This window comes from Schistocerca cancellata, chromosome 5 (genome assembly GCF_023864275.1).
Source record: "Schistocerca cancellata isolate TAMUIC-IGC-003103 chromosome 5, iqSchCanc2.1, whole genome shotgun sequence".
NCBI classification, from domain to species: Eukaryota; Metazoa; Arthropoda; class Insecta; order Orthoptera; family Acrididae; genus Schistocerca; species Schistocerca cancellata.
This window is the reverse complement of record NC_064630.1, coordinates 364100202-364222097: the sequence shown is the minus strand read 5'-3', so window position 1 is coordinate 364222097 and position 121896 is coordinate 364100202. Positions and strand designations below refer to the sequence as shown.

The following is a 121896-nucleotide window of genomic DNA, read 5'->3' as shown; positions in this document are numbered from 1 at the left end:
GGAAAACTTAAGATAAAATAAGGCGCAAGGAATACATAATGTTCCATCATAATTTCGAAAATCACTGGGGAAAGTGACAACAAAACGACCATTCATGCGGTTTGCAGAGTGTATGGGACTGTCGGTATACCATCAGACTTTCGCATAAACGTCATCCACACAGTTCTGAAGACTGCAAGAACCGACAAGCGTGAAGATTATGGCGCAATCAGCTTAACATTTCATGCATCCAAGTTGATGACAGGACGAATATGCAGAAGAATGTAAAAGAATTTTGACAGCCTGTTAAACGACGATCAGTTTTGTTGTGGCGTATCAAGACAGCCACGCCACTCGGAAGTAGCCGAAATGCACGCGTTAAATTCAAGCAGGCTTGCTGAGGTCTGAAACAGGATACGTAATGAATGCTATAAAGAAAAGTACGTAGCTTCTGTAATACTTAACTTTAATCCATCATTTGTATACAGCATTCTTGATGATACAAGTGAGACTCTCTCTAGATATGGTTAATGGCGCCATGCTAGGTCGTAGCCATGGACTTAGCTGAAGGCTGTTCTAACTGTCTCTCGGCAAATGAGAGAAAGGCTTCGTCAGTGTAGTCGCTAGCAAAGTCGTCGTACAACTGGGGCGAGTGCTAGTACGTCTCTCTAGACCTGCCGTGTGGTGGCGCTCGGTCTGCAATTACTGACAGTGGCGACACGCGGGTCCGACATGTACTAATGGACCGCGGCCCATTTAAAGCTACCACCTAGGAAGTGTGGTGTCTGGCGGTGACACCACAAGTTTGGCCTTAGGAAAGGAAAAGGCAGCAGAGTGGTTGTTCTGAAGTTTCATTTCACAATGGACGCAAGACTGAAGAAAAATAAGTATACCTTCAAAGGATTTCTTACCTGGAGAAAGTTTTACATAATTTAAAATGGTGCTAGATGTTAGAAATTCTAAGAAAAATAAGGGGAAATTGTAGAGAAAGATGGGTAACATACAATATGTACAAGAACCAAGCGGATACAATAAGACTGGGATATAAAGAAGGAAGCGCACGGATTAGAAAGATAGGGATGTAACCTTTCTCCCCTTCTGATGAATCTGTAAGTCGAAGAAGCAATGGCAGAAATAAAAGAAAGGTTTAAAAACGGGATTAAATTTCAGGGTGAATGTACATCAATGATAAAATTCGCTGGTGACATCGTTATCCTCAGTGATAGTGAAGAAGAATAAGAGGATCTGTTGAGTGAAATCAGCAGAATAATGAGTACAGAATATGGATTGAGAGTAAATAGAAGACGAAAGTAATGAGAAGTATCAGATATTAGAACCGAGAGAAAACATTAAAATCAGTGATATCGAGGTACACTCATGAGGTACTCTCATGCTCATAAAGATAATGCTGATACATGGTGAAACAACTATCTGGTGGGCGGTTTTTGGGTTTAAATCACCTCAGGGTATGACCATGCGGTGCATTTGACCTGCGGTCGTCGCACGGTGGCGCTGGCAGCAGTCCACATACGCATAGCTGTGTCGGTGCATGTCAGAGTACGATGCAGCGAGTAATTGTGCAGACATTTTCAGATATGCTAGTGGTGACTGTGTGTTGAAAATGGGTCCAAGAACACTTATTGATGATGTTATTAGGGGTAGAATACTAGGGAGACTGGAGGCTGGTCAAACACAGCAGATCGTAACACGCGCCCTCCGTGTGCCACAAGGTGTAATCTGAAGATTATGGTAACGATTCATGCAGACAGGCAACGTGTCCAGGCGCCACAGTACGGGACGTCCACAGTGTACATCACCACAAGAAGACCGATATCTCACCATCTGTGCCCGCAGACAGCCACTGAGTACTGGAGGAAGCCTTGCTCGGCACTTTACCGCAGGCACTGGAACAGTTGTCTCCAGACACATAGTCTACAGACGACTGAACAGACATGGTTTATTCGCCCAGAGACCTGCAAGGTGCATTCCACTGACCCCTGGTCTCACGAAAGCCCGTAAAGACTGGTGTCAAGAACACAATACATGGCCATTGGAACAGTGGTCCTAGGTTATGTTCACGGATGAGACCAGGTATAGTCTGAACAGTGATTCTTCCCGGGTTTCCATCTGGCGTGAACCAGGAACCACATACCAAACTGTTAATGTCTTTGAAAGGGACCTGTAAGGAGGTCGTGGTTTGATGGTGTGGGGTGGGATTATGATTGGTGCACGAACACCCCAGCATGTCTCTGACAGAGGAACTGTAACAGGTGAGGTGTATCAGGACGTCATTTTGCACCTGTATGTCCGCCTTTACAGGGGTGCAGTGGGTCCCACCTTCCTCCCGATGGATGATAACGCACGTCCCCACCGAGCTGCCATCGTGGAGGAGTACCTTGAAACAGAAGATATTAGGCAAATGGAGTGGTCTGCCTGTTCTCCAGACCTCAGCCCCATCGAGTACGTCTGGGATGCTCTCGGTCGACGTATCACTGCACGTCTTCAAACCCCTACGACACTTCATGAGCTCCGACAGGCACTGGTGCAAGAATGGGAGGCTATATACCAGCAGCTCCTCGACCACCTGACCCAAAGTATGCCAATCCGTGGTGCGGCCTGTGTACGTGTGCATGGTGATCATATCCCATATTGATGTCGCGGTACATGCGCCAGAAGCAGTGGCGTTTTGTAGCACATGTGTTTTGGGACGGTTTTCTCAACTTATCACCAATACTGTGGACTTACAAATCTGTGTCGTGTGTTTTTACTATGTGCCTATGGTATTAGCGCCAGTTTTGTGTAGTGCCACGTTGTGTGGCACCATATTCTGCAATTATCCTTAATTTACGAGCATGAGTGTGGATGAAGCTAAGGAATTCTGCTACCTGGGCATGATAGACGAAACAAGAAGGATATAAAAAGCAATCTATCACAAAATGATGGGCATTCCTGGCCAAGAAAAGTCTGCTAGCATGAAACATAGGCCTTAATTTGAGGAAGAAATTTCTGAGGTGTACATTTGGAACACGGGATTCTGTGGTAGTGAAATATGGACTAAGGATAAACCGGAGCAGAAGAGAATCGAAGTATTTGAGAAATGGTCTAACAAAGAATGTGGGGAATTAGGTGGACTGATACGGTAAGGAATGATGAGGTACTCAGCAGTATCTTCGAGGAAAGGAATATATGGGAAACATTGACAAGAAGAAGGAATGGGATGATAGGATACATGTTAAGATATCGGGGAATAACTTCCACGTTACTAGAGGGAGCTGTAGAGGGTGAAAACTGTAGAGGAAGACAGATATTGAAATGCATCGAGCTAATAATTGAGAACGTAGGCTGTAAGCGCTACTCTGAGAGGAAGCGGTTGGCATAGGAGAGAAATTCCTGGCGGGCCGCATCCAATCAGTCAGAATACTGATGACGGAAAAAAACAAGTTATATGAAAACGACGTAACATAGTATGCCAGACAACTCTACCCTCGTGAAGCCGGGCCAGGACGCAGTTATGTTGTAATCAGGTCATTTGATTTGTTAGACTAAGGGCAAGTACATCCTTGGTCAACAATGGGGCTGCTAAGCTACGTGTTGCGTCAACACCCCTCCAAACAGATTTCAAATCCCTGTCCGGGCGGACCAGCTAACTGCCTGTGCTGTTTCCCCGCCAGGACCACACTACTGTTGAGGCATCATGGTGCAATACCTCATTCCGCCACTGTGGTGAACCGAATTACCTCATGCAGTGGCCTAACGTTGCACTTTCTAAGTCGCTACGTGACCCGAGGACCGGTCTGGTCATAACAAAGATGGACAAATCTGGCAGAAGTTCTCGGCGTCCAGGCCCAGTTATATGTTGTCTTCCACTGCTACCGACACCGAGACATATTCCACACCAACCGAAGGCCCGAAGTGAGCTACCAGCCAGGTCTAAGTCTAGCCACTAACTTCCGCAGCTGCTGGTCCATGGGCCACTGCTAGACCTGATACTGTCGGAGCGAGTACCAGCACCATCCTGCCGGAGTCACCTCTCATATGACTCCAACCGGCCTCTGGGTGCCTCCAGGAGTCTTGGATTCGAGATTAGCGCCATAGCGTGCCACTCGCCTCACCACCCACCGAAGCGGCCAACTGTTCTACAAAATTGGTTCAAATGGCTCTGAGCACTATGCGACAACTTCTGAGGTCATCAGTCGCCTAGAACTTAGAACTAATTAAACCTAACTAACCTAAGGACATCACACACATCCATGCCAGAGGCACGATTTGAAACTGCGACCGTAGCGGTCGCTCGGTTCCAGACTGTAGCGCCTAGAACCGCACGGCCACTCCGGCCGGCCAACTGTTCTACAGCAAAGCCTGCGGTTTGTCAGACTTGACCTTAGTATAGCCTCAGAAAGTCTTCTTGCCAGCTGTTCTTCTTTGAGGCAGTGCACAGACATCATGTGGTCATCGCCTACTGCGAGCCAGGCCCTTTGTTTTGTGCTTTACTGATGTACTCACGACTGCCTGGGGGCCTAAGTACGCCTTCGAGTCGGCACCGGCATCCATTATCTGAGAATCTCAATGAGAAAAGATGGCAGCTGTTAATGCAGAATTTCTGGTTTCACAGGCACCGACAAACTACACAGCGTCCTGAAACGACCATCCTCGGATATGATAGCTTCCACGACTCCGATTTTTGCAATTTGGAGCTATCAGCGTTTAACAGATCAACAATGAAATATGCTGTGCTATTGTGGTTTCCGAGGAGTCACATGAAAAACTTTCGAGGTTGAGACAGCTCTCTGCCAAGTGGATGCTTTCACGTGTTCTGTTCAACATTATCCTAGAGAAAGTAATAAGGGAATGTAGGCGGTAAGTGCGGGCAGGAGTACAGATGGAATTTCAGTCATCTCGCATACGCAGATGATATAGTACTATTAAGCGAATCGAACCACGAGTTGAATGAATAAGCCAGATAATGGACAGCTGCACACGGAAAGTGGGACTAAAGCAGAATCAAGACAAAAAGGAGTTCATGCAATTGAGAAGGAGGTAAGAGCGGCGATTGTTTCTATAAATAGATGGCATTAGGTTCAAGAAAGTTCACTACTTCAAATACTTGGGATCTTAGTTACCAGTGACCACAGTATAGGAATAGACATCAAATAAATAGTTCAAATGGCTCTGAGCACTATGGGACTTAACATCTGAGGTCATCAGTCCCCTAGAACTTAGAACTACTTAAACCTAACTAACCTAAGTACGTCACACACATCCATGCCAGAGGCAGGATTCGAACCTTCAACCGTGGCTGTCGCGCGGTGCCAGTTTGAAGCGCCTAGAACCGCTCGGCCACAACGGCCGGCGTATGGACATCGAGAAAAGAATATAAGTGGGAATTAAATTAATGTAATCCCTCTGAGAGACACTCAGCTCATGATCAGTATCAGCGAACGCTAAGATGAGAACCTATAGCACAGTGGTAACCATAGAAAACGAGCGTTTCAGAGACCTGGGTAACGGCTAAACGAGAAAACGAAAAACTATTTATATTTGAAAGAACAGTAATGAGGAACATATAGGACCGATATTAGACAAAGAAAACTGGAGGAGGAGGAGGAGGAAGAACGAGGAAGTCTCTCTCTTGATGCAACAGCCAACAATACTGCAGAAGCTAAAGAGCAGAAGAATCCACTGGCCGGGCCATATAGCCCGTATGCCAGAAGGAAGACATGTGAGGAAGGAACCTGAGGGGAAACCAGACACCGGACGCCCCATGGGACGACCAAGGCGGCGCCAGATGGACGACCTGGCGAAGGACCAGGTAGTTCTGGAAACTGAAGACTTCTGAAAGAACCGAGCACAGAACAGAAAGGAATGGAGGCTGTTTGTGGAAGCCGTTGTATGCAGGGCCGGTGATCGCTAGATACGTATTTATGTATGTATTCTGATGTCATTCTGTTGTTTATTTGCTAATGAACTTTAGATAGATGATAGTTTGTGACTGTAGTTAATTTTTAAAAATTCTTAAATTACAATCGAGAAATGAGAAGGACTCCCTTTCTATACTTCTGCTGGCAAATAAGCTGACATTCCTTTAATAAAGAACGCCACTGTCAATAGTGCCTGAAATGTTGGTACATTAAATAATTTCATTGTCTATAGCTTTGAAGAATTTTATGGAATTTCATAGCTGGAAGAGTCTACCACTCATGAAGTTGAACAAGAAATTGAGAGATGATGAAATACTGTTTCTGAATGTCACATTTTGCACACATACCCTATACGGAATTTTGTACCACGCCGTTGTATCCCGTGTACTTAGACCTCGATGTGGTAAAGTTGCTACTCCATTTGTTGAAGAGAGCGTCCAATGTTGGGCATCTTTTTTGTTGTGAGCAGAGTAAGCAAAGTATAAATTTTTGTTCGTTGGATCACTTGTGCAAAACAGTTTACAAAAGACAATATACGTAGCGAAGTTCTACATTCTTCACTCAGTGTACGGATTTTGACACATATGACGCACTATGGTAAGCTATCCCCAGTAATGTAGCATCAATTATGAACATTCTTTGTAATAATTATGAGTACTGTTGTTGCAGAAAGTGTCCAAACTCGACGAAATCTTCTTTATGGCGTATAATACACATCATCAATGACAGTACTAACACTAAATCTCGGTTTTCAAGCCGCGACAATTCGAGTAAAAGTTTTGAACTTCAGATGGCTGTCTCAGCCATCGTCGTCAGGCGTAAAACCACTGACAACTGGGAATGGGGTCGGTATTTGTGAAGGCATTGCTAATTACGCATATAAAATTTTTTTCGTGATGTTTTTAGATTTAGATTCTTTTTCTTTTGTTCATATGGGCATTTCGAATTGTTATTATGTAGCATTCTACTGTGGTTTTTAAATGTAAACATGTAATTGTGATTATTTCGTGTGCCAACGGATAAATGTGTTTCTTGCTTTGTACCTGTCGTAAAGTTTGTAAAGTTCTCTTTTGGAATATTATTAATTGTGAAAAATGCAGTCAATAACATTTATAAAGATTTATGTAATTTGCAATAACGATATAACATCTATAGACAGGGGACGGCGATTGTGATATCGATAGTCAAAAGGTTGTTGTGTAGTAGAGGGGATGGTGGATGGTGTGTCTGTGAAGCGTGCGCGGAAAAATAGTACGGTGTTTTGTGAAAAGCATACTTAATTGTATGGACAGTGATACCGATTTATCATATTGTTAATTCTCTTTACCACTGCGGTATGTAATGCCATACTTATGAGCAAATAAACCGGACTGTGAAAGTGCCGCTAACAATACTGTGTTGTGGCCGACACGAATAGTGCTTTTATGCGAATGAACTTTGATGGTATTGGTTTTGGGTGGTGGAACTGTTGTCTATCACATTCTATCAAGCTGTGAAAGTGAAGACTTTAATTAACTGTGCAATATAAATTACTTTCAGTGACGTTGTCGAAGTCTGAAATGCGAGAACAGAGTGGACATTGTTTACGGTGTGCTTCACACACAAGAACAATTCTATGAACTGTGTATTTGTGGCTAAGACTATATGAATGTGACGAACTGTGTAATTACGGACGATACCGTCGCGGACAGTACATAAAGTGTAAAAACGAGCGATGTCTACGTAATGTACTTTGAAAGAGAGGACATGTCAAAAACGGTCGTATATGGCGTCTTGTGGTTTGTTAATCACCACGGGGTTAATAATACAGCTGTGCCGAGACTTTATTTGCGTTTCGCCCGAGAAGATTAACCAGCGGAACTGCCTGTATCCTGTTCTCATCATCGTAACCCGCCGACATCGTGCTGCCCAACGCAACGCTTCGTATACAACAAAAAGTTGAGAGATTTCGCCGAACGCTATCCCCTGACCTAGAAACTTTCTTTCTCTATTAAAAGTATAAGAATTACAGACTCTATTCAAATAAATTCTTTGTTTAGTTTATGTTTGTTTTCTGCGAACTAAAATCAAATAGCAATCAGTGAATTAAAAGTTGCCTGGTAGTCATTGTTGAAACACCAGTAAATATAAACATCTTCCTCTCATTAGAACAAATTCTCCTAGCATGTCGAAATTATTGTAGTTATTTTATGTAGTTTTATGTATTGTTATGAGACTAGATATATGACAGTCACTAATAAGAGTATTTTGTCGCGAAATATGGCGTCGCGCGAAAATTACGGTGACCGCCATAATTGCTTGCGTTCTGACCAATAACGTAAAAGCTGCTATTCCCGTATTGGTGCATTTCCTGATGCGAGAGTGAATTATAAATGTCAGCTGTCAAATCACGTAGGGACTGTTTACCCAGTAATAAAAGTATTTGATATTGTATTGCTACGAGTCGTAGTCTTAAGAGACACTGGTTATACTCAAAAGTGGGTAGATGTATGGTGAACTCCCCCAGTGTTCATTCATTGACAGTATTATGTGTGATTCACGAAATTTTGTCACGTTTTCTAATTCCTTTCAGATATTGTCTTAGATGTCTTTGAAGTTTCAGAGAATATATACACAATTTTGTCGGTTCAAGTTAATTTCAGAGCAGTTTCTCGTGAATATTAGAATTTTCACTTCATAAACAAAGTGGGATCGTGACCAATTGAGAAGTATGAATGACTTCACAGTTCAGATTTTGATAATTATTTTTCGTGTGGGTTAAGGTCATCACATATTCCGATTATATAGACACGATTACAGCCTCCATTCGAGCGCTATCACAGTGAATCAGAGCTACTGTGTTTCCTTCTTATCAGTAAAATTCTCACGCTTAGCCGGATGTGTCCTGGTCATGTTACTCTTCTGGCTCTCCTTCTTCCATTCAAAATTAAGAACAATGACTGATAACGCGATGCATGATGTAAGGAAACCCACCTGCTTCTTGTCTTATCGTCGACTTTAAGTGAAGTAGCGATACAGCACCACTTAAAAGGATGTAAAAGGTAAGCCGTTATACGTGTGCGACGTTCAGAATGCTGGGGTGTCGCGTTCCCCTGCAGCTACCAGCTGCCCTAGCAGGTAAGGAAGCTCTCACATGTAGTCATAATATGCAGAGCATTCGAATTGATGACATTTTGAAAACCATTTCTATCACAATTCTATATAATACAGTCACTTTTCCACTTAATTTGTGTGCTTGCTCATGTGGTTCGATCCGTGGAAGAATATGCTACACTCCTGGAAATGGAAAAAAGAACACATTGACACCGGTGTGTCAGACCCACCATACTTGCTCCGGACACTGCGAGAGGGCTGTACAAGCAACGATCACACGCACGGCACAGCGGACACACCAGGAACCGCGGTGTTGGCCGTCGAATGGCGCTAGCTGCGCAGCATTTGTGCACCGCCGCCGTCAGTGTCAGCCAGTTTGCCGTGGCATACGGAGCTCCACCGCAGTCTTTAACACTGGTAGCATGCCGCGACAGCGTGGACGTGAACCGTATGTGCAGTTGACGGACTTTGAGCGAGGGCGTATAGTGGGCATGCGGGAGGCCGGGTGGACGTACCGCCGAATTGCTCAACACGTGGGGCGTGAGGTCTCCACAGTACATCGATGTTGTCGCCAGTGGTCGGCGGAAGGTGCACGTGTCAGTCGACCTGGGACCGGACCGCAGCGACGCACGGATGCGCGCCAAGACCGTAGGATCCTACGCAGTGCCGTAGGGGACCGCACCGCCACTTCCCAGCAAATTAGGGACACTGTTGCTCCTGGGGTATCGGCGAGGACCATTCGCAACCGTCTCCATGAAGCTGGGCTACGGTCTCGCACACCGTTAGGCCGTCTTCCGCTCACGCCCCAACATCGTGCAGCCCGCCTCCAGTGGTGTCGCGACAGGCGTGAATGGAGGGACGAATGGAGACGTGTCGTCTTCAGCGATGAGAGTCGCTTCTACCTTGGTGCCAATGATGGTCGTATGCGTGTTTGGCGCCGTGCAGGTGAGCGCCACAATCAGGACTGTATACGACCGAGGCACACAGGGCCAACACCCGGCAACATGGTGTGGGGAGCGATCTCCTACACTGGCCGTACACCACTGGTGATCGTCGAGGGGACACTGAATAGTGCATGGTACATCCAAACCGTCATCGAACCCATCGTTCTACCATTCCTAGACCGGCAAGGGAACTTGCTGTTCCAACAGGACAATGCACGTCCGCATGTATCCCGTGCCACCCAACGTGCTCTAGAAGGTGTAAGTCAACTACCCTGGCCAGCAAGATCTCCGGATCTGTCCCCCATTGAGCATGTTTGGGACTGGATGAAGCGTCGTCTCACGCGGTCTGCACGTCCAGCACGAACGCTGGTCCAACTGAGGCGCCAGGTGGAAATGGCATGGCAAGCCGTTCCACAGGACTACATCCAGCATCTCTACGATCGTCTCCATGGGAGAATAGCAGCCTGCATTGCTGCGAAAGGTGGATATACACTGTACTAGTGCCGACATTGTGCATGCTCTGTTGCCTGTGTCTATGTGCCTGTGGTTCTGTCAGTGTGATCATGTGATGTATCTGACCCCAGGAATGTGTCAATAAAGTTTCCCCTTCCTGGGACAATGAATTCACGGTGTTCTTATTTCAATTTCCAGGAGTGTATTAAGCGTATTAGTCTACTTTTATTCTCCTCGCCAGTGCCTTCCGCCTCAGTCGTTGCGACTCTATTTCGACTTCCATTCTGGTAAATACCAGAACTGGTTTACAAGGCTGCAGAGAGTATTTTAATACAAATACCTTACAGTTTTACAAGAAACACAGTTTGCCAAAAACAATGGGCTAGCGTTATGAGCAGTTTTCTAATTTCAGAGAACCTCTGATGCGAGGCTAATTGCTGTACACGAAAATGCGGCATTACTAATTTTGTCGTTGATCTCACAGAGATGGAACTGAAATGGCAGAGATTCCTAGGCGTAGAAGGACACTGTGCAGTGTGATTGGTATTTTATATCGACGCAATGTGTTGGTATGCCGGCCGATGTTGCCATGCGGTTCTAGGCGCTACAGTCTGGAACCGAGCGACCGCTACGGTCGCAGGTTCGAATCCTGCCTCGGGCATGGATGTGTGTGATGTCCTTAGGTTAGTTAGGTTTAATTAGTTCTAAGTTCTAGGCGACTGATGACCTCAGAAGTTAAGTCGCATAGTGCTCAGAGCCATTTGGACCATTTGTGTTCGTGGGATTTTGTGCGATAGAAGGGACACCGCAGTTGGGTAGCCACGTATGCATTTTCTGCTATTGCTGGCATGTACTGTTTGGTGCGAAGAAATAGCCAGTCATAAGATTGTGTAAAAATATTTAAAAAATTTATTGCTAGACGTGAAATACGGTGCATAGGACTCCTTGGTCGGACACGCTATTGAGAGTATGTTTAGATTTGGTCAGTGATGTGGAGCTATTTGCCTCTTGAGCATATCAGCCACAAATGTTGGAAATGGACAAAAGTACTCATCTTAGCAGACGAGTGTGGTCCAGTGTTGCTGTAACGATGGTGCACCCCTTGGCCTCTATCCCCGCCATTCACATGGTGGTGGCATTCTTCAAGGTTGTCGGTGAATAATTATGGTGAACATAATTAGCAGCACCAGTGCGGTAGTGAATTATCTTCCTCCGTCCTTCGGTGATCAGTAAGCTGAAGCTTTTTCAGTTTCCGCGTTGCTGTGGTGAATGAATGAGTTTTTCAGTTGCTATATGGTCAACAGTCACTGTTTTCGCTTCGGAACTAACAACATCTGACAATGAAAATCAAATGTATCCTTTACTTACGGTTTGCATACAAAATGTGTAAAGAATTTCACATCCTGTTCATGATCTCTGTGAATAGCTATGATTTTACCCAACGAATTATTGTGTTAATGGAGAGACTGTTTCTGGTAAACACACATCATTCATATTATAATAATTTATCCGTCCAAACTTGCACATTAGGGACTGTATGTAGGACCTTTAATAATAATCTGCATCATCTATTAAGCGACGCGCACAGTTTGTAACTTAGATCTTAAAAGCGTGACTGGCTCTTAGTTTTCTGCGCCACGGTGACATTACACATGCAGGGAGTTTCACAATTTTTCCTTATAAATGGAATATGCTCGCTCTTCTCCGCCATCTCAGAAAGTTTCTGCTATTCTCGTGGAAATGCTGCATACGGAAATTCTATACATATATACAGCTTTTCCATGAGAATGCTAGAAATTTTTGGGGATGGCGGAGAGGTGCCATCATATCACAGTATCACAGTGATATACATAATTCATGTACGTGATCAATTCTTCTGAAACACGTTTCATGAATGAAATTGCATACTAAGAAAAATATGGATCTCTCATACAGTGTTACATCACTCATGATTTTTTTTTGGTCATCAGTCTGCTGACTGGTTTGATGCGGCCCGCCACGAATCCCTTTCCTGTGCTAACCTCTTCATCTAAGAGTAGCACTTGCAACCTACGTCCTCAATTATTTGCTTGACGTATTCCAATCTCTGTCTTCTTCTACAGTTTTTGCCCTCTACAGCTCCCTCTAGTACCATGGAAGTCATTCCCTCATGTCTTAGCAGATGTCCTATCATCCTCTCCCTTCTCCTTATCAGTGTTTTCCACATATTCCTTTCCTCTCCGATTCTGCGTAGAACCTCCTCATTCCTTACCTTATCAGTCCACCTAATTTTCAACATTCGTCTATAGCACCACATCTCAAATGCTTCGATTGTCTTCTGTTCCGGTTTTCCCATAGTCCATGTTTCACTACCATACAATGCTGTACTCCAGACGTACATCCTCAGAAATTTCTTTCTCAAATTAAGCCGGTATTTGATATTAGTAGACTTCTCTAGGCCAGAAATGCCTTTTTTGCCATAGCGAGTCTGCTTTTGATGTCCTCCTTGCTCCCTCCGTCATTGGTTATTTTACTGCCTAGGTAGAAGAATTCCTTAACTTCATTGACTTCGTGACCATCAATCCTGATGTTAAGTTTCTCGCTGTTCTCATTTCATCTACTTCTCATTACCTTCGTATTTCTCCGATTTACTCTCAAGCCGTACTGTGTACCCATTAGACTGATCATTCCGTTCAGCAGATCATTTAATTCTTCTTCACTTTCACTCAGGATAGCAATGTTATCAGCGAATAGTATCATTGATATCCTTTCACCTTGTATTTTAATTCCACTCCTGAACCTTTCTTGTATTTCCATCATTGCTTCCTCGTTGTACAGATTGAAGAGCAGGGGCGAAAGGCTACAGCCTTGTCTTACACACTTCTTAATACAAGCACTTCGTTCTTGATCGTCCACTCTTATTATTCCCTCTTGGTTGTTGTACATATTGTATATGACCCGTCTCTCCCTATAGCTTACCCCTACTTTTTTCAGAATCTCGAACAGCTTGCACCATTTTATATTGTCGAACGCTTTTTCCAGGTCGACAAATCCTATGAAAGTGTCTTGATTTTTCTTTAGCCTTGCTTCCATTATTAGCCATAACTTCAGAATTGCCTCTCTCATCCCTTTATTTTTCCTAAAGCCAAACTGATCGTCACCTAGAGCATTCTCAATACCATTTTGTTGCAAGACCTGAAATAATGTTCTGAGATTGGGTAAATGTTATTCTTCCGTATTTCCGGAGATCACAATATCGTCCAGATAGTTTGCTTCAGTCGGGATCGACGCACAAACAGTTTGTAGATATTGCTGAAACAATGCAGGGGCGGATGCACACCCGAATGGCAGTCGTGTGAATCGATACAAACCAAGATGCCTGTTAACCACCAAAACGCGCTGGGATTCTTTGTCCACCGGTATTTGCAAGTACGCAACTGCTCGGTCCTACTTCGAAAATATTTTCCCGGTTGCAGTTTGCAAAAAGATGTTCCGGGCAGGGAAAGGAAAAGTTGCAATCACTAGTTGTGGATTCACTGTTCCCTTGAAGTCCACACAAAGTCTCAATTTTCCCGAAGGTTGTGGCAAAGTTACTACGGGTGATGCCCAGAGAGAAGCCTGCACATGTTCAATTGCATCTTGTGATTCCAAATCGTGTCATGTTTTTTGCGACCTCATTACGCAATGCGTGGGGAACATTGCATGCTCTGAGAAATTTCGGTTGCGTGTTTACTTTCAGTTCCAAATGTGCTTTATAGTTCTTAGCGCAACCGAGGCCCGGTGCAAAAATGTCTGCAAATTCTGCACATAGACGAGAAACACTGACTAAAGGTACAGTCTGGTTCACTGATAGGACCTGATTTACGATAGACAAGTTAAACAACTGAAATAAATGGAAACCAAACAAGTTCACTGCAGAAGAAGAATGAAGGATGTAAAATGACACAAGTTTTGTTTGTCCTTCGTATGTTGCAAGAAGGGTGCACTGACCTGACACAGGGAGCTCTTGACCTGAATAGATAGTTAACATTTGCGGCAAGTCTACAAAAAGTTTATTGTCCTGCTGACGACAAGAGCGACTGTCTCATGCAACGTGAACTGACACTGGTACAAAATCACTTGCGACTTGACGGGAGTTCTGGCGATGTCGACCACACTATTTGTGGGACGAACACAGTCACTGTTAGAGAGAGTGGCACTGGGCGAAGTGGAATGAACGACATGAATTTCTATGGGTGAATTTTCACGAGCCTGAGTATCCTTGGTTCGATTCCGATTCCGGCCTGAAGCAAAGGGCCTGGAATGGTTAGGAGTTTCCGATCTGAGCTTTTTCTGGAAAACACTCTGAACATGTCTTTTATTATTACAGAAAAAGCAAATGGATTGGCGTGATGGGAAATTCTCACGCGAATGTTTAGTAACCTACCGCGGGCATGATTTGAGCACTGCATTTGCTTGCCGGCGCGGCACACGTGGCTGAGAGCCTGGCGGTAGCGGCGCGGCTGGGTGCGAGGGCTGTTTACTGCTCCGTGCAGATCGCTCGGTGGGCCGGTTAACCTGACACATGGCCGGCGAAGTTTCAAATGATTCCTGAGCAAAGTCAAGTGTGTCTTGCCGATCCAATATGTCCATCACTTGTTGAAGGGAGGGATTGACTAGTTTCAAAATCTGTTCCCTTATACAAACATCAGAAACGTTCTGTGCAATTGCATCACGTACCATAGTATCTGAATAAGGGAGTCCACATTGACACTCAAAAGAATAATCCCTAGTAAGGCCTTGCAATGTTGCAACCCACTCCCGATTAGTCTGACCTGCTGCACGTTTTGTACGAAAGAAGGTATACCGTTTCGCAACTACATTGACTAATTGTTTGAAATATGCATCTAATGCAGACAAAATTTCTTCATAGGACAGAGTTGCTACGTCGCGTCCAGGAAATAATTTGACTAATTTGGCTATCACACGATAGGTCTGCACATCGATGGACGACAAAAGAAAAGGCTGCCGCTCGGTACCTTGAATTCTGTAGGCGACGAGATGGAATCCAAATTGGCGTGACCACTCCGTCCAGCTTTCCAGTGCAACATCAAAAGGTCAGAAGGTCGGTGCAACTGCTTGTTGTGGCTGCATTAGAGGTGGAGCGACGGCTGCCAAATCGTTTTGCATTGCACGTTGACCCTGGACGAGCTGTCCAAGGGCATCCAGTAATGCCTGCATCTGCTGATTCTGTAAGCGATAACATTCGGACAGTACATCTGTGGTGAAGCTATTACAGAATTAAATCAGGGCAGTATAGTAAAGAGCACCGTGTTTACTTGTCGCCAATGTTGGGTTGGCAGAAGAGCCAACACCATTTTACAAATGGAGGCCGAAATGCACGCGTTTCAGCTCACGCAGGCTGGCGTGAGGAGGGAAGAACTATATTGACATGAGGTCTGGATCATGACAAGGAATTAGAATTCAGAAAGCGGATGGAATTAGTTTATACTTAACTTTAATCCGTTAATGATGAACGTCGCTGTTGATGGTTCATGATTCACAATATTATCTCTTGAGGATACATAGTAACTGAAAATGGCGCCTTGCTAGGTCTTAGCAAATGACGTAGGTGAAGGCTATGCTATACTGTCGTCTCTGCAAAAGAGAGAGTTTTTAGGCAGTGAACCATCGCTAGCAAGGTCGGCTGTACAATTGGGCGAGTGCTAGTGAGTCTTTCTAGACTAGACCTGCCGTGTGGCGGCGCTCGGTCTGCAATCACTGATAGTGGCGACACGCGGGTCCGACGTATACTAACGGACCGCGGCCGATTTAAAGGCTACCATCTAGCAAGTGTGGTGTCTGGCAGTCACACCACAATAAGTTCCCTTCCTCACTACTTATTCTTAGGGTACTGTAATCGTTAACAGTCGACCATCTCGAGACGGGTAAATTTATGAGCATAGGAAGTGAGGTCTGTTGAGTATGGTCGTGTGTGTGTGTGTGTGTGTGTGTGCAGCGTCGCTGGCGTACCTGGTGGCCGGGGTGTCCATCGGCTGGAGCTCGCCTCTGGTGCCGCGGCTGCAGCAGAACACGTCGCACATCGTCATCACGGCGGACGAGGGCTCGTGGCTGGCGTCAACCGGTGGGCTGGTGGCGGCGCCGCCGTCGCTGCTGGCCGGCGTGCTGGTGGACGTGGTGGGCCGCCGCACCATGCTGCTTGCCTGCGCCCTGCCCTTCCTCGTCACCGCCGTCTGGCAGCGCTTCGCCTCCTCCTTCTGGGAGCTGCTCGCCAGCAGCATTCTCTCCAGCATTGCGGTCGGCTTCATCATCCCCGTGAGTACAAAACACACACTCATCCTACCGATGTCATCCGTTTTATTTCATTAGTGACGTCGTCATAATGGTGGACATAAACCCCTCGTCGAAATCCAACATCGTTAATGTGGTGTGAGTACTGTAAGACCTTCGGTACACACACCATAAGATTATTTGACTTGTCGCTCTAATGAAGTAGGCGAGTGTCAGCAATATATCTCGTGGTCTTATCGTGGTGTGTTATCTTCTGCCGTTAGGTCGGACGATAGAAATGCCACTTGCACGCTTAGAGTACCAGATTGACCGTGACCAGCTTTAAACAGAACTTGATTAATTTTCACACACATTTATTAAAATAATAACCAGCATAAACATTACTTAACTTAGTTCTGGATGCTACTTCCAATTGACGATCTGAAGTTCCTTTGGTCTTGGTACGTTAATCTTATTCTCACATATCTCTGATACTTTACAAAGTGTCTATACATTTATCTTCATGGCTATGTACAGGAATATGGTAATCTTATTAGGCGCAGACTGAAATTTGACTGCAGACTAATGCAGACTGACTAATCGGAGGTCTGTACACTCATTATAATACCTCGTGCATTCAGGTATCATTGCGCGAGAGTGATCCGCGAGAAGAAAAGTTTCTACGTTAGCAGCAAACTCATGGGCTGCGTTACATATTAATACGCGGATCGGCGGAAGCAGAATTTGGTCCGTCTCTAAGACAGCGCCATCTCGTAGTGCGGATACGGACGAGCGCTGCGCTTGCGCTGTTGTGCTTAGGGGGACGCGCTCTAGTGGGAAAGTTGTGTACGCGCTGACTACGCGGAACTATGTACACAACAGTTAACAAATATGGTTGAGAATGTCGCGCGCAAGTTCACTGTTTAGCGGGGGAGGACTAGTGCTTTGACGCGTCCGACCATCCTGATTTAGGTTTTCCATGATTTCCCTAAATCGCTCCAGGCAAATGCCGGGATGGTTCCTTTGAAAGAGCACGGCCGACTTCCTTCCTCGTCCCTCCCTAATCCGATGAGATGTCTGACCTCGCTGTTTGGTCTCTTCCCCCAAAACAACCCAACCCAACTTTGTGCTTGATTCCTCTTTGAGCTAGGAACGTGGGGAAAAAAATTTGCCGTTTAGCCTGGACCAACGGCTGTTTGTATACGAATTCGAACATCTCTCTTATTGTAAGGGTGTTACAATATAGTAAGCAAGGTCTGAAGAGGAACAGGAGCCGGCACCAAGGCAGATTATGAGAATCGATTAATTCCATTTGCAGAAGATCTTAATTGTTCTGAAATTAATGCTCAACTAATGACATCATTTGTACATAGACCGTTCGGATTTTATGTGCAAATACACGGAAAAAGACACGTTTTTCTATGAGCTTTTCAAAGCACACCACTTCTGCACATCTAACTTCTAAGAATCGGTTCAAACTTTGCACTGAGACAAAAGAAACTCTTAACAAAATTTTTGTATCCAATTACCTTTACTCATTGCCGAGATACGATGGTTTAAAGGTGAGATAAATCTAGCACGTCAAAATAATTTTTATAGAATTGAGTGCGTGCTGTGGCTCCCAGAGTGGTTTAAATTGGTTAAAATAAATATAAAATGCATCCTTATTATGAAAAAAAACTGTCTCATTCGGATTTTGCACACAGAAAACATATCTTTCTGTGAGTTTCTTTAGTGCGCCACTTCTAAATTTCAGACTTGTGTGTATCGGTTCAAATTTTTAAAGAATGAAGGTAAATACGTTTAGTTATCGATCTTCCTGTTGTTTTGTGATACTCTTATCCGTTGCCACGATATAAGCGACATGGTTCGAAAGACAATAAATAACCTATATCGCATCAGTCGTCCCCCGAGTCAACAGAAATCTACCTTGGTTACCGAGCTATGGCTGTCTTATGTCAATGTTATGATACAGTGAAAGGTGGGAAGCAGAATGAAAAATGCTCGTGTCATAGCACAAAAAACGCGAATATGTGCTTGGCCGAGCTACGGATGAAAAAGAAAGGAACTAACATTTCGGGTTACCTGGCAGCTTCAAGGATATTTGTACAGGGTATACATAAAGTCTGTGAACACATTCAATTATTTATTGCACAAGAACCTAACATTGTACACATATCATGAATGTCAATTTGAAGCGAAACCCATAAAGCTGTTTTCTTGTATACCGGCACTGGTGCACGTACCTCCTGTAGCCCGGTGATGTAGCAGAGCTCCAGGAGAGAATACGGGAAGCGACTGTCACAGTCGACGATGCCATTCACAAAATGGCTCCAAGCACTATGGGACTTAGCATCTAAGGTCATCAGTCCCTTAGCACTTAGAACTACTTAAACCTTCCCCTTCAAATTCAGAAAACGAAGCACAGCACGATTCTCAGCTTCACCAATGTGCTGCGGTATTTTGTCTTGGTTGCTCTAGTGGTGTGACACGCTACTGTAAACCAGGTTTTCTGTGTGAACAAGAAGCAAAAACATGTACCTCAAAAAAGGTACATTACATGATTTTATTTTTTATAGATTATAGCTAAAACCTTATGCTTACTTATCGTAAGAACACTAGCAATGTCGCTGATCTGCAAGAAAGATTTAATTTTCCGCGGACGGTGAAATACGGCGTAAATGCACTTATTTATAGATTTCCAGAAGGCTCTTGACATCGTTCATCACAAGCGCTTCTAACCAGACTGCGTGCCTATGGAGTAACGCCTCAGATGTGCGACTGGATTCGTGATTTCCTATCAGAAAGGTCACAGTTCGTAGTAATAGGCGGAAAGTCATCGAGTAAAATAGAAGTAATATCCGGTGTTCCCCATGGAAGTGATATAGGCCCTCTGTTGTTCCCTATATGTATTAACGACATAGGAGACAATCTGAGTAGCCGTCTTAGATTGTTTGTAGATGATGCTGTCATTTACCGACTTGTAAAGTCCTCAGACGACCAAAACGAATTGCAAAATGATTTAAATATGATATCTGCATGGTGCGAAAAGTGGCAATTGACGCTGAATAAAGAAAAGTGTGGTGTCACCGCCAGACACCACACTTGCTAGGTGGTAGCCTTTAAATCGGCCGCGGTTCGTTAGTCTACGTCGGACCCGCGTGTCGCCACTTTCAGTGATTGCAGACCGAGCGCCTCCACACGGCAGGTCTAGAGAGACTTCCTAGCACTCACCCCAGTTGTACAACCGACTTTGCTAGCGATGGTTCACTGACAAAATACGCTCTCATTTGCCGAGACGATAATTAGCATAGCCTTCAGCTACGTCATTTGCTACGACCTAGCAAGGCGCCATTACCAGTTACTATTGATACTGAATCATGTACAGTCAAGAGCGACGCTCATCATTAATGGATTAAAGTATTCCACCAGCTACGTCCGTTTTTCTAAAGTCTAATTTCCTTGTCCTGTTCCAGACCTCACGCCAGCCTGCGTGAGCTAAAACGCGTGCCTTTCGGCTTCCTCTAGTAAACCGGTGTTGGCTCTCCTGCTAACCCACAACAAAAAGTGTGAAGTTATTCACATGAGTATTAAAGGAAATTCGCTAAATTTTGATTACGCGTTAAGTCACACAAATCTGAAGGCTGTAAATTCAACTAAATACTTGGGGATTACAGTTGGAACGATCACATAGATAATGTTGTGGGTAGAGCAAACCAAAGACTGCGATTCACTTGCAGAACACTTAGAAGGTGCAACAGGTCTACTAAAGAGACAGCTTACATCACGCTTGTCCATCCTATTCTGGAGTATTGTTATGCGGTGTGGGATCCGAATCAGGTGGGCTGACGGATGACATCGAAAAAGTTCAAAGAAGGGCAGCTTGTTTTGTATTATCGCGAAATAGGGAAGATAGTGCCACAGACATGATACGTGGAGCGGCAATCATTAATGTAAAGCCGTGTTTCGTTGCGACGGGATCTTCTCATGAGATTTCAATCACCAGTATTCTCCACCAACTGCGAAAAAATTTTGTTGGCACCCACCTACATAGGGAGAAATGATCATCACAATAAAATAAGAGAAATCTGGGCTCGCACAGGAAAATTTAAGTGCTCTTTTTTCCCACCGTTCGAGAATGTAACGGTAGAGAGACAGCTTGAAGGTGGTTCATTGAACTCTCTGCTAGGAACTTCATTGTGAATAGCAGAGTAATCACGTAGATGTAGATGTAGATTACTACAGTTTTGTGTCCGGTTGTTAGCACAGTCATTAATGTTTCAAAATGGTTCAAATGGCTCTGAGCACTATGGGACTCAACTGCTGAGGTCATTACTCCCCTAGAACTTAGAACTAGTTAAACCTAACTAACCTAAGGACATCACAAACATCCATGCCCGAGGCAGGATTCGAACCTGCGACCGTAGCGGTCTTGCGGTTCCAGACGGCAGCGCCTTTAACCGCACGGCCACTTCGGCCGGCCACTAATGTTTCGTGAAAATGTGTCACTGTTAGCATTTGGACTCTAAAGAATCTGCTATTACAGTGAGAGAGTAAGTGTTTAACGTAAGCTGACAACGGAGGAAGATGCCACAAAGGGAATACACATATTGTTTACAGTAAGCTGAGATGCACGTAAGTAGGTGACCGTAAAATTGATTTGTTTTCAATAAAAACAAAAATGTAACGCAATGACGAGGAGAAAATAATTAAACAAATTTGGCATATGTTTGTATTATTTTACCAATACACTCTAACATAAACTGTAGATAATACAACTGAAGTGGCATTCGTGTTTGCACTGTACAAACTGCGAGGTTTTTTAACTTAATTCCTTCTCTCATTATTAATGAAATTCTCCAACAGCCGTGCAACTAAGAAGTTATTTTATTTTATTTTGACGACAACCAGTTTCGGCAACCACAATGCCATCTTCAGGGCCCATACGCATCTCAAAAAATAAACTATAATGCCATACAGTGCCATATATCCCTGGGTTTCGTGAATTCAGTCCGTTTCACAAGTTCTTCACTCGAAGACTTTGAGTTGCTATCAAGTCTTCGAGTGAAGCACTTGTGAAACGGTTTGAACCCACAGATATATGACACTTAATTTCATTAATATTGTCAATTACTTAACCAGCTGATGTTCCCGGTCCATGACGGATTAACAGAGATTTAATTCATTCTAGTTGCTTTCGAGTGGATGTTAGATTTTACATGTCGTACAAAAAATGGATGTTTCAAATAATACATAGCAGACTACGGTTTTGTTTATTTGTCCTTTACATATATTGTTTAATACTCCACTTTAAACCACACTAAGGTTAATTCTAGACGGAAAGTACTAATAATGTGTCATGTTTTCCTTATAGATGCAAGACCTGGTATGAATGAGCGAGAACATTGTGACTGGGTAAGATAGGTCCTCTTATGTTTGAATGAAACATCATGTCATTTGCATGCATTAAGGTTGTGCAACTGGTACAACCTAACTGGTGATGGTTAGAAGCAAAATTACTGCAGATGATTTAAGAATCTAGTTACCATTTTCACAGACGTCTTATTCCATGCGAAAGTGAAAGACACAATCGAAGATAGCCCAGAGCTTGCTATAGATTCAGTCAACTGCTTACTTCACTTAGTCCATCGAGAAAGGCCAGATATCTTATATAAAGGACGTTGGTCAAACCAGTGGCATTTCACGCATACAAGAGCCATTAGTACCTGTGAAAGAGAACAGTAATATTGTTTGTGAATGGATATTCTTGAAGCGATAGAAGGCCCAGCACAATGCACAGGCACTGGAAAGTGATGTATATGGTACAACTGCGGACTGGATTATACACGCAGCAGCTCAATCACTGGAGTTATGGGAAACATCTCGAGTGAACACGTCACGCTGTTCGAAAGGTTTCCTAATAGTAGTTGTAAACCTGCTAGAGTCTATACACAGCGGACACAGGGGTGGCTCACAAGAAAAATGAGGGCTGCTGTACCAGGTTCTGTTACAAACATGCAAACATGACGATTTACTGTAGGGAGTGGAAGACAATCCTGTGAAGATGTAGATGGGCGAAGTTTTTTAGAGCGTATTGCAGTATTATGTATTTATTTATTTATTGCTTGCTGGCCTGACCTGATTAAAGGGTTAAGGTCCTTTCTTATATCGACCAACAACAACATATACAAGAAATATTGCCGTATAATCAAATTAACAACGATGATAACATAATAGATGAATTAAGAATGATTTTAATTAGTTATTAAATAACGATCTCAATACTAATAATTTGCATTATTGGTAAACAGAAATAAATTGCCATAGTAATCATAAATGTAACAATAATAATAGTAATAAAATAATGAACGTATTAAGAATGACATTGATTGGTTTAGCACGTTTGAAGCCTTCTTTGGTATTAGAACAATGGAAGGGATAATGAAATAGGAAAGGACTGAAGCGGAAGTAACAATGCCTGATATGACAGATGAGAATTTCAGTAGGGAGCTCTGTAGACAAGTAGGGAGCAAAGTGGTGAGGGATGGATGTTTGACGAGAGTCGGTGCAAGAAGAAATAGCTATTGTGATATTAGGTGGTCCCTTAGCTCTGTTTTGAAATTTGAAAGAATTTTAATTTCTCTAATATTTTCAAGAAGGTTGTTCCAAATTCGGGTTCCTGACACATAAAATAATTTAGTGAACATGGCAGTGTTGTGTAGTGGTTCCTGGTAGATTTTGCTTTGTTGAGAGGGACTATTATTACGGTGAGAAGATCAAACAGGAAAAAATTGCTGTTATGTACCTTACATTATATACATGTTCATTAGCTAGCTATGAACCTTCAACAGCTCGTCGTCAAACTTCTTATTTGTTTATGCAGCCTGGCAATATTAGGTTTACCAGCCGTCTCTTGCACCAGACCAGGAATTCTGCATATTTTACATCAGGGTCATTAGATAAGCATCAATTGCATTTAGTATACAACATTATAAAACATTTTTTAATTGCTACAGAACAGAAAGAGTGACAAAATGCGGAGAGTTTACATGGTTTGCGAGCACAGCAATAGAGAAAATTTACAGAGAATTAGTTTAAACTATGACGGCTAGCAGCAGTTAGCATGAGAGAAAAAAAGCACTTCTTCTTCAGGCCACAAGTGGCCCATCGGGACCATCCGACCGCCGTGTCATCCTCAGCTGAGGATGCGGATAGAAGGGGCGTATGGTCAGCACATCACTCTCCTGCTCGTTACGATGGTTTTTTGTGACCAGAGCCGCTACTATTCAGTCGAATAGCTCCTCAGTTGGCATCACGAAGCTGAGTGCACCGCGAAAAACGGCAACAGCTCATGGCGGCCCGGATGGTCGCCCAGCCAATTGCCGGCCACACACGACAGCGCTTAACTTCGATGATCTGACGGGAACCGGTGTATGAACTGCGGCAAGGCCGTTGCCAGCATGAGAGAAAGGCTGGATAAAAAAGAGAGGGAGACTGAGGAACTTTATAAAACACATTACGACGATAGGAGAAAAGAAAGTGACGTGGCTGACAGCGACATAAAAATCGCAAGCAACGTAATTGAGAGACTATGGGAGCTTTTGGTTTACTGTTTGACAGAGGGAAAACTGGCTACACGCGTTAATTTTTGGGGGAAACGTTACAGCTGGAATTGTTTCGTCTTAGTAAAAGAGACAGAGAGTTCAAGTGTGCACGGGATACAGAGTAGCTGGCCCCAAAGATGGACTGCAGCACTAGAGAAAGAGTTTGCGAATGCTTTTATTTTATGCGTGGGCACCCGCATGTGGCGATAGTATTTTCTACCCAGTTGAGGCGCTCATCGAAACTTATATCCAACTTTTTTACTGCTCTCTGCACTGTATTCTAATACAGTCGAGAAGTCGGCAACTGTTTGTGGAACAGACAACTTATTGATTTACGATGGGGTACTAACATTACTCAGAACTCTTCAGCATTCAGTTAAGGTCAAAGATTCTATGGCCATCTTAGTACTGAAAGATTATCGTTCACGTTGGAACGTCGCCTTAGAAAAATTATGAATGATAGTGCTGGAAAACATCTACGACATTTGATTTTCCAAAGGCTCAGAAACTGAACATACTGAGACATTTCTTTCTTTACTTATTCAGATCATCACCAAACTGACACACAATATTTTTAGCGTAACCCAATATGAATTTCAATAATCCCTACAAAAGAATTGCCCCGACTAACAATAAACTATACCTTTCATGAATCACTTACCTCATAAAAATCTTCGTTATTCTAACTACTACAATACAGCGAGCGCCAATACTGCCAACTAAATAAAAGATTCTAATATAAGATATATATAATATAATATAAATATAAGATTTTAACTACTGAAGGCACTAACTACTAAAAGGCATAGTTAACATACATACAGGGTGTTACAAAAAGGTACGGCCAAACTTTCAGGAAACATTCCTCAAACACAAATAAAGAAATGGTGTTATGTGGACATGTGTCCGGAAACGCTTAATTTCCATGTTAGAATTCATTTTAGTTTCGTCAGGATGTACCGTACTTCTTCGATTCACCACCATGATTTCATACGGGATACTCTACCTGTGCTGCTAGAACATGTGCCTTTACAAGTACGACACAACATGTGGTTCATGCACTATGGAGCTCCTGCACATTTGAGTCGAAGTGTTCGTACGCTTCTCAACAACAGATTCGGTGACCGATGGATTGGTAGAGGCGGACCAATTCCATGGCCTCCACGCTCTCCTGACCTCAATCCTCTTGACTTTCATTTATGGGGCATTTGAAAGCTCTTGTCTACGCAACCCTGGTACCAAATGTAGACTCTCTTCGTGCTCGTATTGTGGACGGCTGTGATACAATACGCCATTCTCCAGGGCTGCATCAGCGCATCAGGGATTCCACGCGACGGACGGTGGATGCAGATATCCTCGCTAACGGAGGACGTTTTGAAAATTCCCTGTAGCAAAGTGTTTGAAGTCACGCTGGTACGTTCTGTTGCTGTGTGTTTCCATTCCATGATTAATGTGATTTGAAGAGAAGTAATAAAATGAGCTCTCACATGGAAAGTAAGCGTTTCCAGACACATGTCTACATAACATATTTTCTTTCTTTGTGTGTGAGGAATGCTTCCTGAAAGTTTGGCCATACCTTTTGTAACACTCGTTACATCCATTGACATCCATCTTTAAAAATTTCCTTTTTCTGGCGGGTACACGTCCAGATCGTTCGCTTATAGTAACTTTTCAAAACTCTGGCATCTCTCTCTTCACATACACTACTGCTGGCAGCTCACGTCCAACTGCACAACGCTAAACGCTGTTCACATCCAACTGACCAACACTACACAAGCGAATATTCGAACAGTGAGTCTAACCAGCCACAGACTGCACACAGCGCAGTCAGCGATTGTCATACAGAGCACTACGTGGCGTTACCAACATAAAAACCTGAACAGCCTACTTACACAGCACCCATGCTCCCAACAAAAAATTTTACAAATTGTTTTGATCAGTGGACAGTACTGATTTGCTGACTTTTTTGTATTAACGCTAATAAATACATCAAATGTACGCAATTATAGATACACTGTTGCTCAAAAGCAAAAATTGTCCCACATTCCATAAAGACAGTCCTGATCATTCATCACAGTAGTACAAAGTATGCGCAGTAAAAGAAAATGCCACAGAAGTAGTAGATTTCCATGCAGTCTTGAAGAAGTAGTGTTGTCCTTCCAGTGGAAAGAGAGTGCTGACTTTTGATATGCAGACACGTAAGGGGCCACAACAGAGCAAACCCACAGGAGAGTCAGTCGAAGTTTTGAAGAATGTTGGTGTGTAGGTCATCACAAAGCAGACCCACAGTATTTCTGGTAGAGATAATGATACTGGTGGGCCACCAAAGGTGCAGACACACTGTAGTCCTTGTAGAGATGGCTAGTAGCCATCCGTTGCGTCTGTGTGGGTGCACAATCATCATCAAAGAGCCTTGCGGATAATATAGCAAGCCCTTGGACCACCATTTGTGCACTCATAAACTTTTTAGAATGTCCTTAGAACCAGCAGTGCTGTTAATCAGTCCTTGTTGAATTATAAAAACATGTGTGAGCACTAACAGTCCATTTTATTATTTTTTATTTTTTTTTAATATTTCACACATTGTGCATATACTATGACCAACAGAAACATGTGCAGTGAAATGAAACTTAATTTGAAGAACTGGTGTCTATACAACTACAAATTTACATGAGAATACAGTTACAAAGGTACAACATAAATCATTAATGAACATAATAATACATGAAACATTTGTAGTAATACAGGCTTTACAAAGGAATAGAAATAAGCATATACAACAGTATTACTGGAATTATGACATTAGTAAATAAATAAATACATGAGAATAGCTTTTGAAACATTAACTTCACACATGAGCAATAAAACAAAAGAGAATAAATAATGTCTAAACATCTTTTCAGAGTAAATAACATATTATTAATGGAAATTATATTTGAGGATAACAGTATTCCTCATCATAGTGAATGTATTAGAAAATTCTACAACATAATGCTTATCAGATAAACGCATAAAGACAGGAAGAACACAAATACACAATGGTACACAAACACATAGCAGAATAACACAAAGGGAAAGGACATGGTTTATTTTCAGTGTAACATTTGGTACTGCAGTCGAACCCAGAATTTCATTCCACAGATCTTTCGTCTTATTTCAACATTTGTTCCCAAAATAAAAAACCTGTCTAAGCATGCTTTCTGTATTTATATATTCACATATTTCTTACCTCATTATTTATTTTCAATTCTCTTACCTCATCATTTCTTTCCAAGATAATCCTACCTAAACCTGTTGTCCCTAAACCCTACTTTTTTGTTCATATCCTCTTTCAAAATAATTATTCTTCATTGTACACAAATTTTTTGGCCAACCCATTTTCTTATAACTTCTCAATGCACTCCTTCCCTGTTCTTGATGGTTATTTTCTTTTATAGATTTCTCCCTCTTAAGCTAACTTAAGTCTACTGAGCTCAGATACATATACTAGAGAATGAGGTAATGCAGCAGCACAAAACAATTAACACAAACAGCAATGACAAAAAATGAGAATAGGCAAAGGAAGCAGCAATGTATCTAATTTAGCAAATCAAATGCAACATTACAAGAAATATAAGCAATGTGTAGCAACAAGAAATATAAATCAATAGTGAAACTGGCTTAATACAACATAAAATTCAGTAGCACAATGCCTGACAAACAGCAGTAGCAAAAGCAATAACTTATACCTAAACATGACAAAGCTCAAGCAGAAATAATGTTACAGTAAAGACATGAAATGTCTAATACCTATGTCACATCTTAACACTAAAGTGATGCATCCACAATAACTTACTCTACCAAACAAGTTACCATGTTGAAAAATTTAAGTATGCAATTCCTGTGTAGGGAAATGTCTATTTGTGCTCCCTTTTTTAAGAAAGTGGATCGTAAAATTATTATTTAATGCATCTGTAGACAGAAAACATTTATATTAGTACATCTGTTAAATTTTATTTTAACCAATGCTGCAGTGCAGCTAGAAACTAGATATTAAACAAAATGAGCAAATATATACGTACAGCAAGCCATGAAATGTTTCCTTAATGCTACTTAGATACCCAACCGTTCCTGAGAAAACGACAGTCACAGGGTGCGACGTAATTTAGATGCTTTCGAGCGGGCGGTAATGTCAAACGAAGGCATAGTACAGAGGCCAGCGTCGCTCCCTCTAAGTTTTGCGCCACGTCTTCGAAACGCAATTATTGTTTTTATTTCACGTTTTAAATTCATCTACCCATGGCCGTAGAAGGTTGCTACACGAATGTTTCTTACCAAATCAGGGGACACAGTGGCGTTATATTAACTGTATAATAGCCGCGAGGGATTAGCCGAGCGGTCTTAGGCGCTGCAGTCATGGACTGTGCGGCTGGTCCCGGGGGGGGGGGGGGTTTCGAGTCCTCCCTCGGGCATGTGTGTGTGTTTGTCCTTAGGACAATTTAGGTTAAGTGGTGTGTAAGCTTAGAGACTGATGACCTTAGCAGTTAAGTCCCATAAGATTTCACGCACATTTGAGCTTTTAACTGTATAATAAAAACTGGGATTCACAATAAATATCATGCATTTATTTATGTAGTATATGTACGTATGGTATTATCAGGGGTTACAAACTTTTTAAATTCTCATGTCCTTATATTGCATTCTTGTTACGTCCGCGAACCTAACCGAATCACGCGCGCCCTGCCGTAGCTCAGCCCGGCCGCACATGCGCGCTGGTCGGCCTTAGCTTCACGTCGCAGCCACCGGAGGTTCACGGCGTTATCTCCGGCTGAAGACGTCGCGCCATTCAATAGATCTTGCCTGCAACTCCTTCTATGGCCACAAGATATAACGGGAGCACAGACCTGATGCCACGGCCGGCCGAAGTGGCCGTGCGGTTCTAGGCGCTGCAATCTGGAACCGCGTGACCGCTACGGTCGCAGGTTCGAATCATGCCTCGGGCATGGATGTGTGTGATGTCCTTGGGTTAGTTAGGTTTAACTAATGACCTCCTAAGTTGAGTCCCATAGTGCTCAGAGCCATTTGAACCTGACGCCACGGCCACTCGCTCTTGCTCGCTAGCTGTGTGAATATCGAAGTCTTATTGTATAGATCTTATATGAATACCTTGGGCTTAGAACTTAGTTATGATTTGGATTGCACTGTCGATTTGTGAATTGTACTGTGAACGTAATTATGTAGCTACTTGCTATGAGAGCAATAGACGGTACCTGCTTCAGTGTGGAGAATAAAGATAAGTTATCTTTCTCATCGCTGGCTCCTTACTTTGAGACTAATCTTTTCTCGGCCATCAGATCTTGCGTCACACCCCGATCACGTCATGCTACCAATTCCAACTTATATTTGCCACTCCAGGCAGACATATAAATTCTTACATCTTTTCTTATATTTTTTTCTCATGTTTATTCAGGAAGATTTGTTGCATTCCCGTGGATGATACTGATGGTAGAAACATTCGAAACATACAAACTCCGGACACCACAAGTGTGAAGGCAGTTTTGCCAAGGTGACATTTCTTTGTATGAATCTCACTCGGGGAAAAAACGCCATTAACACTGCAGAAGATATCACTCGTAGCCAGTAATTTCACGGCTAACCACGCTTAGCAGATCACTTCATCGAAAACTGGCGCTTGCAGTTTATTTTGGATCAAGATAAATTATAGGAATTTCACCGAAAATTATTTCAAATTTTTTTCTGATTTTTTAAAATTCATTCATCAGACATAGCCAGTAGACGAATAAGTGTCCAAGGAATAGAAAGGCAACTCAAATCACCCAAAAGAGGAAAGTCCACTGGACCTGACGGGATACCGGTTCGATTCTACACAGAGTACGCGAAAAACTTGCCCCCCTTCTAACAGTCGTGTACCGCAAGTCTCTAGAGGAACGGAAGGTTCCAAATGATTGTAAAGGAGCACAGGTAGTCCCAGTTTTCAAGAAGGGTCGTCGAGCAGATGCGCAAACCTCTAGGCCTATATCTCTGACATCGATCTGTTGTAGAATTTTAGAACATGTTTTTTGCTCGCGTATCATGTCATTTCTGGAAACCCAGAGTCTACTCGGTAAGAATCAACATGTATTCCGGAAACAGCGATCGTGTGAGACCCAACTCACTTTATTTGTTCATGAGACCCAGGAAATATTAGATACAGGCTCCCAGGTAAATGCCATTTTTCTTGACTTACGGAAGGCGTTCGATAAAGTTCCGCACTGTCGCCTGATAAAAAAAGTAAGAGCCTACGGAATATCAGACAAGCTGTGTGGCTGGATTGCAGAGTTTTTGGTAAACAGAATACAGCATGTTGTTCTCAATGGAGAGACGTCTACAGACGTTAAAATAACCTCTGGCATGCCCAGGGGAGTGTTAAGGGACCATTGCTTTTCACAATATATATAAATGACCTAGCAGATAGTGTCGGAAGTTCCATGCGGATTTTCGCGGATGATGCTGTAGTGTACAGAGAAGTTGCAGCATTAGAAAATTGCAGCGAAATGCAGGAAGATCTGCAGCGGATAGGCACTTGGTGCAGGGAGTGGCAACTGACCCTTAACATAGACAAATGTAATGTATTGCGAGTACATAGAAAGAAGGAACATTTATCGTATGATTATATGAAAGCGGAACAAACACTGGTAACTGTTACTTCTGTAAAATATCTGGGAGTATCCGCACGGAACGATTTGAAGTGGAATGATCATATAAAATTAATTGTTGGTAAGGCGGGTGCTAGATTGGGATTCATTGGGAGAGTCCTTAGAAAATGTAGTCCATCAACAAAGGAGGTGGCTTACAATACACTCGTTCGACCAATACTTGAGTATTGCCCATCAGTGTGGGATTCCTACCAGGTCGGGTTGACAGAGGAGATAGCGAAGATCCAAAGAAGAGCGGCGCGTTTTCGTCACAGGGTTATTTGGTAAGCGTGATAGCGTTATGGGGATTTTTAGCGAACTCAAGTGGCAGACTCTGAACCAGAGGCGCTCTGCATCGCAGTGTAGCTTGCTGTCCACGTTCCGAGAGGGTGCGTTTCTGGATGAGGTATCGAAAATATTGCTTCCCCCTACTTATACCTCCCGAGGAGATCACGAATGTAAAATTAGAGAGACTCGAGCGCGCACGGAGGCTTTCCGGCAGACGTTCTTCCCGCGAGCCATACGCGACTGGGACAAGAAAGGGAGGCAATGACAGTGGCACGTAAAGTGCCCTCCGCCACACACCGTTGGGAGGCTTGCGGAGTATAAATGTAGTTGTAGATGCAGAAGCACAGGGTTATTTCAGAACACATTAGAATACATTTGTGCATTATTCTTCTACGAACATGGTTAGATAAATGAAGACAAAAAAATAAAAATATTATTCAGCCTTGGAACACGGGTTGCAAAAGTAAGGAGCCGCGACGCTAACCATGTGGCGCCAGCTCCTGTCAGAATATCACCCGGTAAAAGGCACATAAAGTAGTGTGAAGTGGCAACGCAAGCCACCGCACCAGGCCTTCGGGTCAACCAGCAGCTTGCTAAAAGGCTTATAAAGTACTTCGAATACTCTGACCGTCGTTTTCTCAGAAACAGTTGAGTATCTACGGATAAGCGCTAACACGTAGTTGAATGTTTTGCCTCGTCATCCATTGAAAGAAGTTTCTGGTAATTTGGGTTACGGCATTTTTCGTGTTCCCCTCCCTAGTAGGAAGCGGATACATGGAAGTGGGAGAAGATATAGTCGGTATTCAGGTAAACACAGTTCTGGCTGTACGCAGCAGAGTAGGCTCATTATGCGCAATGCGCTGCAATAGGTGTCGCCCGCGTGACGAGACGACGGCGGTACTTTCGACGATGCCTAGGGTCTCACAAAGGCTGTGCCTTCGGTAGTGTGCAAATAACCGTGAGCCTCTAATCGCTACCTGGCATGGATAACAAATACCTCCCACCTTTGTTGTTGTTGTCTTCAGTCCTGAGACTGGTTTGATGCAGCTCTCCATGCTACTCTATGCGGTGCAAGCTTCTTCATCTCCCAGTACTTACTGCAACCTACATCCTTCTGAATCTGCTTAGTGTATTCATCTCTTGGTCTCCCTCTACGATTTTTACCCTCCACGCTGCCCTCCAATGCTAAATTGGTGATAACTCGATGCCTCAGAACATGTCCTACTACTCCTCTTCTCCCCAATTCTATTCAATACCTCCTCATTAGTTAAGTGATCTACCCATCTAATTTTCAGCATTCTTCTGTAGCACCACATATCGAAAGCGTCTATTCTCTTCTTGTACAAACTATTTATCGTCCATGTTTCACTTCCATACATGGCTACACTCCATACAAATACTTTCAGAAACGACTTCCTGACACTTAAATATATACTCAATGTTAACAAATTTAACTTCATCAGCAACGCTTTCCTTGCCATTGCCAGTCTACATTTTATATCCTCTCTACTTCAACCATCATCAGTTATTTTGCTCCCCAAATAGCAAAACTCCTTTACTACTTCAAGAGTCTCATTTCCTAATCTAATTCCCTCAGCATCACGCGACGTAATTCCACTACATTCCATTATCCTCGTTTTGCTTTTGTTGATGTTCATCTTATATCCTCCTTTCAAGACACTGTCCATTCCGTTCAACTGCTCTTCCAAGTCCTTCGCTGTCTCTCACAGAATTACAATGTCATCGGCGAGCCTCAAGGTATTTATTTCTTCTCCATGGACTTTAATACCTACTCCGAATTTTTCTTTTGTTTCCTTTACTACTTGCTCAATATACAGATTGAATAACATCGCGGAGAGGCTACAACCCTGTCTCACTCCCTTCCCAACCGCTGCTTCCCTTTCATGCCCATCGACTCTTATAACTGCCATCTGGTTTCTGTACAAATTGTAAATAGCCTTTCGCTCCCTGTATTTTACCCCTGCCACCTTCAGAATTTGAAAGAGAGTATTACAGTCAACTTTGTGAAAAGCTTTCTCTAAGTCTACACATGCTAGAAATGTAGGTTTGCCTTTCCTTAATCTATTTTCTGAGATAAGTCGTAGGGTCAGTATTGCCTCACGTGTTCCAATATTTCTACGGAATCCAAACTGATCTTCGCCGAGGTCGTCTTCTACTAGTTTTTCCATTCGTCTGTAAAGAATTCGCGTTAGTATTTTCGCAGTGGTGACTTATTAAACTGATAGTTCGGTAAATTTCATATCTGTCAACACCTGCTTTCTTTGCGATTGGAATTATTATATTCTTCTTGAAATCTGAGGGTATTTGGCCTGTCTCATACATTTTGCTCACCAGATGGTAGAGTTCGGTCAGGACTGGCTCTTCCGAGGCTGTCAGTAGTTCTAATGGAATGGTGTCTTCTCCCGGGGCCTTGTTTCGACTCAGGTGTTTCAGTTCTCTGTCAAACTCTTCACGCAGTATCATATCTCCCATTTCATCTTCATCTGCATCCTCTTCCATTTCCATAATATTGTTCTCAAGTACATCGCCCTTGTATAGACCCTCTACATACTCCTTTCACCCTTCTGCTATCCCTTCCTTGCTTACAACTGGGTTTACATCAACGCTCTTGATATTCATAGAAGTGATTCTCTTTTCTCCAAAGGTCTCTTTAGTTTTCCTGTCGGCAATATCTATCTTACCCTTAATGACATAAGCCTCTACATCCTTACATTTGTCCTCTAGCCATCCCTGCTTAGCCATTTTGCACTTCCTGTCGATCTCATTTTTGAGACGTTTGTATTCCTTTTTGCCTGCTTCATTTACTGCGTTTTTATATTTTCTCCTTTCATCAATTAAATTCAGTATTTCTTCTGTTACCCAAGGATTTCTACTAGCCCTCGTCTTTGTATCTACTTGATCCTCTGCTGCCTTCACTACTTCACCCCTCAGAGCTACCCATTCCTCTTCTACTGATCGTGTGATTGGATTGAGGAGTTCCTAGATAACAGGACGCAGTATGTCATTCTCAATGGAGAGAAGTCTTCCGAAGTAAGAGTGATTTCAGGTGTGCCGCAGGGGAGTGTTATAGGACCGTTGCTATTCACAATATACATAAATGACCTGGTGGATGACATCGGAAGTTCACTGAGGCTTTTTGCAGATGATGCTGTGGCGTATCGAGAGATTGTAACAATGGAAAATTGTACTGAAATGCAGGAGGATCTGCAGCGAATTGAGGCATGGTGCAGGGAATGGCAATTAAAATCTCTATGTAGACAAATGTAATGTGCTGCGAATACACAGAAAGATAGATCCTTTATCATTTAGCTACAAAATAGCAGGTCAGCAACTGGAAGCAGTTAATACCATAAATTATCTGGGAGTACGCATTGGGAGTGATTTAAAATGGAATGATCATATAACGTTGATCGTCGGTAAAGCAGATGCCAGACTGAGATTCATTGGAAGAATCCTAAGGAAATGCAACCCGAAAACAAAGGAAGTAGGTTACAGTACGCTTGTTCGCCCACTGCTTGAATACTGCTCAGCAGTGTGGGATCCGTGTCAGATAAGGTTGATAGAAGATATAGAGAAGATCCAACGGAGAGCAGCGCGCTTCGTTACAGGATCATTTAGTAATGGCGAAAGCGTTACGGAGATGACAGATAAACTCCAGTGGAAGACTCTGCAGGAGAGATGCTCGGTAGCTCGGTACGGGCTTTTGTCAAAGTTTCGAGAACATACCTTCACCGAAGAGTCAAGCAGTATATTGCTCCCTCCCACGTATATCTCGCGAAGAGACCATGAGGATACAATCAGAGAGATTAGAGCCCACACAGAGGCATACCGACAATCCTTCTTTCCACGAACAATACGAGACTGGAATTGAAGGGAGAACCGATAGAGGTACTCAAGGTACCCTCCACCACACACCGTCAGGTGGCTTGCGGAGTATGGATGTAGATGTAGATGTACTGTATTTATTTCCCCCATTCCTGTCAATTGTTGCCTTATGCTCTCCCTGAAACTCTGTACAACCTCTGGTTTAGTCAGTTTATTCAGGTCCCATCTCCTTAAATTGCCACCTTTTTGCATTTTCTTCAGTTTTAATCTACAGTTCATAACCAATGGATTGTGGTCAGAGTCCACATCTGCCCCTTGAAATGTCTTACAATTTAAAACCTGGTTCCTAAATCTCTGTCTTACCATTATATATTCTACCTGATACCTTCTAGTATCTCCAGGAATCTTCCATGTATACAACCTTCTTTTATGATTCTTGAACCAAGTGTTAGCTATGATAAAGTTACGCTCTGTGCAAAATTCCACCAGACGGCTTCCTCTTTCATTTCTCTCCCCCAATCCATATTCACCCACTATGTTTCCTTCACTCCCTTTTCCTACGTTCGAATTCCAGTCACCCATGACTATTAAATTTACGTCTCCCTTCACTATCTGAATAATTTCTTTTATTTCATCATACATTTCATGAATTTCTTCATCATCTGCAGAGCTAGATGGCATATAAACCTGTACTGCTGTAGTAGGCATGGGCTTCGTGTCTATCTTGGCCACAATAATGCGTTCACTATGCTGTTGGTAGTAGCTTACCCGCATTCCTATTTTTTTATTCATTATTAAACCTACTCCTGCATTACCCTTATTTGATTTTGTATTTATAACCCTGTATGCACCTGACCAAAAGTCTTGTTCCTCCTGCCACCGAACTTCACTTATTCCCACTATATCTAACTTCAACCTATCCATTTCCCTTTTTAAATTTTCTAACCTACCTGCCCGATTAAGGGATCTGACATTCCACGCTCCGATCAGTAGAACGCCAGTTTTTTTTTTTTCTCCTGATAACGACGTCCTCTTGAGTAGTCCCCGCCCGGAGATCGGAATGGGGGACTATTTTATCTCCGGAATATTTTACCCAAGACGACGCCATCATCATTTAACCATACAGTAAAGCTGCATGCCATCGGGAAAAATTAAGGCTGTAGCTTCCCCTTTCTTTCAGCCGTTCGCAGTACCAGCACAGCAAGGCCGTTTTGGTAAGTGTTACAAGGCCAGATCAGTCAATCATCCAGACTGTTGCCCCTGCAACTACTGAAAAGGCTGCTGCCCCTCTTCAGGTTACCTTTAGCCACCTATAGCAGATCTATTAATCGCTGGGATCGAATCTAGACCGCCGGCGAGGAGAAAAAGCTCCCGAAGTCCAGGTCAGCAGCTTATTCCGAAAACCCTTCCCCTAACGCCTCTAACTCCCACGCGAAATATTAATGATTGTTTGCATACGCATAAGAAGAGGAAATTTTTTAAATGCATGAAAACATGAGAAAATGATATGTAATGTGCTTAGCCTGCTCTCAAACGCCTTACAAAGCTACGTATAATTATTTCAGAAAATTTCGGTAGTGCCCAGTAATCTATATACAATCTATAATGTTGGCCATTAAAAATGTAAGAATAAGAACGACAGCAGTTGACGAAATTTTACTTATTGTCTATACCCAGTACAGAAGAAACAAGACATGATTTATTTCTAGGTGATATGGAGTTATGCACTATGCCAAATTTAGTACACAGAAATGCCAGCCCTGACAGTAACAGCGGTTTTAATGCGGATGGATTAAACATACAGGTATGTCATTCTATGCTGGTTGGACTCATTGTCATGCCTGATGGCAAGTAATGGGCTGCCACCCCTCGCTAACCCATGACGGGATGTTTTCAGTGGCTGAGAGATTATGAGAACGTGTTCGCCAAAGTGACAGTCGAACACCCTCTGTTCGAGGTAAGTCGAGACGACCTTCTGTTGTTCTCCAGAATGTTAGACTCAACACAGGGTACACTCACCAGCCACGTCACAAACGAAACGCCTAGTATACAAATTACGATGTGCCGAAATCACGTGATGGTGTGAAATAAGTAAATGTGCCTTAATATAGCCAAGGCTGAAAATGAAATCCTCTCTTGTACATTCGTGGCTGCGGCACTCCATATGAAAAAGAAAAAAAAAAAACTTTACCGTTGAGCCCGTGTTGTCTGCCCAACGGCACCCCATACTATAGCTCTAGGTGCTGCACCAGTATGACAATGATGAGTGGAATGTGGGAGTGTTCAGTCTCCATGGAGCCCGCAAATATAGATATATCTGTCGCGATGCCATACGCATTACTGAGACTCATCCGGAAACATGTCGTGGTACCACTGCTATATCTCGTGTTGTAAAGCGCACCATGGTCTGCTATTGTGTTGAGGGAAGCCGCAACATTTGTCGCCATAATGACAAGGGGGTCGTCAGTCTGTCCGTCTGGATGCTTCTTGCTGCAGACAAACCCAGTTCCTGGTTCAAGGTGCGTGACGTGGCTCTACGATCCTGCACGGTCGAGCGAACACTGTATCTGTCCTATCATGCACGAGTCGCGCGGGGCTAATAAAATCCTGCTTGACGTTGAGTATGGCCCAACTAAACTCATCGATGCCTTATTAGCATGACAGCTGTGAATTCCAGATCAATACCAGCAACGCAATCACCATACGATAAACGGCAGTCTCGACAGACCAGGAACCTGTCGTCACTTTCTGACACTTGCAGAAAGGCATTTCGCAAAACGCGATTTTTTCACAAACAGACAACAATACAATGCGATCTAAGGGTTGGGTTGGGTTGTTTGGGGGAAGAGACCAAACAGCGAGGTCGTCGGTCTCATCGGATTAGGGAAGAACGGTGAAGGAAATCGGCCGTTCCCTTTCAAAGGAACCATCCCGGCATTTGCCTGGAGCGATTTAGGGAAATCACGGAAAACCTAAATTATGTTGGCCGGACGTGGAATTGAACCGTCGTCCTGCCGCACGCGAGTCCACTGTGCTAGCCACTGCGCCACCTCGCTCGTGCGAACTAAGAATCGGATACCTATTGTGTAATCTTTCCTTACAAAGTAGAATAGCATTAGTCTCATTTTGAAGTGTTGTGCTTAAATACTAATCATTCGTGTATCCAAACATATAGTGTACATGTTTTACATTAGTTGCACGCAACTTGATTAAAACTGAATTTTCACGTGATGGAGGCTGTCACTATTCACTATAATTACAGTCACTGATACTGACGCTTAGAAGTATTATCACACTTCAAAATAATGTATTTAGTATAGCCGGGTAAAAGGTAGGATGCCTTCCCAGGTAATGCAATAATGGAAGAGTGATGAGCAACAACCTGTCCCGAGGCATTGAACCATTTGCTTACAGTGCAGCAAAACGACCTCAAATAGATATAGATCTGTGATTGTGATGTCCACACACTATGAAGTAAGAAGACTTATTCAGACTCCAATAACACTCAGTCAAGAAGCCGACAAAGTGGAAGGAGCTAACCAGTGCCTCTGAAGATTGCAGTTTGGCAACTTTAGAGTTACGTTTATTCAGGAATTGACTAAAATAGCAGCAGAACAAGTAAAGTCATCAACAGTTAGTCGTTGTCTGCTGCGACGACTTGCTGCCTTTTTCGGTGTTGGGATGCTGCTGTTGGAGGGATACTGACCAGCTCACTCTCATAAATACTTTCCCAAACCAGACTCTCGTTCTCAGATGTTCTCAAACGATCTCACTTGTCAAAGCGGAGCTAGGAGGAGGAGACTGCGACAGCCCACTGACGGCTAGCAGTCTGCAAGCTTCTTGCGCTGACTCTGATGCGGCGTACTTACGAGAAGAACACCTCTGTGCCGCAACCTGATTGCCTAGAAATTTTGATCAGTGGAAGTGGTGTCGAAATAAGCGAACACATCTTGGTTTATCTGTAGGTACTCGACCATTCATTAAAAAGCGACGGTCAATGTTTTCAAGGGACTTTATGTGCCTTTAGCCGAATGGTACACTACTGACCATTAAAATTGCTATACCAAGAAGAAATGCAGATGATAAACGGGTATTCATTGGACAAATATATTATACTAGAACTGGCATGTGATTACATTTTCAAGCAGTTTGGGTGCATAGATCCTGAGAAATCAGTACCCAGTACAACCACCTTTGGCCGTAATAACGGCCTTGATACGCATGAGCATTGAGTCAAACAGAGCTTGGATTGCGTGTACAGGTACAGCTGCCCATGCAGCTACAGCACGACACCACAGTACATCTAGAGTAGTGACTGGCGTATTGTGACGAGCCCGTTGCTAGTTCACCATTGACAAGAAGTTTTCAGTTGATGAAAGGTCTGGAGAATGTGCTGGCCAGGGCAGCAGTAGAACATTTCCTGTATCCAGAAAGGCCCGTACGGGCCCTGCAACATACGGTCGTGCATTATCCTGCTGAAATGTAGGGCTTCGCAGGGATCGATTGAAGCGTAGAGCCACGGGTCGTAACACATTTGAAATGTAAGGTCCTCTGTTCAAAGTGCCATCAATGCGAACAAGAGGTGACCAAGACGTGTAACCATTGGCATCCCATACCATCACGCCGGGTGATACGCCAGTATGGCGATGACGTATACACGATTCCAATATGCGTTCTCCGCGATGTTGCCAAACACGGATTTGACCATCATGATGTAGTAAACAGAGCCTGGATTCATCCGAAAAAATGACATTTTGCCATTCGTGCACCCAGGTTCATCGTTGAGTACACCATTGCGGGCGCTCCTGTCTGCGATGCAGCGTCAAGCGTAACCGCAACCATGGTCTCCGAGCCGATAGTCCATGCTGCTGCAAACGTCGTCGAACTGTTCGTGCAGATGACTGGTGTCCTGCAAATGTCCCCACATGTTGACTCATGGATCGAGACGTGGCTGCACGATCCGTTACAGCCATGCGGATAATATGCCTGTCATGTCGACTGCTAGTGATACGAGGCCGTTGGGATCTATCACGGCGTTCCGTATTACCCTCCTGAACCCACCGAATCTATGTTCTGCTAACAGCCATTGGATCTCGACCAACGCGAGCAGCATTATCTCGATACGATAAACCACAATTGCGACAGGCTACAATCCGACGACCTTTATCAAACTCGGAAACGTGATGGTACGTATTTCTCCTCCTTACACAAGGCATCACAACAAAGTTTCACCAGGCAACGCCGGTCAACTGCTGTTTGTGTATGAGATATCGGTTGGAAACTTTCCTCATGTCAGCACGTTGTAGGTGTCGCCACTGGCGCCAACCTTGTGTGAATGCTCTGAAAACCTAATCATTTGCATATCACAGCATCTTCTTCCTGTTGATTAAATTTCGCGTCTGTCATATTCTGTTGTAGCAATTTCAGTGGCCAGTAGTGTAGATTGAGACCAAGTGGTGGCTAGTGTTGGAGTTTTTTATTTTTACACCCCGTGTTCGAAAACCCAGTTTTTTTCTTTTCTTAACATATATCTACCTATATCCATGGAAGGTTACTATACGAATGTTTCTTATGAACCTAGAGAGTAGAAGGACGTTATATTTATTTGTAATGTTTATAACTGGATTTCAGAATAAATGACGTATATTTGTTATATAACATGTGTGTTTATGGTACTTTCAGGAGTTACAATGTTCTTAAATTCTCATATTGTTATATTTCATTTTAATATGAATTGTCTTATTAATTCTAATGTTTTATTTTTATGTAATTATTGAGGAAGGTCTAGACCATTTCCTTGGATAATACCGATGATAGAAACATTCGAAACATACAAATTCCGAATAAAACGAGCTTTGCACGAAGGCAGGTTTCCCACTGCGACATTTCTTTGTATGAATCTCACTCGAGGAGGAAACGTCGTTAACACTGCTGAATATTTAACGCGTTGTCAATAATTTCGCGGCAAACCACAAATAGCGGATCACTTTTCCAATAACTGGCGCTTGCAGTTCATTGTGAATCAAAATACACTACAGGAATGGCACCATAAGCAATGTAAAATAATTTTCTCATTCATTTATTTATTTTTTAATTCATTCACCTGACGTACAATTAGCAGATGAATAACGACAACGTTATTTCAATATACAATGGAAAACATTCGTGTAGTAATGGTCTATAACATGTGTAGATAAATGAAAAAAGTAAAATAAATAAACGAGTGGTACACACGTGGCATAAAATTATCACGGGGCAGCGCTAGCCTTGTGTCACCACGTCGCTTGGCACATTTACTCGCTAAAAGGCAACTACATTTTCTCAGAAACGGTCGAGTATCTACGAATAAGGTGAGATATATTCGCTTACTTTGACCCCTATTACACTGAGAGAAATTTCTGGGTAATCGGCTTATGGCACTTACAGTGTCCCCCCCCCTCCCCCACCCCCCGTAGTGCCTTTTATCGAGCGGGCCTCCTGCTGGCTGGCCTACAGTAGGAGCCTGAAGACGTGCAGCCGCTCCTCTGCCACCACACTGGGTGACCTGCCTCCCTACAGCCAGCTTCTGCTCCTCTGGGCAGACACCGGTGCTGGCGGCTAGAGCGACCTAGTCCGAGTGTACAGTCTAGATTTCGGCATTCAGGCCATTATCGAGTACAATGATTTTAGACCATTAACATTTTTTGCTGTGCACTACGCAGAATGACAAAACACGGTTCAACACATTTGTTTAACATGTTGTTATTGTTGTGGTCTTCAGTCCTGAGACTTGTTTGATGCAGCTCTCCATGCTACTCTATCCTGTGCAAGCTTCTTCATCTCCCAATATATACTGCAACCTACATCCTTCTGAATCTGTTTAGTGTAACCATCTCTTGGCCTCCCTCTACGATTTTTACCCTCCACGCTGCCCTCCAATACTGAATTGGTGATCCCTTGATGTCTCACAACGTGTCCTACCAACCGATCCCTTCTTCTTGTCAAGTTGTGCCACAAACTTCTCTTCTCCCCAGTCCTATTCAGTACTTCCTCATTAGTTATGTGATCTACCCATCTAATCTTCAGCATTCTTCTGTAGCACCACATTTCGAAAGCTTCTATTCTTTTCTTGTCCAAACAACTTACCGTCCATGTTTCACTTCCATACATGGCTACACTCGATACAAATACTATCAGAAACGACTTCACGACACTTAAATCTATACTTGATGTTAACAAATTTCTCTTCTTCAGAAACGCTTTCCTTTCCTTGCCATTGCCAGTCTACATTTTATATCCTCTCTACTTCGACCATCATCAGTTATTTTGCTCCCCAAATAGCAAAACTCCCTTACTACTTCAAGAGTCTCATTTCCTAATGAAATTCCCTCACCATCACCTGACTTAATTCGACTACATTGACTACAGTCCATTATCCTCATTTTGCTTTTGTTGATGTTCATCTTTTATCCTCCTTTCAAGACACTGTCCATTCCATTCAACTGCTCTTCGAAGTCCTTTGCTGTCTCTGACAGAATTACAATGTCATCGGCGAACCTCAAAGCTTTTACTTCTTCGCCATGAATTTTAATACCTACTCCGAATTTTTTTCCCTTCACTGCTTGCTCAATATAGAGATCGAATAACATCGGAGAAAGGCTACAACCCTGTCTCACTCCCTTCCCAACCACTGCTTCCATTTCATGTCCCTCGACTCTTATAGCTGCCATCTTGTTTCTGTACAAATTGTAAATAGCCTTTCGCTCCCTGTATTTTACCCCTGCCACCTTCAGAATTTGAAAGAGAGTATTCTAGTCAACATTGACAAAAGCATTCTCTAAGTCTACAAATGCTAGAAACGTAGGTTTGCCTTTCCTTAATCTATTTTCTAAGATAAGTCGCAGGGTCAGTATTGCCTCACGTGTCCCAATAATTTTACGGAATCCAAACTGATCTGCGCCGAGGTCGTCTTCTACTAGTTTTTCCATTCGTCTGTAAAGAATTCGCGTTAGTATTTTGCAGCTGTGACTTATTAAACTGATAGTTCGGTAATTTTCACATCTGCCAACACCTGATTTCTTTAGGATTGGAATTATTATATTCTTCTTGAAGTCTGAGGGTTTTTCGCCTGTCTCATAGATTTTGCTCACCAGATTGTAGAGTTCGGTCAGGAGTGGCTCGCAAAAGGCTTTCAGTAGTTCTAATGGAATGTTGTCTACTCCCGGGGCCTTGTCTCGACTCAGGTCTTTCAGTTCTCTGTCAAACTCTTCACGCAGTATCATATCTCCCATTTCATCTTGATCTGCATCCTCATCCATTTCCATAATATTGTTCTCAAGTACATTGCCCTTGTATAGACCCTTTATATACTCCTTCTACCTTTCTGCTTTCCCTTCTTTGCTTAGAACTGGGTTTCCATCTGAGCTCTTGATATTCATACAAGTGATTATCTTTTCTCCAAAGGCCTCTCTCATTTTCCTGTAGCCAGTATCTATCTTACGCCTTGCACCAAGTGTTAGCTATGATTAAGTTGTGCTCTGTGCAAAATTCTTCTCGGCGGATTCCTCTTTCATTTCTTCCTCCCAACCCATATTCACCTACTACGTTTCTTTCTCTCCCTTTTCCTACTACCGAATTCCAGTCACCCATGACTATTAAATTTTCGTCTCCCTTGACTATCTGAACAATTTCCTTTATTTCATCATACATTTCTTCAATTTCTTCGTCATCTGCAGAGCCAGTTGGCATATAAACTTGTACTACATGATAGAAACGATAAAAAATTAACTTCTTTGAGGAATACAGCATATTATTGTGTCAAAGATCATTGTATTCGATAAGACCGTTAAAGCTGAAATATAGATTGTATACAAGAAATAAGCATCAAATGGCGGGGCGCAATATCCTTAAAAAAATGCTGTATGATTGGGGCTCAGCACCATCGAAATCCTTTCTGTTAATTTGGCTGTGGGCTAAGGTGAATTTTCTGCTTTCTGTGAGCTTCGAAACGGAGATCTGAAGATTTGAAATATACAGGGAAATAGTAGAGGGGAGGGGGAGACGGAGAAATCGAAGAACAAGGCGAGAAATTGCGGCAGATGACCTCAGCCCTCCGTGTTCTTGGCTTCCGTGACTTGGGGCGTGTAGGTGGAACAGCCGTACGTGCCAAATCCGAGGGCGGGTGTTTCCGTTGGTTGCTGCAAATTCGGGGTAGATCTTTGTAGAAAAATTTTCCTTTAAAACTGATGAGCAAGGGATCCATAGGGGCTCGCTTTTCGACTCGAGCCGATTGCGCGGTTGTGTTGTGCCCTGAAGCTAGGCCCGTGATTGGCCTGAACGTAAGACGTGCACCCCATCGTGTGGATGTAGAGGAGGAACGGTAGAGAGTTGAAATCAGGACGAGCTATAGTCCGGACATGTTGCACACCCGGTGGGCCGGTGGGGTCACCCCGTGCAGCTGTACCACGAGACAATGACAATCAGACGGAATGAACTGCTTACTGGCGTACTGCCAGTTAAGACGCCATCGGGGATTGTTTGCTTTCACAATGCCTTGTACCAGAATCTTTCAGAATTGCTGAAATTTTTGCCACGAAACCAAATGCTTTCCACCACCATGTTTTAGGTTGACCAGTATCTCTCGTTCTCTTGCTTCAGTAACTGTATCTCATATTCGTTTTTCTCTCGCTCAATTCTTGTCCTGTTTACCCGAGTGGTCTAAGGCGCTGCAGTCATGCACTGTGCTGTTGGTCCCGGCGGAGGTTCGAGTCCTCCCGCGGCATTGGTGTGTGTGTCTGTCAGTAGGATAATTTAGGTGAAGTAGTGTGTAATCTTAGGGACTGATGACCTTAGCAGTTAAGTCCGATAAGATTTCACACATATTTGAACTTTTTTTTCCTCTCCTGTGGAAATCGGTTAACGAAATAATAAGTTTATCAGCCCCGCGAGTCTCTGGGTTATCAGTAACAGATACTTTCTCTTTCGTTCTTTGTCCTCAGCAATGCTTATCTCTGCTGCAGCATGTTGGATCACGCACAGATTTATAAAATCCATTTCCTTGTTGCCATAGAGGCAAGCCCGATACGGATCATTTTGTCTGTTACATTATTGTCAAGTCTTCATTTCGTAAGGGACAGCAGCATTTATGAACATTGCTTGTTACACAGTTCAAATTTCGTTCACCCAAAAGTAATTTTTAATAAATTTCATGATTTGAATTCAATCTTTTACTTGGAGCCTACCCGGGTCATTTTTCGATGCATCAGGCAATAGATCTAGAAATATATGAAGTACGGCTAAACATAATGTTTGTCTCCACAAGGCCATTCTGTGCTGGTTGTTTCTGTTGCGTTGTGTTCAAAAATTGTGTTACCCGTTTTCAGGGCAGAAATTTCTCCTACTTCATTTAACCACAATGTGGTCGTTGCACTTATGGCGTACGACACCATCATCAGAAGATGTGTTAAAAGAATAATAGGAATCAATAATGAAGGGATGATGGGGTCACATTTCTGCCTATTTTCAGCGAGGAATACAGATTAAAGTCACTAGTTTGTCAGATCACTCCATGTTACCGAACACTAAAACCGTAGTCAGCACCTGTGATTAATTATAAAGCAAAACGTTGTCTATTTTTTCAGATATTCTTTATGTGATTGTGATTTGATTCTCAGTGCACGGAATGCCCCATATGATCACCACATCGCTATTCCGGTTGATGGCTCTCGGTTTTCGACCATAACCGAGTCCATCAACGTGAGGTAGCAAATATGAGGTAGCCTAGGAGACGGAAACGTGGGTTCAGCTATGCCAAGACTTGGCAGCTACAACAGGAAAACAGAATTAATTAGCAATAGTACAAAATAAGAAAGTATTTCTTACTTAACTTTGTTGCAGTCCATGATCTGTTGGTTGACAATTATAGAAGACGCGACTAGACTAAGCGTCTGTACAATGAGATAATTTACAAGTCACAAGTCTTGCCGTGATCAGTTAATCTCTTGTAATCTTGAATGTTGAATCCAGTGAATTTGAAGACTAAGTTGGTTGTCGACATGACAGAACGTAGAATTTTTTATAACTGCCAACTTAGTACTGTTGACTTTACTGTAGTACTATTACGGAACTTTACAACTGGGCTACAAGGACTTGGTGGCATCAATGACTGACCTGCAGACGATGACTAACATCGGCGCTGGCTGACCACTAAGCGCGGCTACGAACTGTAGACTGGCACAACTGCACTACACTGCTGCTACACATGAAGTGGCCTAGCGGCGCCTCGCGGCGAGCGTAAGTACTGCGACTGGCTGTGTACTCTTTGGTTAGCAAAGCCGTTCTTCTGTTCCGTTTGTATAGAGAATCGCATCCGGAAGATCGATCTCTCAGGCGGCAGTGTGCTCGTATGACTAACAAACGGCGTCACATCGGTCGTTGTCGTCAACAGCGAGAATAGTTCGAATCAAACATTCGACACACAAATTGTTTAAAGAAAAAGTAAGAACTACTAATATTAATTTTTATTTCTCTCTGTATTTTCACTAATAAATGATATTCATCTGATTAAGAGAGAAAATTTAAGAATGTATGTAAAGCTAAAATTGAAAACGTTTTACGGTTTTCCCACAGGTGTTTCCTCTCTATGTGGTGGAGATAGCACAGGACCACATCAGAGGCTTACTGGTCTCGCTTGGTCCGCTGATGGCCGGTGTAGGCGCCTTCCTGATGATGATTGTGGCTTCCTATGCACCATTCGACGGCGTGACGGAGTTCATGATGGCCGGCCCCATCGTGTTTGTGGCGTCGTTCTGGTGGATGCCGGAGAGTCCGTACTTCTTGGTTGCCAAACACCGCTCGCAGGAGGCAGCGCAGGCCCTGATGCGGTTGCGTGGGAAAAGCTCGAATAAAGATGTAATAGGCGAGTTGGAGGCCATCCAGAAGGCCTTAGAAGAGCGCACCAAGAACGAGATCAGCGCCGCGGACGCCTTCCTGGAACTGCGGAGGAACGCCGGAGCGCGGAGGGCCTTCTTGGTAAGTTAACACAGCCGCTTTATGTCAAGAACTATCATTTTTAGAGGCGTTAGCTCTCGGGTTGCACGAGTGTCTTCTCCTACTTCTCAGGCAGTCGTAATCATTTTATTTGTCCATGCAATATTGGTGGTCACGGTCGGTGTTTACTTCAGTTAAAACTTCCGGTCTGAGAGGGGGTGGTCCTTACATAAGACTAAGAGTATTCTCTGACTTTTCATATCCGACTGCGGGAACCATGGAAGTAAAACGGCAATTTCATCACGGACTCGATGGGTTCCGCATTCATAGAGCTGACCACAGGTCACCATTATACGTCGCTTGAGGGCGATTGCTAGATTATCCCAGGCTGGCACTTTCGTTCTCGAATAAAAATAATCGACTGTCATCCTGTAATAAAAATAATAGATTCTCATTCTGTTGACGCTAAATTGAAGTCCACACTTTATCTAACTCAACACCTTTCTCTTCCCGATTACAACCACGCCGAGGAGAGAGATATGCATATACAGGGTGTTGCAAAAAAGGCACGGCCAAACTTTCAGGAAACATTCCTTACACACAAAGAAAGATAATATGTTATGTGGACATGTGTCCGGAAACGCTTACTTTCCATGTTATAGCTCATTTTATTACTTCTCTTCAAATCACATTAATCATGGAATGAAAACACACAGCAACAGAAAGTACCCGCGTGACTTCAAACACTTTGTTACTGGAAATGTTCAAAATGTCCTCCGTTATCGAGGGTACATGCATCCACCCTCCGTCGCATGGAATCCCTGATGCGCTGATGCAGCCCTGGAGAATGGCGTATTGTATCACAGCCGTCCACAATACGAGCACTAAAAGTCTCTACATTTGGTACCGGGGTTGCGTAGACAAGAGCTTTCAAATGCCCCCATAAATCAAAGTCCAGAGGGTTGAGGTCAGGAGAGCGTGGAGGCCCATGGAATTGGTCCGCCTCTACCAATCCATCGGTCACCAAATCTGTTGTTGAGAAGCGTACGAAGACTTCGTCTGAAATGTGCAGGAGCTCCATCGTGCATGAACCACATGTTGTGTCGTACTTGTAAAGGCACATGTTCTAGCAGCACAGGTATAGTATCGCGTATGAAATCATGTTAACGTGCTCCATTGAGCGTAGGTGGAAGAACATGGGGCCCAATCAAGACATCATCAACAATGCCTGCCCAAATGTTCACAGAAAATCTGTGTTGATGACGTGATTGCACAATGCGTGCGGATTCTCGTCAGCGCACACATGTTGATTGTGAAAATTTACAATTTAATCACGTTGGAATGAAGCCTCATCCGTAAAGAGAACATTTGCACTGAAATGAGGATCGACACATTGTTGGATGAACCATTCTCAGAAGTGTACCCGTGGAGGCCAATAAGCTGCTGGTAGTGCCTGCACACGCTGTACATGGTACGGAAACAACTGGTTCTCCCGTAGCACTCTCCATACAGTGACGTGGTCAACGTTACCTTGTGCAGCAGCAACTTCTCTGACGCTGACATTAGGGTTATCATCAACTGCACGAAGAATTGCCTCGTCCATTGCAGGTGTCCTCGTCGTTCTACGTCTTCCCCGGTCGCGAGTGATAGGCTGGAATGTTCCGTGCTCCCGAAGACGCCGATCAATTGCTTCGAACGTCTTCCTGTCGGGACACCTTCGTTCTGGAAATCTGTCTCGATACAAACGTACCGCGCCACGGCTCTTGCCCCGTGCTAATCCATACATCAAATGGGCATCTGCCAACTCCGCATTTGTAAAAATTGCACTGACTGCAAAACCACGTTCGTGATGTACACTAACCTGTTGATGCTACGTACTGATGTGCTTGATGCTACTACTATAAAGTAATGAGTCGCATGTCAACACAAGCACCGAAGTCAACATTACCTTCCTTCAATTGGGCCAACTGGCGGTGAATCGAGGAAGTACAGTACATACTGACGAAACTAAAATGAGCTCTAACATGGAAATTAAGCGTTTCCGGACGCATTTCCACATAACATCTTTTCTTTATTTGTGTGTGAGGAATGTTTCCTGAAAGTTTGGCCGTACCTTTTTGTAACACCCTTTATACAGATGGTGACAGTATCGCGTACACTAGATATAAACGGACACTGCTGTGACGTAACTGTCATTGGTACTCAGGCATTCAGTGAAAAGGTTTCAGACGTGATTATGGCCACATAATAGGAATTAACAGACACTGAACTTGGAATTGTAGTTGGAGTTAGACACATGGGACACTCCACTTCGGAAATCCTTATGGAATTCAGAATTCCGAGAACCACAGTGTCAAGAGTGTGCTGAGAATACCTGATTTCAGGCATTACCTCTCACCACTGACAGGGTGGTTGCCGACGGCCTTGACTTAAAGATCGAGAGGAGCGATGTTCATGTAGAGATGTCAGTACTAACAGACGAGCAACACGGTGTGAAACAACCGCAGAAACTGATGACGGACGTACGGCGGACGTATCCGTTAGGAGAGTGTGGCGCAATTTGACGTTAATGCGCAATGGCAGCAGACGACCGACACGAGTGGCTTTACTGACAGAACAGCACCGCCTGCAGCGCCTCTTCTTCGTTTGTGACCATGTCCTTTGGATCCTAGATGACTGGAAAACCATGGCCTGTTCAAATTTTTGCTCGTACGACTTGAGGTAGAATTCTAGTGTTGCGCAGACCCTACGAAGCCAAGGACCCAAAGTGTCAACAAGGATCTGTGCAAGCTGGCGATGGCTCCATAATAATTTAGGCTGGGCTTACACTTATCCGCAACTGTACGGAAGTTTATACACCTCTGCTATTGGTGGTGGATGCCGTACATTTTTGCCGTTATTCCATATTAGTAATCTCTTTTAAGTTTCCGGTAATGGGATTTTACGTAAATGGCTTCTCTCCTCAATTTCCCCTTTTCTCGTCTTTCGTCATCATTACGTTAGTAACCATTAACATTAAGTGTGTGAACATAAGTGTCATGAATTTTCTGATACAGGGCATTGTTCCCAGCATCTTTCGATAAACTTGCTGTTATATTTGATTTCACAGCCACGATCTAAAATGTTTCTGAAAGACGTTCTTTTATTGTGGTTTCATATAGTCCACATTTTAATGTATCTATTGAGATGTTGACTATTAACTGACGTAAGTGCCATCCCTGTGTTTCTAAGCCTAAACTTTCAGTATGGAGTCTGGTACTGAAAAGAACTTGCGTCAGAATGTAGTCAGCAGCTTAATCCGGACTTTGTATTGAATATAACCGCGTTGGTTTCTGTGTCCGGAGACAATCAACATAAATATTTTCTGGGTATAATGTCGTTTCATATCGTTAAACAAATGTCGGTCATCTAAACAGACCTTATGGCTATTTTTCGGCAGCATTTTTGTTGGTATACTAGCGTACTTTATCGTCTGGGTTCCATTACATTTCATCACGGCTCCTCTACTGAGCACGGCATCACGTCACAATTCTAAAATCGTTCACATTACTGGCCTCCTCTGGTGAAAGATGTGAGGATCTTTTGTTGTCTGTTATCGCTTACAATAGTGCCATGTCCCACCTGATGAAAACAGAAATGCAAACACAACTCGCCTATCGCTGTTGATTACGGCACGTACTGTAAGGGGCAACAGCCTACGTCAGATCCCCTTCAGAGGAAACCAATCAAAGACTGGGCAGCAAAGTACACCAGCAGACCCAAAGGGAGGACACTGCAATTGCGGCTGAAACATCAGTTTTATTCACGGAAAGTTGCTTCACACTATGACGAGGAACAGACACAAATTTGATCCTGCAGCCACTATGAAACAACGCACGAAGGAACTGAAGACATTATCTGCCAGTGGACATTGATGTATATCAATGGAACAAGTTGAAAATTTGTGCTAGACTGGAATTCGAACCGAGGTCTCAAGCTTACTAGATAGATGCGCTGTTGACTACGCCATCCAAAGGCAGTGGTCATCACAACTGCATGGACTACCCTACCACATCTCCCGTTAGATCCAAATCGTCAACTGATACAACGCACTACTAACATAGTGCCCCTGCTCATTACCCTCTTTACTCGCGATTTCTCGCCGATCCATGTGTGAGTTCGAGCTTGGTGTACACCTGCCCCGAAGGAACCATTGGCTGTCTTAACCTTAATTATATATATGTTGCATCTCTTCTTTCAGACTTTTCTACTTGCCCCGTTGCTATAAATCGACGCCTACTGAGCACAGGCACTGCGTCAGTAGTGTGTGATATAAGCTGAAAATTTCGGTCTGACCAGAGATGGGCTAAGGTGGTCCTTGGGGTTATGGTAACCACTGTGTCCGGATGGTATGCTCTTCAGCGCATCTGCCTAGTAATCAGAAGATCTAGGTTCGAATCTAGGTCCGTCAACATTTTTCAATTTGCCTCATTCACATAAATCAATGCTGATGTATTTAATTCCTTTGTGGCTTGATTCATATTGGACGTAGGATCAACTGGTATATGTTCTTTTGGACATGTCCGAAAGAGCAGACATCACATGTACATAGTTAAGGCGAAGACGGCCAATGATACCTTCAGTCCAGATGCACATCAAGCTCTTACAGGAACTGGCGAAACGCCACACGTAATGAGACTAACGAGCAGGGGTGTTACATCATTAGTATGTAGTATCAGATGAGAATTTGCGTCTGACAGGAGGCGTGCCAGAGTAGTCCGGTCGGATGTGGTGACCACTGTGTCCGTATGTCGTAGTGGTTAGTCCATCTGCTTAACAAGCGGGACTTGCAGGTCCGAATCCCATTCGGGCACAAATTTTGAACTTGTCTCATTGATGTAGATCAGTGCCAAAAGGCACCTAAACTCTTTAATGCCTTTGTGTCTTGAAAACTTCTATGTTCGTGCTGAATATCGATCACCTAAATTTGTCCTCCTGTCAGTAAAGCGAGACTGTTCTTTCCTTATGACAGCTGTCGATTACTTACGTGACCGTGCTGGTGTTCGGAGGCAGCGCCACCATGGGCGTGTACTCGACGCAGATCTTCCAGACCACCGGCAGCTCACTAGACGCCAGCGTGTCGGCCATCATCCTCAGCTCAGTCCAGGTCGCCTTCGGCATCCTCGGAGTCCTCCTCGTGGATCGAGTGGGCAGGAGACCCCTCGCACTCTTTTCGTTCGGAGGCTGCGCTGTAACTGTGGCAGCACTGGGAACGTACTTCTACTTGATGGATTTCGGCAGTAAAGGAACCGTCGACAGCCTCTTCTGGTTACCATTGACAGCGCTCATGCTATACTACGTAAGCAAACATTAATCTTCTCTTCTACTCATCTCGAATACTCTCGTAGATATTAGTTTCCATAAATCAAGTATGCATTATGTAATAATATCTCGAAATTATATATTATGTAGCCTGTCGAGTCTAACTGCGATATGTCCTAAAGGAAAGTTTAGTTCGATATTAAGAATTTGAATAAAATTTGACATGCACAGTATTACGAAGTATTTAAAAACAGTGGAGAATAATTCTGACTAATGCAGTACGCAATGTGTTTATTTTTCTTTTATTCATACGAACATACACTATCTGATGAAAAGCGTCCGGCCGCTCCTGTGGAATCCGGAATTGGCCACTAGATGTCAGCAGCGGCACACCCACTAATATAAAGGGTGCCAGTATAAAAAGAGGCCGAGAGTGTTGTGTTGCCTGTAAAGAAGCAGCAGACAGAAGACGGGGGAGGTCAGAAGGGTTCAGTAACATCGAAACTTGACTATTCATTGGATGTTTCTTGAATAAAGAAATCTATCAGAGACAAGTCCACTCTTCCTGTGTTAACACAGTCGATTATTGGTGATGTGATTATTAAATCGAAACGCGAAGGGACAAGTCTCGGCCCTGTCAAGAGCTGTGGAGGATGGATATTAAAAAATCTCCAGGAATCAGCGGAGGGAATCACTCGTGAGTTTTGGGATATGAAAAGAATGGAGTACAACGGTCGAGCGGCTCCCCACGACCAACTGATTTGTGTAGTCAGTGCTAAGTGCTATTGAAAGTGGTAAAAAATGCAACGCCGATGGACAGTGAAGGAATGGAAACGAACGATTTGGTGTTCTAAATCAAGAAATTTGAGTGTGCTCCCTGCCGCCGTTGGATAAGCAGCTGCAGCAGCAAGTCGTATACTCCTAGCTCATTCATTTGTTACATAGTTTAATTCTTAATTTCTTTGCGTGTTTTTGGTACTTGCATTGTTTAAATCATAAATTTCGGGCGTATTATAGTATTTGAGAGTTGTAGCATCGCGTTTTAGTACCTGAATAGTGTCAATTCGCGTAGTCGTCTGTCTTCTGTTTTTGTTTTGAACGGCCAGTGTCGGTTGGTCACAGTGTGGGGCGGCGAGTGAGTTGTAAAAATAAATTTGCTGTATAAATGCTTGCAATTCAAAATGTTTGAATCAGTTTCAGGCTTTTACGATGTTGTTAATGCTGTCTTTCGCCGTTCTCAACACTGGCTCTCTATTTACCTTTTAGCACCCAGAAAGTGATTTAATAAAACGTGGAGCCTGTAAAGAGAGTTCCTAGTGCCCACTTCATCTGAGAATACCATTGTAGCTGCAGCTTATAGCTCTGCGGAATTAGGAGATTGTTCGGGATTTCTAATCAAAACGATTTTCCAAAATAGTTGAGTATATTCTGAAATTCACTGATAACAAACACAAGTATCCCTACAACCTAACTAACAGAGCAGTTCAGAGTCTAATGCGCTGATGCAACTATAAATGTCCGAATTAAATGTTAAAAGAATGCTCGCCAAGATTTGATGAGAATATTTCATCAAACGCCACGCTATAATAATTGGTAGAATGTCTGTCCCGCAACGGCACGTGAAAATACGACAATACGCAAACTGAAGCTAGATAATGCAAATCATCTCAGAATTAATCCTTTACTTGAAATGCTTTCACGGTTCCGCGTATCTCTAGTAACTTAATACGGCACCCGAGGCTGTTTGTAGCAGTGCTTCCGAGCGACGCGACTCCCGACACAGCTGACGTGCCATTCAGCGTCTGGAGAGAACTGGGCCCTTGCCTTCCTCGCGCAGCGCTCTTATATATATAGCCGCGGTGCGGACGGCTAAGAGAACGCCTGTTCAAATCGGCTCTCCCGACTAGCCGCTGGGCTAGTAACGCACCACTTCAAGTTACATAATAATTTATAGCTTCTTTTGCTGATGGCCGATGAAGCTCTTTATTTAAACGTGCATTCAGCACGCAGGTAAGTATTGATAATAAAATTTTGACGTGGCTAAGTTAAATATTTTGGGCGAGAGAATTAATTAAATTACGCTGCACGCAGCAGATGAGCTCTGAACTGGCCCTTTTGAGATCCGCTATCGCTATAATTTTATAGGTATTCAAAAGAAACTTTTCACATCTTCATAGTCATAGCGGACCTCCAACCTATTTAAATCTAAACATCCTAGCCTTATTTATTAGCCTACTTAATCTATCTTGCTTCCTTCAGTTTTGAGATGAAAACCAGAAAATCATGAATTTCTACTAAAGTCTTAATCTATGAAATCCAAAGTACTGTTTTTATTAAATCATTATGAAAGATGAATATAAATATAAATTTTGAAGTCTCTAGCTCTTTTCTGTTGCGCCAATGATTTTTTCAGAAAAACGTCCTAATTTCAAAATTGGCTGAAGTTATCGAACTGATATTTAACACACATTAATTTAGTATTATTCGTGACATGCTAGAAAAGTTTTAGGTCATTTGCTTGATTTTTAAGGTATTGCGCAACATTTATGACGTCAGAGCTAGTTACAGCAGACTGGCTGGCACACAATGGAAACTGATGTGAATTTACTACAGCGTGAGTAGGCTGCTTCCCTACATCACCCTCTACTTAAATTTTTTGTTTATGAATGTTAATGAATGAAAAAAAATTTAATTACAAAAAGGGAAGCAAGAGTACAGTTTAACTCCCTATAAAAAATCAAAATTGAAATATAAACATGTAGAAATATTAAAGAAAACTGATTACCTACATTAATTATTTAAATTGTGGGCATGTTCACTGCCTTTTAAACAATGTCATTACTCAAAATTTTAAGCTAAGTCAATGAAATATTTTGGCATACATATTGCCTTAGACAAACAAACACATACGAATTGAAAAATTATGAAAATCTTAGATCCATTAAATACATTAAATACATTTTTACATACACAAATTCAAAGAAAATAACATGATACATAAACAGATGATTATCTCTTAGCAGTCTTTTCTAAACCTGAAAGAGAAGTTCACAAATAATTTTTACACACGTGGTTGTAGCCGCTTTGGCTGGCGTCCTACACTTCCATTCACAAGGGTAGAGGAGGGGAAGTTGCTATGGTGTGCGTCCTTCACGTTCTCTCTAAATTACATGGGGGAAAGGGGAGGGGTCACTGTGAGTTGTGTCCAAGTCACTCCACGCTTTCACGCAGCTACCAGGCTGCCATTATCTGGTTTGTCCTGTAGAACAAACAAAAAGAGTGCCTCAGACTCTGTTCACTTAACATCTAAGGGTGGGTCACAATGAAATGGGGATATATACATTTTATCCTTTAATATGTTGCTGGAACAAAGCTAACAGAACTTTTTCAACATTACTCTCGCGGTTACTTAAATGTCATAAAATCGGTAAACAAATGGCTCAAAACGCCGCTAGTCACGTACTAGAGAAAATCTATGCTCAAGGCATACAATCATGAATCCTATTTAACATCAATTTATTATTCCTGGGCCGGAACACTGAACCAATGCTCGGTACATTCCTGACAAATCTGCATTTTATTTACTTAACTGACTCATCTTTGATTACCTTATTCTTAGAGTAGTATGAGTATAATTAGTGGTTGTTTTCTCAGCTTCTTTGTACTTGTGAGTAACTTTTGGTAATAGTACAGTTCTGAGTGTTCAAAACACACTACGTTTAGTTGACTACAAAATCCACTTATTGGTCCTCTGCTGTTGTGTTAGTTCCACATCTGCAATTAGGTACTTACTTACTTTGAAGTGTATTTATGCTGAGCTAGAATTAATGTTTCACGTTTGTTATTATGTTACTTATTTATTTTGCTAGTGTATGTACTTATTTAACACTCACTCTATTAATATTTAAAGCATAGGATAGCACATTTATTTCATATTCATAGTGTATTGCAGCTGATTAGTTTGCTCACGTGGCAATCCATTTCTACTCGATCGGACGCTGAAACCTCAGGTAGTCTCTCTCGACCTACCACTAAAGTGCATCAAGTAATTTTGGACGAGCGTAATGCTAAATTCCTTAAACCTATAGGACACCATGAGCTGCTCTGTCTCATCTAACATAAGGGTACCTATGGTCGCATTCACGCCTCCAACTCATAACGTCAATACGTGTAGGTGTATCCTGTCACACACTACACTAAAATAATGGCCAGCTCCAACCTTATAAATACTTCAGGGACGTGTCCTTCACGTCTCAACCACAAACACTGCTCAATTCTATTACACTGCCTTTCCTTGCTACACCAGGTGAGTTTAATCTTACAACTTATCTGCATATTTTTCCTAACACTAAGCAATCTCTTTTACTATTTCTTAGTTAGCTCTAATGCATACACTAGGTTTCACTACCACTTCAGATCCTGCTTGTATATGAATTCATATATCTTTTTAAATTACTGTTGGTGGACCATTTCCAATAAAACAATACTTTGTACTTACCATAGTACCAGGGTTCTATACATACTTGTTACTCAAATACATTGTATCTTAATTACATCATACTTCTCTATTGTTTGTCACTATTAGGTTTGTCACATTAGGTATTTTTCTTCACTAATCGGTGGATAGAATGGTTACAGAACTCATGGCTTGATAGACATGACAGAAAAATTTCATGTCTGCAAAGAAGAGGTCGAAATTTTTGTGGATAGGAAAGATGAAGAATGAGTGAGACCTGAAATGGAAAGAAGATCTCACACAGCTGGGACTGCACAGCTGCCACACTGTGTAGAGGTTACAGAACAACCTCCTCCCTACAGCATTCATTGGTTTAATGCTGTATTGATAATCATACCGGAAAATTTAATGTATGAAAGAAGAGGTCGAAATTTTTGAGGACAGGAAAGAGGAAGAATGAGTGAGACCTGAAAGGGAAAGAAGATCTCACACAGCTGGGACTGCACAGCTGCCACACTGTGTAGAGGTTACAGAACAACCTCCTCCCTACAGCATTCATTCACTACCTATGAATTTCTTTAGGTCAATCACGTTCCTTAGACCTAATAGCTTCTTACTTTTAGGGTACTATAGCCTATATGCATTGGCATGTGGTTTTCCTATGATCCTGAAAGGTCCTTGGTATATGAACATGAATTTCTTTGTTTCTACATTTACTTTCTTTGATTTTTCTTTGGTTTTAACAAGGACTAATTGACCTATTTCAAAGCTAGTAGGTACAGCTTTTGCGTCATGACGCTTCTTCCTTTCCAACGCTCTTTTTCTCATATTAGCCCTAGCCTTTAGTTTCTTCTCGTCTGTGGATATTTGCGTTAGAATAGGGAATTCTACCATATCTGCAATCACATTGTGAGGTTCTTGGCCAAACATCAATTCGCAAGGTGCAAAACCAGTTGCATCATGTCTTAAGTTGTTAATTACATTCTCAAAATACTTAATGTGCTCTGCCCAACTTGAGTGTTTTCGAGCACAATAAGTTCTGCAAAGCCTATTCAATTCCCTCATAATATGTTCACTCATATTTCCTTGGGGGAAATACGCAGATATTTTCAGATGTTTCACGCCGGCCTTATCTAGACATTCCTTAAATCTATCAGAAGTAAATTGAGGCCCATTGTCTGACAGCAAATTCTTCGGAACGCCAACGTTCACGAAGAAATCTTTTTCCAACTTTTCAACCAATGTTTCTGCATTCGCTCTTTTAATTGGGTATAGTTTAACATATTTACTGAATCCATCCACAACAACAAGAACATGGGTACAACCACCTCTAGAAACAGGAAGAGGGCCAAACAAATCACAAGCCAGTAATTCTAGGGTTTCAGTTGGCTCTACTGAATGCATATCCCCTTGTATTCTGCTGTTAGCAGCACGGACTTTCTGGCACACTAAGCAAGATGCTAGACGCTTGGCCACACGGCGGCACATGTTGTTAAACACAACCTTCTCTTTTAATTTTGCAATACACTTCTTTGCACCGTAGTGCCCATACCTCAGGTGTACATAGTCGATTAGTAAGCCTACATGTTGTTAGGGAAAGCACAGCTTCCACTCAGAAACACCTATCTTTTTCCTCCTAAACAGAATACCTTTATGCAAACAATAGTATTGCGAAACCTTAGGATAGTTCGCATTTCCTAAATAGCTCTTCACTAATTTCAGTTGGTCATCTGCATTCTGCTCACGTCTCAAGTTCTTAATCACTCTCTTTAATGCACTTTCTTCCTTTACTTCGTGCAATGCAAACATTCGAACTTCATTTAGGTCTGTTGCTGTAATTCCCGCGTCATCACAGAGCTCCGCACTTCCAGATAACCCATCAGCTACCAGATTGTTTTTCCCTTGAATATATCTAACCTCAAGGTCAAACTGCTGGAGATACAATGACCATCTTACCAAACGAGAATTCCTCAACTTACAGGTCTTTAAAAAGGTCAACGCCCTATGGTCACTGTAAACAATTATTTTGTGCCCTAATAAATACTGCTCAAACTTCTGTACCCCAAATACAATTGCTAATGCTTCCAGTTCTGAGATGCCATAATTTCTCTCTGCTGCCTGTAAAGATCGACTTGCGAAAGCTATAGTCTTGTGCACTTCTTGTTCGTTCTCTATTTCTACCTGGAATATTTCCACAGCTATACCATAGCCACTAGCATCAACAGACATACAGAATGGTTTTTCAAAATCAGGATGATGTAAAATTGGACTGTTAATTAAAGATTGTTTAAGCACCTCAAACGCCTGTTGACATTCTGCTGTCCAAACCCAAGGGGTATTCTTTTTCAGCAGGAGGTGAAGACAGGGAGCATTAAAAGCCTGGTCACTAACAAAACGCCTATAGAAGCCGAACAGACCGAACATTGATCTCAACTGCTTCTTGTTTCTGGGAGCCTCAAATTTTTCAATGACTGCTAGCTTCCCTGGGTCAGGTAGAATACCTTTTCCACTTATCCTATATCCCAAGAAACCTATTTCCTCTTTAAAGCACTCTGTCTTTTCAATCTTTAGTTTCATGCCACCTCTCTCAATAGCCTCTAACACTTCCTCTAATAAAGCTATATGTTCTTCCCAGGTAGGAGTTGCTATTAACAGATCATCTACGTAGACTGTTATTACTTAAAGCTGGTCCTAAAACATGGCACATCACACGTACGAAGGTACAAACAGAGATATTAAGTCCGAAAGGTACCACACGGTATTGGTAACAAACTCCTTCGTACAAGAAAGCTGTGTACTTCCTCGAACTTTCCGCCAGTGGCAAATTCCAATATCCACACGTGATGTCCATAGAAGTTAAGAATTTTACTCCCCGGAATTTTTGCAATAACTCGTCCATGTTCTGCGGTCTGTCACTTTCCCTAACCACTATTTCATTTAACCAACGAGCGTCCAAGACCAATCTGACACTCCCGTCTCTTTTTGGTACAACAACAAGAGGATTATTGTAGTCACTGACCGCTTTCTCAATCATACCCCACTCCAGCATTCTCTGTATTTCCTTTCGAACCGCCTCCTTCCTAGCTACATGTATTTGGTATGGCTTCCTGAAAAACACTTGTCCGGGTTTCACCTTTAATTGACATTCATAACCTTTGACTATGCCAGGTCGATCTGAAAATACCTTATGATGCCTTTTTAGAACCTGTCTCAGTTCTTCCTTTTGATTGGCGGAAATTTTATCGATTTCCTGCAATTTAGCTTCTATTTTGTCTAAAATAATTGCTTATTCTTCTTCTTCTGTGTTCAGCTTACTGTTACTAAGATTAACACCTTCGTCCCAATACTTCCTATTTTTCAGAACTCGTACAGGCAGCTCCCAAGTTTCATCATCAGTTACTACATGTTTATCACTAAAAGGTACTATAATTACTCCGGTTATTGGTAAGACCATTTTTAACTGGCTTCTTTCAAAGTCCACAACACTCTGATATTTTGACAAGAAATCTATGCCAATTAAAACCTCAATACTGAGATTGTTTACAATTAAACATGGATGATCAACTAAATTACCATTAATGTTAAAGGGCAGCAAAGCTTCTTGCTTTACCGTTTTTGACACCTTGCCAGTAGCACCAATTATTCTTAGTCCTGATACCCTCATTACTGTAAGCTTGTCTTTACCAGGTAATGCATCAAAGAAGGACTGAGATATTGCACTCACCTCACTTCCACTGTCTAAGAGACAACGTACATTGATACCCAACATATTCACTATTATTATAGGGTGGCTTATTCTAGGTAGTACAGGTGGTTTCTCAAATTCATCTAGCAGTTCCTTTTGGATTTGTCTCCAACTAAAGTGATTGACATCTGTATTCATTACATTTAGGTCACAGTGTGTAGGGGTTTCCTGAATTACATTTTCAGCTGCCTTTTCCAGTCGGTCTATTAATTTTAAATCGAAACACCGCACGACTTCATTACATTTAGTTTGCTGAACATAACCCAAATTACTGCAGTCTGAGCGATTCTGCGTCTCCAGACCGGGCATAACACTAGTTACAGCTAAACCACTTTCACCATTCTCGTCGGTTTCCTTCTCAAGTGACAACTGGTCACAGCTACTGGGTTCATCGACCCTCAACAGCCTATCCTCTACATTCTCACTTATCTCCTGTCCTAAATCTATTAGTACATTATCAACATCCTGCACAGGCACTTTAGATAAGAGCACATCATCTTCATCGTAAATATAAGCATGAATTTCTTCTGCTTCTTCACCTGTCAATTCAGTATTTTGTAGCTCCTCCCTATCGTTACTCTGCTGCGCCTTCTCTTTCTCTTCCCACTTAGAAAGCGTTTCTAACACGGTATCTATCAAATACTGTGAGTGATCTAATATTTCTGTTGTATCCTTAGATGCTACCGACTCTTCATCCACATGTTCAGTCTGAGTATTCTGATCTGTCTTACCAATTCCCTTAACTACTGGCTTAGGAAAAGTAACCGCCTGGTGAGCGCCAGTGTCCTCATAGACGGGAACTAGTTTTCCTGCCTCGGCCTACTGCTGTTTCCTTTAGTTTCATTATAGTTAGCTGGCATAGCATTACTTTCCGTACTGTTGTTTACATGCATATTTCTGTTTGGAACAAAATTATTATCCCTTGGACGCCCTTGTTGGTTCTGATAATTATTTCCCCAATTCCTACCTCTCTTAGGATGGCGAATACCTACTGTTCTGATGTTTACATTGCCATTTTGCTCGTTCCTAAAATTACTATTATTGTTATTGGCATTTCTGTTATTACGTGCCTGCTCCTCATTGGCAGCAACACGTTCTACACGTTCCAGATACTCAATGAAACGATCCAGATTGTCTCTAGGGGCAGATATAATTCTAGTTTGCCAATACCATGGCAGTTTGGCTTCAAGACCTAGTATAATCATTTCTGGCTTTAGCTTTTCCGCCAAATGTGACAAACGTGAAATCCAAGACCTAGCAAATTCTTTAATTGATTCCTTGCCTGCATTGAAGCGTTTTCCACTCCAAAATTCTCTCAAAACTTCATTTTGCTTATTGCTAGACCAATACTCATTAATGAAAGCTGTTTTAAACTCCGCTAATGTTTTACACTTTAACATAACATCAGCTGACCAACGCATGGCGTCACCTGCTAAATGACTTCTAATAAATGAGATTTTCTCTCGTTCAGACCAAGTTGGTGGAATCACATCTTCAAAATCGTTCCAGAAATCTAGTGGGTGGATATTTTTATCTGGATCAAACCGCAAGAACTGCCGACACCCGATAAAAGCGGCGTTTGCAGCTACAACTTGTTGTATACTACCATTACCAGAAGTTACTGAAGCTACTTTACTCTCAATGTTAGCAATGTTAGTACTGATATTTTCTACTCTCATTTCAACATTTTCTACTCTTTGTACAATATGAGTAGTATCAGTTTTGATTGCAGCTACGTCTGCTTGACATATGTTTACTTTAATATTAACATCTTTAAATCTATCTGAGCACAGTTCAGACTCCGCCTCGATCTTTTCTGTTAGCTTGTGCTCCAGCTTCGCATCTTCCATTTGGAAGTCTTTACGAACCTCAGCAACTTCGGATTTAACTTTTTTATACATTTCAGAAAATTGTTGAGCAACCTTTTTCTTAATATCCTCGTGATTGTAATCAATTTTACAATTCAAACTGTCTAGATCCTCTTTCAACTTATTGCAACCAGCCTTGAAGGTATCGTCCATTACCTCCAATCGTTTATTAAAATTAGTTTGACTGGCCACAATCTCATACTTTAATTCAGCATTATTGGATTCTAATTTATTGTCCATTGCCTCAAATCGCTTATTAAAATTTGTTTGACTGGCCACAATTTCAGACTTTAATTCAGCGGTCATTTGTGCATTACTGGCAGCTATTGCTTGTAATATAACATTTAAATCAATAGCCCCAGCATCTTTGGGTTGCTCACTAGCTGGCTTTTTATCACACTCAGGTGACGAAAAACTAGCTCCAACACCAGAATCATCAAAACTAAATGAAACTCCTGATTGATCAGTCATATCTAACTTCTCCTGTATAAACTCTACCATGTCTGATGGTTGTTTCGTTTTTAATTCATCAGATAAACTGTCATCCAATAAATTTACAATTTCTACTTTCTGCTTTACTACAGGGGTCTCTATTATTGAATCATTGCCCCTTCGCACACTACTGTCAGGAGACAATACTTCATATTTCACTTTAACATTACTACTTTCATGCATATTTACACTTGAACCGTTGTCTGGATTTACAGTCCCTTCAATAGACATAGGTTCTGATTTAAGTTTAACCTCAGTTTCTTTTGGCGGTTCCATCGCAGACAGTCTTTTAGTGCAGGCTAGTGAAATTTTTAACAGCTTTTCACTTAACTTAGTTCCTTCTGCACGACGTTGTTGTTGCCGGCGCGGCGTACCAGGATTCCTGATGCGACGTGGCACGTTGAACTGCAGACGGCACTCCGACGGCTGTGGTGTGTTTGCGTGACCCGTAACTGCAGGCGCGGCTCCGGCTGCTGCGGCGGACGACTGCGGTACGGCGAAACTGGCTTCTCGCGATGCCGACAGCACCGCTAGACTCAGTGCCAGCTCCGTCAATCCAGATGCGTTGTTAATCCAACTGCGTTGCCCACATGCCCACGTAACACTCTCACTGTTCTATTACTCAGCTGCGTGTCGCATTTCACTCGCGAATCCGAATAGTTAAAAATCACTTTCACTTAGTTGATTTCCATATGTGGGGCGGCGAGTGAGTTGTAAAAATAAATTTGCTGTATAAATGCTTGCAATTCAAAATGTTTGAATCAGTTTCAGGCTTTTACGATGTTGTTAATGCTGTCTTTCGCCGTTCTCAACACTGGCTCTCTATTTACCTTTTAGCACCCAGAAAGTGATTTAATAAAACGTGGAGCCTGTAAAGAGAGTTCCTAGTGCCCACTTCATCTGAGAATACCATTGTAGCTGCAGCTTATAGCTCTGCGGAATTAGGAGATTGTTCGGGATTTCTAATCAAAACGATTTTCCAAAATAGTTGAGTATATTCTGAAATTCACTGATAACAAACACAAGTATCCCTACAACCTAACTAACAGAGCAGTTCAGAGTCTAATGCGCTGATGCAACTATAAATGTCCGAATTAAATGTTAAAAGAATGCTCGCCAAGATTTGATGAGAATATTTCATCAAACGCCACGCTATAATAATTGGTAGAATGTCTGTCCCGCAACGGCACGTGAAAATACGACAATACGCAAACTGAAGCTAGATAATGCAAATCATCTCAGAATTAATCCTTTACTTGAAATGCTTTCACGGTTCCGCGTATCTCTAGTAACTTAATACGGCACCCGAGGCTGTTTGTAGCAGTGCTTCCGAGCGACGCGACTCCCGACACAGCTGACGTGCCATTCAGCGTCTGGAGAGAACTGGGGCCTTGCCTTCCTCGCGCAGCGCTCTTATATATATAGCCGCGGTGCGGACGGCTAAGAGAACGCCTGTTCAAATTGGCTCTCCCGACTAGCCGCTGGGCTAGTAACGCACCACTTCAAGTTACATAATAATTTATAGCTTCTTTTGCTGATGGCCGATGAAGCTCTTTATTTAAACGTGCATTCAGCACGCAGGTAAGTATTGATAATAAAATTTTGACGTGGCTAAGTTAAATATTTTGGGCGAGAGAATTAATTAAATTACGCTGCACGCAGCAGATGAGCTCTGAACTGGCCCTTTTGAGATCCGCTATCGCTATAATTTTATAGGTATTCAAAAGAAACTTTTCACATCTTCATAGTCATAGCGGACCTCCAACCTATTTAAATCTAAACATCCTAGCCTTATTTATTAGCCTACTTAATCTATCTTGCTTCCTTCAGTTTTGAGATGAAAACCAGAAAATCATGAATTTCTACTAAAGTCTTAATCTATGAAATCCAAAGTACTGTTTTTATTAAATCATTATGAAAGATGAATCTAAATATAAATTTCTCTAGCTCTTTTCTGTTGCGCCAATGATTTTTTCAGAAAAACGTCCAAATTTCAAAATTGGCTGAAGTTATCGAACTGATATTTAACACACATTAATTTAGTATTATTCGTGACATGCTAGAAAAGTTTTAGGTCATTTGCTTGGTTTTTAAGGTATTGCGCAACATTTATGACGTCAGAGCTAGTTACAGCAGACTGGCTGGCACACAATGGAAACTGATGTGAATTTACTACAGCGTGAGTAGGCTGCTTCCCTACAACAGTCAGTGTGCTCCCTGCCGCCGTTGGATAAGCAGCTGCAGCAGCAAGTCGTATACTCCTAGCTCATTCATTTGTTACATAGTTTAATTCTTAATTTATTTGCGTGTTTTTCGTACTTGCATTGTTTAAATCATAAATTTCGGGCGTATTATAGTACTTGAGAGTTGTAGCATCGCGTTTTAGTACCTGAATAGTGTAAAATCGCGTAGTCTCCTTCCGCCGCCGAGCAGTGTTTCAGCAGTGCACAAGTGGCAGCATTACTGCATTTACTAGGCAATCTTGTATTTTAATAACCGTTTAAATTTTGTGTCGATTTGTTTACGCTCTCTGTAGATTAGTTCAGACGTTCTTTGCACAACAGTTTTTAGCATGGATAGGGACTGCAACTGCTGTGTTCGGATGCAGGCTGAGTTGGCATCCCTTCGCTCCCAGCTTCAGGCAGTGTTGGCTTCGGTCACACAGCTTGAGGCTGTTGCCAATGGTCATCACTGTGGGGGTCCGGATGGGGGTTTGTCGGGGACAGCCAGCTCGTCCCACGCATCCCCCGATCGGACTACGACTGTGGTTGCCCGGGATACTGCCCGCATTGAGGCTGATCCCTCACCTGTGGTAGAGTGGCAGGTCGTCTCAAGGTGTGGCAGGGGGCGAAAGACATTCCGGAGGGCTGAGCGGAAGGCCTCTCCAGTTTGTCTGACGAACCGGTTTCAGGCTCTGTCTCAGGCTGATACTGATCTTCGGCCTGACATGGCTGCTTGTCCTGTTCCAGAGGTTGCCCCTCAGTCTGCAAGATCTGGGCGGTCGCAGAGGGTGGGCTTACTGGTAGTTGGGAGCTCCAACGTCAGGCGCGTAATGGGGCCCCTTAGGGATATGGTAGCAACGGAGGGGAAGAAAACCAAAGTGCACTCCGTGTGCATACCGGGGGAGTCATTCCAGATGTGGAAAGGGTCCTTCCGGATGCCATGAAGGGTACAGGGTGCACCCATCTGCAGGTGGTCGCTCATGTCGGCACCAATGATATGTGTCGCTACGGATTGGTGGATCGGAGGAAATCCTCTCTGGCTTCCGGCGGCTATCTGATTTGGTGAAGACTGCCAGTCTCGCTAGCGGGATGAAAGCAGAGCTCACCATCTGCAGCATCGTCGACAGGACTGACTGCGGACCTTTGGTACAGAGCCGAGTGGAGGGTCTGAATCAGAGGCTGAGACGGTTCTGCGACCGTGTGGGCTGCAGATTCCTCGACTTGCGCCATAGGGTGGTGGGGTTTCGGGTTCCGCTGGATAGGTCAGGAGTCCACTACACGCAACAAGCGGCTACACGGGTAGCAGGGGTTGTGTGGCGTGGGCTGGGCGGTTTTTTTAGGTTAGATGGCCTCGGGCAAGTACAGAAAGGGCAACAGCCTCAACGGGTGCGGGGCAAAGTCAGGACATGCGGGGACCAAGCAGCAATCGGTATTGTAATTGTAAACTGTCGAAGCTGCGTTGGTAAAGTACCGAAAGCACTGATAGAAAGCACCGAAGCTGAAATCGTTATAGGTACAGAAAGCTGGCTGAAGCCAGAGATAAATTCTGCCGAAATTTTTACAAACGTACAGACGGTGTTTAGAAAGGATAGATTGCATGCAACCGGTGGCGGAGTGTTCGTTGCTGTTAGTAGTAGTTTATCCTGTAGTGAAGTAGAAGTGGATAGTTCCTGTGAATTATTATGGGTGGAGGTTACACTCAATAACCGAGCTAGGTTAATAATTGGCTCCTTCTACCGATCCCCCGACTCAGTAGCATTAGTGGCAGAACAGCTGAGAGAAAATTTGGAATACATTTCACATAAATTTTCTCAGCATGTTATAGTCTTAGGTGGAGATTTCAATTTACCAGATATAGACTGGGACACTCAGATGTTTAGGACGGGTGGTAGGGACAGAGCATCGAGTGACATTATACTGAGTGCACTATCCGAAAATTACCTCGAGCAATTAAACAGAGAACCGACTCGTGGAGATAACATCTTGGACCTACTGATAACAAACAGACCCGAACTTTTCGACTCTGTATGTGCAGAACAGGGAATCAGTGATCATTAGGCCGTTGCAGCATCCCTGAATATGGAAGTTAATAGGAATATAAAAAAAGGGAGGAAGGTTTATCTGTTTAGCAAGAGTAATAGAAGGCAGATTTCAGACTACCTAACAGATCAAAACGAAAATTTCTGTTCCGACACTGACAATGTTGAGTGTTTATCGAAAAAGTTCAAGGCAATCGTAAAATGCGTTTTAGACAGGTACGTACCGAGTAAAACTGTGAGGGACGGGAAAAACCCACCGTGGTACAACAACAAAGTTAGGAAATTACTGCGAAAGCAAAGAGAGCTTCACTCCAAATTTAAACGCAGCCAAAACCTCTCAGACAAACAGAAGCTAAACGATGTCAAAGTTAGTGTAAGGAGGGCTATGCGTGAAGCGTTTAGTGAATTCGAAAGTAAAATACTAAGTACCGACTTGACAGAAAATCCTAGGAAGTTCTGGTCTTACGTTAAATCAGTATGTGGCTCGAAACAGCATGTCCAGACACTCCTGGATGATGATGGCATTGAAACAGAGGATGACAAGCGTAAAGCTGAAATACTAAACACCTTTTTCCAAAGCTGTTTCACAGAGGAAGACCGCACTGCAGTTCCTTCTCTAAATCCTCGCACCAACGAAAAAATGGCTGACATCGAAATAAGTGTCCAAGGAATAGAAAAGCAACTGGAATCACTCAACAGAGGAAAGTCCACTGGACCTGACGGGATACCAATTCGATTCTACACAGAGTACGCGAAAGAACTTGCCCCCCTTCTAACAGCCGTGTACCGCAAGTCTCTAGAGGAACGGAAGTTTCCAAATGATTGGAAAAGAGCACAGGTAGTCCCAGTCTTCAAGAAGGGTCGTCGAGCAGATGCGCAAAACTATAGACCTATATCTCTGACGTCGATCTGTTGTAGAATTTTAGAACATGTTTTTTGCTCGAGTATCATGTCGTTTTTGGAAACTCAGAATCTACTATGTAGGAATCAACATGGATTCCGGAAACAGCGATCGTGTGAAACCCAACTCGCTCTATTTGTTCATGAGACCCAGAAAATATTAGATACAGGCTCCCAGGTAGATGCTATTTTTCTTGACTTCCGGAAGGCGTTCGATACAGTTCCGCACTGTCGCCTGATAAACAAAGTAAGAGCCTACGGAATATCAAACCAGCTGTGTGGCTGGATTGAAGAGTTTTTAGCAAACAGAACACAGCATGTTGTTATCAACGGAGAGACGTCTACAGACGTTAAAGTAACCTCTGGCGTGCCACAGGGGAGTATTATGGGAGCACTGCTTTCCACAATATATATAAATGACCTAGTAGATAGTGTCGGAAGTTCCATGCGGCTTTTCGCGGATGATGCTGTAGTATACAGAGAAGTTGCAGCATTAGAAAATTGTAGCGAAATGCAGGAAGATCTGCAGCGGATAGGCACTTGGTGCAGGAAGTGGCAACTGACCCTTAACATAGACAAATGTAATGTATTGAGAATACATAGAAAGAAGGATCCTTTATTGTATGATTATATGATAGCGGAACAAACAGTGGTAGCAGTTACTTCTGTAAAATATCTGGGAGTATGCGTGCGGAACGATTTGAAGTGGAATGATCATATAAAATTAATTGTTGGTAAGGCGGGTACCAGGTTGAGGTTCATTGGGAGAGTCCTTAGAAAATGTAGTCCATCAACAAAGGAGGTGGCTTACAAAACACTCGTTCGACCTATACTTGAGTATTGCTCATCAGTGTGGGATCCACACCAGATCGGGTTGACGGAGGAGATAGAGAAGATCCAAAGAAGAGCGGCGCGTTTCGTCACAGGGTTATTTGGTAACCGTGATAGCGTTACCGAGCTGTTTAACAAACTCAAGTGGCAGACTCTGCAAGAGAGGTGCTCTGCATCGCGGTGTAGCTTGCTCGCCAGGTTTCGAGAGGGTGCGTTTCTGGATGAGGTATCGAATATATTGCTTCCCCCTACTTATACCTCCCGAGGAGGTCACTAATGTAAAATTAGAGAGATTAGAGCGCGCACAGAGGCTTTCAGACAGTCGTTCTTCCCGCGAACCATACGCGACTGGAACAGGAAAGGGAGGTAATGACAGTGGCACGTAAAGTGCCCTCCGCCACACACCGTTGGGTGCCTTGCGGAGTATAAATGTAGATGTAGAAATGTAGATGTAGATGTAGATGTAGATGTAGATGAAATCCCCTGTGGCAGTCCGATAGAAGGGTTTGGGATTGACAAATGCCTGGAGAAGGCTACCTGCCATCATGTGTAGTGGCAATAGTGATGTATGGAGGAGGTAATGTTACGCCGTTTTCCTTTTCTAGTGATTGTGAAAAAACTAAATGGAGAAGGATATGTACACATTATACAACATTGTGTTCAGCGTACAATAGAGGAACAGTTAGGAGACGATGATTGTATCAAAATAACACTGCATCCCCTGCTATAAAACAGCATCTGTGAGGCAATGGTTTGTGGGCAGTAAAATTCTTGAAATGGACTCACCTGTCGAGGGTCCAGACGTTAAGCCAATGAACATCTTTGGGATGGGTCGACCTCACTCTAGAGTACAGTGCCCCACATCACTACCTTCTCTGGTTTCGTCTCTTCTTGAATAATGCACTGCCACTCATTCACAGATATCCAGATACCTCGTGGAGCACATCACATATTAATGTCCCCTAATCACTGTTCTTGAAAAAATTCAGAGTTGCCTCTATTCTTTACAAATATAGACATTTAAAACCAAATTGAGATCAAAACAGAAGAATATGGCGCCAGCAATATTTTGTTAGCTCTTGGGTCAAAGATATTTATTTATATATAAATATGTATGACATGTCTCCCTTTGTGGCCTTACCTGCGTAATTATTCGCTTGAGCGCTTCTGTTTTTTGTGATTCGTAATCTCCTTCTGCGGCCCCTCTCGTAACATTCCAATAGCCGTATGTAAGTACACATGAGTTCCACTTGCCCTGATACATTATTTGTATTGCTGAAAGGTCTTCACGAAAGGGCTCTCCGTGCTCGTCACGCACAGCGTCCCAAATGGCTGCAAAGAAGTCGAAATGTGAGACCAAAAAATGGATCCTGAATGACATATTGCGACCTGGCCCTTGGTGTGTCTATTTCCTTAATAATTTATTAGTATCTCCATCCTAATTTTCAGCTGTTTGATTTCCCAAAAACCTGTAGACATATTTGAAGGCCTCGGAAACTACATTCTCTTTCCTTTCATTGAAGCTATAAAATGTTTCCGCCTTAAACAGTTCTCGAATCTGCAACACAACAAAGAGTGTGTCTATGATCTTAGCATCGCTGAAAAGAGGTAATTTTCTTCTGAAATACTTGAAATCTTATCCGTGATTCAAAACTTTCTCTAAATTTTTCAAAATTCCTAGCTTCATGTGTGGATGGAAATAAAAGTGTACTGCATACTCTTTTTTCCAGCCTCTATCATTTTCGTTTCAGGCCAGGCACTTCGTACATGGTGTAATTTCCTATCGCTACTGTCTCACTCGCAAAGCAAGCAGCAATATTTGGTGTATCCTAACTGTATTCCGACTATGATAGCGAAAACCTCTAGTTCGCCACATATCTGCCATTGATGTACTTTATAATTTACTTTCCAAGGAACAATTTTAAATTTTCGCAGCTCGTGTTTATACGGGGTCATTCCAAAAGAAATTCACACTATTTTTGTAAAAATACAGTTTTCATTCTGCATGTGTAAAGGTTTTACAGTGTGTAGATACATCCTTACCGCTTGTTTTCAAACTTAGTTCAACCTGTTCCCGTGAGTGGCGCCGTCACAGCATGTCTTGGCTGCTACACTTGACGTTCGTCAGTGGGCAAGCAGGTTACGTGATGAAAGCTGGCGCAGCAATATTGAGGATTGTCCTCGCAGCGGCAGGCCTCATACTGCACACACTCCAGACAATGTGCAGAGAGTTAACGAATTGGTGACTGCTGACAGCGCATCACAGTGAACGAATTGTCACTCTACGTTGGGATAGGGGAACGAAGTGTTTGCAGAATACTGAAAGTGTTGGCTTTAAAAAAGGTTTGTGCCAGGTGGGTTCGCAGGATGTTGACAGTGGCTCACAAAGAAACAAGAAAAACGATATGCAGCGAACTTTTGGAACAGTACGAGAATGGTGGAGATGAATTTCTTGGAAGAATTGTGACAGGTGATGAAACATGGCTCCATCATTTTTTACCAGAGACGAAGAGGCAATCAATGGAGTGGCATCATGCAAATTCACCCAAGAAAAAAATAATTCATAACCACACCTTCTGTTGGAAAAGTTATGGCTACGGTGTTTTTCGATTCCGAAGGACTCTTGCTTGTGGACATCATGCCAAGTGGAACCACCATGAATTCTGATGCATATGTGACGACATTGAAGAAACTTCAAGCTCGACTGCGTCGTGTTCGACCACATCGGCAAAAGTAGGATGTTTTACTGTTGCACGACAATGCACGGCCACATGTCAGTCCAAAAACCATGGAAGCGATCACAAGACTCGGATGGACAACAATGAAACACCCGCCTTACGGTCCTCACCTAGCTCCATGTGACTATCATCTCTTTGGGAAACTGAAAGGCTCTCTTCGTGGAACAAGGTTTGAAGGTGATGACTCCCTTGTGCACACTGCCAAACAGTGGCTCCATCAGGTTGGTTCAGAATTTTACCATGCGGGTATACAGGCGCTGGTTCCAAGATGGCGTAAGGCAGTTGAGAGGGATGGCAATTATGTGGAGAAATGAAAATATTGTTCCTAAAGGATCTATCTGCACATAGTAAAATTTTCAAATATGTAGAATAAAAGATGGATTTTTAAGAAAATAGCGTGCATTTCTTTTTGAGTGACCCTCGTATGTAGAGAGTGACTATACATGAACAAACGGGAATGTGTTTCCTTTGTGAGGCAAAACAGATTTCAAGCTAAATTGAGAGGAGTCAGTGAAAAGTCTCCAGTCTTCGGGATTATGCTTCATTCACAAAGATGCCATCAGACTATGTACATCACTGTATGCAATAAGAATGTTTTCCACTTTAAAGAATGGTGTTGAGTCTGTTTATCGACGTCTATACACAGAAATTTTCACATTTTTCCGAGGAGATTCCACTGCTGAAGTCTGGAGCCAAAAAGTTCGGCCTTGCTATTTGTCAACTCCCGCGGATTTAAATCTTTAAGTTCTTCTCGAGATATTTTATGTGGCCCGCTGGGAGAGATCGTTTCTTGTGTATAATCTGGATCTTGCTTGAAAGACTGAGGCGGCTGTTTGCATTCATCCTCCATGTCTTCACCAGACACTGGGACACATGTTTCTGAGGAATAGGAACTGGTAGGCTTCCTGCATACGGTACTATTATTGTAGCTGATGGCAGAGTTGGATGAGTGATGGTCTGCTTTCTCTTTCTCGGAATTCCATGTTTAAGAGGAGGCTCCGTACAGAAATAACGATCAGGGACATGATATGAAGTTTCTCGACAGTCTACTGTGAATTGCGTTGACTTTACTGTTATATTTAACCAACAACGTAGATTTACTGTATATGAATTTCAGAAAGCATTAGGTGCCCGTGGTTTATTTTACAGTCGAAGTAATGATAATATGCTGTCTTTATTTTGGATTTAATTCAAGTTTCTAGGAAACGAAAGTCACTTCACTGGACGTATATAAAAAACTGTTCACAGTGTTAAAACATTTACGTGACTTCTTAATGTCGAATTAACCTGAAATGTAAATGAAATAAAGTTCTCAAGAAAATTTTAACTATGAATACGTCTTTCACGTCCATAAAGATAATAAAGGTTTGTGCTTGAGTTTTTTATTTACCTGTGAAAATTTAACTTGAAACACATAATTACTGAGAAAGGACAGCATATAGCTTCTCAAAGCACAAAAATAACATCCATGTTAACATAATGGCTTCTCTGGGTAAAACTGCAAAATTTCCCTCTGTGTTAAAAATCAATTCCCGGTTTTTCAAGGGATGAGAGATCGTTTATTTCACATCTAAATGAATCAGAATTGATTATTTAACTAGGATAGATTCTGAGCACAGATAAGATAGGTGCCCGGATGCTTTTGATCAGATAGGTGACATTTGTTTCCACAAACCAAGCACAAATTAAATAATAAAATCTCGAAATTTTTAGTATGTAATGTGACGAAACTTTATCAATCAAGGAGCACGTTAAATGCCATAAATCAAACTCACACATATCCAGACTGAAACTTCAATGCGATAATCAAATTTAGAACAGATCTCATATGCATAATATTGACCAGTATTTCAGAAAAGTGAAGAGATTATGCAGATTACTATGTGTTTATTTTTATGTTATGTATATATGGTTTCGTACTTCATGTGCTATCGTACGTAGTTTGGATACAAAACATCTAAGATTTGATTTCCAGTCAGTCTTAGGATCTTAATCTGTCCCCAGTCACTTCTTTCACTTCTCGAAATGATTTGTCATTGTGGTAAATGCTGAGGCGTGCCATGGTTCGATGGTCACATTAGAATGTAGATGCCCCAATAACTGAGTAGGCAGGTCACTTCAAAGTTCAGTGGAAGGAATGACACCCTACCTTCCTTAGCACCATGGCTGGTGTTCAAACCAACCTTCGGGTTAATAAAGGATATACCTTTTTATGTGCTGCCATAGTGCAATTTTTTTTATTACAGGGTGTCCCATAATGTACGCAACTTTTGAGTACATGATAACATTGAAATTTATTAATGAAGTAAGTAACTTACAAGTTATTGCAGTGTATGCTACCTGTGATGATGTATGCTCTCGTAACAAGTCCATTGCTGCAGTCCAAGTGAAACAGCTTGCGTCATCTTCTTGAGACCAAGTCCGCAGCTCGTGGTCGTGTGGTAGCGTTCTCGCTTCCCGCGCCCGGGTTCCCGGGTTCGATTCCCGGCGGGGTCAGGGATTTTCTCTGCCTCGTGATGACTGGGTGTTGTGTGATGTCCTTAGGTTAGTTAGGTTTAAGTAGTTCTAAGTTCTAGGGGACTGATGACCATAGATGTTAAGTCCCATAGTGCTCAGAGCCATTTGAACCATTTGAACCTTGAGACCGAACCTCTTCGGCGCTCATGCGATCCAGTTAAAAGCACCAAAACTCTCATAATATATTGCAGTAGCGTTTGCCGTCCATTGTTAATGCTTTTCCGCTACCATCTTCAAAAGACGTAGGTCCCACTTACGCCCTCAGCCCAAATACCACACCACACAGTCATTCGTTGTGGGTGCAACGGCTCGAGGGTTTTCTGTTCACCAAATTCCGTAATTTTCTTGTTCAAGTAGCTATTCAACAGAAAGTGCACTACATCAGTGATTATTATTTTCTTGATGAAATCGCCCGATCTTTCTTTCTCAAGCGCCCAATGAGGAAATGCTCGACACTTTTCATGATCGAGAAGATGTAGCTCTAGTGAAATTGGATTTTATAGACCTAAAGGTTCAAATCGTCTTCCAGAATTCATTTCATTCTAACATTTGAAAAGCTGCGTTCTTGTAGGACACGTTCCATTATGTCTCACATAATGCTAGTAGTTACTTTGTGCACTGATTTTACACGCATTAAACATTATACAACTCGTTATTATTACTGGTGCTGTAATCTTGTTTCAGGTTTTGTTACATGCCATGAAACACTAATTTTGTATACTGTCACGATTTTTATTCGTTGCTCAAGATCTTGTTCATTTTATCACCAAAACACTTTGTTTCAACCTTCGAATATTGCGGTTTTGAATCGCTTATTCATCGGTCACGGGCGATTATTTCTGTAACACTACTTCAAATACTTTCTCTTGCGGAACGCTCAAGTTTTCAGGACATTCTGGAAAGTGTGAACGGGTGACTCATAGCACGATTACTACTAGTTGTCTCACGTCCACACCTGAAACATTTTGGTTACAACTGTTACAATACTAGAATAGACTCCACAAACTCATGGGCTCTGTTTCTGAGGCGTAAAATAATTTGTTGACTACCCCATACTGTTACAAAACCGGCACCTTTACTCATCAAAGATTGATACTCATTCATTTTCTGAAGATGAAATGTAAAATAGAATGCAAAATTATGTTCCGAAAATCTTAGACAGTATTTATGTATTGTTGGCTCTCTTGAATTCTGTAAGCAAGTAATGACTTACATTTCTCTGGCCATTTGTGTTCAGGATGGCAGAGAAGATTTCCTGCCTTCGTGTCATGGCATGAAGAACGACTGTTCTGCCTCTGGGGTTCATTATTTCCAATGATTTTCCTTCGACTTTATCTGTATCTGCGGAGTAACTTTCTACGTTTCCTGTTAAAGGAACAACTCCCACTCCTCAACACCAAATGTTTTTTTGCTGATCTTGGTTTCTTTATGGTAATAGCTTTTCCCTACACAGGCGTTGGACTAAAATACGAAACACTGCCAGAAATGCGTGCTTCATCTACGTCTGTATGGATACTCTTCAAATCACTTATATCAGTCTGGAAGAGAGTTCAACGAACCACCTTCACAGTAATTCCCTATTATTCCAATCTCGTACAACGCGCGGAGAGAACGGCCACCTATATCTTCCCCTGCGACTCTGAGTTTATTATGATCGTTTCTCCCTATGTAGGTCGGCGTCAACACTTTCGCATACCGAGGAGAAAGTTGGTGGTCGAGATTTCGTGAGAAGATTCTGCCGCAACGAGAAACGCCTTTGTTTTAATGATGTCCACCCCAAATTCTGTATCATTTCAGTGACACTCTCTCCCCTATTTCGAAATAATACAAAACATGCTCCCCTTCTCTGAACTTTCTCAGTGTTCTCCGTCAATCCTATCTGGTAAGGATCCCATGCCCCGCAGCAGTATTCTAAAAGAGGACGGACAAGTATAGCTTACGCAGTCACTTTAGTAGATCTGTTACATTCTCTAAGTGTCCTGCCAATAAAACGCAGTCTTTCGTTGGCCTTCCGCACAACAGTTTCTGTGTGTTCCTTCCAAATGAAGTTGTTCGTCATTGTAATTCACAGATATTTAATTGAATTTACGGCCTTTGGATCTAACTGATTTATCGTGTAACCGAAGTTCAACCGATTCCTTTGTAGCACTCATGTGGATGATCTTACACTTTTCGTTATTTAGGGTCAACTGCCAATTTTCGCGCCGTACAGATGTCTTTTCTAAATCGTTTTACAATTCGCTTTGATCTTCTGATGACTTTACTAGACGATAAATGACAGCATCATCTGGAAACAACCTAAGACGGCTGCTCAGGTTGTCTCCTAAAACGTTTATATTGATAAGCAACAGCAAAGGGCCTATAGCACTACCATGGGAAACGACAGAAGTCACATCTGCTTTACTCGATAACTTTCCACCAGTTACTACGAACTGTGACCTCTCTGACAGGAAATCAGGCCTCCAGTCACATACCTGAGACGATATTACGTAAGCACTCAATTTCAGTTCCAGCCGCTTGTGTGGTATAGTGCCAAAAGCCTTCTGGAAATCTATTACAAGAACGATGTTTTCTGAATCCGTGTTGACTTTGCGTCAATAGACCGTTTGCTTCGAAATATTTCATAACGTTAGAACACAATATATGTCCAGACTCTTGCTGCATATCGACGTTAGTGATATGCACCTATAATTTAGTGGATCTTTACTGCAACCTTTCTCGAATATTGGCGTGACTTTCCAGTCTTTGCGCACGGATCTTTCGCCGAGCTAACGGTTGTGTATGGTTGTTAAGTATGAAGCTATTGTATCAGCATGGCCTGAAAGGATCTTAACTGGTATGCAGTCGGACCGGAAGACTTGCTTTTGTTAAGCGATTTAAATTGCTTCACTACTCCAACGATATCTACTTTTACGTCACTCATGTTAGCAGCTGTTCTTGATTCGAATTCAGGAGTGCTTACTTCGTCTTCTTTGATGACGAAATTTCGGAAGGCTGTGATTAGTGTGTGTTCCGGAAACATTGAACACGTGAGACCCAACTCGCTTTATTTGTTCATGAGACTCAGAAAATAATAGATACAGGCTCATAGGTAGATGCTATTTTCCTTGACTTCCGGAAGGCGTTCGATACAGTTCCGCACTGTCGCCTGATAAACAAAGTAAGAGCCTACGGAATATCAGACTAGCTGTGTGGATGGATTGAAGAGTTTTTAGCAAACAAAGCACAGCATGTTGTTCCTAATGGAGAGATGTCTACAGACGTTAAGGTAACCTCTGGCGTGCCATAGGATAGCGTTGTGGGACCATTGCTTTTCACAATATATATAAATGATCTAGTAGGTAGTGTCGGAAGTTCCATGCGGCTTTTTGCGGATGATGCTGTAGTATACAGAGAAGTTGCAGCATTAGAAAATTGCAGCGAAATGCAGGAAGATCTGCAGTGGGTAGGCACTTGGTGCAGCGAGTGGCTACTGACCCTTAATGTATAGACAAACGTAATGTATTGCGAATACATAGAAATAAGGATCCTTTATTGTATGATTATATGATAGCAGAACAAACAATGGTAGCAGTTACTTCCGTAAAATATCTGGGAATATGCGTACGGAACGATTTGAAGTTGAATGATCATATAAAGGCGGGTGCCAGGTTGAGATTCATTGGGAGAGTCGTTAGAAAATGTAGCCCATCAACAAAGGAGGTGGCTTCCAAAACACTCGTTCGATCTATACTTGAGTATTGCTCATCAGTGTGGGATCCGCACCAGGTCGGGTTGACAGAGGAGACAGAGAAGATCCAAAGAAGAGCGGTGCGTTTCGTCACAGGGTTATTTAGTAAGCGTGATAGCGTTGCGGAGATATCTAGCAAACTCAAGTGGCAGACTCGGCAAGACAGGCGCTCTGCATCGCGGTGTAGCTTGCTGTCCAGGTTTCTAGAGGATGCGTTTCTGGATGAGGTATTGAATATATTGCTTCTCCCTACTTATACCTCCCGAGGAGATCGCGAATATAAAATTAGGGTGATTCGAGCGCGCACGGAGGCTTTCCGGCAGTCGTTCTTCCCGCGAACCATACGCGACTGGAACAGGAAAGGGAGGGAATGACAGTGACCCGTAAAGTTCCCTCCGCCACACACCGTTGGGTGGCTTGCGGAGTATAAATGAAGATGTAGATGTAGATATAGTAGCTCTGCTCTAGCAGCGTTGCCGTGTAGGGTATTTCCTTTGCTACTGCGCAGACAAGGTTCAAATGGTTCAAATGGCTCAGAGCACTATGGGACTTAACATCAGATGTCATCAGTCCCCTAGAACTTAGAGCTACTTAAACCTAACTAACCTAAGGACATCACACACATCCAAGCCCAAGGCAGGATTCAAACCTCCGACAGTAGCGGGCGCGCGGTTCCAGACTGTAGCGCCTAGAACCGCTCGGCCACTTCGGCCGGCTACTGTATTCATCCCTTTTTATCCCTCTATAGTTTCTATCACGTCGTTTCCCTCCATTTCGCTCCTCAAGATGTGCCCTATCAACAGATCCCTTCTTTCAATCAACCTGTGCATTACATTTCTTCTTTCGACAATTCCATTCAATACCTCGTAATTAGTTATTCGGTGTACCCATATAATCTTAATCATTATTCTGTAGCATCAAATTTCAAAAGCTAGTATTCGGTTCTTGTTTGCTGTGTTTACCGTCTACGTTTAACTTCCGTACAAGGTTAAAACCTTATCTTCACAAGAGACGTCATAGGTTTCAAATGGTATTGGATATGGAAAATTCTACACTTTGAACAATATTAATCTTACTATAGCCGAACCTCTTTTCATATCCTCTCAATTACGGGCATCGTCAGTTATTTCACTGTCCAAACAGTAAAACTCATCTGTTACTTTTAGAGCCCCTTTTCCTAATCCAATTCCTTTAGCCGCTTCTGATTTAAATCGGTTACGTTCCATTGACCTTTTTTTCATCTTCTTTAATATTCATCTTATAACCTCTTTCCAACACACTATCCATTCCATTCAAGCACGCCTCCAAGTCCTCTGCTGTTTCTAACAGAATTGCAATGTCATCTGCAAACCTAAGAGTTTTTAATTCTTTTCTCTGAACTTTAATTCATTCCTCAAATTCATTCTTTGTTTCCTTTATTGCTCTCTCAACGTACAGATTTAATATCATCGATGATTGGTTGTAAAACTGTCTCGCTCCCTTCTCAACCACTCCTTCCCTTTCATGTCTCTCGACTCTTGTAATTGTTTGTATATAAGTTGTATGTACATAAACTTACGCTCCAAGTGTTTCGTTCTTTTCAAAGTGTGTTTTCTAGACAACGTAATCAAACGTTTTCTCTAAATCTACAAAAGCTATAAAATAGGTTTCCCTTTCTTCCGTGTATCTTCCATGAAACGTTTTAGGGCCTGGAGTGTCTCGCATATTCCTTCCTTTCTTCGAAATCCAAACTAATCTTCCCCGAGGTAGGTTTCTATCTGTTTTTCTATTGTTCTACACTCCTGGAAATTGAAATAAGAACACCGTGAATTTATTGTCCCAGGAAGGGGAAACTTTATTGACACATTCCTGGGGTCAGATACATCACATGATCACACTGACAGAACCACAGGCACATAGACACAGGCAACAGAGCATGCACAATGTCGGCACTAGTATCCACCTTTCGCAGCAATGCAGGCTGCTATTCTCCCATGGAGACGATCGTAGAGATGCTGGATGTAGTCCTGTGGAAGGGCTTGCCATGCCATTTCCACCTGGCGCCTCACTTGGACCAGCGTTCGTGCTGGACGTGCAGACCGCGTGAGACGACGCTTCATCCAGTCCCAAACATGCTCAATGGGGGACAGATCCGGAGATCTTGCTGGCCAGGGTAGTTGACTTACACCTTCTAGAGCACGTTGGGTGGCACGGGATACATGCGGACGTGCATTGTCCTGTCGGAACAGCAAGTTCCCTTGCCGGCCTAGGAATGGTAGAACGATGGGTTCGATGACGGTTTGGATGTACCGTGCACTATTCAGTGTCCCCTCGACGATCACCAGTGGTGTACGGCCAGTGTAGGAGATCGCTCCCCACACCATGATGCCGGGTGTTGGCCCTGTGTGCCTCGGTCGTATGCAGTCCTGATTGTGGCGCTCACCTGCACGGCGCCAAACACGCATACGACCATCATTGGCACCAAGGCAGAAGCGACTCTCATCGCTGAAGACGACACGTCTCCATTCGTCCCTCCATTCACGCCTGTCGCGACACCACTGGAGGCGGGCTGCACGATGTTGGGGCGTGAGCGGAAGACGGCCTAACGGTGTGCGGGACCGTAGCCCAGCTACATGGAGACGGTTGCGAATGGTCCTCGCCGATACCCCAGGAGCAACAGTGTCCCTAATTTGCTGGGAAGTGGCGGTGCGGTCCCCTACGGCACTGCGTAGGATCCTACGGTCTTGGCGTGCATCGGTGCGTCGCTGCGGTCCGGTCCCAGGTCGACGGGCACGTGCACCTTCCGCCGACCCCTGGCGACAACATCGATGTACTGTGGAGACCTCACGCCCCACGTGTTGAGCAATTCGGCGGTACGTCCACCCGGCCTCCCGCATGCCCACTATACGCCCTCGCTCAAAGTCCGTCAACTGCACATACGGTTCACGTCCACGCTGTCGCGGCATGCTACCAGTGTTAAAGACTGCGATGGAGCTCCGTATGCCACGGCAAACTGGCTGACACTGACGGCGGCGGTGCACAAATGCTGCGCAGCTAGCGCGATTCGACGGCCAACACCGCGGTTCCTGGTGTGTCCGCTGTGCCGTGCGTGTGATCATTGCTTGTACAGCCCTCTCGCAGTGTCCGGAGCAAGTATGGTGGGTCTGACACACCGGTGTCAATGTGTTCTTTTTTCCATTTCCAGGAGTGTATAAATAACTTGTGCCAGTATTTGGCAAGCATGGCTTTATTAACTGATAGATCTGTTATATTCAAACCAGTCGGAACGTACCTTCTTTTTATTTGGGATTATTGCTTTTTTCTTGAAAACGGAGGATGCATTACCTGCGTCTTCTATAGAGTGTGGACAAATATATTGAAATACCGCTGGAAATGCATGTTTAAACATAAATTCAAATGCCTCCCAAGCCTGCAGTGTTTGCTGTTGTATTTGACCAGTAACTGCATTTGCACGATGTTCTAAATACGTTGCAAGTGTCAGTCATGGTTAAAACAGTTTCCTGTCTAGTTGTGTGTACATTATGTCGGAGCTCAGTGCATTCGAAGGTGATCAAACTGTTGGTGCTGGTATGGTTGGTGCATACGTAACCAAGGTAACCGAAGCGTTTAGTATTTCAAGAGGCACTACACCGAAGATTTACACCCTAAACAAGGAAAGCGGGAATATCTCTTCAGCTAAGTCAGAACGCGGAAGAAGGTGTGTGTTGAGTGATGGTCACGAACGTACCTTGGAAATGATTGTGTCGAAAAATAAGAGGATAACAGCTGCAAAAGTCACTGCAAAACTTAATGTCGCCTTCGTGAACTTCGTCAGCACCAAAACAACATGACATTAGCACCATAATTGTAGGAAAAGATGGAATTCCAAAACGACTCATAAATGAATCAAACGTTCGTAATAGGATACCGTGGTGCCGAAACTATAAAACCTTGACTGTCGAGCAATGGAATAATGCCATTTGATGTGATCAATCTGATGTCACATTGTTTATAACTTCTGGCTAAGTTTATATTCCGAGAGTGAACCATGATGGAGGTTCGATGATGATTTGGGTAGCCATATCATGGTACTCCATGAGCCTACAAAGTCACGTTACTGCCAAGGACCATGTGATCATTTTGGCTGTTCACGTCCGTACTATGGTACAATATTTGTTCTCCAATGGTGAAGCTGTGTTCCAAGACGACAGCCCTTCAAATGGTTCAAATGGCTCTGAGCACTATGGGACTTAACTGCTGAGGTCATCAGTCCCCTAGAAGTTACTACTTAAACCTACCTAACCTAAGGACATCGCACATATCCATGCCCGAGGGAGGATTCGAACCTGCAACCGCAGGAGTTGCGCGGTTCCGAACTGAGGCGCCTAGAACCTCTCGGCCACCGCGGCCGGCGACAACCATTCCCCTCCCCCCCATCTTTTTCATTCAGCTCAAAGCGTCCAGTACTGGTTTTGTGAGTACGAGGACGAATCATGGCATCTCTCATGGCCATCTCAGTCATTAGATCTCAGTATTAAGAAATTTTGTGATATACTTTGGGGACAAGGGTGCGTGATCGTTCTCCACCTCCAGCATCGTCATGTGAATTTGCAATTATTTTTCAGGAAAAATGGTGTAAGATTCCCTTGAAAACCTTATAAGACCCGCATTTATCCATTCAGAAACGAATGGAACTTGTTTTGAATGCCGACAGTTTTCCTACACCATATTAGCTTGGTGATGTTTTCTGTTTTTGGGGTTCCCATATTCTTATCCCCCCCCCCCCCCCCCGCCCTCCTGTCTTGTACATCAGGTGGAATACTTTTGTCATAGCCGATTCTCCCAAGTAACTCAATATTTCTAGGAGAATAATGTCTTCTCCAGAGTCCTTATTTCAACTTAGGTCCATCAGAGCTCTGTCGAATGCTTCTTGCTGTGTAATATCTCCCAATTCATTTTCCATTCACTTGTTATTTTCTTTCTATCACCTGGTTGTAGTTAATTCCTCAGGTTCTTTCAAATTTAACTGCTTTCCTACTTTGCGATTCATTATTAGACCCCCTCCTGCGTTATCCTTTTTTGATTTTGTATTCATAATCCTATCTTCATATAACCAAACCTATGGTGCTCATGCTTCACTTCACCAACTCCCACATAAATAACTTCACCTTACCAATTTCCCTTCCAAAATTATCTTGCCAACCTACTCAATTAAGGGACCAAACATTCTACGTTCGCCGGCCGTTGTGGCGGAGCGGTTCTAGGCCTTTCAGTCTGGAACCGCGCGACCTATACAGTCGCAGGTTCGAATCCTGCCTCGGGCATTGATGTGTGTGATGTCCTTAGTTAGGTTTAAGTAGCTCTAAGTCTAGGACACTGATGACCTCAGATGTGAAGTCCCATTGTGCTCAGAGCCTTTTGAACAATTCTACATTCACACCCATAGCGTACAATTTTTGTTTTTCTTGAGGACTATCTTCTAAACAGTCATCACCCAGAGATCCAATTTTACGTCAAAAATATTTTAACCAGGGGGATGCTTTCTTCATTAATTAACCATACAATATAGCTGCATGCCCTCGGAAATCATAACGACTGTAATTTTCCTTTGCTTTCAGCCTTTCACACTATCATCACAGCAACACCATGTTCGTGATGTTAAAAGCCATATCAGTCATCCAGACTCTTGTCCCTACAACTACTGAAAAGACTGCTGGCCCTTTTCAGGAACCAAATGTTTGTCTGGTCTCTCAACAAACACTCATTGTATTTGCACCTACAATAAGACTGTCTCTATCACTGAGGCATGCAAGCCACCCTACCTCGACAAACTCCATGGTTCATGGGATAAATTTCCGTGATCTACGGTTCCAGATTCCTGCTTGCCTATTTAACTCTATAACTTACGAGTACATGATCACTTTCAATTCAGTTTAAAAAAAATGTAGCCGATTTCATTTTAATAGCGGTCGGACTTTGCCAAACGTTTGTAACTTTTCTTTAAATTTTTAATTTTTTTAACGATGTGTCATGGATGAACACTTCTTTCTTGTCAGAAAATTAAACTGCGCTATTACTTCTGTCATTTTTTGTATCATATCTGAAAAAAGCATACAAAAAAGTATGTATTGATGCATGTCATAGGTAAGGTGCTCCGAAACAGAAGAACAAAAGTAAGAATGGTACAGCTGATAGATATATTCTTACGCTATGGGTACGTTTTTTGTGTATATTTGGAGTCACTCGCAGCTTTTGTTACTGCTTGATGTTGCACTAGGGAGCTTAATCACCTAATTATCAATGACATAAAGTGAATTTGTCAAGCAACTAACAGCCTCATGTAGAAAAAGGATTTGGTTTCAAGACATTTAATCCGCTGTGTACTCTAGCATAAAAATACTTTGCAGTTCCTACATTTCGTTATAATGAAGGTAAACCTCTTACAACTTCTGTTGGAGCTGGGAAATTGAAGCAATTCAGAATTTGTTCTTGAGACAATGTGCATGAGGTAAAAATATTAGGGCCTTATCTATTGATATGTATCTATTTGCGCATACCATTGATTAAAATCTATATTTTACTCGAAATTTTATTGAGTTATACAGTGCAAAGAGAATAAAATAACTGTGGATGAGGATGTAGTTAGTTACATGTTCCGGAAATCTAATTCACTATGATGGTAACGATGTTTAACGTGAAAACATAACAAAATAGGACACTCTCTAAAAGTGAAAAATATGTATATAGTAAGCTGTCGGTCGTTTAAAGGTTTTCTTTTGGTATAAATGGCTCATTATTTCTATTCAAAAATTCGTCTACAGTATAGAAAGAGTTGTTAAAGCGAAACTTCTTTAAACTACATCTGAAAATATATCTGCTATCTGTCTCAAAATTTTAAAAATAAAATAGATAAGCTGTTAGTGTGTTTAGATGATCTCAAAAATAAGAATGAGATTGATGTACCGTGTCTGTCTGAACACTATGTAACTGTGGGAATGGAAAGCGTCAGTATAAATGGGTATAATTTAGCGCCTTACACTTGCAAATCTAGCATGGATAAAGGAGGATTTGGCGCTTAAACGAAACAAGTTGTGGGGCGGCGGGTAAAAGTCAATCATTTGTTTGTTCACCGTTTTTCTCACGCGAGCCTGGCAACTAATTTTGTGGTCAGCCAGAAAGCGAAGTCTGCATGGCCACATTCTGGTCCAGCCCACTGAAAGAAAAGTTTGTATTCTCCTATTTCTTTGCAGGATCGGGACTATGATATTAAATAAAAGTATAAAATTCCAATCAAAATTGTATTGCGTAAAGTTTCTCACATACGACACTTGGAAATTCACTATTTTCAACTGAAAGCGTGTCTTTCTATTCTGACAGCACATTTAGCAGTTCAGTGGCGACCTGTACGGTACATTTCTACCAGATTGTCTTTCGTCCTGACTAAAATTACTCAATGAAAGTTTGCAATAAATGTTCAAAATTAAAGCTCGCCATAAAAGTGAAAATAAAGTCACCACTTGCCACGCGGAATTGGTAATTCACTCGGACAGCATACTAACAGTTACTCTGGCGAATTATAAGCGATCCAGGTCGGTGTACAGTCCTCTCGAGTTCACTATCCGTTTTTACCGCAAAATACGCTATTTGTCACAGCTCGGCTCTGACGTCATCCGAGGCAGAGCTCGATCCGACGTTTGGCAGACGTTGATCTTGCAGTAGCTGAATGCGAAGTGAATCTTACTGCTAAAAAAAAAAAAAAAAAAAAAAATAGAGGTGGAGCCCCTCCACGCCCACACCGGCATGATGGCCAACATAAAAGGTCTACTGCCATCTCTGCATAAGGGTTAGTATTCACTAAAGTGAGGTGTAGCAGGATGTGGGTGCTGCGATGTTTGCGTACGTCTGGTTAGGATTAACCATTAATACGCGCTCATCTGGAGATAGATTGGTCGAAATCTGACGAAGGGTAGCGGTTTGAAGGGCAGAGGAAAAAAAGTGCCAAAGCAAGAGCCAAGGGGGAAAAAAACCTCTACGATAGTTAGTTCGAGTAGTAAGAGCAGTAGCGGTTGTCTTGCTGCCTGCGATAGGTTGTGCAAGGATAGGCTTTGTTAGTAGTGGGTATCATGCATGTCGATACCTTGACGTTGTGCGTTTGTGATGCTCGGCGGCTGGCGCTGGGTGCTGGTACAGAGTCCTCGTTCAGCGTCCTGCAACCTGCAACAGTTAGGTTTGTTATCGGTCTTGTGTCCGATAGGTCATATACCGGAGGCACAGTGTGAGGGAGTGTTGGCAGATTTTTCGTGCGTCTGTGGGCGAGCTCGTCGGTGTCCCTGCTGTGGCCTGTTGGTCGGCTCTAATAGCAGCTGGTAGTTGCCAGTCAGTGTTGCTGATATGCAGGGGCTTACCGACGTTTGTCGCTGTTTGCGTATGTTAGTTTACCATAGGTGGTTATGCCCTAGCTAGCAGTGTCTTTGGTCGCTTGTGTTTCCACCTGTGGTTGTGATCGTAGTTTCCCAGAGTGAGGATGAAAGGATTGTTCGAGTGTCTCGAGTTCCTGTATAGTCGTGTGGCGTGTTTCTTGAATACTTCCTTGAGGGTATCAAGGCGGTATTCATGGTGAAGACCCACGTGCGTGTGTAGCGTGGAGCATTGCTAATGATTCGTAGCACTTTGTTCTATATGATCGGCAGGCGGCGCAGTCGTGTGGGAGCTGCATATCCCCAGACGGGAGCTGCGTACGTCATCAGAGGTCTAATCAGTGTCATGTATAAGGACCTCGACACCCTCCTATTCAGTGTGCTTTCCCTGTTGAGCATTGGGTAGAGCTGTTTGAGCCTCGCGTGCGCTCGGTTCGCAACGTATTCGATGTGGTCCCCCCATGTAAGTTTCCGGTCCAGCCAGACACCAAGGTATCTGACTTTCTCTCGGAAACGTATTGGGCGTGTATGTAGTGTTATCGGTTTACAGTGTTAGTGTTTGCACAGTAGTTTCGGTCTGCGTATGAACAGAACTGCTTCGCACTTGTCGACGTTTACTTTAATACGCCATCGCTCCAGCCAAGGCTCAGCTGTTCTGAGTGCTGTCTGTAGTCGGGAGTTGATGTTCGACGGTTTCCAGTCTTGCGCGAGGATGGTTGTGTCATCCGCGTAGATGGCTAACGTCGTGTTTCGTGTCGCTGGGAAGTCATTAATGTACAGGTTAAACAAGATGGGCCCTAGGATGCTTCCTTGGGGTACTCCAGCTTGGATACCGTGTTGTGTTGAAACATCTGTTCGTGAGATATGAGTGTATGAGACGTACGAGTCCGTCCGGGAAACCAGCTTCGCTTAGTTTGCGTATGAGTCCGTTGTGCCAGAGACGATCGAAAGCCTTTTCGATGTCTAGGAACACGGCCCCTGTGGCTTTGTTCATGTTGTAGCTATGTGTTATATGTTCGACTACGCGGAGGAGTTGTTGTGTTGTCGAGTGGTGATTCCTAAAGCCGAATTGCTCCGGTCTTAGGGTGTCGTTGGCGATGCAATGCCTAGTGATACGTTTTAGTATTACTTTCTCAACAATCTTGCTGAGCGAGCACAGCAGACTGATGGGTCGGTAATTTTGTGGGAGGGAGTGGTCTTTCCCTGGCTTCCTGAACATCAGGACCTTGGCCGCCATCCAAAAATCAGGGAAGTGTTGGTGTGTCAGGATGGCATTCGTTAGGTGTACGACTTTATCCGTGAACTCCTGGAGGACACGATTTTGAATGCCATCAGGCCCAGGGGCTTTTCTAGCGTTGGTGTGCTTGATAGCCCATGTGACTTCATTTGTGCTAGTACGTCTTATTTCGTCGCGCGAGGGCTGGGCTACAAGTCGTTTAACCTCCTGGTCCGTTTCAAGTGTGAATGCTGGGTCTGAAGGAACCAGATTCGGCATTAAAGACGCTGCAAGTGTTGTGGCCATAAGCTCTGCCTTCTCCGTCGCGGAGTAGGCTGGGCCGTCTGGTCCTTGTAACGTGGGAATGTAATGTTTCTCCCTGGTGAAGTGTCTGGTCAGCTGCCACACGCCAGGACGTGTGGTATCCAGCCCAGCGAGTTTCTGTCCCCATTGTTCGTTTTTGAATGTTTGAATTTTATTCTTACTGCTGTCTCTCGGGCTGCATTTATATAGGTGCCGGGGCGGACGGCCGAGGGAACAACTGCATACTGAAGCAGCCTCCAAACGACCGCCTTCTCGGGCACGTAAACTTTAATAATATGGTTACAAATTACTTAAGAAACCTCTCAATTTGTATTTGTATTCAGTTAAGTTGTTTTAAATCACCGAACACGTTTCAGCATGGTAGAATGAAAACTTTGCCTTCTAGAATTTTTATAGTGGAACTACCGGTAGATCGTTACCTCTGAACCATATCTTTACTAGATCTTATCTCAGCTGTTATTAATACTAAAACTCCCAAATTTGGTACAGCTCTGTCTCATGGTTTGTTTTATCATCCACTTTAACCAACATTCTCTATCATTGAAATCACAGGCACTTAATCTACTACAATTGGTTACATTTTAGTTACAAAATTTATTTCTACTTAATAACTCAAAAAGTATAAGAGGTAGCTTAACGTGGTCTCTCAGTTATTATTTTAGGGGTGAACTGAAGCATAAAACAAATATTCTTGTTTTCTAAGTTCATTGTTTAGTGTTTTTCATTTTTCCTAAAAACGGTGAATCCGGTGGTAATTTTTGTTTTATGATTTTGGAGATCTGCACCACTTATTTATGAGCTCTACCTGCACATTCTGACCAAATTCTGGCTTCCTAGCATCATTATTTTGGGCCACTTATTTTCCTCTAAAAATGGCATTTTTAGGTAAACTCTTAAGTCTAGAACATAAAGACTCCGTATTTGGAACATTATAACACTTAACTGTAATTTAACAGAGTTTTAAACATTAATTTTGATTTTTAATTTCATACTTAATTGTGGTGCAATACTTGTGTGTTACGCACAGACGCGCTAAGGTGACGTAGCGCTACTAGCAGTGAACTGGGGTAAGTCCCGGCACTCTTGCTCACCTCTGTATCTCACACATGATACTGCGCTTGGCTTGCTTCAAAGGGTATAAGTACAAAACTGTAGAAGTAAACAAATTTCCTGTGGGTAAACACTTTGAAGTTTGTGAATGTGAACTACAGTTAGCTAATGTAGTGTTGATCTTAGCAACAGTATCTGAGTCCCCACTGGGAGATAGGGAGCTTCCTTAAAAAAGGTTGATTCCCTATTATGCAATCCGTCAACGAAAAGAAGAAGTTAATAATCTGCGGTGATTTCAATGTAAACTTTCTAAGCAGTTCTGATAGTAAAAGTGAACTAGAAGCGTTATTAATGATATATAAATTAGAATCAGTGATCAATATCCCATCACGTATCGCTCAAGACAGTAACACTCTAATAGATAATTTATTTGTGCAGCAAGAGCATGTAAAACTAACATATACTTTCCCTGTGATAAATGGATTATCAGACTATGACATACAACTGATTAACTTGAAAAACTTAGCAGGGTGTACAGTTGGGGCAAAAACCATTAAGTAAAAGTGTAAGGCTTGTCAACCAAGTATCTCCATAGCACTTCACAGAAAGCTTAAGAAATGTTAAATGGGGAGATGTATATAATGAGTCAAATGCCAATGATAAATGCAACATATTTCTTGATAAAAAATTACTAAATTACTAAAACGTAAATTACTAAATGTAATGCCAAATAGTTTTCAAAGAAACCTTGGATCACTACAGGTATTAAAGTGTCTTCAGAAAGGAAAAGAAAATTGTATGAGGCAGCAAGAATTAGTAAACACCCAGAAGTAATTTTACACTATAAAAATTATTATAACATACTGAGAAAAGTTGTCAGAAAAACAAAAATATATATATTAGAGATGAAATTAACAACTTGGGTAACAAAATCGTATTAGTATAGAAGGTTGTAAGAAGAGAGACAGGAAAAGTAACTACTTGGGTAGGTAGTTAAAGAGAATGAGGCCATCTTCACCAAGAGCACACAAGTAGCTAATATATTTAACAACCATTTCTTAAGTGTAGGTGAAAAAATTAGTGAGAAAATTTCAAAAGGAAACGCTAAGCAGTACATGGAAGAGTCAGATTTGAGAAATCCTAGTCAGATTATTTGTCATCTAACAATCTCTTGTGAAATAAGGAAAATCATTAAATCTTTGAAAAATAAATGTTCTGTTGGAGTAGATGACATCCCCAACAAGATGTTAATCTAATGTGGAGCAGTTAAAGCTGAAGTTCTGAGTCACATCTGCAATGCAGCACTAACTGAAGATATTTGCCCAAACAGGTTAAAATATGCTATTGTCAAGCCTCTCTACAAACAAGGGGGCACCAAAGATGTCAATAATTACCAGTCCGTATCCTTGTTTACAACATTTTCAAAAATTGTCGAGAAAGTAACGCACTCAAGAGTGGTTGCCCATCTCAGCAGTAATGGGATACTTAATAAATCACAGTTTGAATTTCAAAAATGCTGTTCCACAGAAACAGCAACATACAACTTCACTGCCTACGTCATAGAGTCTTCAAACAGTAAAATATCACCAACAGGAATTTTCTGTAACTTATCTGAAGTGTTTGACTGTGTGAACCATGAAATTATGTTATAGACATTACAATTCTATGGTATAATGGAACAAAATATGAGTGGTTTATGTCTTACCGACAGAACAGGAATCAAAAAGCTTCTTTATATGGTTTGAGTGATTTAAGGAAGTTTCTCACTTCATCTAACTGGGATGAAATTAAGTTAGGTGTTCCACAGGGTTCGAGCATGGGTGCCCTTCTGTTCTCAGTATATGTGAATGACTTCTCTTCTTATCTGAAATAAGAAGCTACACTGACACTGTATGCTGATGATACAAGTTACTAATCCAGTAAAAGAAATCCCAATAGAAAATGATAGAATTAATGTCTTTGGAAAAGTTATTTATGGGTTTTCTGCGAATCAGCTTGCCCTGAACTTTTAAAAAACACAGTACATCCAATTTTCTACTGCAAGGAGTATAGTTCCGTCAATAAATATAACACATCAACAGAAGCCAGTAGCCACGGTAGAGCATCCTAAGTTTTTGGGTGTACATATAGATGAGAACCTTAACTGGAAAATTTGTATTTTGAATCTCCTAAAGCTACTAAGTTCAGCAACTTTTGCAATCAGAGTAATTGCTAATTTTAAGGATGTAGAAGTTAGCAAGCTAACATATTTTGTATACTTCCACTCTCTTCTCTCATTTGGTATAACATTTTGGGGTAACTCAACACTTAGGGAAAAAGTATTCACTGCTCAAAGAAAGTGTTTATAATAATGTGTGGGGCTCATAATTGCACCTCTTGAAGGCATCTCTTTAAAAGGTTAAGAATTCTTACAACAGCCTCACAGTAGATTTATTTAGTGATTAAATTTTTTCTCAACAACATGGACCAGCTTAAAACAACAGTGACATTCATGATTACAATACCAGAAGAAAGGAAGACTTATACTATCCTCTACTTAACCTATCTTTGGCAAAGAAATGGGTAAAATATGCTGCTCTAAAACTTTTCGATAAATTATTAGATGAAATAAAATGTCTGATAGACAGCCACAACAGTTTTCAAAATAAATTCAAATAATATCTCCTTGACAAATCCTTCTATAACATAGACGAATTCTTGAATAGGAATAAATAAATCTTTTGGTATAATATATGCATTTTGTGCCATTTAAGGATATGGGGTAGATAATAAAAAATATTCACAACATTCACGTGTGGATTTCTTATGCACTTGACATGTTCCACATCATAATAGTTACCATGTGATTAATCTGTGGAACATAAAACTAACTAACTACCCATGGGAATTAAACGTCTAGGAGTCTTGTAGTTGCACATTTCGCCTCTTTATGTGCCAAAGCTAGATGCATAAAGGGTAATGCAGATCAGTTTTCCTTCTCGTGTTGTGCCTGGGGTATCTCCATTAGTAGCAAATGAAGTTGAATATTTGGTAACAAATTTTATAATTGAGTTCATCTACAGTGAGGCAGTGGTTAATATTCCCAGGTAATTGTAATTACTTACTTTTGTGTAACGAACACTTTTCGTCAAAGTGAGGAGTTTCCTCAAATATTCACCCTATAAGGCATTGCATGAATGTATGCAAAATATATTAACTTACTACATCTACACTCCTGGAAATTGAAATAAGAACACCGTGAATTCATTGTCCCAGGAAGGGGAAACTTTATTGACACATTCCTGGGGTCAGATACATCACATGATCACACTGACAGAACCACAGGCACATAGACACAGGCAACAGAGCATGCACAATGTCGGCACTAGTACAGTGTATATCCACCTTTCTCAGCAATGCAGGCTGCTATTCTCCCATGGAGACGATCGTAGAGATGCTGGATGTACTCCTGTGGAACGGCTTGCCATGCCATTTCCACCTGGCGCCTCAGTTGGACCAGCGTTCGTGCTGGACGTGCAGACCGCGTGAGACGACGCTTCATCCAGTCCCAAACATGCTCAATGGGGGACAGATCCGGAGATCTTGCTGGCCAGGGTAGTTGACTTACACCTTCTAGAGCACGTTGGGTGGCACGGGATACATGCGGACGTGCATTGTCCTGTTGGAACAGCAAGTTCCCTTGCCGGTCTAGGAATGGTAGAACGATGGGTTCGATGACGGTTTGGATGTACCGTGCACTATTCAGTGTCCCCTCGACGATCACCAGTGGTGTACGGCCAGTGTAGGAGATCGCTCCCCACACCATGATGCCGGGTGTTGGCCCTGTGTGCCTCGGTCGTATGCAGTCCTGATTGTGGCGCTCACCTGCACGGCGCCAAACACGCATACGACCATCATTGGCACCAAGGCAGAAGCGACTCTCATCGCTGAAGACGACACGTCTCCATTCCTCCCTCCATTCACGCCTGTCGCGACACCACTGGAGGCGGGCTGCACGATGTTGGGGCGTGAGCGGAAGACGGCCTAACGGTGTGCGGGACCGTAGCCCAGCTTCATGGAGACGGTTGCGAATGGTCCTCGCCGATACCCCAGGAGCAACAGTGTCCCTAATTTGCTGGGAAGTGGCGGTGCGGTCCCCTACGGCACTGCGTAGGATCCTACGGTCTTGGCGTGCATCCGTGCGTCGCTGCGGTCCGGTCCCAGGTCGACGGGCACGTGCACCTTCCGCCGACCACTGGCGACAACATCGATGTACTGTGGAGACCTCACGCCCCACGTGTTGAGCAATTCGGCGGTATGTCCACCCGGCCTCCCGCATGCCCACTATACGCCCTCGCTCAAAGTCCGTCAACTGCACATACGGTTCACGTCCACGCTGTCGCGGCATGCTACCAGTGTTAAAGACTGCGATGGAGCTCCGTATGCCACGGCAAACTGGCTGACACTGACGGCGGCGGTGCACAAATGCTGCGCAGCTAGCGCCATTCGACGGCCAACACTGCGGTTCCTGGTGTGTCCGCTGTGCCGTGCGTGTGATCATTGCTTGTACAGCCCTCTCGCAGTGTCCGGAGCAAGTATGGTGGGTCTGACACACCGGTGTCAATGTGTTCTTTTTTCCATTTCCAGGAGTGTATATTCCCAACATTGGAAATTATTCTTAAAGAAAAAGTAGCCAAACCTGAACTTTTGCTGCTCTACTATATATTTTCCCCAAATTAAGTGATCTTCAATTTGTACACCTACTAACCAGGAGATTTTTACTTTGCGTATTATTTGTTGTGTATGTACTGGTCAATCGGAAGTGTAATGGCTCTGACGCTGCAGAATTGGATGATCTGTATTTTTTCAAAGTTAAAGTTAGTCTATTTGTGCAAACCCAAAATTTTCTCTTTTGTTGTCTCATTGCTCGGCGTCACAATTATGCTTGTATGACCTGAAAACGCAACAGATAATGCCGTCTGATTTCAACAAAATGACAGATCATGAATGCAAAGTCGGAACAGTAGTACGCCAATCATCTATCACATGGACTTCCCACTGTATTTCACCCTCACACTGATGAAGTGACGTCTCTTCTTTATATTTCTCGAGCAGCTGAGGGTAGCTTTTGCATCCTATTACTTCACCAAGAAAGAAACCAGGCATGTTCTGAACTACATATTCCATACAGTCTGAATCTATCTAATCGAAATTATGACTGACGTTATGAAATGCCTTCCCAAGTGATGATATTTTATCATTTAAACATTTCATTATATGCTAAGTAAATGTGCAAATATGGACCTCAGTAGCGTGGCCATTTAGAAATTTAATCTGAAGTCGGCTATCTATCACATTACTGCACCTTTAACTTGTGTGACAACCCTGCAGAACATTACCTACTCAAATATTTTAGAAAATTATGTAACCAGTAACACTGGGCGGCAGTTACTGACATTTGTAGAATCACCTCTCTTTTATAAAGAACTACCAACGGCATAATTTAATCTGTCCTGAAAAATATTCTGAATTAATGGTGCGCTCACAAAGTGACTATGAACATTATGTATTATTGGAGACGATATTCACCTAACACAAAGTTTTAGCGTTTAAGGCTATGTCCATCTTCTTTATTCCTGAAAACCTACTTAGAATTTACTAAATAAGTATTGATGGATTCCGTAGAAATAAAAACAAAGCACTGTCAAAAATCTTATCGTCAGTGTAAGGTGAACATTCACACGGAATATGTATTGGACGCAATACAGGAACGATCATAAGAATGGTTCTTCATGACTTTCCCAGAAACCAACGTTGACCCATTCTTACCTCCTAGGGCCCACATACTCTTCCACTGCCATCGCTCTTGTATCCCGCTGAAACATCCAAAAATCGGATTAAGGTAAATTCTGAAAAGCGTAGAGAGTGCGGTAAAAAGCACATTACTGATTGTAACAAAGAGGTTAACCAGCTATATAACAAATTTTAGTAAATTAGAGAACAAGAAACAACTGCGAATTAGATGAGTTCTTTGAATGAACAAAGTTCTTTGAATGAACAAAGGGGGGAAAAATAGCACAAAGAAACCAGGGATCTCGAATTCACACATTCCAATAAAGAAGCTTGTATACTGATTCGGAACCAGGAAGAAGCGACTGCCCAGAACGCGAGAAACTCAACAGTCTTATGCGACACAATCACTAGTCACCGAGTGAGAGTTTCCATGGTTGAAGCAAATAAAACAAATGTTTGGCAAACAAAGGAAGAACTTGCTGTGGTTAAGAAATCTCTTCAATCTAACCCAGAATTACCTACTCCATTTACGATCACTGTACATGATACAGCCCACACCCTTACGAAATTTAGATAAGCAGCAGGTTCATATGGTTTTTGTTGCACAGCGGTCTCACAAAGTGAAAGTGACTAGTTTTCCTTTATGTCGAAATTCTTCACACAGGAACAGTGCCAGCAACATTTAAGAGAGCTACAGTTATTGCTATCGAAAAACCAGGCAAAGAAGTAAGAGCTGCGGAACACATCCACCTAGTATCGCTATTTACTTGTGAATACGAAGTCTTGAAAGGAATGAACTTAGACCGAACAAAAGAGCAAATTAACTCTGTCGTGTCACTTGAACATACTGGGCTTAGAGCTGGTAGAAACTGTTGTGAGTAAGTACGCTCCTTGACCACTCGCATGGAATTTGGCTACCAGCTGGGGAGGTTCTCGTTGATCTATTGGGAGGTTATGATACGGTGTGAGACGTGGGCCTAATAACGAAATATCTCGGAATAGTACCTTGTAAGTCTGTAGGTAACCTCTTAAGCAACACTTTGAGCAGTCGGCAGTTTAAAGTACCACAAGGTGAAAAGAAGAGCGGATGAGTACTCGGTGCTGTCCACCTTCAAGGTTCTGTTATAGCTCTGGTGTTTCCAGTCTCTACACGGCAGACCTCCCGGACATTCCAGTTTGCAGATGGCCTTGCAATTTCATATCGGAATGAAAATCTTTCAGAACACTTAATAAGCAGCCTCGTTAATCTTCCTGAATATTTTAAGATATGTCGACTAGACGTATTGTTTTTAAAAGACAAGCATGTGTAACAGACCACAGTTCTGCCCCCTCGGCATTGTCAAATATAACGACAATCCAAAATACTTTGATGTCGCATTATGAAATAAACAGGGACCTGCAGGAACTACACTACTGGTCATTAAAATTGCTACACCATGAAGATGACGCGCTACAGACGAGAAATTTAACCGACAGGAATAAGATGTTGTGAAATGCAAATGATTAGCTTTTCAGGGCATTCACACAAGGTTGGCGCCGGTGGTGACACCTACAACGTGTTGACATGAGCAAAGTTTCCAACCGATTTCTCATACACCAAAAGCAGTTGACCGGCGTTGCCTGGTGAAACGTTGTTGTGATGCCTCGAGAAGAAATGAGTACCATCACATTTCCGACTTTGATAAAGGTCGAAGTGTAGCCTATCGCGATTGCGGTTTATCGTATCGTGACATTGCTGCTCGCGTTGGTCGAGGTCCAATGACTGTTAGCAGAATATGGAATAGGTGGGTTCAGGAGGGTAATACGGAATGCCAAGCAGGATCCCAACGGCCTCGTATCACTAGCAGTCGAGATGACAGGCATATTATCCGCATGGCTGTAACGGATCGTGCAGCCACGCCTGAGTCAACAGATGGGGACGTTTGCAAGACAACAACCACCTGCACGAACAGTTCGACGACGTTTGCAGAAGCATGGACTATCAGCTTGGAGACCATGGCTGCGTTTATCCTTGACGCTGCATCAAAGGCAGGAGCGCCTGCGATGGTGTACTCAACGACGAACCTGGGTGCACGAATGGCAGAACGTCATTTTTTCCGATGAATCCAGGTTCTGTTTACAGCATCATGATGGTCACATCCGTGTTTGGTGACATCGGGGTGAACGCACATTCGAAGCGTGTATTCGTCATCGCCATACTGGTGTATCACCCGGCGTGATGGTAAAAGGTGCCGTTGGCACTTTGAACAGTGGACGCTACATTACAGATGTGTTACGACCCATCGCTCTACCCTTCATTCGATCCCTGCGAAACCCTACATTTCAGTAGGATAATGCACGACCGCATGTTGTAGGTCCTGTATGGGTCTTTCTGGATACAGAAAATGTTCGGCAGCTGCCCTGGCCAGCACATTCTCCACATCTCTCACCAACTGAAAACGTGGGGTCAGTGGTGGACGAACACCTGACTCCACACAATACTCCAATCACTACTCTTGATGAACTGTGATATCGTGTTGAAGCTGCATGGGCAGCTGTACCTGTATACGCCATCCAAGCTCTGTTTGACTCAATGCCCAGCCGTATGAAGGCCGTTATTACGGCCGGTGGTGGTTGTTCTAGGTACTGATTTCTCAGGATCTACGCACCCAAATTGCTTGAAAATGTAATCATATGCCAGTTCTAGTATAATATATTTGTGCCATGAATACCCGTTTATCATTTGCATTTCTTCTTGGTGTAGCAATTTTAATGGGCAGTAGTGTATATTACTTCCATGTATATCAGGTTCAGCTTGTTATATGTTGACGATAGCAGTTTTTGCTAGATTACAACGTACATTATCATATACTGGTTGAAACTGAGCTCCACCAGTAAAATTTTGGAGGTCATTCAGTAATATTTCCTGGGTAGTTCTGTCTAAAAGTGGTTCGTTTCAGAGTGATTGCATTAGTTTGATTTCTTACACCCTTCGGGCGAGATGGCGTATTGGTGAGACACCGGAATCGTATTCAGGAGTTCAAATCGCCACCCGACCAGCAAGATCTGGATTTTCCGTGAATACCCTGAGTCGGTTAAGGTGAATGCTGGGATGGGACCTTGAAAAGGGCAGCAATAATTTTCCTTCCATTTCCAACAAGAACGACTGCTCCGTCTCTAATGAATTCCACGTCGACGGCACGTTAAACCCGTATAATCTTTTCTTTCTTTGTCACATGCTTGTATATATTAGTGTCTGTATTGCGCTGAAAATATATGTACTACAGTGCAAACGTCAAGGATATGTGGTGTATATTTTGTTGCAAAACAAACTGTGGTATATGAAGAGCGCTGTTTACAAGACTCACGTGGACCTGATTGCTAAGGTCTTCGCAGCCGTCGAAGTAAATCTCCTGAGCTTCTTGAGCGTGTATGACAGTGAAAGGTGCATCAGTATACACACTTTCATGCTCATGGTGGTCGACGTTTAAACAATACCTACAAGGAAAGAGATCTGCCTCTTGCTATGAACTGTACTGTGCACTGACAGAAGGTGTTGAACGCACTGTGATAAATATGTTTCTCCCATAGGGTTTTTGCATTACTCTGTACACTGAGGTGACAAAAAGCAAGGGACGGTGATATGCAAATACACCAAAAGTGGTAGTATCGCGTAACGGGGTATAAAAGGGCAATGAATTGATGGAGCTGTCATTTGTAGGTGATCTAAGTGAAAAGGTTTCCGACGTGATTACGACCGCACGACGGAAATTGACACACTTTAAACTGGAAGTGATAGAGGACATTTCATTTCGGAAATCGTTAGGGAATTGAATATTCCGAGATCCACAGAGTGAAAAGTAAGCCGTGAATGTTAAATTTCATGCATTACCTCTCACTAACGACAGCGCAACGCAACGCAGTGGCCGTCGGATTTCACTCAAATACGTATAACATCAGCGTTTACGCAGAGTTGTCAGTGCTAGGAGAGAAGTAACACGCGTAAAATAACCACAGAAATCAATGTGGGACGTGCGACGAACAAATCCGTTAGGACAGTGCGGCGAAACGTGGCGTTAATGGGCTATTGCCTTTGCTAACAACACGGCATCGCCTGCAGCGCGCCTCTCCTGGGCTCGTGACCATATCACTTGGACCCTAGAACAATTGAAAAGTCGTGGTCTAATCAGTTGAGCACCTATTTCAGTTGGTAATAGCTGATGGCAGCTTTCAAGTGTGGAACAGATCCCACGAAGCAGTGAATCCATATTGTCAACAAGGCACTGTGGAAGCTGGTGCCGGCTCCATAATGGTATGGGCTGTGTTTACATGACATGGCCGTGGTCCTCGGTTTCTAACGGACCGATCACTGACTGAAAATGGTTGTGTCTGTCTACCTGAAGACCATCTGCAGCCAATCAAGGACTTCATGTACCCAAACGATGATGGAATTTTTGTAGATGACAATGTGCCATGTCATCGGACCTCAATTGTTCGTGATTTGTTTGAAGAATACTGTGGACAATCCTAGGGAATGATTGGGCCACCCACCGAACGTTTCTGGGACACAACTGAGAACTCAGTTCGTGCTCGAAATCCTACACCCGCAACACTTCCACAATTATGGACAGCAGTAGAGACAGCATGGTTCAATATCTATGCAGGGATTTCAGACGACTTGTTGACTCCATGCCACGTCAAGTTCCTGTACTACACCGGACAAAAGACAGTCCGAACAATATTAGGTGGTACACCTTGACATTCGTCACGTCAGTGTGTTCTGTATAGGACGTTTCGGTGTTTGCTTTATACATGGTTTCACATTGTTATGACGGTATTTACACAGAAAATCAGGAAATTGTGGTGACAAACTGATAAAATCAGACATTTGCAGTTACTGTGTAACACATTACCGGCGACCACGGGTCAAGAGTACCAAAATAATCAGAAGCTTTCCCTGAACAGGCTCTGGAATTTTATCGGTCGAGTTGAGGTTCATCATGCATTAAAAAATTGACTGAGGTGCATATAAAGTACAAACGGCTTCCTTGTTGCAGATTTCCTACGACATGGGAGGCAGCGCATTGCTGTGGGTGTTGAGCAACGAGCTGACTCCCGCGTCCGTCCGAGGTTTCTCCAACTCCTGCGTCGGCATCCTGTTGTCGGTGCTGTCGTTCGGCATCACCAAACTGTTCCAACTGGTCGAAGACTCCTTCGGAACCTACGTCCCCTTCTGGTTCTTCTCCATATCTTGCTTTGTCGGGGTCATCTTTGCGTGGTTCTTCATCCCAGAGACTAAGGGCCGTTCTCTGGAGGACATCACTGCCGAGATGAGCGCTAAGGCGGAAGGGCTCCCTCGTGAGTCCTTAACGCGGAAGACGAGCCTCGAGGATGTTAGCGCTCTGCAGTAATTTTTACGAGATGTACCTGTAAGATACGGAACCTGAGGCAAGAATCTCGAATGACATATCCAAACAGAATCAGTTCTGTTTAGAAGGAATGTCTAATAATATGTACCCAAACTCAACTCTAGCTTGATTTTGAGATTTCTTTAAATCTGAGTAAAGTAACGGATTATCGTGCTGAAGGGCTAAGTGTCAGTTTTGCATGAAGCGGGTTTTCTACTTCGTTAGATGGAATGTGAAGATAGTTTTTATATGCTGAAAGGTCAGTCTCCAGTGATCGCCGATGCTACGAAGACCAGTGGATGGCACGAGAGATTACTGCTATGGCTTGTCCATGCCAAATGAGGTATATGTAGAATGTGTCAAACGAGTTCGCTGTTCTGGACATAGGGGTTATACACTTCCGCTAGCTCATGCCGTTTTGTAGCCTGATTCTTGCGTGTCTTTATCGCCGGTTCAATGAACAGCGAAAACAACATGAATAATTCAGCAAAGGGAAGTAACAGAATATCTGGTAGCGATAAAGAAAAGCGTGAGCGAAGGTGAAGAATCATTTTCTTCTTGATGATGTAATGAACACCATAGCAACACGTCGCAATAAGGAACCTGTTAAAGTAGTTCAGAGGAAAGACATATTATGGATTTTCAGCAAGCAGCTGGTATGATCATTATTACAAATGACACTAACAGAAGTTCTGCCTCGTGGATTAAAGCCGCCAATGTTTGTGTTGTTCAGAAAAATAGACATTTGGTGCAACTGAGAGATGGGAAATGAGTACTGAAAAGAGGGCAGCGATGTGAAGATTCCAAAACGATCACATGCAGTGAGGTCACTGGTGCAAAAGGATAGTATTCATAGAAGAAGAGAGATCTCGAAAGCGTGACGGAGTACCTGCCAGAGGTGTACAAAAACTTTTAAGTGAAGTGTACCAAGACAAAACAGTAAAATGATTACTAGAGGTAGAAACACCGCAAAACTTGTGTGATATGCTTATTAGCCCCTTCAGCATTTTTTCAGTCAGTATTTTGGATTGTGCCAAGTCATAACTTGCTTCCCAAAGTCAATAATATAAGTGTTAGCGTGAAGTTACTCCATATTTATAATCTGCTTGTTAAAATAAAGTTTATTCTGAATAACCTAGAAAGTACGTTATGTTAATTAGCTCCTTTAGCAAGGCAACCCTTGAAATAATGTCTGTAGCAGTAAAATCTCTCTTTCTGTTATTTACTACTCTATACTGCATTTGAAAGTTAAGGTTCGGACAGTTACTACCTCTGCAGAGAAACACAGAAAACTGACAGTTAAAGGCAATTAATACTTTATTTCAAATTAAAATTTTATTTGAAAGGTATCAAAATCCTGGTGATGGATTTCAGTTGGACTGGGGCTTGGCTGGGGTCTGCGCAAGCGTGGCGTTTAACCAACTGTAGTTTAATGTTATTAGCAATATGAGCTACATAAATAGCAGAGCGCATGCATGAGACAAAACAAACTTGAGGTTCACGTTCATTTTCCCAAAAGGCTTAACACCTAACACAATGACATAAAATTCCAAGAAATGAGTTCCCACCCACATTGTTAACGTGGGCACCACAGAATACGCAATCAGACACTCATGATAAAATATAAATATATCATCGAATACAAATACTATGCCTCAATGAGATTAACTTACAAAAGGCACAATCAGTATAACATACAACAACACACACTAGTCAATAAGTCAGCACAAGGACAACCCACTACCACCAACGTCTTCAGCAGACATTACCAGACGACACGGACAGACAACACGGATGTAATACGCAACCTACAATGACACAATGATGAAACGGGGCTTACTGCTTTACAATATGCAGGCACTATATGGCCTCACAATGCTCCATCAGGACAGAACATTGGAAAGACAGAGGGAGAGAAACTGGGAGTGGATTTCGTCGGTAAAACACCATTTATCCTCCCCTCCTCCCCCCGAAAAAATTATAAATCAATCAAAAATAAAAACAAAAATCGTTGATTTGACCCGATGGCAGTGCTGATCTTAACAGAAAACAACAGAGTCTACACAAGTTTATTGCCGCAGGCTTAACACAAGTACATAATAATTAACCACTTGCTCCACAGGCACTGCAATAAATTAAACGAGGGCTGTTCAGAAAGTAAGCTACAGTCGGTCGCGAAATTGAAACCACTCTGAAAATCCGATAAGCTTTGCAAATATGTGTTGGGTAGTGTCTCTAGTACGCGTATGCCCGTAGATCGCGGCATGTCACTCTTTTCAATTCAAAAATGGCTCTCTGAGCACTATGGGACTTAACTTCTAACGTCATCAGTCCCCTAGAACTTAGAACTACTTAAACCGAACTAACCTATAGACATCACACACATCCATGCCCGAGGCAGGATTCGAACCTGCGGCCGTAGCGATAGCGGGGTTCCAGGCTGTAGCGCCTAGAACCGCTCGGCCATCCCGGCCGGCGCTCTTTTCAATTCTTAGCGCACGTAAAAATGCCTAGTAAATAATGTCTCCCGCCAAGTATGAGGGTCTGGCAACAGAATATCGCCTGATGTCGTTTAGCCCGTAAAACAGACCTGCCATGATTTCATTCTTCATGACAACTCTCACCCGCACTTTGAGGGGGGCATTGTTAGTGGGAAGTGCTTGATCACCCACGAAACAGCCCTTAATTGGCTGGTCCTGACTTTGATCCCTGCTCACATGAACCGCTGGCAATGAAGACAAAATTTCGGCAGAGACATTAAGCTGTAGACAAGCGTAGAGAATTGGCGGAAAGCACAAGCGGCTGCCTTCTATGACGAGAGTATTGGAAAGTCGGTACAACATTACTACAAATGTCTAACAGAAAGAGAATTTGACTCTACAGCGGAGTGTGTGCTGACGTGAAACTTCCTGGCAGATTAAATCTGTGTGCCGGACCGAGACTCGAACTCGGTACCTTTGCCTTTTGCCGGCCGCGGTGGTCTCGCGGTTCTAGGCGCTCAGTCCGGAACCGCGCGACTGCTACGGTCGCAGGTTCGAATCCTGACTCGGGCGTGGATGTGTGTGAAGTCAGGTGAGTTAGGTTAAGTCCCATAGTGCTCAGAGCCATTCTGAACCTTTGCCTTTCTGCGGGCAAGTGCTCTACCAACTGAGCTACCCAAGCACGACTCACGCGCCGCCTCACAGCTTTACTTCCGTCAGTACCTCGTCTCCTACCTTCCAAACTGTACAGAAGCCCTCCTGCGAACCTTGCAGTACTCTTTTGAAAGAAAGGATACTGCAGAGAAATGGCTTAGTCACAGCCTTGGAGACGTTTCCAGAATGAGATTTCATTATGGAATGAGATCTCATTATGGAAACATCCCCAAGGCTGTGGCTAAGCCATGTCCCCGCAATATCCTTTCTTTCAGAAGTGCTAGTCCTGCAAGGTTGGTAGAGCACTTGCCCGCGAAAGGCCATGGTCCCGAGTTCGAGTCTCGGTCCGGCACACAGATTAAATCTGCCAGGAAGTTTCACAAATGTCTAAGTCGGAGAAGCAACTATGTAGAGAAGTAGCTCTAAAGTATACCTAAGCATTTCAAATTAACATTTTTTTTATTTTCACAGTGGTTTCCATTCCCCCATCAAGCGGAATTATTTTACGAATAGCCCTCATAAAATCGCGCATTAATGCACACTGGTTACTGTAAGCAGCTGGTCTCTGTGACCAGGCCTTGACATGCACACCGCCCAGTAAGATGATCCAAGTTTACAATTTTTTACAGGACATTAAACTCGTCGAAGATGGCGACAAAAAATTTTGAAAAACTCTAATAAATGGAAATAGACAAAACACACCCTAAAACAAGCATACGTAGAGCGTTCCTAAAGCAGCTTCGCCGTAAATAACAGAACTTTAAGAAGTCTGAGTATATATTTATCAATCCATGAAACTGATAATACTAAGTAAGATAATTATTGTCATAGAGCACACAGCAATTAATGCCGATACCAAAACACAATTAGACTAACACACAACCTAATGTGCATATCCACACACTATGTTATAAAAAGTGTCCGAACACTCCCAAGAACATACGTTTTCATATTAGGTGCATTGTGCCGCCACCTACTGCTAGGTACTCCATATCAGCGACCTCAGCAGTCATTAGAGATCGTGGGAGAGCAGAATGGGGCGTTCCGCCGAATTCATGGACTTCGAACGTGGTAAGGTGATTGGGTGTCACTTGTGACATACGTCTGTATGCGACATTTCCACACTCCTAAACATCCCTAGGTCCACTGTTTCCGATGTGATGTGAAGTGGAAACGTGAATGGACATGTACAGCATGAAAGCGTACAGGGCGACCTCGTCTGTTGACTGACAGAGACATTCCGACAGTAGAAGAGGGTCGTAATGTGTAATAGGCAGACATCTATCCAGGCCATCACACAATAATTCCAAACTGCATCAGGATCCACTACAAGTACTATGACACTTAGGCGCGAGTTGAAAAAACTAGGATTTCATGAACGAGCGGCTGTTCATAAGCCACACATCACGTCGATAAATGCCAAATTACGCCTCGCTTGGTGTAAGGAGCGTAAACATTTGACAAGTGAACAGTGGTAAAACATTGTGTGGAGTGACAAATCACGGTTCAGAATGTGGTGATCCTATGTGAGGGTATGGGTATGGCGAATGACCGGTGAACTTCATCTGTCAGCGTGTGTAATGGCAAAAGTAAAATTTGGAGGCGGTGGTGTTTTGATATTTTAAGCACCTTCTTGCGTCGCACTGTTGAAGAGCAATTCGGGGATGGCTATTGCATCTTTCAACACGATCGAGCACCTGTTCATAATGCACGGCCTGTGGCGGAGTGGTTACACAACAATAATAACACTGTAATGGACTGGCCTGCACAGAGCCTTAACCTGAATCCTACAGAAAACCTTTGGGATGTTTTGGAACGCTGAATTCGTTGAAGGCCTTACTGACGGACATCGATACCTCTCTTCAGTGAAGCACACCTTGAAGAATGGCTGCCATTCCCTAAGAAACCTTCCAGCACCTGGTTGAACGTATGCCTGCGAGAGTGGAAGCTGTCATCAAGGCTAAGTGTGGGCCTACACCATATTGAATTCCAGCATTTCCGATGAATGGCGCCACGAACTTGAAGGTCATTTTCAGTCATGTGTTCGGTTACTTTTGATCAGGTAGTGTAAATACATATTACTTCAAGCCAATGGCGGTAATCAAATTTTTTCTTACATTCTGGCAAGGGAGCTATAACCATCGTAATGGAAAATTCAACGTGATTGATTCATCGCCACTACGACACTGAAGCAGCAAATGAAGCGTGGCAATTTATACAGAAGTTAGCTAAGGTCAACCTTGTAACGACCACGCATAGAAACACAAGTCACTCGACTGTAGTATAGGAACGAAAGAGGCATTTTATTTTGAAATGTTTCTTCCAGATTAAATATCCTCGAGTTTCTATTTGCCTATCACTACCCCCAACTCTTCAGACTACAGCATGTTCAGGCTCTGGTCTCTCAAGATACAGTATACCTAGTACAACTCATCTTAGATGCAAACACGGCCTCGGGCATGGATGTGTGTGATGTCCTTAGGTTAGATGGGTTTTAGTAGTTCTAAGTTCTAGGGGACTGATGACCTTAGACATTAGGTCTCATAGTACTTAGAGCCGTCTGAACCAATTTTTCTGCAAATGCGGAAACTTGACTAAAGGTAGATGAGACAGTCAGGTTTCATATTACTGACAGTTTTGCGGCTGGTTACACTTAAATCCACTAAATGAGTAACGCACACTGAGACTGAGACTACGCAAGTAGCACTCCTAAGTCTGGCAGCTGGGGCATGCTGCATGCTCTCGGGGAATGCTATAGCACTCGTTGCTAGACTGCAACGTGCAAGAATACAACTGAGCGAAGATGTCAGTTTTTCATGAGGTTCTTAAAACTTCAAACACATACAAGATGTTTCGAAAATGAATGTAAAAAATGAGAGGTCTGGTAGGGTGGGGTCGGCCGATGTGGCCGAGCGGTTCTAGGCGTTTCAGACCGGAACCGCGCTGCTACTACGGTCGCAGGTTCTAATCCTGCCTCGTGCATGGATGTATGTGATGTCCTTAGGTTAGTTAGGTTTAAGTAGTTCTTAGTTTAGGGACTGATAACCTCAAATGTTAAGTCCCATAGTGCTTAGAGCCATTTGAAACATTTGGTAGAGTGGTTCATGACTAGAAAGTTTCACACAGAAACCCATGGCCGTACCCTTTGCGTCCGGATTTACGTGTCACTTAACAGCGTCACGCACCTTTGGGAATGTCCGGCACTTGGATGCGCTGTTGCCATTTTTCGGGGTGCACTCAGCCTTGTGTTGCCAATTCAGGAGCTACTCGACCGAATAGTAGCGGCTCCGGTCACAGAAAACCATCATAACGACAGGGAAAGCGGTGTGCTGACCATACGCCCCTCCTATCGGCATCCTCATCTGAGGCTGACACGGCGGTCGGATGGTCCCGGTGGTGCACTTGTGACCTGAAGACGGAGTGCACCTCTGGGATGGTAGGCATACAGCTTGCTACCAGTGTCGATACAATAGCAGGCATTCCGGTATGGGGGCCACACCACAGAGTTTCTTCCGGTGTTTATTGGGACACGAACTCGTTGCGATTGGCAGTATAAATGCCTGTTCGATCGATATCGCACAAAGGGCTGCATCTCCGCACGCTGTAGAGTCTGTCTCGTCTTGGATCAGTGTGTCAACGAAGGGGACTGTGTGGAGCGAATGGGCAATGGAGTGCTTTCCTTGGGAGGAAAGGTCAGACGTGGACTGTGCTTCTGGGGTGGTGGATGTAAATGCTCTCGTAGTTCAACGGTATACGTTCAGCGGTTTCCGAATAACCAAGTGCCAGATGCACGCAGACGTCCCCTCTCCCTTCCAGAGATCCGCATAGTGCCTTTGTTCATGGTCACCAAGAGCCCTTCGTCATCAACGTCTCGACCGGTTTGGTAGGCGACAATCTGATTGGTCCATATTTGCACACCCGACCACTGAACGCAAATAGATAATTTTCTTAAAGGAAATACTGCCAGAGTTGTTGGAACATTTCCCCGTCAACGTGCGACATCACATGTGGTACCTACATGATACTGCATACGTGCGCTTCACTCATCCGGTGCGAAATCAATTGGATGAGACCATCAAAGAGAAGTTCATAGGGCGCGGTGGTCAGTGGCATTGCCTTTACGTTTCCCCGACTTGATGACCCTTGATTTTTAGTCTGGGGACATCTGAAAACTGTTGTTTACGAAACAGCTACCGAGACGGATGATGAGCTGGTGACGCGAATTATGGCAGTCTCTAATGGTTCCCCTCTTTCCCGTAGATGTTTGAAAGTGTGCAACATTCACTCAGGTGTCGTTGCACACTGTCTACTGAAGCAGCAGGCGCGTAATTTCGAGCAGTATATGTAACTGTTTGCTAATAAATGTCATGATATTTCAACCGCACGTCTTTTTATAACTTGATGTCACAAACAAAAATTAAAACGTTGCCCTGCAGACCAGCTACCATGTCGAGTCGAATGGCGGATTGTATACCTCTCTTCCCAGCAACTTGCAATGCTGTTAAATGACGCCTAACTTCGAACTTTCAGAGATACGGACTTGCATGGCTATGCGAAAGCTGATTTTTATTCCGTCAGTCCTTTCATTTTTTACATTTTTTTTTAGAAACACATTTCTTCGTCGTGTTTCATCAATTAAAAATATTCACAGTACACTAGTGCTACCACAGAGTCAAAAGTCAGAAGAACAGAATGGCACAAGTCATTCTTTCTTCCGCAAACGCTTCATATCTCCCAGCTGCCATATCCTTTTACTTACAAACACCATTTGCTGCTCAAACCATTGCTCGTGTTCACAACAGCCCACACCCTGTGTTGCTGGTCCGTAACCCACTGCCTGCTGCCACCACACTATTCGTTGCAATTCCAGGCGACAGCATTGAGCTTCCCCCAGGAATTGTCAGCTTTCGGCAGCAGATTGCCACTGCGACTTACTCCTCCATCTACACTGACTTGCGTTCACTGATGCAGCCTCATTGGCCAGCTACGCCAATGCAAAAGAAGTTCAGCTGGCACAGCAGGAATTATGTTACGGGGTAGTTTATTCCAAAATTGTCGAGTTTTGTCACTTAACATGCAGGTCGCAATAGTCTGTCGAGTCAAGATCTCAACATTCCGTCAAGTCCAATCACGAACGCTGTGTGACTGCAAGCAATATGCACCATTGCCAAAATTGTATTTCTAATTACTTCCACATTCGTTTCCTCCAGGAACGATGAAGGAGCTTGTAATTAGGGCACCCTGAAGGGTGGGGGGCTGGGAAAGCCATTGGTCACAAATGTATAAAGATCGATGTTACTCAGACAGATGGGAAATCGACGTCGTTGGTCTGGGAATAGAGGCATAAAGTTTTATGGACCCCTTAATAAAGGAACCTGAAGCAGTATTCAGATGGGCATGTGTGAAATTGACGTATGATTGCCAATTGGCATTTAGCAGAATGTGTTTTGAAATTCTGCAGCTGTTGCTCTGGTTTGCCTCCTGACTAACAGGTTAAACGCTGCAAGAAATATCAGTACTTCCTGCAGAATACTTCTGCATGTGCTTGCAGCCGTCTATGCTAGAGTGCTTGTCCTGCTGGCCAGCGCTGTAGTATTTTGCATTGTCAGTAAAAGGACGATTGTTATAGGAATTAAATTGTATATATTTGCTGCCATAAATTAAGTGCCTCAAATGCCTAGTCGCCTTACAACCTACCAAAGCTTCCAAAACGAATACTTTTATCTAATTTTTTTGATCATCAGAAAATACTTGTAGACAATTATGATAATCTGATTGTTTCGAAGAACGTGCACGTGAAAACGTTGTTAACAAGTGACTTCACATAACTGTCGATCTAAGAACCGGATTGCATTTGTTGTGGGTCTGGTGAAACTGTCACTGTATCCTCGCTCACTTTCTCATTCCAGATGATTCGTCATTTTCATGTTATTCGTCGACAATTTATCTTTCTGGTATTTATGCATTATCAAAGAGATCCCACTGCCTAGGATTTTATTTTTACACTGATCCCCTATTATCCTTAAGAATGGCGATCACAGAACGAAGTTAATGGAAAGTCTCTTCCACGCATCCATAGTTCACTTCGTTCATAGTGGAAATGCATCTCTCTGCGCTGTTCGCAGAAACAGGGAGCTCTTACACAATACTTTTCATCCGGATCATCATTTTTTGTGCTGCCTGAAAAGTTATCTAAAGAGTTCAGCTTTTATTTCTGTGTTCAGCATATATGCAGTTTACAAGCAAGGGTGGCAACTTTAGGAATGCAATGAGAATTCCATTGTTAAATGCAGAGGAGACGGGAAGATTTGTCTGATGATCTGAAAGGAGATACAGGAGTCGATATAGAAGAGACAGGGTATCCATAATTAGTCAGATTTCAAAAATGTTTTGAGAGTTCAGATCTAATAAAGCAGAAGCGATAGATAACATTCCATTTGAACTTCTAAAATCATTGTGGAAAATGGCCACTAAGCGACTATTCACGTAGGCATATAGAATGTATGAGAATGGCGATATACCATTAGACGTTTGGAAAAACATCATCTGAACAATTCCGAAGACAGTAAGAGCAGACAAGTGCGAGAATTATCGCATACTCAGCTTAATAGCTCATCATCCACATTTCTGACAGGAATAATGTACAGAAGAATGGTAATCAATATGGAAGATCAGTTAAACAACGACCACCTTAGCTTTAGGAAATATATAGGCACCAAAGATGCAGTTCTGATTTGCGGTTGATAACTGAAGCAAGACTAAAGAAAAATCAAGACACGTTCATATGATTTGCAGACATGGAAATAGCGTTCGACAACGTAAAGTCGTCCAAGGTATTCGAAATTCTGAGACAAATTGGGATATGCTACTGGGAAAGACAATGAGAGGAACATTAGAATCGAAGACGAAGAACGAAGTGCTCGGATTAAATAGAGTGTGAGACAGGGATTTAAGCTTTCGCCACTACTGTTCAGTCTATACAACGAAGAAGCAATGACGGAAATAAAAGAAAGATTCAAGAGTGGAATTAAAATTCAAGGTGGAAGAATATCAATGATAAGATTCGATGATGACATTGCTATTCTCAGTGAATTGGAGATGAATTACAGGAGGCGCTAAATAGTCTAATGAGCACAGAATATAGATTGAGAGTAAATGTAAGAAATACGAAAATTATGAGAAGTAGCAGAAATAAGAATAGCTGGATTTATGATCACGAAGCACATGAAGTTGAGTACTTGTGATACCTAGGCAGGCAAAATACCCATATCGGACGGAGAAAGGATGACATAAAAAGCATTCCTGGACAAACACATCTACTAATATCAAACAGAGATCTCAATTTGAAGAAGAAATTTCTAAGAATGTACGTTTGGGACGCAATATTGTGTGGTAGGTAAACACTGACTGGGAAAACTGGAACAGATTCGATGCTACAGACGAATGTTGAAAAATAGGTAAGGAATGAGAAGGTTCTCCACAGAATTGTCGAGGAAAGAAATGTAAGGGAAACACTCAGAAGAAGAAGAAGGGTCAGGGTGATAGGATATGCGTTAAGACATCACGGAATAACTTCGATGATAAAACAGTATAACTGAAGACGTTGATTGTAAGTGCTAGTACTACCTAAGGTGAAGAGGTTGGCACTGGCGTTCCGCGTCGAACCAGTCAGAAGCCAAAAGAAAAAAAAGCAGTACTGTCACTGAATCATAAATATATGTTCTTTCAATCACATTAAAACACTTCAATAGGTGAAAATAACACCTGAATGGTTTGTAAAAGGTGCACATGTTCAGGGAAGGAATAAAGGCGGCATGGGAAGGGGAAGAATATGAAATAACTCCCTGACAACGTGGAGGTGGTTACGGCTGGAAAAGAGACTGTAAAATAATGCAGCAGGGAACTGGACCTCCTAGAAGATACCATCCTAACATTTGCCTGAGTGCTATTTTTGGAAATCGAGTTAAACTGAAATTGTTACATGCGGTATGAAATTTAGCTCTAATTTTCCCAAGTGCGTGATCAGCAGTTTACTCATTAAACCACCATACTCGCTAGTGACAGTTTTAGATGGAGCGTTTACGGATGTGATCAACAGACAACTAAAGAATACCTCACAAGTTACACGTCACGCAGCACAAGAACAGTTCAGGAAATCGAATCTATTGTTAGAGTTACAATCCATACGCACAATACATTATGCTGCAAACGTATCAGTTAATATTATAATGGCCGGCCAGAGTGGCCGAGTGGTTCTAGACGCTACAGTCTGGAGCCGCGCGACCGCTACGATCGCAGGTTCGAATCCTGCCTCGGGCATGGATGTGTGTGATGTCCTTAGGTTAGTTAGGTTTAAGTAGATCTAAGTTCTCGGGGACTGATGACCTCAGAAGTTAAGTCCCATAGTAATTAAATAAAATATTATAGTGATAAAACTATAGATACTGAAACACACAGAAAAAGCTACAGCAAGTACTGTATCTTCATGTAACACCTGATAGTGGCGGGGAAAGATCAACAAATAATAGTTAAATGGGATACCGAGCGGTACACACTATTCCATGGACAGTTGGGTACGTTAATGGACACAGGTTACATATATTACTTGGGAAAATTGGCTCCTAAAACATCTTCCCAAGTTTCGAAGTTACCTTTACGTTAAATATTTATTCGTTGATGATTCCTCCCCAATAGCGTAGACTGACATGTCTTGAAATAAATTTATGATCAGTGGCGTCAAACACAATTATTCCACATTATAGTGGTAAAAGGAAAATAAAAACATTAATATGTTCCATGTGATATTGTGACATTATTTACAAGTTAGACGATAACTTGCACTGATGAGCCAAAACATTACGACCGCTGCCAGCCACGAGATTGGTGGGCAGTGGTAACGAAAGTGTTTGAACGGAGCAGAGACGAATAGGAAATCGTCCTAGAGGAAATGTCAGTAACTTTCACAAACCATAGATTGTTATGGCTTGACGCCTGGGAACGGGCATTCGAAAGAGCTGAAACTGGGCGGATGTTCGCGAGTTTCTGTCGCGACCATCTTTGGAAAGTTGTTGAAGGACGATGGATCCACCAGTGAACGACAAGGAGTTGGACGTCCAAGGCTCATCACAGAACGCGGAGGCCGAAGGCTTGTCCACTCTGTACAGCAGAATAGACATCGATCTATAGCAGGTCTGGCGACAGAGTGCAATGCTGGAGCAGCAGCAGTGTTTAGGAGCACACCGTCCAGAGCGCATTATTGAACGTTTGGCTCTGTAGCAGGCGACCTATAAGTTCTAATATGTTGACCCGATAACATAATCAGTTAAGATTAGAGTGTACACTGGATCCTCAAGGTCGGACCATGGATCGTTGGAAACGTGTCGACTTGTCGGATGAACATGTATCTGGTTAAAGCATGTAAATGACCGTGTCGCCCAGCGGAACTGTTTCTCAAAACTCGCACCGCATCGTGGACATCAGCCAGTCGGAGCTGTATTAGGCTACTGGGGACATTCAGCTAGAGTTCCATGAGTTGGGTAGAATTGGTGGAGGAGACCAAACATCGAGGTCATCGGTCTCATCGGATTAGAGAAGGATGGGGAAGGAAGTCGGCTGTGCCCTTTCAAAGGAACCTTCCCGGCATTTGTCTGGAGCGATTTAGGGAAATCACGGAAAACCTAAATCAGGATGGCTGGAGGGGGGATTGAACCATCGTCCTCCCGAATGCGAGGGGAGTTCCATGGGACCTATGGTAGTAACCGACAGCACTATGACAGATGTTGCCGGGCAGCTGCATTCCTTCACGTTTGATGACTTCCTCAGCGGCGACGGCATCTTCCATCACAATAGGTTACCATTGTAGGATTGTGTGAGAAAGATATTCCACGACATAATATCCAATAAATCACGAGAGCCTGTAAGCAAAATAAAATTAAAATTAACTACAAAACAGGAAATAATTTATCACACAAGCTTATTCAGAAAGTAAGGTCCATTTAGGCACGAAATGGAAACCACTGGGAAAATCCGATGGATCTTTGCACAGATATCTTTAGTTTACCTGTCTATCGCTTCACGTCGCTCTTTTCAGTTCAGAGCGCAAAGTGATGACGCATAAATGCCTAAAAGTATAGTGCCTCCCGCCAAGTATGTGGATCTGGTGAGATATTTCGCCTAAAGCAATGCAGCCCACATAACACAAATGTCAGATGTTTCTTTCTTCAAAACCATTTTCAGCCACATTGTGCAGGAGCAATGAACACCCTCCTGCAACGTTTTTCATGGGAATTGTTTGGTCACCCACAATACAGCCCTTAATTGGCACCCTCCGTTGTTCACCTCTGCTCATATGAACCACTGTCTACAATATTTTGGCACAAACAACGGAAGGCAGACCAGTGTAAAGATCTGGCGGAAAGCGCAGACGGCTGCTTTCTGTGACAACGCCACGATAAATGTCTAAGACGGAGCGGGGACTATTTAATGAGGTAGCTGGAATGTGTGGCTAACTGTTGAGAAAAAAAAGGTAGATTTTCGCCGTGGCTTCCATTTCGATACCGATCTGACCTTACTTTCCGAACAGCCCGCACGGTTAAAAGAAGTTCTCGCAATATTCAGATATCTATAGGATCACGTGAGCAGATTGCCAGAAACGATACATGGGTAAAGATACCTAATGTTTAAACGTGACTTAAAGAACACACTTGTACACAAAATATAAACACACTCGGTTGCCGGCCGGTGTGGCCAAGCGGTTCTAGGCGTGTCAGTCTGGAACCGCGAGACCGCTACAGTCGCAGGTTCGAATCATGCCTCGGGCATGGGTGTGTGTGATGTCTTTAGGTTAGTTAGGTTTAAGTAGTTCTAAGTTTTAGGGGACTGATGACCTCCGATGTTAAGTCCCATAGTGCTCAGAGCCATTTGAACCATATGAAGCACACTCGGTACTCTAGGCACACATATCTCAGCACACTACTACACGATCTGGCACATAGAAGTTCTACACTGAGCCAGCAACGCTCGGTACCCAGAAGTGCTGAGAGGAACATGAGATATATTCTGCTACAAAAGACAAGAATGAAACAAAATTTTTAGTGATGGAAACATGTTTACGTTTGTGATGTCGTTCTTTGCCACATCTAGAATGGCTGATGGCGGTTCGTGTTCGTTTTGAGCTGCGCGGCCGGCTGGCTCCAGCAAGCGCAAACATACACACACGCCAGTACCCTTATTACTTAATAATACATATGCATTCGTTTTCATATTTTAATTAATTTTACTTTTACTCTTTCTTTCGCTTATGCAATTACTTTAAAATTTTCACGTATCGTGAAGATGGCTTTTGAATAAGAGGAGCATTCAGTAAATAATGCAATACATTTTTTACACTCGGTCAGTTTCGGTTGAAGAAATGCGGAATTTCTTGTGGAACATCGTGGAATATTCCCGCTTCAGATAAAACAGTTTCATAAAGTTCCGATGAATGGCGGCGCTGTATGCAGCCCTCGAAATGGTGTCTGTAAGAGAGGTGCATTCCAAGCAGAGATCTGTCATTGAGTTTCTTTTGTCGGAAAGCCAGAGCATCACAAATATCCATAGGTGCTTGTAGAATATCTACGGAGATGTGGCAGTGAAGAAAAGCACACTGAGTCTTTGGGCGAGGCGTCTTTCGCCATCACAGCAAGATCGTTTAAACCTGTTTGATCTCCCGCGTGCCGGCCGACTGCACGCAGCTGTGACTCTTGCAATGGCGCAATGTGCGGGCACCCTCACTCTAAGTGATGTCGGATCACAATCAAACGCCTCGCTCTTAATCGGACGTCCCTGCTGGTTGTGCTGATAAACTCGTCCACCGGTTGGGGTACTCAAAGGTGTGTGCACGCTGGGTTCATCGCCACCTGACAGAATACCATAAAGAGGAGCGAGGACCACCTGTGCGGAATTGCTTGCGCCTTACGAGGCTGAGCTTGACATTTATCGGTCTAACATCGTCACAGGCAATGAAACATGGCATCATAACTTCGAACCGGAAACAAGATGCGCATCTTTCTGCTGGAGAGATTCTCATCTGTTGCCTCGGCGTTGGAATCAATTAGGTCATCTCACTAGGCAACACGCGCTCGTGCTTATCCTCAGCCGACCATCTCATTGGTTAACTGTGTTCCTACCTTACAATAACAGGTATCTAGAGATCTGCAGGAGGAATGTCTTGAGCCTCGAACTCCGTTTTTATTACGAAAAAAAAAGCAGTTTATCTGCTTATGGTAGCATCTTTTAAGTACCCATTTGTGATATTGGAGATGTCCTACACCCCAATATCTATTTTTCAGTCATGAACATTATTTGTTTTCTGTTTTCACAGGTCGAGACTTGGTTTGGCATCCTACATTTCATTTTCATCTACGAACAGAGGACTCAAGTTATAGAGGATTCTGTGGCACAGCAGCTGAAAAGCAGCTACTGCAATGTATGACAGCAGAAGACCAGATGAGAGCAGCTCAGTGCCACATTTATCCGCAGTTACAATATAGACTGGTTAGGAAAAAAGGTATGTTGTAACAGATAAAAGGGTAAGCATGTAAAAATGTTTTATGTTATACATGGACTCAGTAAGCCTTTGGTAGGAAAACACAATCAAATAACTGACGGGGGCATCAGAAATATACCAATCACGGTCGCGAAAGCTACTACATAGAAAATCAGACTAACGAAAAAACATAGGTGATACAGAACGATGGAACTTCAGGAAAAAGCACTGCAATTGCGCACAGATTTTTCAGAAGCACTAAGGCAGATAAAGGGAACAGAATACGGTTTCGAAATCTAAAGACGTGAACCCATTAAGATATGACCATTTGCAGTCCTTTTAACGAGATACGTAGGAACAGGGAAAGACCTAACATCCAGCAGGACTGAAATATTATTGAATGACTCAAAGTAAATGCAATAAAGCACTTTGTAAAGTTTCAACGTAGATCACGTCGTATACAGTCACACTGTTATTATTATTACGCTATTTGAATAATGTTTTATAACGTTCAAGTATGATATGTAAAAAAGATATAATGGATTTTTAAAACAAATTTACTAAAAGAATTGCTGAAACTGCAAAACTTAAAAGAGAACTGACGGAAGGATGTAGTGATTCGTGAATTTATTAGCTCCTCTAAATGAAATTTCTGTACTTCCACAGTAAGGAACGGAGGCTAATAGAATTGCAAAGTCCAGCGAACACTAAGCGCATTACCTCTTCAACATCGGAACAGTTTCTTTTCTTCCGTGAATAATGTGTCCTATTACATTCTCAGAAAGTAGGCTTAGCAAGAAATAGCTTTTATTTTTCTTCTACTCAGGTTGAGTCGCTAATAAACTGACGAAACTCCTATTTATATGGAATTATTTTGTAAGTAGTTCGTCACAGACGCAAAATAAATGAGTTCTAAAATACACACAAGAGTAGCATGGCACTATTCACAATTTAAATGGCGACGGAGCAGCTGGTGGTGTTGAGGAAAGTGACTGAAACGTCCTGCCTATGCGCTGGATGAGTTATTGGTAATGGTGGGGCCTATAGAAGGTAACAAAGTTACTTTTGAATTCTTGTAGAAACGCTGCAGCCAATGGCGATGAATACGAGACATGTTGGTCCCAAGGCGTGAGTATTTCAATAACATTTTCTCCTCCTCCCGGCTTCCTCATCTCTTTCACTCAGCTCTCACTCAAACATTTACATTTATTTCTGAAATTTCCGAGTTTCGCCTTGGTTGACTGAATTACTTCTAGAACATTACGTAGCTGGAGCATTTGCTAATATCACAGGCAGTAGAACAGTGCTAATAAACAGTAATGAAAAAGGAAAGGGATGTTGTAAGGATAGCATATTATCTCTAACTATAACCTTCAGTCAGTGCCGTTTCGTTACGAAATGATACTTGAGAATGCAAGCGGTAAAAAAAAAGAATGTAAGTATGACATCATTTAACAGATGAGGAGTAACAACCAAATAACAGAAAGCAAAAGTTTTTCAATAGCTCTGAGATTAGACAATAGGGGAAGCTGGGGCTGGACGGGATGCATGAACAACATTTCTTGTAAAATAAAGGAGCACAATTACATTTTTTCACTGGTACGGTGCCGCAAGGTGGATTGCGGAGTACCTATGTTGGTGTAGATGTTTTCTGTGAGACATGAGTTGCAACCAGAACGAGGGTTAGAGAGTGGAAAGGGATCGTAGGCATAAGCTGATTACAATATACGGCTGTCCGCTTATGGTACGTGTCTCTGAACACCTTGTGGGCTACTTACGTGGATTCAAAGATACATTCTAACAGTATTATAGGCAGGATAATCAGAATAATAGGCGTGTTTTACATTTATTGATTTACAGGCTACATAAAATGATACTGCCCCGAAAAATCAATAAGACTGACGGGAGATTGCCACTTGTTAATAAACGTTGTAAACGATGCTGGAACTAGCCGCCTTCATACGAGCCCTAATTTCTCGTATTTTATTTTCGTGGTTCTTACGCGCTATGTATGTTGGAGGCAACAGTATCTTTCTACAGTTAGCTAAAAATGGCGGTTCTATAAATATTCTCAATACCGTTTCTCGAAAAGAACGTCTCCTAACCTAACCAATCCTCCAGAGATTCCCATCTGAGTTCCCGAAGCATCTCCGTAGCACCCGCGTGTTGTTCGAACCTACCAGCGACAAATCTCGCAGCCAGCCTCTGAGCTGCTTTGACGTCTTTCTTTAATCCGACCAGGTACGGATCCCAAACACTCGAGCGGAACACATTGATAGGCTGCACTAGCGTCCTATATGCGCTCTCTTTTATAAATCACTCTAAGATTCTCTCAATAATGCTAAGTCGACCACTCGTCTTTTCTACTACAATTCTCGCATGCTCGTTCCATTTCATATCACTTTTCAACGACACCCCCAGATATTTAAACGACGTGGCTATGTCAAGCAGAACACTTCTAATGGTCAATCCGAACATTACAGGTTGGTTTTTCCTATCCCCCCTCATTAATGATCGATATCTGAGCAACACTGAAGAGAAAGAGCACTCAGCACTGTTACAGTAACGTTGTTTATGTTTCACTTTTGGTTTTTCTTTGTATACAACGTACGCAGTTACGTGAAACAGACATTCTCGCGCCAAGTCCTTACGTGTTCGCTTCACAAGTATAGCAGGCAGAAAAAGAGAGAGAAAGAGAAAGAGAGAAAAATTAAATGCCTGAGAGGAGAAGTGTTGTTTTTGTCATGTTCGACGATGTACCTAAGTCAGAGCGGAAACAAAGGACATTTGGAACGCTTGCCCCAGTCTAATGTTTCGTAAAATGTAACCCTCGCATTGTGGTGCTATAATGTTACCGCAGAATTAAAATGTAACTGCAATCTTCTTGAACGCTCAATTTGTTCTAGGAGTTAAATATGGCAAGTAATGCACAATAAAATCTTCCTAATTGCAGTGGTTGCGACAGACTTGCTACAAGTTACGCTGGTTGTAATTCTCAAGAAACATCACATTTCAAACGTGGAACTCTAGTCTTCCGATGAATTCCATAATTTACCTCGACGGCTAGTCATCAGTCTTCTGATTCATTCGACTCGACTGACCACAAGTTTCGCCCCTGAGTCAACTTCATCTCAGAGCAGCCTCTACTTCCAACATCGTCGACCATTTTGCACGTATATTGCAATTTCCGTTTTTCCATGCGGTTTTTGCCCCCAAATACAATGGAAGGTTTCCCTGAAGCCCCTTCTTCAGTCAAAGACGTAACCAAGGAGGGTTTCGAAACGCCCCCTCCCCCACTCTTCCCATATCACCTAAATGAAATTGCACGCAACGTAGTTGCCGTGTAGTGAAATTGCAAAATATTTTGATTTTCAGTCATCCGATGAAAAAGAGCTACGCACTGTCGATAGTCAGCAAGGTTGCTGTATAGTGAAATTGAAGGATGTTCGGTTTTTAAATCATACGGTAAGAAAGGGTTACGCACTGTTGATAGTCAACAAGTCCATCGATAGATATAAACTGTCGATAGTACTGTTTGCCGTCGCCCGTCCCTATTAGTTAGCAAAAACATATTGATGTATATTTTTGGCCTTATTTGTGCCCAATCTATCATTTCAGTTCTTACTTGTCGTTGCATTTAATGTAAGTGCTCTGTCTCTCTCTCTGTCTTTGTGTACTGCAGTGATGTGTCCGTAGTGAATAAGTTTGTAACAAGAAAGAAGTACCGATTATTTTAGTAATATAGACACATGTAGACATATGAAGGAATGAGAATAATATATTCTCAAGCCACAAGATGTAAAGTTGTCAGAAGGTCCAGAGGTCGGTCGCGGTGTTTGGAAGGTTTGTTGTCGATCAGAGGCTACAGAAAAGATGTTCCTCGGAATTTTCTCTAGTTAATTTGGAAAGTTGTATAATGATATTTGGTCCTGCAGATGCTTTGGTGCGATGTAGGTCCCTTTCAAACGTTAATCTTTTAATCGTATCTTCAAAGTTGGTCAATTGTGCGTTTTCAATTTGAATTTGAAATTCATCGTATGCATGATACACGTTCGAAAGAAGCAGTCTAAAATCAATATTAGAATCGTGGTTTAAAACGTCTCGAAGTTTTGAAACTTTTACTTGTGGTGCATTATATTCTTCACAATATTTTAAATAATGTTCTTGACGTATGAAGCGATCGACATGTCATGGTCGAAGTACACCTAATTAGCGTTCTGTGAATGGCTGTGATGATTGGCATACTTAGGTATATTATTTATGAAGCTTTAAGCTGTCTGAACTGATTCTGGTGAAATTTTCCTTCTTGGGTTCCCCTTTCTTCCCTGTGAACTAAAAAAGCAAACAGTTCCCTTTAAAGTTAAATTCCCATGTCAAAGATACATAGCGAATTTTCGGCTGAATATTATACTTAAAAAACAACGTAAATAACACAATAAAACACAATTATGGATTTTTCGGGAAGTAATATTAAATTAATCGTGCGGTACCTCTTCTGTCTTTTGGAGAAGTACAGTGACCATCACGCAAGCATTTCTGTAATCTCTTAAGGAGTCCTTGATTGTTCTGGTGCCCATGCACACTTAAAAATTCCTCTCTGCATACCAAAGTATTACAGCCGTCAACCTTAACCTGGTATAGAAAAGTAACCATTCTCTGCAAAGCTGCACTTTTACTTTTGTTGGGGTACCTGAAAAAATTAAATATGTTAATCAGTCAGAATAAGAATTTTATCTATAAAAGGAATGTAATATAAAAATCTCATTTCTGGTTTTCTTTAATTATAGTTACCTCCTTTGCACTTGTTGCATACTAATATATAACCATAAGGTAATTATTTTGACAACTGAAGTCACCCATATCCCAGGCAAAATGGGTCATCTGCTCTATACAAGTTGCTCGACATCTTGTTTTCACACTTACAGCCGAGACCAAGAATTTCAGTACCGATAGTTTGTTCTGTTTTATCAGTTACGTACACTCTGCCATAATTTCTTTGACGTTTACATTCTAATCTTTTCCAATCATTCATATTTATTCTGTTTTGGTGCCTGAAGATGTTTTAGCAGCTCTGAAGACCTTCTACATTCGTCAGTATCCTAAGTCAAACAAAATATTCAGAAAGAGAAATACCAATGCCATTGTAACATACGTAACAGACATTAACATATTATACCAGCAGCCTTATAACATTAAAGTTATTGCCAATATGCAGTAATTAATAGGAGAACTTTAGTTTCTTTATGATACCCGCAGATTTATTTTAATTTGTGTGTAAATAGTAATTAGAATTACGCAATAACACCATTGTATGATACAAAAATAAGCCTCAATGTTCCGATTTAAATGTCATTTTCGGATGAATATTCATCGGAGGGACAATAACTGCTGCCAATGCATGAATAATTTTCATCAGAACTAGGTATTTCTCTCTCAGAATCTTCGTTTTCGATTAAGCATAGAAATAGCCTCTTTTTCGCAAACGCCATTTTACTGTTGCTTTGGGTTGTTTCACACATGGAAAAGACTGCAGCTATATATAAGAACGACGAGTTCAAATGGCTCTGAGCACTATGGGACTTAACATCTGAGGTCATCAGTCCCCTAGACTTAGAAATACTTAAAGCTAACTAACCAAGGACATCACACACATCCATGCCCGAGGCAGGATTCGAACCTCCGACCGTAGTGGTCACGCGGTTCCAGACTGAAGCGTCTAGAACCGCTCATCCACAACGGCCGGCGAACGACAAGTGCGAAGTGTTCTGCCATCGAGTGAATGAAAATTAAAATATTTTTGCAGCAGCTTCCCCCTGTAAATAGAAATTGAACCAACATAAAAAAACATATTTTTAGAAAAGTTTGGCTTTGAACTATTCATTTTCATCCATTCATACGTATGTACTACTATAATATCCTAATTACCTATCTATAGCTATTCAGTGTCCGCACTGGTGTCGTTATTTGGAGCCGGACAAAACTTTGGGTTTGCAACATTTCAGTAGTTCACGAGGCAGCGGATCAGTACACACAATTGCAAATAAAATCAGTAAGTTAAAACCAGTGCATAGAAATACACATGCCTGTGTTGCTCAAATCCGTCTCCATCAACAAGAATATCACCGAATCGGTGATGGTTGCATTTCTTTAAGAAATTGTCCAAAACTCTCCCATTAGTAGCTCAAATGGCAAAATAGCGCCTAATCTGGCCACCGGGGTGACACTCACTTACGAAAA

General features: G+C 42.7%; 1 protein-coding gene across 1 annotated transcript; it reads left to right on the top strand.

Annotated features, from left to right (window-relative positions):
- Positions 1-9314: 9314 nt before the first annotated feature.
- On the top strand, positions 9315-101070 carry LOC126188537 (facilitated trehalose transporter Tret1-like). The gene is made up of 5 exons (XM_049930137.1): positions 9315-9438; positions 16365-16681; positions 46656-47057; positions 52027-52353; positions 99649-101070. Exons 1-5 carry the CDS (start codon positions 9315-9317, stop codon positions 100000-100002), a joined length of 1524 nt encoding a protein of 507 aa, XP_049786094.1. The 3' UTR covers positions 100003-101070.
- The last annotated feature ends 20826 nt before the right edge of the window (positions 101071-121896 follow it).

What these genes read in the sequence shown, in the direction of transcription:
- LOC126188537 (XM_049930137.1), top strand. Translation starts at nt 9,315, where the DNA reads ATGGCGCTAGCTGCGCAGCATTTGTGCACCGCCGCCGTCAGTGTCAGC. An exon ending in CGGTCGGCTTCATCATCCCC is followed by an intron (nt 16,682 to 46,655) that starts GTGAGTACAAAA and finishes GTTTTCCCACAG; the next exon opens with GTGTTTCCTCTCTATGTGGT. An exon ending in GAGCGCGGAGGGCCTTCTTG is followed by an intron (nt 47,058 to 52,026) that starts GTAAGTTAACAC and finishes TCCTTATGACAG; the next exon opens with CTGTCGATTACTTACGTGAC.